Consider the following 104828-nt stretch of genomic DNA (forward strand, 5'->3'; position numbering starts at 1 on the left):
ATACTGCACTTCTAATCATTTCACACCAGCGTCGGTGCATGTGAGTATCTGTGTCCAGAAAGGGGAAAAGGCGACACAGTGGGGTGTGTGTAAGGGCTGGTTTTAACATGATTAAAAGTCGTCCCTCGTCTTTTCCTCTCCTCATCTGTTTCATCATTTCCACCACTTTCTTTTAATCCCCCCTCACCCATCATTATCCCCTACACAGCACTTCTGAGGGAGGAAGAGAGAAACCTAAAAGGGCAAAGAACCACACAGGGATTCACACACCAAAAGACAAAGAGGCAGAGGATGGACAGGGAGAGAAAGAGATCAGTTTTCTAATTCAAAAGGGAGCCATCCGTTTTGAAATGGGTTTCTGTGATATGATTTTTATGACTACTTTGGCTTTTATTTATGTGACTGTTCCAGTTGCTGCTGTGTCACCAGGGCCTGCCGGTCCAGGTGCAATCATGCTTCAGCGACCTGACACAAAAACAGATAGAAGCGCTCTCACTGCAGATTGTCTTATAGGTTTAAAGACGAAGATGCTGCTAATTTGAAATACACTTTATGATATAGGGTGAAGCTGTAAAGAAAAACATTTCAAAGCTGCTCCAAGACAAATTTTCACCAAGCAGTGATGTGTGCTGTTTCGCCTAGCCGGGCATGTGGCTGCCTGTCAACCTCTCAGTGGACACCTCTGCCTCTTCTTCATTGTTTTTTTGAAATGTCAGAGCAATTTCACAGCTTTTATGTGCCCAGTCAGGCCATGAAGATGATAATGTTGTTAAAGAGATTCATTGTATAACAGGGAAATCATCAGACAAATGTCAGGAGGTTTGTAAAAACAGAAAAGTTTGTACAGTGACGCACAATCTTCACTAGAGAAACAGATGACGACTGAAACAACCGCTAGGTTTGTAGCTTGAAAGAGGTCATGTGGTTGTGTAACTAAATGCACGTAAAAGCTAGGAAAATGGCAGAGAAGCTTGTTGCAGAGACGAGAGGAGTGTCATTCAATGAGTCTTTAAATCAACATATGGATGTTGGATGTATCATTTCTGGCATGATTGGCTGTGTTTGAGGGTGTGTTGAACTTTTCGACTTGTCTCCTACACAACAAAAACTTCTGCACTGTCGATTTTCTAAGAGCAAATGTCTTTTGAAAGTAATGCTTGACTTTGGATGAACAGCATTTGTCATCTTGTCAGTGAAGCGCTGCGGAGCCTGGGGAGGACAGGAAATAGGGCAAAGAAGCACAACTTTCACCGTACAGCTGAGTGTGACAAGATGAGACACCTGTCAATCATGCTAAGACACACGGACAGAGGATATAACCAGTTCAACTGATGAGCTGTTACAGCGCTAATGCGGCTTCAACAAAGTTTACACAATCATATTAAAAGTTGGAATAGATAGATAGATAAATAAATAAATAATAATAATAATAATAATAAATTCTTCTGCCTGTTCACTGCATGTTCAAGGTGGACGGGAGCTGTTGTGTTGTGACTTGCAGGGTGTGTTTTGTGCAGGGTGAGATGGTAACAGGAAATTAGTCACATTATCCCCAATTACATCTGGGACATACACACACTCACATCACACACTCTCTCTGGTGACAAACGTGCTGAACTTCACCAGATGGCCTCAGTGGAAATGGTCAAGCGTGTACATGTATGGGAATACACAACCCTCTCTGTGTGTGTGTGTTGATGGATCAAACTGGCTATTTTCTGCTGCCTTGATTCACCAATCATAGCTGGATTTGAGGTTCAATCTGAATTCCCTATTGGCTTTATTACCGTCACTGACCAATCATAACGCATTCTGCTCGTTCCTATTGATTCATCAAAGCTGGATTTACAGAGGTGATTGACCAATCACAGAAGGATATAGTGCAGTCATGGTCATTGGCAGGATTTATTCTCACTTTGGTTCTCATAACAGAGGGTCTTACTGTGTTTGTGTGATTTATATTTGCTTTTTTTTAAGAGATATACATTTTTAGACATATTTTATTGATATAATTCTAGTGTCCATTGACACAAATAAATCAGATATAACATTTGTGCACTGCTTGGGCATCGCTGAGCTGAAAGCCTGAATCGTTACACCCATAATTCATGAGTGTTAATGTCATCAGAATTAGGTCTGATTAGCACGGCAGCAGGTTGTTTGCAGAGATAAATGAGCCACACATCGCAACAACGAAAAACAACAACAACCACCACAGCAACAGCAACAACAGCAAAGGATGCTCGAAGATGAATGAATTAGAAACCAAGTGGATGATTAAACAAGAGAAATGCAGGAATATGGGCCAATTGGGTGTTATAATCTGTCTCTCTGCCATCTATGCCACATGGGGGAGAGAGAGAGACATTAAGTGAATGTATGATGTATTCTGACCCATATTCACACTCACAGTAATGTTTTGTGACCCACATACTACCTCTTCTAAATACACAATCTAATACAAACCTGTGTGACTTAGTGCCTGTGTTTCATTAAGAATGAATGATTTGTGATATTATGTAGCTGGAGCACACAATACTTTGAGGGGAGATCCCAGCAGCTCATTGGATGATGGGTGATACAAGACTTTATTCAAGGGGTTTAATATTTGAACAGATTTTGGTTTGATTTAGAAGTATCACTATCCCAAAGTTTTAAGTGTTAAACTGTTTACTCTTTACTTTAACAGCATGTATAGACAGATGTGTAGAATCAAACATCACAGGCAAACAAGACAGAGGAAGTTGGTTTGCCCCCCCCCCCCCCCCTTTATGTTTTTGTCATTTTCTCTGTGACTTTGTGAGTCAGCAAAGTGCATGGCCTGTCTCACCCTCCTCATCGTCATCACTGGCTTCATACCTCTGCATCTGTCATCTTGAAGAGCCATCAACCTTAAAGCACAGTCACTGTGACACTGCAGGATGAAACAAAAGGTTGGCTGGTTTGAGGACAAGATGACCCCACTGCTAAGAATCTTTACTGTCGTTAGTATAGCTGTCATATAACGTACACCTCCAGTGGTTGGACTGCGTTGGTCTTGGACACAGTGACACCTTTGGATGTGTGAGCACAACAGATCGGAAAGTTAGGCCATGGGATTTAAGGGGTTACTCTCTATTTCAGCCATTGAACTTGGTGAGGAGTTTGTCTTCTTTAAAGATGACTTCAGGCCCTCCTCTTCCTCCTTCCCCTGCTCCAGTGATAATACAACATGATGGCTTAATAGCTGATGTCCTCCCTCTTCTGTTGCCAAAGCCATCATGTTGTTCGTTCAATACACCAGGAGGAATGTTTGGAGTCAGACAGAGGAAGGACAGGGCGACAGAAAGAGTGAGAGCGAGACAGGATGATGCATGTGAAAGGGAGATGTTCACTTTGTGCCTCCTCTTGTCCTTTGACCTTTCTGTTGGAAGGTCGAGGCTTTTCCAGCACACTGCACAAGGGAGGAGATGACATCTGTCATTTCTTGTCACAGTCATAACATCGTTTGGTTTAAAAAAGTCCTGCAGAGATCAGAGGTCAACATCGGTCTCTTCCTGTACTCCCCATGCTTACAGGTACACTTAGCTTTTCCTTCTCCTGCATAGTGAAGAGAAACAGTCATGTTTAGCTTGACTGTCTGAGAAAAGGGATATTTTTAGAGTTAAAACGGCTCACGTGTCAGGAAAGGAGGAAAAACAATGTCTTTGCAAAGCAGTCCTCCAGAGGTCCAGAAGTCATCCTGCTGCCTCTGATGCTGAACACACACACCCTATAAAACATGCAGTGAGTTTATTCTAACAGACTGAAGTATGACAATGACAACACTAAAGGTTTGTTCCTGTTAAGATGTCATTAAAACATTTAGAAGAGGCTTTTATTCAACAATCCCAGCGCAAAAACAAGAGTGACTCTAAAATAAAACCTCTGTTTTTTTTTTCTTTTGTGCTAATGTTGAATACATTCAATTATTTTGCAATAGAACAATAACAACACCAGCTGAGAGGTTAATTAGTGCCTCTGCTAGCTGATGGAAATCCAGCATGGGTCAGGTGCACTCACAGTGTGAGTGGTTTTCAGTCTGTGATGGAAAACGGGGTAGAACTACAGTCGTGACTCAGGAGAGTGAAGATCCCAGCAGCCTCTGTAGAGCTGGACACACAATATATAAGGATATGAACTGCTCTTAATCACGTCTTGAAAAACATTAAGATGTGTAGTGTCACCTTGTCATACCTGAATGCACAGGGAACATTGCTCCTCAGAAATGTCTGTGTTGATTTCAGCATTGGCTTGATGTTGGAAACAAACTATCTATTAAGCAGCAATTTATTTGGCACAAGAATAGCTAGGAATAGTAATAATAATAGCCATGTGGTGCTGATGTTGATGGGGAATAAATGCTTAGTCTATGAGGTAAGTGTTAGCAACACTTAGAGAAGAGACGCCAAGGTGTCTCCACCAACCAGCTCCTCCTCGGAGAGATCCCCAGCTGCTCCCAGGCCAGCTGGGAGGTTTAACTCCCTCCAGCAATGCCAGAGCCTCCACGCTGTTGGCCAGGCCCTGCGATGTCTGCCCAGGGGGCATGGTTGCAGGTGTCTTCTGAGAGCTTCTGAGAAGAGAGTCTACTCAGAAGCTCGATTTGCACAATTCAGTCTGCAGGGGCTGGCTGTAAGGAGTTCATTGCTGATATTTTAGTCATATCCACTTTCCTTGTTTTTTTTTCAACTATTATAAAAACCAGTTTAATCATTCAACTGGAAGTTTGGAAAATAGCTGCATGCTGCAGTTGATGTGTTTTCAATATCACTTGGGCTAATTGGCTAAAACTCCAGCTGTGTGGTCAGACAGTAGCAATGATGCTAATGCATCCTAATGAGCATTCTGGTCTGCATTGATACTGACTCTCATGTGGAACTAGCTTAATCACCCTTCAGTGTCAAATGTGATAAATGTTGTCCATTAGCTGATTAGGACCGGAGTGGTCTCACTTTAAGAGATACAGTATGGTTAAAGGGAGTTTGTTTTTTTTCTGATTTTACTTATCATGAGTTGTTTCCATAGTAACAATATTTCTTCCTTGGGACCATATAAGAAAACATGCACAGTAAAAGCAGCACATGCTTAGATCGTGAACAAGAGTAACAACAAAAAGATCACTGAAGGTCAGTGAATACCAGATTCCGCTCAGCTCCCCTGCCTACACACACACACACACACATTGCCGGCTACAACATAAGAAGGAAGGATGCACTAATGGGCTAAACACTGTATGTTGCTTCTTTTTATCATGTTTGGTAGAGGTTATATTTATTCTAAAACCTCTCTGCCTTTGTTTCTAAAGGTTATATATGTGTGTGTGTGTGTGTGTGTGGGCAGGGTAGCCGTCAAAGCTATCAGTCAACAAAATAAAAAATAGTCTTTGATAGGTTTGTTGGGTTACTGTGGAGCCTAGAGGATATTCAGACATGGAAGAATAGATAAATGAAGGGAGGTGGATCGATGGTGATGATCATTGGGGAGATGAATGACAGTTTGGTTCCTTTGTGTCACTACAGCATTGTCACTGCTGTGAAGAGTATAACGTTTGTGTTGTCTAGGAATCATTCAATGAGGTCGTTACATCTACTTCTCTTATCCAATGTGTCCCAGTTCTTTAAACAGCAGCCTTCATTTGAAACTAAAATATGTCTCCACATTTGTATATGTCAGCTCCATGGCTCTATTTGTCCATCTGGCATTTTGTTGTTTTTTAAAAAAACGGCCTTCCTAAACAAACATCCTTGCTGGAGGAACTCTTTCCGTCTCGATGTCTGTGGATGTCAGTGCTGTGGTATATTTCACATTGAAGAGAAGGTGGTTGTAACACATAATGACAAGATGTCACACTGAATCTGAGGGCTGGCTTGACGTTTCTGTATAATGTATGCAGCTAATGTATAAAGTGATGCAGTGTACACGGCAGCAGTCAATATCGCAGGCTGTTAATCTTTATAGCTTATGACACCTTAAAATAAATAACTGCCAGTGACCTCAGTGTCAGCATGATATATATAGTCAAATATATATTGACCTTTGACCCTAAACAATTACTTCAATGGCTTATTTTCAAATGTGCTGCATTCAAAAATGACATGCACAGCTGCACAGCAAAAGAATCAGAGATTATTATTGCAGCAAGGGAAAGTAAAATAAGGCACCAATATGTACAATTACACAGGATAATATGATATAAAGGTAGGCTTCTTACAGATGAAATTGTGCTAATTATACATTTAGATGTGAGGCTAGGTCTAACTTTGCCTTTGTGAAGGGGCCCAGAAGCATCACCAAATATTTGTAGACTGCCTGTATCAACTCATTGAAAAACATACAATTTCATTAAGTAATGTTTAAACAATAACAGAATCATTTCAGCTCCACATTTCCACATTTGGCTTAAAATCAAAATTTTAAACGCTGTTGTGGCAAAGTAAATATTGCACATCATCCAAAAATCAGCCTGCCTGCACCAGAAGAATGTAAAATGTTATCAAATTCTCTAGGTATTAAAAAGACTCCTGTGGTCATATGGAAACGGGGCAGAAATAAGAAGAAAATGGTGGAGATTTTTGCGGTTGTAACAAATATGTCTTGTAAAATTGGTGCGAAAATGTGTTTTTACCCAAACCTAGTCTTAACCAAGTACTGTGCACCTAAACCTAACCAAGCATGAAAGCGAAATGCTACTATCTTAATGGGTCATGAAAGGGAGAGACAGCAACAGTCCTGGAGGGGCCAGTTTACGCAGAGCTGGAGCTCAGGCTGGGTGCTAACACAAAAAAAATGGCAAGCCAATAAATTGTGTAGACTTTGTCACCTCAGGACCTAAACTCATGTACTGAGATAGACTGACAGACATTTCTTTAGCGGGAGGTCAGAAATCTTGTGAGTCACTGACACGCAAGTTTAGCAGTGTCCTCTAAAACCTTAAAAATTTTAAAGATGAGCAGTCGTCTTCATTCTGCATTTGTTTTTATCCCACAAATGCTGACCTGAACCATGTGCACATGCAGTAAATGCAGTAAAACGCTCTGCTATATGTGAGCCTCTGGATTATGAAGAGGCTTTTGGACAACACTGCAGTATAGAGTGTGGGAGGCGGGTGCACGTTCTACAGTAAACTTTAGTGACAAGCTGTCAAAGTGAATTACCACTGTTGCCGTTTCATTATTAATGAACATATGTGTACCATCTCACACATCGCACCACAGTCACCAAGTGGTGTTGGCGGTCACTGTGTGTTCAGCGCGGAGGAGCCAATAAAATTAACATTCAACTCCCCACATTCCTCTTTAAACCAGACGTTCGATGTATTCGCCTAATGTGTGTTTAGTTTGTCACTTCTGCTCAGTGTCCATCTTTATCTTTGTCACATACAGTATGCTTGCTGACAAAGCACTTCTGCACATTTACGACATTTCCAATGTTGGATGTGAAGATTTATGGATTTCTCATTAACCTGTTTGCCTGTTTATTTAAAAGATATACTTAATTAGATAAGGGTATATATACCACTATCACATGCTGCATAGGAGCTTCCTCTCTCCTTTCCATGCCCCCCACCCTCCTCTCATGCCGCTATAGTCCTGTCAGGTTTTTAAAATATAACAGCATCACGTTTAGTGCAAGCTGCCCTTCCCTCATTATTGTGTGGTTGACTCCAACCGCCACTCATACTCCTCTTGTCCACCTGCCAGAACATTCAACCAAACTGCGATGCTGTTTTAGTAAGAAGGAGCGAAACGCAAACATTTCTGTCTGATCACATCTCAGTCCGATTTAGTTTCATTTTTATCGCTCTAATTGACATGAATGACAGAGAGAGTTGGCATTATTGGCATATTGCAAGGCAGATGGAGCAGCTGTCAAACATGTTTCATGTCCCATGTGTGCACAGTTTTTAAAATGTTTGTCAGCCATTAAAAGTTTTGATTGATTAAGTGGAAGCAGAAGTGATCATCACAGTAAACAGATGAGGAATGTATTCATGATGGGATGAGCTACACACTACAACCAGCTTGCCCACGTGCTGTAATGTTTAAACTACATATGTGGTACCTTAGACACACCTATGACATTTAATCAATCGCCTGCACATATTTATATGATTATTATTATATAAATATCAATCTGTAGATTTCTGTATGAGTTCTCTCTGGGGAAAATGAGAGAAAAATGGAGTTTATGAGGAAGAGATGAGAAACGAAATGAAGAGAAAATCACGTTAGGAGAGAGAGAGAGAGAAGAGGAGTAGGAGAGGACAAAGAAAGCGTGCAAGAATAGTGAGGTCTGCTGGGAATCGTTTGGGGTGAGAGAACATTTTCCTCTTCTCGGGAATCTGTGAAACCAAATTAGTGAAGACAACAGAATTACAGACGCAGACGTTCCGAGGTGAGAAAAGAGGCAAGGAACGAACGATGGAGAGGCACAAAGACCGCAATAAAAATGCTATGTTTTGATTGTTTCTCCTTCAGCGATGGAAAGAGAGGGGAAACAATGGGAATAGTGTCTTTTTATTTGGATGTTATACTGCTTAGTTGATCATATTTTACTTATTTTTTGATAATGACATTCAAATAAATTTAGAAAAGCACTTATGTAAAACATTGTTCACAGATCAGAGCTTTTATGTGAAGCCAATTATGCAAGAAACTGCAAATGTGTCATTTTTTTTGGATCCTATTATTTACTCATAATTAGGAAAATGGCATTGTTTGAGTTAAAATTAACAAGGGTTATAAACATCATACATATGCTAATGCCTTACCGCCAAAATATTGAGTGAGATCTGCAGAATATGCATAGAATGACAATAGCAGCATGAGCATCCTCCTCTTCCTCCTCCTTCACCTGTGTGGTGAATGCAGACAGATTGAAAGTGACAGGCAGTGAGACACATAAGGAGGACAGACCGACAGACAGAGGGTGGACAGATTAGACATTAAACAGAAATGGAGAGGAACAGGATCGTTCTGTAATCTAATGATGATGATGACTGAGAGAAGGACTCTGTGTGTGAGTGTGTGTGTGTAGACTCTAGCTCTAATTATCTGTCACACACTGAAATGGAATAAGTCCTCAGGGAGATGGAGCTGAAAAGAGGAGGCAAGAGAAGGAGGAGAGAGAGAGAGTATAAGGAGGCAGTGCAATGTGTGCAGGGCAAGACTGCAGTTACATAACACAACCCTTTGGTGGTCATAGTAAGGCCTGAAACCTGATGGACAGATGGACAGTGTTTTTTAATGATGCACAGATGAACAGTTCCCACAGTCTAAAGCCAGAATCCGTGAAGAAGTGTGAAAAGCTTATATCTGTCAAGTACATTCAAAATGTGCAACTAGCAAGAGCACACAAACACACCTTGACCTTCTCTGTCTCTGCTTTGCCCTGCAGTGAGCTCCAACCAGAGCCATGGGGAGTACCCAGACTGCCGGAGTGAGAGGGAGTCAGGAGGGGAGGCATCTCTCCTGGTGTCTCCGCTGGTGGTGGCGGGGATCGTTATAGGTCTGGTCCTCTTTCTGTCCTGCATCACCATCATTGTTGGCAGCCTGCGCAAAGACAGCCGACTTCGAAACCCGCACCTTCGAGCCAGCTACGGTCAGTGCGTGACAGGACTATTGATTCTCTGACCTGACTGACATCTGGTTCTAGAAATAATGAAGCATTTGACTCACAGTCAACAGAGTGAATCATTAAATCTGCATTAGGGTGATTGACTAACAGGTAAACCTGGCAAAAGACACTGAGAGGTGTTTGATGTATGGGCTACAGTACTCCCTCTCCTTCATGCTGTCAAACATTATTAGTAGGTTTTCCCTGTTTCCAGGAGAATACAAATATGTCTAGTTTGAACATATAAGTGCATGAAGGATGCAGACTTTTTTTTCTAGCTGTGTGTCTCCTCTCTCTTCAGGACCAGACGGGTTTTCAATCGGAGGTTCAGCAGGGGAACTGAGGTCCAGTTGCATAGAGGACTTTCCTCCTGGTTTAGACTTCGACTCGTACAGAGAGACTCTGTCGCAGATCAGCAACCTGTACCCCGACTCACCACCACGGTAAGTTGTTGAGGATCCAGAGGTTGCATACAAGATGAAGATGAAGATACCGTAAGCTGCTACATTCAACATTTTGTCCAGTCTTTAGCTTCATTAGTACTCATCTAATTTTCTGACTTCTTATGTCACTAAGATCCCACAAGCTACCTGCTGTTGGTAAAATAAGAAAGAAGACCTTCCTCCTTTTGCCAATTATGGCAAATGTCAAACATAAACTGTATCTCACCATTCATCCGGTGTTTCCTACTGTTCTCTGTCCGCTTGGTTTGACCCTTCTTCTGTGGTAATTCATTTATTAAAGGAGCACTGCTACCTTGGGTGCCCTTTGTGCACAGTGTAAGTGTGTGAGAATAAGAGGGGGCGAGAGTGGCAGAGCTAAAAGCCAATGTCATGGTGTTTTTGATCTAAATGTCAGCTGTTCTAATTGGCAGCTTTAATAATTCATTGAAATCCCTCCCCTACGGTGGGTGTGTGCATAAGAGAGAATATGCGTGTGCTTTATCTTCCTCCTTGCACCCAAAGCATGCAATCTTAGGCTATGTCTGTTTAATTTAAGTGTACAGAGTTAGTAAGAACACAACTCAGGTCTCAGTGGACTCAACACATTGTTGGTCATGCTCCATATGGATCGTGCTGATTCAATAGTGTTGCATCGTTCTTGGCCAAACATTCATCATGTTGGATCTGAGGCTAAGGGTCTGTGATCGAGGGACTAAACCGAAGCTCCTGTCATGTCCTCTTGCTGACAAATGCAGTGTCTTACCGGAAAAATACATCATTAGTGACGGGACACACCTGGTACCTGCAGGGTTTACTAGTGTTCGTTTGGTGCTAATGTGGGCCAGGAAGACGTTCCCATCTGCAGTCACAGCTGCAACTTCTGCTTGCATGTTTTTGACAAACACGTTGCTAATTAGGTGTTTAGCTCAAAGTCTGTACTCACTTTAACTCAGAGAGTAGAAACAGTAAATCAACATCACAACAAGGAAAAGCTAAGGGAAAGAGAAAGGGGAGCTAGCGAGCTACGTCAGCACTCTGGCAAAGAACCAGAGTGTTCTGGACAGCCAGTGTGAGAGCCGCTCTTTTTGGCTTAGGCACTGGGACAGCAGCCAGCACACACACACACACATGCACGAACAATCTACAGAAGTATATACATACATCTAAATCACATATTTTGTTTACCATAATGTTTACTACCCGATCAGCAATCATGTAGTTTGAGCCATGTGATGATCCTGCAGTATATATATATATATATATATATATATATATATATATATGTATGTGTGTGTGTGTAAATGTGTAGGCCACAGATGGTTGAGGGAAACTCAGATCAACAGCTCACCTACTGAGACTGTGAATGTGAAGCTTCCGACACACACACACACACACACACTCAAAATACAGACCAAAAACACACACACAGTCAAACACACTTACGGATCAGCAGCTCACCTGTGGAGACTGAAAGCTTCTGCTTCCTCTCAGGGAGAAGCCAGTAAAGATTTACACACACACACACACACACACACACACACTCATTGCTTTCTGATTTGTATGATAACTTAGATTAGCAAGTGGGGCAAACCAATGCTTTTACAACAGCTGACAATCATCACATTCTCATGTCACATATAGACACTCATACGGGTACCCTATGCTGCATTGAACAAGTCTTTAAGGACCTTATTGTCAGTTTTCCTTGAGTATTGTCATCTTTCAAACAAATAAAGTCAGAGCAGTAAAGGATCACTCATTCCCAGACTTTTCACCCAACTGTTTGCTTTCATTTTGTCCCACTATTTCATTTGATTTTTTGACTCTCTTTATGTGTATGTCTTACATGTATGCAACAAAAAGACTTGGTTAGTTCTGGCTTAATAGTCATAGGTCAAAAGTCAACAGGTTATAAACAAAAATAAGGCAGCTATGTATTTATTTTCATGTTGCTTGTCTATTAGTTACGTGTTGCAGCGCTTCAGAGCCGGTAAGCAACATTCCATCGTCTGTCCTGAGCCTGTGTTGATGCCTGTTTTCAGCCTTTTTCCGGTACCCACGCATGCGTCATGTTTCATTTTGTGATGCATCTTGTTGCCCTGTTGAGGAACTCAAAAGGTGTTGACAATGATTCACTTGCGTCTGTGTCATACTGTGTCACACAGCAGCCAGTGTCCCTGAAAAAATACTGGATGAATGTACTCAAGTTGTAATGTCTTAAAGCAGTTTGGAAACAGTGTCACTTTTCATCTTGCAGGATGAAATAAACCACACACAAAAAAAGATGGAAAGCAAGAAAATGAAAGTGGGCAGACTGACAGTATATTTTACAGAAGACGTACAATAATGTGATCAGATAAAGTCTGATCTGTAAAATTTCATTTTCAAAAAAATGTAGCCAAGGTAGGCTTTATCCTTCAGCTGCTTTATGCTGAGGAATCAAATCAGTTTTGGCTCTTATCTAATATGTGCAGCATCTATATGGTTCTTTCACTCCACATGCGAGTTCCTCTCTCTCAGTGGTAAAGGGACAGCATTACACACTCACATCCACACACAGGGACCATATGCTGTAAGCTGTAGCAGGGCTTGTCTGGTTTCCAGCTCCTGAGAGCGTCACAACCTTTGCATGAATACGTGCCAGAGGTCCTCCCTTTCTGCTGACCTGTGTGTGCATTGTGACAAATGTCGACTCAGGTTTAGTTACAAGACGGCAGCTGAGAAGTTTTCACTAACCATATCAGGGGTGTGTAAACTTTGGCTTTAGGCAGACTGAAGCCATCATTTTTGTTTCTTTTTAGAATTAAGGATCATAAACTGGGTTAAGGATTAGTGTGGGTGTAACATCTCAACAGCCGGCGTAAAGACAGGGCTGAAATGAAAAAGGATCCAGATTTCCTGAAGTGGTAATGGATGTCCACTGCTTCCATCCGTTACAGGTTTTAAACACAAGCAGCTGACATAAACACAACAGGCTGATAAACAGGAGCAGTTGAGATCCTTCCAGCTCGTGTCTCAGAGGAGACAAATTATTTTCACTCAGCCACACCTAGCTAACACACACACACAATCACACTTTTCTTTTTTAGAAACAAACACAGCAGAAATCCACAGTGGGAGCAGAGCAGCATAAAACTCCTGAGAGACCAAAGACACTGGGATTTACAGTATGTTACAACACCTCTGAAACACCCTCATGGTGCCCAACACACACAAAGACACACGTTCCACCCCCCCCCATCTCCAATTTTCACCTCAACATGCCTCATTGGCATAGATGTTAAAGGTCAGTTCTTCAAATATCAGGAGGAAATAATCAGCATGTTAGAGAGGTGTGTTTGCACTGTGTCTGCCAGCTCTCTGAACCAGGTGATGTTTGTTACTAACTTGTGTAACTAACACAATTAAATATGTAGCTACACACACTCATTTAGAGTGACTTTCAGTGACTGAACACAGCAATATTTTCATGTGTGGTGCTTCTGTGTGTGTGTGTGTGATGCACAGTGACTGCAGTGGACATTAGGTCTTTCTGGCCAAGCCACACAATGGCTAAAATAGCCTTCACTCTAACACAATGTCACACCAGAAGCCACAGAGAAGCACAGGAGACAAAGAAAGTGCACAGGAACAGAAAGAACATCTACTTATCTCTCTCTGTCTCTATCTCTCTGTCTCACACACACACACACACACATGCACTTGCTGCACCGTGGTACCAGCCTGATATAGTTAACCACTGCACTGATTTGGTTACACCGATTTATTGCTTCCTATGCCTCCATTCTCATCTACCATTAGCTCCCCACACACACATTGTTATTTGATAATTCTGTTTTAGTTTTATTTTATGTGCTCCATTCCTCTCCCTCTGTTTTCTGTCTGAAGGAGGAGTTTGGTAGAACTCTGAACCTTGGAGTTCACCCGGAAAAGGGGTCTGAGACTGAAAAGCAAGCAGGAGAAAACTGTGTGTGAAGAGGAGGCCATAACCCTCACTGATATCTGCAGGGTTGAATAGTGCATTGTGGGACTTTTACATCCAAACAATATCCTAAAGTGAAACCACATGGGACACGATTTGACTCAATTCTTGAAGTTTCAGAATCACCTTGATCAAATAATGCTTTATAGTTTCATTGGTTTACAGTAAATTTTAGGTCATCATCATTAGTAAACAGTCTGGCCAACTCGTGGACAAAAGCAACATTACAACTGGTTGCTCTTCACTTCAGGCAAGCGGCCAAACAGAGCTAATGCTAAGCATCATTTGTAATTTGATGTGTTATTTCTTGCAAGGTCAGCCTGGCTCAAATGCAGTCAAAACACACCAAAATAGACAAAATGAGACTTAACATTTGAGACTTAGAGAGGTTGTGAGGTGCTTGGTAACTTTGAAATCAAACCATTGACAGTAAAACCTATGGACAGAGCTCCGTGACGTCACCCGTTTGTTTCTGAAGAGCCGTTTTGAGGATTGGTGGGAGGCTGCAGGACGCTCTGACCGCCACCATGTTGGCAGCGTCACGCCCGCTAAAACTGCAAATATGGACAAAGAGGGGGAGGACGAGCGGAGTTTACGGGGACGGGCGATCGTGGAAGCAGGAAACTCGCGCTGTGATACGTTAACTGTCTGTCGCATAAGCGGCAACACCCATAAATATGCGTAATTTTAAGTCTGAATATAATTAAAACGAGTGAGTTGTAAAAAAATTCACCCCCCGTACAACTGACACTAGAAGAGAACTTATCATTTGAGACCAGAGTGTTTTTTTTGTACCAGGCTGTCAACATGTTCATTTCTGCTGTGAAGTCTATGAGAAATGACTCACTTCTAGAACCAGCCGCCAGTGGTTGCGGCGTGAACTACAAATTTTGCCACTTCTGCAATTCTGATCCCTGAAGGTTGCCGCTTGGATCAAACTCAAACTCAATGCAGGAGCTGAATGTTTTTGGTTTTACCCATCTCCTCATGATTAGAAAATCAAAAAAGGTCAAAGGTTTTTAGAGACAGTTATGATGTCATAACAGGGTCTTTGGCAGTCTCCGACCTAAAAAAAAAGTTCACAATTAATGGTTGTACTTCATTCCACATTACTGACCATTTTATTCTTGTCTTTGTTTCTATAGTTACGATGAGTGTGTCAGCCCTGGTGCGACTCAGATCTACATACCAACAGATGACCCACCTCCTTACTCCCTCTTGGACCCCTGTCAGGGAGGGGCGGAGCATGAGGATCAGCCTGGCTACACCAGTCCGAATCCTTCTCCATACTGTGGAGAGACCTCTGCCAGCGCCGCCTGGTTCTCACCCTCCCACTACCCACTGGGACTGCAGCAGCAGCAGGAGCATCAACACATCGCATCCATCTCCTTCCCCCTGGAGGCAGCGCCGCCTTATGAATCAGTGTTGGCTGAGCAGCAGGGACAGCCCCTCCCTCTCATGCCATGTGACCTTTATAAACACCAATCTGAGAGGGGGGAGGACAGCAACACCCAGCAACTCCCGGCGAACCAGATCTTGCAGGACGGTTAGTTTGTTTCTTTCACCTGTGCTGTCAGCTGTCCCCACTTGACATCACACGTGCGATGTCAATGGGGGGTGGCTGTTAGGAGCAGCTGTGACAACAACAATGGACACTAATGAGACGTACACATCTGCCACACAGTTGCTGATATGTCACAGTGGACTGCAGCCCAGCCAGGACTCATTTATGTGGACAAAATAAAATTTGTGGAATAAGCATGTCGCTGAGAAAAGGTTCATTCTCACAGCGACGCACCTTTGGAACAAAGACTCCTTTGTCTCTTCAGTTTTTTTCATCATCTGACTAGAAACTTCCCTTTTGTGAAATAAGGACTGATTCTACTAAATCTTGTGTTTATGAAGAATTCCTGCATCAAAAATCATTAATTCATAATGTTATAGATGCCAGTAGGATGAATCTGTACAATGTGTAGAAGGAAGACTGGCTGTAATGTGTTTTTTTTGTGATCGTATAAAAGCCACCATCACATTTTTCTTGATATAATCACTCACCCGTTAAGACTATGGAAGATATTTAGCTCTGACCTAGTAAAAACACCTGTCTCTTGTAACATGTAAACATTAGAGCCTCCAGTGTGGTGGTGGTGGTGGTGGTGGTGGTAGTGTATACCCTGGTGATTACATGGAAGACAGGACGCCTACCTGGACAGTATGAGCAGCAAGCATTTGTCGCTAACCAGAGAGTACAGTGCAATTTGTACAAACTCTACTTATCAAGGGCTCTGGTTGTAAAATCTGATGCTGTTACTGGACCCCAGCAGCAACATGTAGCTCGGAGCCTTCCTCCTGATGAGGATGGGTTCATGCAACAGAGAGGGAACACTTCAAACTGTAGACTTCATCACACTCTTCTCTCTACTTTTCCCCCTGTTTTGCTCTCATGGATGTTTTAGCTTGGCTTGAGACACAGTATGTTTTTTTGTGGAAAAGGAATCTGATTTTAAATTTGGGTGAAATCATTCAGCAGCAAGCTTTAGTGTAAATAAACTGGCAGTGCTAAGCTAGCATTCGAGTACTTTTAGTTGAGCTCTAAAATGTGGCCATTGTGTGCCTCATGCTATATATATTTTGTTTCATTTAAGTCTATCAGACTAATATTCACATCCAAAACCGATGCCAAAGTGCTACTCTTACTCATATAAATATATATATACATATATTGTTTTGGGAGCTACTGACTTATAGTTTCATGTGTGATGATGATGATGATGATGTGTTGCATGGCAAGTTAAATGGCTCCCAGTCGAAATGGCCTCAGTTTGTTGTATTTAGGTGCATACATGTTCAGCAGACTGAACAATACAGCAGATGCACATTCACATCTAATGCAGGTGTACACCCAGACAGCCTGATGTGTCATCTCAAAGCTTTCTGTACTTTTGTTTTTTTAAATATTACCACATTCTGTCACGCTCAGAGGAAAAACCTCAGCTATCCTGGAGACACTAAGACCTGTAGACATTTATCACCTGTTACTGAAGCAGGAAGTCATTTGAGGCTGAGCTTCAATAACAAAGCGAGTGTTGTCTGTAATTTTAGAAAAAAAAAATCTAGCTCCTGTGTTTTTTGTTTTGATTTTAATCTGGTAAATGGTCATTGTGTTGTTTTGTGTTGAAATATGTGCCTAATAAGCCCCCAGACTGTTAGCTCCAACTTTGTAGCCATAATACAATTTATTCAATGCAGCTGATCCAGTGCTCTGCGCCGTTACACATCTGCTGGTGAAGTATCGGTGAGCATATTTCATTATAAGATCGAAGGAAATGCTCCTGACTGTTTTAAGCTGGTGTATAAGTAATCATAAGAAAATCAACATCCATTTGGCTCTTCTGTTTACTGGATCGCCCCTGTGTTGCCACACTTTATTTCCCTATATCACCATCTTCCTCCCTCTCTTCTGCAGGATTCAGGAAATCTAAATCAATAACATGTGCATGTTGCACTAATTTCACAGAGCAACCAAACAACAGCCAGTTAAAGTGAACAAAAAGATGAGCAGAATAGCCTGGGGGGGGGGGGGGTAGAAAACTGGAGAGAAAAATGCATACAAAAGGCAGGAAGTAAAAAAACCACATCAGGAAACTCATTTCAAAATAAATTTCAAATTAGAAATACACCTAAGGTTTCAACCAGGAAATCTGTGAAACAGAGGTCTAAAAATAGAAGTCTACTTTGTGTAAATGTAGTTTTAAAAACCACAATAGCCACAAGAAATAAAGATCCATGTGTTTTATTCTGCTGCCACCTGAATAAACATCCTTAACGATAAATGTTTACGTCATACTGGACCCTGAAAAACAATGCAATGCTTTGCAGTGGATATGAACTCGTTTTATCATTAGCCACCAGAGGGCGCTGCACACTTTCAATGTGACTCTCAGCTGTTACACTCACCTGTTCAATAATAAATAAAGCTAGTTTGATTCTTGGCACTGAGGTAGAAATAGAACACCTCCTGCTCTGTGTTTCTGTGTTTGTGTATGAGGAGATGTTGATGCTTTATTAGATTATAGGGCAAAATTAAAATGTTAAGACTTCCCCAGTTGTCAGTATTATAGCATATGTTCATTTTAAATCCCTATTGAGATAAAACGTGACTCCCTACCTAGAAAGAAAGTTTTTTTTGTTTTTTTTTTTAATGTAAATCACTCATTGCTTTCTTCCAGCTAGAATAGCACTAATTTGTAGGGGCACTCTCTGTAAGAAAATGTAAATGTATCACTCCACACTTTGTTGTTTCAACTAATAACTCTGATGTGTCATTATGTTCTGTATTAGACATTTTGTTAAATATATTCTTCTGTAGAGAAGAGTGAATAAACCTGAACTCTTATATGAATCGGACTCATCTAATCTTGTTTTTGTTTTATTAAAATAAAAACATCTCAGCCTCGGTCTCATCTCAACATCCCAGTCAGGTTCATGATTACACAAATGTTGTTCGGGAACGGAAACAGGAAGACGCATGGTTAATATCACAAAACAAGAGCTTCTTATGCAAATCTTTGCTTTCTATGTCATGCAAGCTATGCTATGCTGACTTTTTTTGTAACCGTTGGTAACACCTTTAAGAAAAATGTACTGTTGATGCACAAAACTATGCAAGGTTATTTTCATTTTGGCAATACTTGCTTAATATAATGGACACACAACAACAACATCACAGCAAGCAATATAGACCTGTGAGTCTCACCTGTTTGGTCAGCTCAAATATTAATGTGACACACATAAGAAAGACAGGTTCTTCTTGCTGGAGGACATTGTGTGTTTGTTTCACACGCTCATGTCTTGTGACATTTTTGCTTTACACTATGCTGTGCCCTTTGATGTTACACAGCTAAATACATTTTAACATTTATTTAAATAAATCCTGAGATCACAGAACGTGATGCTATCCTAATAAATGAAAATGGGAGAAGATTACAGTTTTTTTCGGTCACTAACAAGCATTTGTCCAAACAATTGTCACGTTTTGGTCTGTTGTGACCATACCATTCACAAATTTCATGTCGTTTTCACACAATATGCAGTCAGTAAACACATTTCTACAATGCTTACATTGTCTTAACAGATAAGCTACACCCACCACCAAAATGATGGATCACTTTTGTCTTTTTTTTTTACAAATGTTAGTACACAACACACCACAATAAAAACAACAATATTCCAAACTTTAGCTACAGTATAAAACCTCTACTTCCGCAACAATATCATCTCAAAAACAACACATCAGCTCAAAAATAAGATAATTACCAAACAGTTCAAAAATTGACATACAGCTGATTTATGTTGGATAAATTGGGCCAACCACAGCTGATTGTAGACTGGATGCAGAGGCAGGTGCTGAGGATTCTTCAATGAAATTGACACACAAAGAAGGACCTTGAGGGGTGATGTTTTTGGGAGCGTACACATGAAAAGACAAACAAAGTAATGTCTGGACGAGGGTTCAATATGACCCAAAAGGCGTCAGTGAGGACGGAATGTTACAGGTAAAAGGGCCCCAGCTGAAGTGCCAGGACAGAGAGGGGCAAACATCACAATGTGTGCAGCACTTGGAAATACTGGACTGATCCATCATAGATGTGGACCTGCAATACTGAATGACCTTCACCAGCACCTGGTTCCAAAGCAGGATCAGGAGGGAGAGGACATGAGGATCTTTGTCATCACCTGGGACAATGTGGCTTTCCATCACTCTCAAGCCATCACAACATGTCCATGTTTGTTCACCCAATACTGGTCTGTCTCTTCCATCCTATTCACCTTTTCTCAATCCCATAGAGGAGTTTTTTTCTGCATGGAGGTGGAAGGTTTTTGACCATCAGCCACATGACCAGATGTCACTCCTTGATGCCATGGATGCTGCCTGCAGGGACACTGCAGTTGAAGACTGCCAAGCATGGATCCGTCATAGCAAGAGGTTTTATCCCAGGTGTATCGCCTTGGGTGACATCAGATGCGACGTTGACGAAAACATGTGGCCTAACCCTGAAGATCGCAGAGATAACATGTAGAAAATGTTGTGCTTACAGTAATTTTACATGTGGACATACAGTTCCCAACCAAGACATGTAGTGTAAAAACAGTGGATTGCATGTTTTGCATGCAAATACCTGTAAATCTGAAACATGAAAGTCTATGCAGTTTTTGTAATGCTAACAGCTGCTAGTATTTTTTAAGCCTGGTGCACTTTGATTGACTGCATGTACCTTGTGAACTGAAAACACATGTTTTTGTGTGACAGAATTATTTCATTTTGCATCTGATTTCCAGTGTTTTGGTAAAGTTAGTGTGTTAGAGAAAGATGTATATGTACACAAAATGTGTTTTCGAGAATAAAATTAACCCTTTGGCCGATTGTGTTTTGTCGGTGTGTGTCTGTGTTAAGAGTTTAGAAAAAGTATAAGTATATAAGAATGGGTAAGTGCTTGTTAGCGATTGAAAAAAAAACTGTAAAACACTGCACACACCCCACAACATTAAGCAGAAATACAGGTTTTTCCTGCAAAAATAGAATTTTGGAAGTTTTAGCTAGATTGATTGATAACATTGAGGTGGCTAAAGTTGTCTGTTACTTTTGAGAAACAGGACTTCACACACATCCTGATGATATTATTGAAGTCATATTAGTCATACTTGAGTAAACGGTGCAGAACAGCAGGAATTTGAAGCAATACGATAAATAAAGAGATTATTGGTCTTTTCGTCTGCAGAACACAGTGAAGGTCACTTCAGTCTCACATTTCAGTTCACATAAATGCTCCAACATCCCTTTTTAAGGTCTTTTTCCACTGGTGGTAACACCTGCAGAGACTTGTACATACTGATTCCAGGTAGTTTCTGCAAAAACACTGAAGGAGATGTGACCATCAGCGTTTAACTCTTTTACAGTTTTTTCTGATTGCTTAAACACTATCAATGATTCTTATAGCACAATTTTTAAAACTATTAATAGTTATAGCAAAATCACTCACTGAGTTTGCAAAACTAAAAGCAGAAAAACTGCTTTACACTCAGTTTGCACTTTTGTAACACACAATTTGCAATTGTATAAATATAATCCACTGCACAGCATCTTTTTGCGGAACTGTAAACACAACTCACTGCTTTACACACAATTTCCAAATGATCAACACACTCCTAGTAAAACTACACACATTCATGGCTGGTATTTACACTATTTTGCCAACTGTCTGGCTACACTGTCACATGTGAGAACTGTTTTACATCATTAGTTCACTTTGCAATCAGCATGAGCTCTGTAAATAAGACACAGGTAAGCTTCAGTGTGGAGAACAATGGAGGGAGAAGAAGACTGAGAAGAGTGAGAATTAGAGGAGGATGAGGACATGAGGAAGCAGGACGAACAGGAGGAGGACGAAGACTAGGAGGTGAATTTAGAGGAAGAGGACGAGGAGGTGAAGAGGAAGGAGGAAGAGTAAGAAGAAATAGAATTACTGATGTGATTGGAGCTACAATAGTGGATCATGTGATCAACCATGGAATGACCCTGAGGGAAGCTGGACAACGGGTTCAGCCTGAGCCGCTACACTGTAACAAGCATCATAAGGACATATTGATGAGAATGGGTTAGTACAGTTCCCTCACACTAAGTTTTGTAGGTGTACCATACTCTAATGAGAAAAACAACAATACTGTACATGTAAAACTGAAACTGTTACTCCACAGAATTACTAGACATCCAGCATCTGGAAGGAGGCATGCGAGGATATGGACCAGGCATCATGTCAGGCCTGGATACGGCACTCCAGGAGACATGTTCCCCGGTGCCTTGGACTAGAAGACATTGCATGTGACGTTGATGAAATTCTGTGGCCGGACCCAGAGAGACAATGAGACTGATTTTCTCTCTCTCTCTCTCTTTCAGTGAAATTGTATGTTTTCTTGTGTTTGTGTTGATGTGTGTGAATAAACATTCATACTTGAAATTTGAATCCCTGTGTGTTTATAGAACTATTTATGACAAAAGTTTGACCTCACATGGACAGACCTTGTGCACAGAGAAAGCTAAAGCCAGATGTGTTTTCAGTTAATACCATCAGTGTGTAGTTGGCACATTGTGTGCTTAGTAATATGATGGTTTGTGTTAACTGTTTGGTACAAAAATACCATTTTTACAAAGGTTTGAAGAGTTAAGCAAGATGTATTAGCTTTTGCAAAAGATCTACAATGTTTTGCTGATTTGGTGTAAGGTTTTTTTATTTGTGTGTAGGGTTTTCACAAATAGCCAATAGTTACAGAAATGTGCTTAAGCAATCAGAAAAAAACTGTAAATAGGTTTCTCCACCCTTGAGGACTTGATAACATGCAGCCTTTGAGGGTCTGCTTCAGAACCCTGACCCACCACTAACACCTTCTGTCACTTCAGGTCTCTATGGTATGTGAGAGACAAAATGCAAATGACACAGACTGGTTCTTTTTGCCTCAGGTCTTGCTGTATTTACCCATTCATCACGACATCTGTGCTTCACAAAAGCCACAGTTGTCTTTGTGTATATGTGTTTGCTGGCCTCCATTTTTTTTTGTCCGACATTGTTAGGCATTTGTAAAGTCTGAAGAAGGGTGATGAGGTCAGAGGCTTTTGTAGCATTTCGTCGACAAAATAAAAAGTTAACATTTAAATATTGATATGTGCTCTAAAGCTGCAACAATTATCCAAAGAATGGACGTTGGAAACTCTTAGGCTGAAAAAAGGAACTTTTTGTAAACATTGATTGATCCATCAATCAATAATGAAGTGCTTCATTGCCTGATATATATGGCTGTTTCAGTTTCACATTTAGCTGTATATTATTCTGCTGAGGACTAATCTGAAGAGTGTTGAAGTAGCCATCACTGTAACCTTTCGTGTGAAAATGTGTGATTTGGATGTGACATTTTAAATCTATGAAGAAGAACAAGGTTATTTTTCACATAGTGCTTTAAAGAACTGCGGTTTATTTTTGGAACTAATTTTTTCCTAAAACTCACCTGGGCACATTGTTAGGATGCTTTCGCATGCACACACCCCATTGACTTCCTATATAAAGTCAGACATCACTTCACTGACAGGACTTTCCTGCTTGTACACTGAACAGCTAAGGTAAGCTGTTTACGCTCTCTTTGTTTCCTGATAGATCTCTTAACATGTTAGGTCTGAGCTGTGCTGTGAATCAATGTGTGTGTGTGTCTCTTGTAGAAAATGAAAGCTCGGATTCTGATCCTGCTTCTTGCTCTATGTCTGGTCGCGATGGAGGTGAAGTCTGAGACCTCTGAACACTCCTCCTCTGAACACTCCTCCTCTGAACACTCCTCTGAAGGTATACGAGCTGACAACTAGAGCAGCACTGACTTTAAAGTCTGAGGATTTGGGTCTGATGGTGTCCTTTCTCACAGTGATCCCGGAGGATAAAATCCTGGATAGTCTGCTGGGGAAGGAGTCGATGACCCAGAAGCCAGATGTGAAGAGGCAAAGACATGAGAATCTTCCTTAACCATTAAGGAGGTGTGGAACTTTCTTTGAGCATGTGTGAAAGAAGCGTAGTCTATTAAAGCTACTGAGCAGTAATCTGTCATTACCAGTTTTATGAAGGAATATTATCAATATTATTCTTTTCAGTGGGTCACTACAGTTCTCTTACTTGTTTACCTGATCTTACACCTTCTTAAATCAATCATATTAATGGATGCAGTTATAAGTTTAAAACTTTTTAAAGCATCATTGTTCCATGCTGTGTTTAATTAACTTTTTGTTTTTCTAATTGCAGGACATCTGTAAGAGCCCCCACATGTAGCTTCTGTTCCTTCAGTTACAGCATGACGAATCAATAAATACAGCATTCAAACTTGTGTGTCTGTGTCGATTTTGTTTTAACTGCAAAATTGGGAATGCACTTGGACCACAAACTGGACTGGAGTAAGAACGTGGACACTGTGTACAGGAAGGGCCTTTCTGAGGCAGCTGAGGTCCTTCAACATCTGCAGGATGATGATGAGGATGTTTTATGAGTCTGTGGTGGCCAGTGCCATCATGTATGCTGGTGTCTGCTGGGGCAGCAGTCTGAGGGTGAGGGACATCAACAGACTCAACAGAATCATCAGGAAGGCGGCCATGTTGTAGGAGAGGAACTGGACTCTCTGACAGAGGTGTGTCATAGGAGGATGTTGTCCAAAATAAAAACTATACTGGACCGTCCCTCTCACCCGCTCCACACTGTGCTGACCAGCTACAGGAGCTCGTTCAGCAACAGACTCCGACTCCCACAATGCACCACTGAGTGACACAGGAAGTCATTCCTGCCTGTCTCAATCAAACTACTGAACTCTGAACTGTAACAGTCACTCAGACACTGTACATCCATACTGGTACATTCATGTCCTGCTCTTTACTATGTAAAGGTACAGGTAACAACTCAGGGATTTAAATGCTGTCTAGGTATTTAGATATTTAGTATATATTTCTATTTCATTTCAATTATCCTTTTCTTCTTTGTGTCTGTAACAAACCAGAATTTCCCCTTGGGGATTAATAAAGTAATTCTGATTCTGATTCTGAAAATGTACAAGCAAACAAGAAGAGAGAAACCATCTGGACAGTGACAGTTTTGCAATGGAGAGAGGCTATGTAAGAGATAGAGATATTTGACTATAAGGGACCGTCCGGATATATCTTCCTTCCTTAAGTCCTAAACTGTTTGACTTAAACAAGGCTTTTTATATGACACATACCCAAATGGGGCTGGAGCCTATCCCAGCTATCTAAAAGTGAGAGGTGGAGTGCATCCTGGACAGGTCACCAGTCCATCACGGGGCAACATACACATACAAACGCTGGTAAATGTGCACCTTTAAGTGTACTTTTTTTAAAATGAAAAAAACATAAATAAGTGATTATTTTCCATGTTACTGAGCTGTTATCGTGACTTGGCAGTCTCTCACTTACATACACTTACATCACATCCTTATGCTTGTGTGTATGCTGCGTGGGTATAATGATCATATGAATTGAAATTACCTTGAAAATAATTACTGTACCTGTGATGCACCTGGGCCGTCATGTCACCAACCTGTTTTCTGTTACCCATGTTAGCTGTGAGAGGTTGCAGCAGGAGTTTCACTGCAGCATTAAGGATGTTTCCAGTCTTCTGTTGCTCCTTAGAAGAAACATGTTTCTTGGCATTAATTTCAAAATAAGCATAAAAAAACAATCCTTTTCATATGTTCTGTTTGCACCACATTAAACAGGGGAAAATTGGTGTTATTCAGCATATTACTTAATTCATTTTGTACGTCCCTTCACAAATACACATGTAGACCTAGAAAAGCAGAACTACTTTCAATTGAGTGCAACTTGTGCATGGCTTCAAGGCTGTTTTATAGATGATGATGATGATGATGATTATTATTATTATTATTTTAAGCCAAGTGATTACATCAGAACAATCTGTATCTGCATAGTTTGTGTGACCTGACTCCTCATTGTCTTGAGCACTTCCCCCTCTTGTGGCCTGATCGTGTAAGTGCACACACGAATCATAATATCACTGTGTAAATGTTTAGAAATAAAAGGAAAAATAAGAAATAGGTCTAGTTCTCATCAAACAGGAAACAAAGTGACGTAATGTGTGTCTGCTGTTGTGTTACAGACCCACACAGCTGTCAGCGGCGGCTCCTCCATCAGTCTGCTGAAGGTCTTGGGGCTGCCATGTGACCCGTGAGCCGAACCCCGGTCAGAATGTCACCCGTCATTTGTAGCATGCGTCTCGGTAAAGCGACACCCCCTCGGCCTCGGTGCTGTCCAACCGAGCCGCAACACGTCGACCTCACTGAGCGGAGGTCTCCCCCTCCGTTTAAATTCAGCCCGTGTTGTCAGCTGCAGTTTCACCGGTGATCGGAGAGTTTAAAGCGGGGGAACAACATGCGCTCCTTAGCGGGACTAGCTGCCATCGTGGCGGCGGCAAGCGTCTACCTCTACCTGCTGTCCACGCATCTTCCCCCGGGACCAAAGCAGCTGCAGGCGGCCTCCGAGGGCGAAGACGACGGAGTCGAGGAGTACAGGTTTGTGACTTTCTGCAAACTTTTAATCAATACAGTACAATGTAGAAAGAAACTATGACTCAAATGATTCCTTTTGTGACTTTTTGTCAAATTAACTATAGCTACACTGAATTTCATTCATTTTCTGTGGGTTAGAAGTGATGGCAAAACTTACACACACAACAGCCTTAACAACAACATTTACATGTCTTACACAGAAGTGTACTCTTACTAGTTATTTCTAGTAAAAATATATATATATAATTAAATAAAAACAAAACTATATATGCTTTTATGTAGCAGAACATTTCCACTTCCCCACCTTTTCATCCATGGGGGTTCCCCCTGACCCTCAGATTAGAAACCAGTCCACCAGTGACACACAACCAGTGTTTACCTTCCTCTCTCCCAGTGCATGCTGGGAAACAGGGAGGGAATCAATTTACCATTTAAGTGAGGCATATTTGATTTGACTTGTTTTTCTAAAGTTTTAATTATACTTTTAAGCATCATTATTAATCAGAAAAGATTTTTGTGCTGATTAATTGTGAAATTTATAAACACACATTTTCAAATCAGTATAGCACTAAATATCAAAAGTGTGAATATTATTACATCATTCACTCTTCTTAAGTACATACTGGTCTTATCACATTACTCTTCAGCATGTGTGTGTGTGTGTTTCTATTTTTTCAGTGTGTGTCTATGTGTCTTGAAAGTGGTATGTTGCAATGTGCTGGGCAGTTGAATGTGAGGTTGTCTAGGGATGATAGAATAACGCCAACCAAGACAGTCTGAAGCCAGGGCTCGTGTGTGTGTGTGTGTGTGTGTGTGTGTGTGTGTGTGTGTGTGTGTACACAAGTCATTAAAAGATGACATGAGTGCAGCCAGTGAAACTAAATTGTGGTTATACGGTATGTCATGTGTGTATGTGCGTGCTAATCACAAGGAGGCCAGTACAAAACAGTGGGTGTAAAATTAAACAGGTTATTAATGTTAAATAACAGGTCATTAATGTTATATTAATATGTTATTTAAATGAATATTTTTTACTGCTGTACAACACAAATGAAATGTTGACGTTTCTTATTTAAAGCTTTGGTTGCTTTTGCTGTTTTAAGGCATTAAACCATAACAAGACCTAGCTTTATGTTACAATACAGTGACTTTAGTCTTTTTCCACTTGAGTAAACAGTTGACTCCTGTGTGTCTGTGTGTGTGTGTGTGTTCGTGTCTCACGAGATTCCACATAACCGAATTTAAAAGTGCCCACGATGACACATTTCCCTCCTTAAATACTGAACATGTACAGTTTCATGTATCTGAGCGCTTATCAACCGCCTGACCAATGACAAAGCAGAATATTTGTCAACTGACCAATTGGAACAAGGCATGTTGACTGTCCGAGCAGGTGGTGGAGGAAGCCGGCATCTTGAGTTTCAATAGGGGGATTTTGGTTTGTGTGTGTGAGTTTAAGTGTCTTCCTACCCTCTGCTAAAGTCTGCAGGCAGTGTCGCTATTTCTGTCCTTCAATCAGAGATATCCTGTTACACACACGCGCACACACACACACACACGAATGATCCTTCTGCTTACTGTTATATCAATTCCATTCTATGCTCTTTATAAACCTCATGTTGTGTTTACAGAGGGGTTTCACTGAGATATATTTCAGTCCTTGTGATGTACTGTCCTGCAGATATTTTTGGCTTTTAGTGCTAAAAGTTTGGACATTAACCTCTGACCCCTTCAGCTGCTGAATCAATACAGTCTTGTGGTGCTCAGAAGTGTTTTAAAAAGTAATTCTGACAACAGAAACAGCTTTTTCACACTCAGAAACACCGTTAACTACTCCAACCCACTGACCCTTCTTTAGATACCAGATAAGACTCAGGAAATGTTACATACCATAAACATGACTTGTAGTGGATCATCCTCGTGTCGGAGCATCTTTGGTAACAGCCAGGTGGCTGACCAAAGGCATTCTGGGATATCAGAGTCTAAAGGAGAAGTGACCGAGTCAGTCTGTGTGTATGGGCTGATGGACGTGCATTGGTTTTTAAAGCCTTGGTTTATTCTGTATTTTTTTTTTTTACTTGGTTATCTTCTTATTTCCAACCAGGCTGAAGTTCCCGTCGGACCTGGATGAGCTGCGTCAACTCGCAGAGATGCTGAAGTTCTACAAAAGAGAACACCATGGCTACGTTCTGCTACTGTACTGCAGCGCCTACCTGTATAAACAGTCTTTCGCCATACCTGGCTCCTCCTTCCTGGTGAGACACAAACTGTGCTGTGTGTTATATTTAAAGTGAATCATTTCTAGAAAGTCGTCTTACCTTCCCTTCCTTCAGAACCTGTTGGCTGGTGCCATATTCGGGCCCTGGGAGGGTCTGATGTTGGCCTGCCTGCTCACCACTTCAGGCTCCACATTCTGCTTCCTGCTGTCGTCAGCATTTGGAAAGCAGCATGTGGTTAAGCTGTTCCCTCAGAAGGTGGCGCTGCTGCAGAAGAAGGTAGCCATGCTTGTCCCCACTTCCTATAAGTGAAATGAAAACACACATTGCCTCTTATTTTTCCATTTTTTTGTGGTTCTTTTCTCTCTCATTATCTCTCTTCCTCTTCTTCTTTCCATCAGTGTGAGGAAAATCGTAGCAGTTTATTCTTCTTCCTCCTTTTTCTCCGCTTCTTCCCTATGACTCCTAACTGGTTCCTTAACATCACCTGTCCTGTCCTCAACATCCCTATGCCCATTTTCTTCTTTTCTGTGTTCATAGGTGAGATCACACAACATACATGAAACAGAAACCCATTGGAAAATAGTGCTCACTCTGCTGCCGCTCTCTCCTCCAGGTTTGATCCCCTACAACTTCATTTGCGTCCGTACGGGCACCCTCCTCTCCGAGATCTCCTCCATGGATGACATCTTCTCCTGGGGGACGCTGGCTCAGCTCCTGGCCATCGCAGTCATGGCTCTCGTACCCGGAGCGCTGATCAAACAGTACAGCAAATCTCACCTCAAGGTGGATGGCTTGGACAGTAATGGAAGCGGTCCATCTTTAACCCAGCAGGACCGGAAAAGACAATGATTGTCTGGTAAAAGTGGACTTAATTGCAACTGCGATGGAGGAAACACACTCCACTGGTAGGCATGTGACCTTTGATCCACTCCAGGCTTATGACTTCAGTAAGGTCACACCAGAGGCTCGTCATACTTATGGCATAATCTGTTCTGAACTTTTCTTCTGATCATGTTAGTTTCCAAAAAATGTCTCAGTACTACCGGTACTTGCACACACAGCTAATATTTTAGAGGAGATGGGGCCTTAAATGTCTTCCATCCCTAATGGTTGTTTTACAAGGTGCTGAATAGTTGATATCCTGCAGAACTGATAAGGATTTGTGTCACAGGATGTGACCTTATTTATATAACGTGTTGGTGCTTAGTCAAACACTGATTGTGTATAGTGCCTTAAAGTTTGAGCTTCACTGTAAAAGATCCCCTTATTTATTATTTATGTATTTTAGCACTGTGGTGAGTACAAAAAGCTTTAAAACTAAACACCGAGAGCTTCAGAGAAATCTGTTTAATCTGGTTTGTATGTTTACTCACTAAGTCCACTGTCAGTGTAGCTCAGTGTGAAAATGTCATTTTTATTTTCAATTGTTTCATTAAAGCACTTACACACGTGTCTTAATGTGCAGTGAGAGGTGTGATCTTCTCTGGAAGGAAAGACATACTGTCTGTATTAGCGGTTGTTCACCTAACTGATAAAAAACTAAACTTTTATTACTTTAACTTTAATTACAATCTGTTGTGCAGGATAAGAAAAACACACACGAGGCCTTCCACACACACACACGACCACGTCATTTGATTTCATCCAAGGTTTTTACCAGAGTGTGGTGCTGCACTGTGTCTCAGTTTGATTGATTGTACTTTTGATTCCCAAGAGGAGAAAGTCTAGTAAATAGTCTTAAATTTTGTTTTGAGAAGGAGTTTGCTCCTAATTCAGGTGCAGGTTGCTGCAGAAAAGCTGTTTACTACTCTGGATTGTCTACCAGGGATTTTATGATGATATGATTTTTTTTTCTAGACCGTATACACATAGTATTTTTGATATATTGTAACTTGGTGGACTACAGTTTCAAATATTCAAAGTGCTGTCACATAATTCTGTCTACCTATATGACAATAACAGAGATATGTATTTGCTCAGTTTTAGTCTTACATTGTTTTGATGTGAAATATGTTGCTTTAGGCTTTAAAGGGCTTTGTGTGTTTAGAGGAAGATTTAGTTTCCTTTTTGACCAAAAATAAAAAGAAAGAAAACCTATTCAGATGTCTGAAGTCTTTGTTTTAGTCCATTCATTTAAAATTAATCAATTCCAAAATGTTCATTTATTTTTGTTTTTTTAACTGGGGAGCTTCTATAATTTCCTACACAGTAACTGCTGGTGTAAGGACAAAGTAAAATGCAGGATGGATGCATACAGTAGGTTTATTTGTGCCTTGTGCTATGGTCAAACAGTCATTGACCCTGATTGACTTACAGCAAAACACTTAAACATCCACACATCTCTCCTGGACCTTCTCAGTTCTTTGCTACACAAACAAACACACAGAAACTCTGTTTAGTTCATGCAGACACACACATATACTTCTTCACATTGGCAAGCACTCTGAAAAAAAAAATCACATCTGTATCAGCTTAGTAAACAGAAGGACCTGATTTGAATTGCATGGACTGGTATGACATCTGCTGGCAGAGGGAGATAGTAATATATGCACCTGTAAGTGTGTGAGATGGGAGAAAATACTGAAAATACATTCAGACATTATACTCCAGGTTTAAAAAAAGAAAAAAAACATGATAATTGAAGCATCATTTAAGCATGAACGTCAGTGTGGTCATCATGTGCATATATCACCATCCATGTCTTCATTAATGTTGCCAACAGACTGTAAACTTCATAATAATCACATTACAAATCAGCAGCAACCTAACAGGCAAAGAAGAGCTGTAAACAGGTAAATAGGGGCTTTGTGTACAATGTACTGTGTGATAATCTATGACTGGGGAAATAAAATAACTACATCTGGACTACAATTGTGTCTGTCAGCCTCATCAACACAGATAGAGAGCTTCAAACACAGATGTGTAGTCACAGTAGCTGCATGCTTTTTTGACACAGGTTCAACTCAGTGGTGAGTCTTACTGGCTAAGCTAGTGCCAGTTTTGGCTGGAAAGGCATCTGTACTCATTTTCCATTTATTTATACATCCCATTAATGGAAACACCAACGATTCCAACCCAAAGCCAACCAAGAAAACTCCAGACAGCAGACTTCTGCTGACCTATCCTGGCTGTTACAGAGGATTTATGGGGAAGAATGGCAATACTGAAGATGACATATGTTGCCCTGAACAACCTAGAGTCAAGGTGTCTGAGACATACCGTGGTTCTTTCCGTCTATAAAAATATAAATGTTAAACCATTTCTCAATGACAGAATGCCGTCTCTTTAACAGATCAATAAAGCTGGCCAACTTACCCATGTCTGAGAGTTTTAGTAATGAGATCAGTGCCAAACAAATGTTTTGCACAGATTGTTTCAACACAATGACAAGATTTAAAGATAACAAACATCTTCTGCAGCAGCATTACAAGACAAATATTCAGTGAGTTGCATAATTTGAAAAGATATAACAAATGCTGTTATTCAATCAGTGCAAATGTTTCAGTGCTGAGCAGAAGTCTGTACTGCTCCGAGTCATGCAAGAGGTCAGCACAGACCAGAGTGGTTAAAAGACACAACGTGCAAATAATAAAATACCAGCATATCAGGCAGGTTTCATGTCATCTAAAAGAAAACATGACAATGTAAAACAGATAGGATGTGATATGAGCAACCCTAACAACTGCTCTGACTGTCTTCCCACCACTGGCCCTTCAATGTCACTTTAATATTATTTAAGGATGACAGGCAGATGAATGGCAAGTTATCCTGCAAAATATACATATACAAAAATGATCCTTGTAAAAGAATCCACTGACTCAAAGGAAAAAAAAACACTTTTCTGTTACACATGGGACCTGTGATTCACTCCTGATCAGATCTCAGAGGGACTTTGAATAAAAAGCTGTTATTCAAAGCCATGTGAGTACAGAAAAACAAACTTAAATACTTGGTCTGACACAAGGAGAGATCCAGTACCAGCAGGGGGTGTGTTTTCTCAAATTATGACATGTCTCCCAAGAGGCTTCAAATGTAGGCATGTATGAAGCATATCAGCAGGTGTCTCTAGTAATTAACATCTTGGCCACAATGTGAAGCAGAACTGTGTCAATTGCCTTCCAAAGTAGTCCTAGATTTTTTGGAGTCAGTAGTAGGCACTTTTTTTTGGTACACCACCACAGATTTTGCTGTTTGGTAAACTAAGCTTCTCTCCTGCTCTCTCATGGTGTGGTACCATCTCTGGATTGTGTGAAGTGGTACAGCAGGGTGGGTTCATCCCTAAAGCTGTGCTGGCCTGTGAAGTGCTCCAACACTCCTCCCTGCTGAAGACGAATGCCATAGAGCTGGGCCTCAGTTCGTCCTGCACATAGGCCTCGTTCCACCAACCAGTCCACCAAGTTACTGCCTCGAAAGACACACTCAAGATTGGTATGAAGATGTTGATGTGTCTGGTTAGCCTGCTGCTCCTCGGGCAGATCAGGGCTGGGAATATATTCCTGGGATTCAGCTGGATTCTGCGACACGTGGTTTGGTTGCTCCTGAAGGTTCTGATGCGTGTGTAGATTCTGGGACTGATGGGGTTGGGAATGTCTCAAATCTCCATTCTCCTCCTCTATCTCTTCACCAAACCTGTTACTATCAGAGGAAGGATTCACCTGTCGAAGCGTTCACACTCTCCCCTGAGCCACTAGAGGGTGAAGGTGAGGATAGGAAAGGGGGAATGGGCAGGCAAAGGAAAGCAGGAAAAAATAATGGAAATATGAGGGAAAGCAAGGAAAGGGTTAATAACCAAGAGAAAAGGTAAACAGTAGTTCAAAGGTGTGTTAGAATAAAAGGCAAGGAAAGCACCCAAGACTCACATCCTGCACAGGGGTGTTAGTGGAGGTTTTGTAGGATTGGTTAAATTAAATATTTATCATCAACATAAAAGAATAGACTCAACGGATAGAGAACCCCACTGCAGCAAAACAGATGAACAGGCAGATGCAACATGCAAAGATTCAGAAATCAAGGACGGACCGAAAGCTCCACCATCACCCTTTTCTTGTGCTTAAATCTAGTTTGATTATCCTTTGTATAGGAAGAATTTATACAACATGCAGATGACACTGAAGTAATTTGAAACAAATTGTATAGATGTGTGTTCCATTATGAAAATAAATGTATTACGTAACATGCCAATGCACTGACAAAAAACACATACAAACACAGAGTAGTAATCCTACCTGCGCGTGCGTACTATGTCTTGTAAACACTGGTCTTTGTGGTAACGGACAAACTGGGTACATGTGAGCCTGACCTCCTCTGGTACACCTGAGGGGCTCAGATCCTCACTGTCTCTGCCGTGCCACAAGCTGAGCAATCTAAAAATCAAAACAAAAACAACACATTGCTTTAGTGCTGATTTTATAACTCGGTCTCAAATTGCTCCAGAAATTGAGAACTCACCTCTTCTTGAAAGGCAAAATGATGAGGTGTCTGTCCAGACCAAAAATCCCAAAGGACAGGAATCCCTGGGATGAAGTATTTACAGTTGAACATATTTTTGCACTTGAATGATTACAATTAAATTACACATCGCAGTGGTACCTGTCCATAGTTTGCCACAGCACAGAAGAACTGTAGCTCGAGGTAAAGCCTTCCCGGATCTTTGTTAAACAACCACCACAGACAGCTGGACAGGTTCTATGTACAGTCAGAGACATTCAGCACTCAGACATTATTAACAAAATATGGTGGGTTCAACTTCATAAACAACCTGTTGTATTTCATTCTTACCGCGAGCAAACTGACGATGAGCAACAGACAGAGCAGCACGTGTCTCACAGTCTGTTTATCATCAGTGGATGGAGGTGGCCCAGGTGGAGGCAGATTCAGCGGCTGCTCTGACGAGGAAGAACTCTGTGGCAGCCCATCACACAGCGCCCCACTGAGGCCTAGAGAGGAAAAGATAAATTAATCTGTGTTACTGCTAAAATCCCATGTTATTATACAGACTATATATAATATTAATATATAGTCAACTACTAATATGTGTTGCCTTGATTTAGATTATTTGATTTAGGTTCATCTTTATTTGACCATAAATTAATCCTTTATTTTTTCAAAGTGTATTATATTATATCTTGCCTAACACTTCACACACACATATACATATAGTGATAATAGTCATAATCCACGAGGAATTGGATGTAAAATCATATATGTTGTACCTGTGCCATTTGTGTGCTCCCTTTGTGTGCTGGCTATCATGTCAGGCAACGTCTGAAGAGGTGAGAAACTGTGGAGATCTAACAGACGTTAAATCCCCTGATCAGTATTAAGTCCATTTTTAATTTTAACATTCAGTTTATGTCAACTCTGAAATAACTATGTTAGAAATGCAGATACAACCTGAGTTGATGCTGCAGGCAGGTGAATTTGCCATCTGTGTTTGTTGTTGTGGTGGTGGTGGTGGTGGATCCTCCAGGCCAGCAGGGGCCCTTGGCTCATCATTTAGCCCTGTTACAGCAGCCCTGCTAAGGGCCTGATAGCCACTCAGGTCCCTGTCTCCCTGGCTGAGACTCATCAGAGATAGTGCGCCAAGGACCAAGCTGACTGCAAGCACTACTGTAGAGCAGATTATCTGGTGTAGCAGAGAACAAAAACACTGGATGAATTAAACCTTTCTTTATTATGTGGTTTTGTTCCCAGCATGTGCTGTTCCAACCTGAGCTCTGCCATAGAAGAAGGCAGAGTCGATGGCGTCAGTCCTCTCTCCTAAGATCAGAAGACCCCCAACCATCAGGAAGGGAACCCTACACACACAGTAACATGTGATATTCATGTGAAACAAGTTTTAACTCTTTCATTTATACTGAAATTACTCATTTACTCTGAGGTGTGCTGACTTACCCCCAACCCAAAATCATGAAGACTCCTGGTCGGAGTCTCAGCAGATCATCTCTGTTAGTCAGAGCCAGGCAAAGAGGGATCAGACCTAAAAACAGAACAGAAACATACACATGCAATCACCAGTGTATGCACACTAACACAAAAACTGAGAAGCTTTTATCTACTCACCAGTCCAGATGTATGTACTGTACAGAGAGCCATAGAGCAAAGTGAAGGTGAGAATTTTTCCAAGTAAATTATCCTCTTGTTTCACCAAGAAGTTCCACAAGATCATGCTGACGCACACAAGGAACTGTTAAGGTGGAGAGTGAGGGTGAACACAAGCTGCTCAGTTAACAGAAACATAAAAATAAATAGATCTTTAAAATATCACATGCGATGTAATAAGGATTTCTGACCTGTGCCAGGAAAAGATTTAATGCAAAGAGGTGAGGAAGTCTGTTAAATTTTCGGCTGAGCAACATCACTGCTATGGTCCACACCTTGGAGAAGACACAGGTGCATGAAACTGTACATGTACATGTACATGTATATGTATATGTATATGTTTAATTACCCACACATATTTCAGCAACTTTCTAACAATTGCTGACACATACCCTAAGGTAATTAGCAGCCTTTATAGCACTTACCACATACCACTTACCAGTGCTATGAGGCTGATGATGCTGATGTTGAAGCTAACATTTTCCAGCTCTGTCACCAATGGGGTGGGGTCCATAAGCGGGATTGTCAGTAACCAGGCTGACACATACATGATCGGTGCAGACAGAAATGTACTGATTACCATTCCAGAGGTTACCTAAAGAACAGAAACAAACTTAAAGCCATGCAGTTTATCATTTTCAGAATCAGAATCAGAATCACCATAATCAGAATGTACCTTTACTACACAAGATTCACATTTGTAACCCCCTAAGTTTATACTTTAAACACTTCACAATGTTTGCTAACAGTTAACATAGCATGACTGCATTACTCACCACCTCTAACTCCATATTATAGTGTCCGGCATAGATGGCTACACTTGGCGCAGTTGGGAAGACTCCATATAAGAAAGCAAAATTGGACAAACTAGTGTGGTTGGCACTGCTGCTGTTCACTCCTATGTCCAGAATATCCACCATGTCTTTGCAGACCAGCGGCATCACCAGGCTGGAAGAACAACATCCCACCCCATCTGAGTAAATGTACATCACTCTTCCTCATTAAAACATTCATTCACTCTACCTCAGTATCACTTACAGTTTAGCTGTGATCAGAAGTATCAAGGCAACTCCAGTGTCTCTGGTTAGTTTTCTAAGCTGGCCGACCTGCCACAGAAACAGACAGCTGATAATAGGGAGAAGTAAAACAAATTATACTTTATTAATATAAAGAAACGGATAAGACTCACCATAGTGAGGCCAAGGTAAAACAATGCTGCTCCTCCAAAAGAGTTGGCTAACCCGTCTATGAACTCCGACAACACAGCAGGGATTCGCTGGCCCAACGCAAAGTGAGAGACGATACCCACTATCACCATGAACACTATTGGGTTCTTCAGCACCTGCAGAGGCAAGTCAAATACATTTACAGAAAACTCAAGTATGTAGCTATGAATCAATACACTTGGAGAAGAACCTGTATGCTGTGAGATACCTGTAAGATTACAATTCCTATGATGCCAAGAGTGCCGCGCTGCGGATGGCTGGCCTGCCTCCACCTCTGTACCTCACACAGAGCGAAGCCGATGGGATTGAGAAGCATGAGGGAGACAGGCGCGACCAAGTATATGTACTGGAGGTATTCGGGATATGTGCTCCGATACAAAGCCTCAACTAGAAAAGTGGAGAAACTGAGACATTAAGAAGGCTACATCCATTTTAATGAGGAATATACTGCATATCAGTGTTAGCATTCATTTTTTGTCCTACCTATTGGGTACCCCAAGGCAAAGTCATTACTCTGAGTAGCAAATATGGAGTACAGACCAGCCTTGCTGTATCTGTTCTCTGGCCCAGCCACCATCAGTGTCAGCACACATACCAGCACAAACACTGTCACCTATACACAGGACAGAAGGGATGGAGGTCAGGGTATTTGTTTTAATTCACTTTTAGGTCACTCCACAAGGGCTTAACATCAGACAAATAAGTGCATAAAAATTGTGTGCAACAGACCAGAAACAAACCTTTGCAATCAGGACGCTCCAGAGAAATGCCCATATGACATTTCCAAAGTCTAACAGCACCATGTTTTTAAAGAGTAGAGCTGGAAGAGCAAACTTTGACACAAAGTTCCCTAAACCCTTCGCCTGGCTCTCTGTGATGATATCGGCCCTGGAGGACGGAAAGGAAGACGCACATAAGAGTCACTGAAAATAAATACTAATTCAAACAGTTGCTTTCTCTTGAACTTACCTGCCAGCTATATAGCCACACATAATGATACCAAAGCATTCAAGGAGTGCTGGGAACAGTTTGTCAATGGACATGTGGGGTCCCGCAGCAGAACCTGCCAGCATGTTATGAGAGATGTTCTTCCCATGGATCAGCACAAAGTTGTTAGTAGTCTCCATGGTGGTGACACGACCGGTGACAAACAGCTATCTGGGGGGAGGAAAGACAAGAATGGAGCACCAGACATATAATGATAAAAGGCAAACAATGACTCACAATCTTCCCTTTCCTGTACAGGTAATAATAATGGCTCATTATATGTGAGAAGATGATGGTCGTAGTTTAGACTCAAGTCTTTTCAGGGTGTCTATAATCTACAGTCAGTATAGCTTACTGTTAGCTAAGCTAGCAGTCAACTCACCCTGTTTGATTCAGCGACAAGAAATGACTTCAGTACAATATCTACACTGTAACAATGTCTAAAACGTTCACGTTAAACTGCATAAGAGGCTAATTGCCTGCTGGCCGCTAGTGCTAGCATACAGTAGGTGCATGCTAAAAACAAATGGGAGGGCGAGGTACGCTTTACCTTCCACATCTGGCTTGAGTTCATTTATTATTCATGTAAATAATGTATTGCTTACCTCCGAATCTTTAGACAACCATCTTTACCTCGTATGCGTAATATTCAAAAGCCTTGTTTGGCACATAAGCCTTTGTTTTGGTCGTTTCTGTTTGAGACAAGCTTCGCTTCTGAATCTGACAGCTGCCGCTAGTAGCAACGCCCTGAAAGTGACTGACAGACACTCCAGCCAATCATTGGTGAGATACGTTGTTCGCGCCAAGTGTGATTGGACAAATGAAGTGCGGCGTGATGCTGCGTCACTTGAGGGGGGGACCGACCAAATCTATGGACCTCGAAGCTTGTTATGAGTTAATGGGTTATGTTGAGAGGCAGCAAAGGTGAAGATGGTTTAATTAAGTATATGTCTTTACCTCAGAAAGTTGCATACTGATACTACATAAGAAAAGGGTGATTGTGAGGACATCCGTTGAAACCAATACACAGCCATGTCAATTTATTGCCTGACTTTATTGCACAAATATTTGAAGTGATGCATATTATTTATCTCAAAATGCAAAACAAGTGCTGACACAATCAGTACCCCCATTGTTCTCCTGCCACTCGAGCACATACAGCATCTCAAAGCATTTTATTTATTTTAAACATAAGTTTACTTCCATATGATTGTCTTTAAGAAAAAGTTTCTTTGATACCAACACATGAAAATAATACCTCAAGTATACAAAGACGTTTGGAAGCAGTGCTGTTTAAGCAAAAACATAATACTGCACAGTTCTGAAACATAACTTAATAATAATACCGTCTTTGAAAACCACCTGATTAAATCATACAGATACATACATAGGCTCCTTCATATAGTAAGACAAGGGAGCTTTAACAAAACAGCAAAATACGTTTCAATTGTACACCAATGCTGCCATAAACCCATCCTTTAAAACATATCAATCATGCTGTCATCACATATAACAATCAGATAATTAAAAAAAAAAAGTACCGTTCAGTGGTTCCAACAGAAACACACACACATGATGTGAAGGCACGTGCGGCTTTGGCAAAATCAAATAAGGTTCCCCTGATCTTTTATGCAGTGGAGGCTGGAAGTTGTTGCCATTTTTAATTTGGCTCCATACACTGATGTTGCACATATAACACATTGCTATTGTAGGAGTTTTGGGAATTAACACTTTTTTTTTTACATTCAGAGGTGATGTAAACCCGCTGAAAAAACAGGGAAGGCATAGCATACTATTTAAGGCACAGATGGCGAATTCCCTTGAGTAAGCCTTAAGTACAATCCTGAATAGAAATAGGCACAAGGGAAACACTGATTTAAAAAAAAATGACAGATCACAGCTTTCAAAGACTGGTTGCATGATAAGCCCTGTATCGTTGCTTTATATTGCCATAAGATGTTAAATTCAAGTACAGTATTTTACTTTTCTCGATTCTTGTAGATAAAATGACATAAGCAGCACGCACTTTATGCACTTCTTTGTAGGCCGAAACTGAAAATGTCAATGGAATAAGTCAATTTGCATGACAAGTCATGATAGAGCATTAGCAACAGCATGGCTATTAACCTGGAAATTCTTTTTTTGTTTGTTTTGTGAACAGTGTACTAGAGTATAAACATGCTTTTGTGTTTTAACACTGCAACATTTTGCTGCTTCAGAGTCACATGACACAGTCCTTTTACTTGGTCAACTGTATTCCGCAGTCCTTACACAAACCACTTGTTCCAGGTCAAACCACAAAGACTGCATCAGAGAGAGAGAGAGAGAAAGAGAGAGCAAGGGAGGGACACAGAGGGGGTCCTTCTGCGCGTTGTGATGCCTGCACGCTCTTCCTCACCTGGGTATTGGAGGCAGGGGAGGAGCTCCTCTCTCCTTTTTACCAGAACCTAAAAAGAAGCAAAGAGTTAGAGGTGTTAGGTTTGCAGGGTTTTGCACATTTTCTTTCACAAGGTGGAAATATGTCTATCACAGGGTTGCAGATAAAGAAATAATGGAGAGAACGCAATCGGATTTGAACAATCATCATGTTTGTGGCATAAAATTTGATAGAACATAAGAGAATCTACATGTAAAATCTAAAATGTCTGTAACATGAACAACAGATTACTAGGCAGAAAACAGATGAGATTCAATTGATCAAAAAAATCCATACATTCAAAATTGTGTGGTGTGTTTTTCATGTTTAGCAGCAACCCTCTGTGCTCTACGTGGTTGATAACAGAGAAAGCAGCCTGCAGCTTCCTTTCAATAAGAAGTGTCAGGGGAAAAAAATGCAAAATAATAGTAATGGCGATCTTTCACTCTGCCATAAAACTCTCCTCCTCTGGGATTTTAAGGAAAAATGCACTTAATGGCAAAGCTGTCCAGGCAACTTCAATAAAGTGCTCATGAATTCATTATTTTATAGTTCCTGTTACGGTGATATGACACATATGTGTGACTTACCTTTGCCCTCATTCTTGGCAATCTTGCTGGGGTAAGTCTTTTGAAAGGGTACATAGGGCTCAGGAGGAGGAAGGTCTGACACGGGGTGAAAATTGAAACGACACTCCCAGTCATCTGTTAGAAGAAGAAGGAGACTTCAATGATACTGAGTCAGCTTTGGATTTGTGTTAATGTAGAACATTCGGGTTTCCTGACAATTCTTGTCCAAACTGCCTTCCAAACCAAACTTAGTTTCTTGTTTGAGAGAATAAAACAACACAAGGAGGTCTGTGGTCATGATCTAACTGAAAAACTGTCAAAGCGGATGAATTCCTATATCAGGTAGAATTTGCTAAACGACTTTGCCTCAGATTGCGATGTGTGTCAGCGTTTATTCATTAATCCCTAAATTTTACTGTTACTCAGATAAACCCGACAGGCATTTACCTTGCACCTGGTTGTGGTGGGAGTTTTGGAAACCGTTGCCCATAGGTGGTGGAGGAGGAGGAGCCCCTCCTGTCCCCGGCCTGTCTGGAGGGAGAGGAGGTCTACTGCCTGGTCCACCACGAGGGGGCTCTGGGCCTGGCCGTCCAATAGGAGGAGGAGCAGGCGATGACCTTAGGCTACCCCCACCCATACTACGACCTGAAGGTGGTGGGGGAGGTAGAGGGCCTTTGGGGATAGAAATAAAAAGCAAAGTCATGCTGGACGCCTTTGAATTTACATCCTGTAATTCAATGCAATACACAGCTACTTCTTAAACATTTCTCATCTCTGGTACTGAAGTAATTTATCTAATATTAGGTCAGTAATTTTTCACCTGTGCGTACTGACGACTGGCTCCGTCCAAGAGATGGGGGCCTCTCATTTGGTGGAGGAGGAAGAGGCCCTGAACGGCCATGTGGAGGTGCAGGTGCATTGCTGGCAAAGGGAATTTTAAGTTTTGCATCAGTTTTACAGTGTCTATATCAAAAACAATAATTTGAACAAATTCCCAAATACTGAAGTAAACATGCTCAGTAGTAGTAACAAAGGCTTGAGTTTTTTTAAACAGGTGTGTTCTTTTCAAAAGGAAGCTACAATAGAGGTTAGCATGATGTGTGTAAGAACACCTATTACATTTGAATCTATGCAAACTTTTACACAGCCACTAAAGCAGATATCACTATCTATATCCTCTGTGTGACAGGTGATAGAAAACTTTTTATACACTTGACAAATACGGATTTCTTGTGACTCCAACGGAAAAAGCTCTAGCAGTACCTGTTGAGCGAGCTATTTCTTTGGGGTAGACGGGGTGTGTCGTGATCATCCCCTCCACCTGGGCTGGGTGGAATGGGAGGAGGACCTGGCCGTCCTGGCGGGAGAGGCGGTGCACCCCCACCAGTTGAAGGACGAGGGGATGAGGAGGAAGAGACCGAAGAAGGAGGTTTGGAGTTGACAGAGGGAGGAGGCGGGGGCATGTCACGGGGCATTGATGGCCTATGACCTCCACTGGGGGCTGGTGGTGGCGGTGGCCGGTCATCAGGAATCGGGGGCCTCCCACCTGGAGCGGGCGGTAAGGGAGGTCTGCTGCTGCTGTTGTTTGGGGGCGGAGGGGGAGGTGCTGAGACACCTGGTCGAAGCCCTACCGGGGAGCTTCCTGGTGGTGGGGGGAGAGGTCCATGTCTCCCTCCTGGAACACTAGGTGGTGGAGGCATTGAGGCAGGACTAGGTCTGGGCCCTGCAGGCAGTGATGGGGGAGGTGGGCCCCCACGAGATGGGAAGTTCTGTGTTGGTCGAGGTGTGTTGGGTACTGGAGGAGGGGCTCCTACTCCACTGTCTTGTCTGGATGGAAAATTTGGTCGACCTTTGGGAAGATCAGGGACGCTGTTGCGGCCACCGGCAGGGGCTCCTGGGAGTTTAGGTGGGCCAGGAGAGCTGCTGCCACCACTGAAAGAACTGGGGCCACCAGTCCTTCCTGGTGGAAGAATGGGTGCACGGCTGGGTCCTGAGTCTGGTGGGGGAAAAGGGAACATCGACTATGAGGTAGATGAAGAGCATGCTCTGTTGTTCTTTGAAATGATTTTTTATGATTTTACCATTGGAGTCTCTGTTTGCTGAAGACCTCAGTTTTGGCATCCCTCCTGCAAACAGGCCTCCTAAACCAGCAGGAGCCCCACCACCAAAACCTCCTCCTCCTCCTCCTCCTCCTCCTCCACCACCACCACCACCACCACCACCTCCTCCTCCTCCACCCCCTCCTCCTTTGGGTTCTGTGAGTAAAAATATAATAATTTAGTTGTAGGTTTTATTGTAATGATTAAAAATGCACTGTCAGCGACACTGTCAATAAAAAAAGTCTTGACTTACTATCTAATACAGGTCCACTGCGGTCATTTGTAACAGCTTTCTTTAGCCTGGCGCCTTTACAAATATCTGACAAAAGAGCATTTCTTCCATGCTGCTCTGAACGGTTTAGAGATGGCTTCTCTGTGTTAGCCTGAAACAAACACACAAACAGGTATTTAAAATCATGACAGGGTGACACAACGCATACACTATATGCACATATAACATGACATGGCAATGTATATCCACAAGATGTCTCTGTTGAGCAGGGACAAAATTGACTGAACAGCACATCACAATGACTTACAGCAGAAAATGTGGGAGGAGGGGGAGGCCCTGGGGGTGGTGGGGGTGGCGGGGCTGGCATCTCTCCACTTCACACTATCTGTACTGGACCCTGGACTCTGGGTGGGGGGGACCACAAATATATATTTAATTCAATAAAACAACATAAAATATGTAATGTTTTAATGTTGATGTCAAAGTGAACAATTGGAGGCCGTAAGGGCAATCCAGGGCATCCCTTTAATAATTAATAACCCTATATGTCAACATCACAAACGCATAACAAAAACATTTTAGATGGATATTTCTCAAGATAATTAGATTCTTAGATTCTCTGCCTAGAAAATAACCTATACACACTTAATAATGTTTTAAGCACGACAAGTGTGTTCATTTAGTGGCAAGGTTGTGTTTTTGTAACAAGTTTAATAAACTGTAAGAACCTACTGACACTTTTAGGAGGGAGAAATCACATTTGTGTAACAGCTTATCACTTTCATATATGATGGCTGCTCACCACGCCTCACATACACCCAAGTACTCCAGTAACTGCAAAAACAGGGGATAATCTTAATTTTCCCCTCTGTTGAGACTTTTAAATTTGGCTTCTGATCTGAACAGTCGTCAGTGAAAAGCTTTCATTTATTTGTTGCTATTTCTATGGAGATGGTTAGATTCTTGCAACATATATTTCACAGCTATGGTTATGGTTTTAATGCCTAAAATATGTGAGGAATAAACCTGTTGACAGAGCTGTTATACAATGACAGACTCACCAAGCAGGAAGTTTAATGTCAAGTTCCTTAAAACGTGATTATAAATTATTATTAAAATGATTATTTTTTTACTAGGTTTGACAGGCCTTCAAATACACATTGTCCTGTGACTGTTGTACTGTAGTATTGTCACATTTACAACAGCTACTATCATTCTAATTATTAATTATTTTTACCATTAACAGTGAAACTGTTTGATGGGTGTACTTTTTTAGGGCTTCAGTTGCTCAAATTTGATTTTTAAAATAGTCCTACTTTCCAAAACAACCACAAGCCACAAATACATTGTTGAGGTGAATAGCTTTAATATCTAAGTACAGTCGCTACAAATATAGGTCTGTACTATCAGCTTCATAGCATTGATTTCACACTTTTTATCTGCATTGGCAAGAACGAACTGCAATGTGATCATGGAGATTAGATAAACTGCCATGAATGAGAAACACGGTAAAGCAAAAAAAGCAAGATGAGGTAAAATAATATAATATGCTATAATATGATAATGATATAATACACACACAGAAACAGACTTTCACTCTCATATATACATCTTCAAATACACACAGAAATAAGCCCATGTCACCGCATTAAAAATACTCACGCCACCCAGCGTCTTGCATTTTAAGTCACACACATGCAGTGCGACCAGCCTCTAGGGGCCTCTTACTTCCTGTATGCTGCTGACAAACAGGAAGTCACTACGCGCCTCCAGCACCGCAGCCATCCGGTTGCCCGGATGATGATACCTTTGCATCGCAGCAACGCATCATTTCTGATGTCCTCTACCTTGTTCTTGTTTTTTTGTCTCTCAACGGTGCAGCTGCCATGCTGCATTTGTTAATCACCTCTCCTTCTACCGTCTCTCTTCATCTGTTTTCACTTATAAATCTACAATCCCTTTTTTTCTTCTGTAAATGTGTCTGATGCTGTGCAGCAGCCCTGCATTACCCTTTACTGTTTATCTAATCCTACTTATTCTCACATGATTTGTCATCTACTGTGTCCTTACTAAAAGACAGCTAACAGTTTGCAATGCTAAAAACATGCAGTCTTCACCCCCTGGAAAACTGAACAGCCAATGAACTCCTGCGCTTGCTTGACACCAGTATGCCAACCTGGATCTGTATGGAGATAACTTCTGTGAGATAAACATTGTATCAGCCGAAGCCGACACAGACACATCAATATGTTTTTTTTTTGGCAGATATAAACATTATGATGTAACTCTGAACGTTCCACATTCACGGGCCTTTAGAGATGAGCCTGTGTGAACATCAATTTCCCAGTTGAGAGCATGATGGGGAAAAAGTCCCTGAATGCTCTAAATAGAATATCAGCATAAAGGCTGAGTGAGAGCCAAATATCAGAATTTCATATACACTTTCCAAAGTGTGTAGCCCAGTTTTTTTCCCTAGCAGAGATGGTGATGTCACTGGGTTGGTTGATGTGGTAGTCCGACAATAGCTGGCATTGTCTGACCAGCAGTAACAGCATTCAGAATGGCTACCAAGCTAAAAGTAGTACAAGGGACAAGGGTCACTTTTGTACTGCCACTGGAAGATCCAATGATTCATTTGTCTTTTAAGTGATAGATGGTTCATTAGTTTTTAGATGGACAATAATTTATATTATGTCACCTACAGTCAGTGTTTCATTTCCTCTTTAATACATTCTGGACTTTGTTCAGATATGACTGCATTGCCTGACAGTTTTGCTTGGGGTGCAAACACTGACACATCAACTCATTTCCTGACTGTGATGAAATGACACTGACACAAGCGCAGATGGAAGACCAAAGGACTACAGAAAAAAACCCCTCCTTGTCTTTACTTGGTTGACAGTTTAGCCACAGGGTGCTATGAAATAAACAACAAAACAATTTGCAATTGATCCTTCTACTTCTACTGTGGGTGTGTAGATCATGCTAAAAAGTGTGTGTGATTAAAAACTACATAACTTTTCTCTCCTTTCTTCTCTTACTAAGCATTCACAATGGCTCATTGTCACATTTAGCATTTAACGGTGTGCATCCTTTGAAGGGACATAGTCACCACACACACACACAGAATGTGGTTAACATATGTTTCAGTTTACAGATGGCCATAAAAAGGCCTCTTCAGCCTACAATTTCAATCATAATCATTGAAATAAAGGAAGCCATCACACATGGATGATTTCACATACATTGTTGAATGTTTCTTTAATGTAATGCTGACTTTTAAAGGTAAAGTATCATATTTTGGTGGCTTTTTACGTAAAAAAAACTGCCTGTGTGTGTTGCTTTTGGTTTGTTAGAGTAAACAAGAAAGTAACAGCTCATTCTAAAACAAACCATGCATCACACTGGCTTCAACTTCCTGCTGCATGCACTGGTGGACAGCAAAAAAAAAAACACCTTCCATCTGTGCAGGTATAGAACACTTTGTTTTCCATAATTAGGCTAAGCAGTAATATGAGAACATATCTTAAAACAGCAGCTCAAGCAATTTTAGAAATTTGACTGTGGTTCAATATAGAAACATGCCACAATTTTAAAAAGGAGTCCTGGTGGGTGTATGTCATTAAGGGGAAACCTCCCATCACTCTACACTCAACTCCACCCTAGGAGGGCTCATTTCAAATGCTTTGAGTAATTCAAAACTTTTAACATTATACACATAGTATACCTATATATCTGCTTACATTGGAGGTCAATCCTAATGTTCAGCCAGTTAGAAAAAAAAGATCCAAATCTCAGGCATTGTTGAGCTTACGGGGGAAAAAAGGTTATTTTAGGGATTTTGAAAGCCCAGAGTTGTAATAAATGTGTGTGAGGCTGCAGATAAACACTGCTGAGTGGCTAAGCTAACATCCTGTGGTGTGTTCATATGCACTTGCTCAGGCAACAGCGACAGATGTGGTTCTAATGCTGCTGTTTCAGTTCTCCATTCATCAGGGTAATTTTATATCTTAAGCATGTCTATTTTAAAAAAGTAATGGCATGTTTGACGCTGCTAGTGAAGCAGAACTAAAATAATCAAATTTCATATACGTCGTCCAAGGTGTGTAGCACCGACTTATCCTTGCATATTTTCTGTGTTTCCTCAATAGCATAAACCACTTCCTACAAAGTTGTTGATGTCATTACCTTTACTTTATCCAACACTGCAAAAACATGCTTTTCATAAAGCCCAAAATAATGAAAAGCCATGCTGTATTTTTATAGACTGAGTATGTGGGAAAGCATTTTGTTCTTAGTCAGTCAGGAGGTGGAAAACTAGATCACCTGGTCTCAATCCAACTGAGTGGAAAGACCCCACAGCTAACAAGAACTTAAAGTGGATGCAGTGAAGGCCTAAAAGAGGAAATGTAGGATTATACAAAACATTTACGGAACTAAGATGTTTTTTGTTTTGTTTTTACTTTAGACATGTTCGCTTACTTTGTTTTAAACTTTAGGCACTATGGGTTTTATCTGTTACTGCCCCATCCTTTTTAAATTAGGGACACTGCACTTTAATTTAGCATTTTATAAATCGAATGTGCTGTAATCAAACCTAGCAGGATAAATGGTGTGAACAGCTCAAACATTAGTCAGGAGTGTGTATAAGCTATAGTTGCTGCCTGAGAGGTACTCTATAATATGTTGTAATGTGAAAAGTAAACTGAGAAAAGTCGATCTCTCGTTCCATACTTGCAATCTGCTAATGATAGCTTATCGTGGCAGTACACAAAGTTATATCATACAATTCATCCCCAAGTGGTAAAGATCTGACAGTGGGGAAAAAAAACAGTGATTCTACTTACTCAATCTGTGTCCATAGAAGAACCAGCAGTATGTTCAAAAGACAGTAGAAGAAGTACCTTAGTTCATTCCTCATAAAAATGCAAAATGCAAAAAGAAGCCACATACAGCTGAAAATAAAATTAAAAGCAGAAAGTTAGCTGCAGCTAAACATCTTTGAACAGCATTCAGTGCAGCGTACGACTTCTTGATTCCTCTTCCCCTACTCACAGCACACATTCAGAGAAGTCTCACTTCAATACACACGAGCCATATATACATCATGCACGCACACGCACACTCACACGCACATCACTTCCTCTTTTCAGTTCCCTACCTGGGGGAGGGGTGCTGGATTCCCAAGGTTTAAAAGAAGTCTAAACCGGGTTTATACAAACTAGAGGAACATCATTCATTCATCATACAGTCCATGCAGAAATACAATGTATTCATACACTGAAGCAGCAGTTTGTATTATTAAACTTCCCTTTTAAAAATTAAGGGGGCAATTTGCAAAAAGTTTAACACTTTCAGTGCTGTCACAAGAAAGTGGAGAAATCAGCCATGCTGTTTTGTCAAGGACCTCTGTGCTAACCAGGTGAAGCTGGCTCATGTCATCGCGTGTTGCTGTTTTATATGTTCAGCTGTTTAAACATTAACAGGAATGGACAGCATGTACGAATAAACTAATAAAGTAAACATTAAAAGAAAAGCCTTTTCCTCTGTTTTGGTAATAGAAAATGAAGTGCAGCCTCTATTTAACTGAAAGTGAATTGATCCCGGCTCTGAAATGCTGCTGGACAAAGGGGTTAGCATAGCTCCACAGCAGCCGCTTCCTGTGCTCACAGTGTCACACTTCCTGCCTCGCAACACAGTCGCAGGCGGCCTGCCAACCCTCCGTCGGCAGCACTTGAATACTCTCGCTCTTGTCTTCTGTTTCCACAGCAGAGCCGCGTATTAAAGCGACACCTTGGCTTTCTCTCGTGTACTCAGCTGTTTTTCCTTACCAGACTCCTGTCTGAGCTGGTACTTCAGTTAACCATATAAAACAGGCCTGTGTTCCCCACAGAGCCCATTATATAACTAGCTAAAAATACTGTTAATTCAGCACCTTAAATTCACACTAAACAAATGTGCAACAAGAATATTATGTAACTGAAATGCAGTTTTCTTTTATAGCTTAGTGATGTCTGAGATGTTTCCCATTACATCATGATGCAGTGCAGCATCAGCATTTCAGGCTGATCCTGTGTCCTCAATCCCCATTGACAATATAAGGAACATTTGTGAGTTATATTTAGCTTCAGCTGGAGGTCAGCTTCAAAGGAACAGTTTGAGTACATTTACCTTCTGGCAGAGACTTGGACGACCTTTGATGCAAGTCTCGCTTCTTCTTCAATAACAGAAGTGTTCTTAGTTTTACGGAATACAGTGTTTTTGTCAGCAAAATAATGGATGAATTTTGCAGAAAAACAACAGTAGTGGCCCATTTTCTAGGACTGGTTTGCAGATACAGAGCAAGTTATACCCTTTCCCTGTTTTCCCAGTCTTTGTGTTAAGCCAACTGGTTCCTATCTTTCCACTTAACTGTGACCGACTCCATCAATCTTCAGAGACAGTGCTATCAATCTTCTCATCCATCTCTCCATCAGCAAAGGGATAGCTGAATTTTCCATAGCGTCAAACTACTGCTTTAACAAGGTGCAATTGATATTTTCAGGGCTGAGAAGGAAATATGCAGAGATTTGATAAAGCTGGAAGGTCACTGCCTGAAATGATGATGAACGTTATGTATTGTTGCAAGAGGAAATGCATCAAACATCATGACCTCATAATCCAAATGTACTGAGCTGAGTCACAGTTAACAAAGAATCTTGGTGAAACTAGTAATAAAGGGCTGTAGTATTAATGCTACTCCCCCTTGTGCATTATTCAGAACCATCAGATTGCATCCCAGGCCGTCTCATTTTCTCACAGTTTAAGCCATGGGAAAATTTCAAACTGTTGTAACACCAGGAGCTGTGTCTCAATATTTTCAATATTTTCCTCTTTGTTAACCACGGACGTTAGCAACAGCCCTGACTTTCAACAGACTGTTTAAAGCAATGTCATCCAGTTCAAGTGTTTATTGAAGAGAAGAGAGGAGAAGAGAAGAAGACCTTTCTGCCCCCCCTCATGTCACAGTCACATGGGTATTAGTGCCGCTAGCCTGAAGGCCTCTCAGTAACTTTAGATGCTTTGTGATCACACATCATGCCACATATGACTCACATACTGGAAACCCAGCGGAGATGACAAAATGTCATCAGGTCATTCATTCAACTGCATGCAATCAAATTGAAAACATACAAAACAGAACTATTTTGTAAAAAAAATGCAATAAATGCACAGCACCATCAAGGGGCTAACACAAAGGGACATATTTCCAGACCACACACACTTCTTTGTTTAATGTATGCCTGTGTGTTGCTGCTGATGACTTGTTAATATAACAACACATGAGGCACATGGTCATGAGTTGCGCTTCCAGATGGACAGAGTGATGCCAGGGTCTCATGCTTCAGACAGGAAACGACGCTGAGCAGCGTGCACGATGTTGCATTATGTTTCTACTACTGCCTAAACAAATGACGCTATTCTATTGCTGAATACTGTTGCAATTCTGTTTGTGTCTTATCTGATCATCTCTTAGGAAATCCGCATATCTCTGGATTCATTTCATAATTTGAATAAATGGAAGAGCACAGAGACACAACTGAAATTCACGCAGCCCCTCAAGTCCTACCCAAATACTGGGCTCGTCCCTTTGTGCTCCTGAGGAATGCCAAGAACTCAAAAGCTAAAACTAGTTCTGTAACAAAGCAAAGAGAGCGCCACCAGAGGCTACATGAACTCACAGGGCTCCTCTATGGCATGCATAGACCAAAGCGTTTTTTTCATGACACCAAAACACAAGCTAGACAAGATGGTCCCAAGAAACTCTGGGCTTCAATACACTACTAGGTTACAAAACAAAGAACACACACCATATAGCTGTGGGTAGATTGCTGTGTCTAATACATAAGCTCGATGAGTTTAAGTCACAGTTAATGTCATTAAAGTGAGGAAACATCAACAGAGGGTTTCTAAATAAGAGTGATGAAATAAAATTAATTGCAAAGAGTTTCAGGGTTTCCTCCTCTTCTTAATAATATCAAAGTAACCCACTGAGACACTGAGAACCCCAAACACGACAAACCTGACAAGCAGGCCAGAGCCCCAGCTGGCAGCTCTTCCACTGGCAGTATGTGTTGGAAGCATTCTAATCATTATGAACTGCTCTTAGGTAAGATGCAGCCCATTTCCCGGTTAATTAACAATACAGCTTGCATTTTTAAGAGGAAGCACTTACCAGCAGTAAAAGCTGCCTCTTACGGAACAAAGCTCAATGAGTCCTTGTATGGAAGTGACAAACAACATCTATGTTTGTATTAACAGAAGTACTAAATGTGTGTAATGTTACACTGACCCAGAAACAAGCTGACGACTAACGTCCACTTACAAAACAGAAAACCTTGAGTAAATCCATCTATGGAGAGTATTCAATTATCAACAACTATCAATTATGATCACAGCAGCTCCAGTAATTCCACATCTGAGTTATGTTTGGTGTACTTTACTATCTGTTTTATTGTTCAAGATTACAGACTTTGCTTTGATTAGGGAAATATCACAGCACTAGAGAAACTGCTGGACATATAAGGATGCTGGACAGATGGCTGAATTATCTAAACCAAGAACATGGTTCAAAGAGATCATGTGGTTTAAAAATATTAGGTTTTCACTGAAATGAAGATATAAGAGACAACATACTGGACATGAGGAGATTCAGCATGTATGCAGTTATAATATGTGTCATACAAAGAGGGTCTGTTGAATGTAAATGTCTTCAATTTGCAAAATTTGTACGATTTTCAGTTTAAAAATGTTTAAAAAATGTAAAACTTTAAGAGAGAGATAGCAGCTGATGTTATACCTGAACACATCGTCTGTGACAGACATAATACTGAAGTCATCTAGGTCATTGAAGATCCTGTCTGAGTAATTAAAACAAGTCCAAACTATTTATTTGTATCTCTTAGACACTGAAGTGAGCATGCTAACCAGCTATCTGCAGGCTTCATCCTGACATAACACCACTAGGTGGGCTTGTGAGTCATTGAAGAGAGGATTGGCTAACGCACATTTAAATGGACATTTGGGGGCTTTCGAATTGATGCTGGGGGGGATGCAGGGAGCATGTGAGAAAGTGGACATACTCGGTGCTGCTGTTGAGCTATATCCTATAGCCTCACCTCCCTTTGAGCTGACAGAAATGCCGTGTGTGACAGGCTCACCGCGTTGGTTCAATACAACATAGTATTAGTTTCTAGTTACTTCCCATTACTGGTGGAATAGTGCATCATCTCTTCTAGAGTACATGCTTTGTATTATTGCTAGTTATCTTCACTCTGCATCCACAATGACTTATTTACCTCTTGGTTCAGTTAACACAACCATACATCCATCCACCCTCCACACCATGATGAACATAGCTTCAGTGTCTTTTTTAAAATAAAGTGCAGTCCTGTGTTGCTGTGTTGCTGACACCATAAACCACACTGCACACATTTTGTTCTACATGTGTGAAAATTATGCATGATAATTTACTCATCACTGCCCTCAGTACGTGACTATGTCAGAAGTATCAAAAACAAATAAGCAACCACCAGTTACACAACACAAAACACTACACAGATCACTTAAAGAAGTCAAACTACTAACGTCAGCCAGAGAAACCTAATGGCACATGCTAAAAAGAAAGAGGGTGCCTAAGCAGTTTAATTATTCTGTTCCTCGTCAGATTAATATTATATCGACATTTGTTTACTCTGAATTCCTGCATTTAAAGCAGGCAGCAAAACTAAATGTTTACAGAACTGGCTCAGCTCTACGTGTCTGCCTGTGCTAGAGTGACTCTATGGCATTCTGTCAAACAGGTTGCAGACACACACACACACAGACTGTATACACTTCTTTTTTCTGCTCATGCATGCATGTGTGTGTGTGTGTGTGGAGCCATGAGTGGTCCCTGCTTAGACTGTGTTCAAAGGCTGCAGAAGATCCCTTCAGCTTCTGCTCTGCAGCAAACGCATGCCTCATGTTGAGCCTGGCTGTCTGCATCCTCGCAGCACAGAATGCACTATGAAAACATGAGGCGGTTCAATACATGATTTAATGCTTCACATTGAGCATTACTTGTGGGTGGGAGAGAGAGAGGACAGCCCTTGGCTTGTGGCCAAAGCCTCTGCCAGATTCCTGTATATTTCCAAGACGTTTGTAGCCGGATGGATTCTTCTCTTAAAACAAACTGTTTATCTGAAATCATTCGCCATCCCTGCTGGAATCAGTCCCAGCTGCTTTCTGAAAGATGACAACTTTCTTTCTTATTTTTTTTGGTTGTTACCCGAACTCACGGTCTCACGGTTTCCGCATCGGTGAAGTTTTTTCGCCCCCCCCTCCCACACACGCACACACGCACATAGAAGCAATAGTTGAGCCAAACTTAGGGTATTGTTTGCTTTACCTACCTCTGTAAGTGTGGTCTGCCGTGCACGGCTAATAATCTCCCATCGACCGTCTGTATACTGCGGCTGGTGTGGAGGACCGCTGTGCAGCCAATCCTGGAGCCTGCAGAGGACTGGCAGGCGGACGGAGAGGCCAGCTAAACTAGCCTCACCCTGAGCCGTATATTCACCGGGTTGAGTAAATTCTGGCACAGGATATTATGAGGGGAAGTACACAATCACTGCGTTAGCTAAGCTAGACCTGAAAAAACATTACAAGTTTCAACAGACAGGTGCTGAAAATCGTGCTAACTTTGTTGCGTAGCTGTCTTAACGCTACCTGTTAGCTAGCTACAATAGCTATCATGATGGTTTGCTACGTGTAGTTTAGCATGGAAATTAAGAATAACTTAATGTAGTCTTAATTTACTGTTTAAAAATACTTTTGTAAAAAAGTCCTTTTGCAAAGCACATATTTGTTTAGACGCATTTACGTTAACTGTACAGAACAAAAACATACAAAATAACTCAACAAAAACGCCACAACTGACCCAAATATTTATCTAAATTAATCTACCGAAATGGTGAAATGAATTCTTACATTTCATATAATTTATTTTTCTCCCTGTGCCCTCTGGAGCGCGGATGAAACTCTGTCTGTATACCACTCTGGCTTGTGCAGTTGCAGCTGTGTCGGCTGAGTCTCTTATCCGGAGTGATGCAATGTTTCCAGATGTGGAACAAGAGAGGAAAAAAATCTGTATTAGTCTGGCATGGCAACAACAATTATTTTCCCTTCTGATATAAATACATATTTATACAACTTTAATATAGTTTTTCCGCCTTTAAATCCCACATAAACACATTTTTGTCCCTTTTTTGCATCTCATTACACAACCTGCCACACTGTTAAAAACATTGGTTGTGTCACCACTCTGTAAACTTGTTTTTGTGAATAAAGGAAACACAGCTGTTTAGTGAGTGGGTGGACGAGCATGTTGGACAGATCAGAAATGCGGTTTGTTCTGCCAGGTTTCCTCCTCACATCTGATGGAGAGAACCCCTCCACACAGTCAACCTCCATAACTATACATTTTCAGGATAAGGGCGCCTCCTGGTGGTCTAATGGGGACATAGGTTTCACCGTATAGCACCCAATTTCTGTAATGTGTATTACACAATACATGGAATGTATTTATTGTAATAAAATAATGTAATTTAGAGAATATCAGATTTCACATGTATATTTCTGATAAAAACAAATCACAAACACATTATGAACATTATTACCAATCTGTACATTTTAATAAACTTGCAACAATATTATTATATATACAATTGGCAACTGTGGCTGCAGACAATGCAGGCTGTAAATAACAAGGCAAGCTTCAATTACAGGAAGAGTTTCTCCTTGCTGTTGCATCAGTGATGGACATAAAGCTTGGTAGACATCTCAGATATCATATGAAAAAAAAACTCAAAACATCTTGCTGCTTAGAGTTGCTGCAAAAATCAATGGCTAAAAGGAGACAACAACAAAGATGGCTGGCATCTCAAATGCTCCTAGACAGGCACTGGTTCACCACTTCCAGCAGAGATGAGTTCTCCAGAGCTGCTGCCACTCTCTCTTTGTCTGCCAGCTGTTTGTTCACTGCACATACAACAACATAAACCATATAAGGACCATGCCCTTGATCACCAATGAGCAATAAGTACTGCACAGAGGGAACTACGATCTCAGATGACATTTGTTACCTGCTTCCTCTGAGGCATGAGTCCCAGGAGTGATATGAACATCAATCTGAATGGAAACGGAAGAAGAGACTGACACACTGTACAATATATTCTTCATAGTCACACTCAATCGAAGGAGAGTTAACTCTGCATCCTGACACGCAGACATACTTTGAATCTGTTGGGCAGAGAGCGCAGAAGCTTGACTTTGATTGACAGACCAATAAGTGTTGCCATGCTGCAGTGAGGGATAGTGGGGGTGAACTCAACACCAACAGTACTTTCTGCATCATTCACCTGAAAGATACACAAACAGATATTAAATGACTAAATAAACAAAACATTTAATAAAATTCGTTTTAAAAATTCGTCATGTTTTTGCCCTCAGATGAAGATTTATTGAACCCCAGTCTACACAAAAAAACACTACTGATCATTTTTAACGCACATTTCTTACAGAGCACCTTGTTACTTGCTTCTTTAATTTCGCCCCTAATATACAACAACACTTAAAGGTAAACCTACCTTGACCCGGACTTGTTCCACGACATTGAGCTCCTCCAGAGATAGAGGATGCTCTGGGTCATTGATGGATCTGATCATATGTAGTTTTAGTTAAAGACTTTAGGACATATCTTAACTCTATTATAGCCTGTACTTATCCAATATCTGTCAAGTGTTTAATTAACCCCCACTGTAAATTACCAGAAAGCACAATTAAATGTTTGCAATGCATTTTATTGTCTTGTATTTGTTTTGCAGATGATCTTGAAATCACTATGTTTCCTCCCAATTGAAATTCTTCCGATTAGCTTAAGCATTAGCAATACTAGCAATAGAAAAGTTGTTGGCGCTAGCTAACTTAAACAATAGCCAGTAATACCAAAGAAAGATAAATAAACAGCCTGTATAGTATGAAATAAAAGAATGTAAGACATTCATTCCGCAGGTGTGAACATGTCTGAAGTAGAGAAAAACTCGTCGCAGTTCAAAACAGGATATCAAATATTTCTCTGTCGTCGATCGGGTCGTGAACGTCTTCATCCTCCTCGGACGCTGTTAGCAATCTCTCCCCCGAGCGCTGGAAAATCACAGGGTTTGCGTTTTCCAGACGAGTCCCTCCAGACATTTTTTGATGTGAAACTAGTCCAGACTAAACAGTATAGCGGTCTGAACCAGTAGTGCTGTGCTAAACACTGCGCAGCTAACGGGCAATCCACTTCCTGGTAATACGGAAGCCGACAGAGACCCAAACACTCCGAAGAAAGTCTTAACAAATTCGCTCAAATGTTACATTTAAAACACAAAAGGTCATTGAACGAGACCTTTTCTGTTATCGGTTCTCGTGTTTTTGTCCATTGATTTAGTCAAAATAAAATAAATAGAAAGTTTGTACGGGTAAATACAGAATGATTGTGACTCCCTGTATCTCCTGCAGATGGCAGATGCTGCCTGTTTTAGTCCTCAAAAGCACCACTGAAAGTTTGTTGAATCCACTTGGCATTAACTCTCACAATTTGTCTTCTATCCCTGCAAATGGAAACAGTAGATGCAGTATGATATAATTAGGACAGGTAAGGATTAGCAACACATAACTCTCCACCAGTTTAGTGCTCTGTGTATCTCCTTATATGTGGATAATGTGTCTCTGAAAGGCTTAAATGTACTACTGGAATTTTACTGTTACTGATATTATTTAGCATATTCAAAGATGTTACAATAAGATTTTGTTTAAAATTTTATTCAATCAAAAATATAGCAGCAGCAATAACCACAGATCAGATGCTGAATTCATTAAGAATCTTAATGAGCTGTGGAAGGCTTCACTTCAACATAGTATGTTCGCCATACTATGAAAAAAGGTGCATACAACAGGCCTGCATGTGGCTGCTGACAACTCTGAGACAATTTCTCATAAAAATGTTATGCACAGTAACAACAGCAGAAGAAAAGTGTGCAAATTGTGACACAAAGTCACAATTTGTCATGCACTTTGTGTATTAGGTGTTTAATTCTGGTTTGTTTTCCTTGTTTTTCAGTGCTCAGTAAGTCCCATGTTTATATAGAGGCTGATCTTAATCTTCAGCTTGCTTTGCTGCTGTTGAGCCCAGAGCAATGCACCTGAGGTGCATATAATGAGACTGCAAAGCTGTTGACAGCCAGCGCACACAGCTAGATAGATAGATAGATAGATAGATAGATAGATAGATAGATAGATATCAAGGTTACATTTAGTGGAAGCACATTTGGCAGAATAATGCCCTGACATTTTGACAACAACCACATTAAAAGCAGCTGTACACACGATCAGGCTGGAAACGACCAGGAGTGATGTCACATTCATTTGGGATCTCCTAAATCAGCAGCAGTGGTGACACCCATGTGACACATTCACAGGAAATTACTTTTAAGTGTGTCTCTTTGTGTCTGATTAAAATCTGTGTCTCTGGACCTCCCAGGTTAAAAGCTGTGATGAAGCACTAATATTGTCCCAAACACAGCAGAACTTAATAGAATTTAATGGCATTTATTTGTCAAGGACAGCAGACTGTCTCTTATCGCTATTATAACCATTGAGATAAGATAAGATAAGATAAGATAAGATAAGATAAGATAAGATAAGATAAGATAAGATAAGATAAGATACGATAAGATAAAACTTTATTAATCCTGAAGGAAATTCTTTTAAGATAAGATAAAACAGAAAACTAAAAAATATGTTGATGCTGTACATAAAGGCCTCAAATGAAAAATATGATGGTATGGGAAGTAGCTTTGAAGGAGTCAGATTCTCTTAAATTAAGCCCTTTTTGTCAGCACAACAATGCCATTATCAACTTTTTCTAACGTGATAGCAAACAGTTGTTTATTTACACAGCCAGCTGTTTTGGAACATCATTCATTTGGAGCTGTGTCCACCTGGTGAACGTAAGCCCAATATTCACTCTCCTTTGGCTCTAGGTTTTTTTTTTTTGGTTTCTACATCTGCCTCTATAGCTGCTAAATGTTCCATATGTTCACCAGGCTGTCTGTCAGCTTCTGCTGTTTGGTACTGAGTAGGAAAAGGGGGGGGAGGGGGGGTTAGAGCCAAGTCTCTAAAAGCAGCTGCCTCCTGTGGATCAAAATAACATGGTGAAATCAGCAAGAGTAAAACCTTTTTCAGGATGTTCAATCAGATAACTGAGCCGCACATAAATAGTAGTGTTTTAATGCTACACTCCTTTTACCAAGGAGCCTGTATGGTGGATGGGACAGGTCTAGTAATCCAGATGTGTACAGCATAACTGCGAGCCTAAAACATACATGCAGATTGCATAAGAGTGGAATAAACAGATGATATACTTTTACAGCCAGGTACTGTGACAGTATTGTTACATCCCTTTATACATTTATTCATTCATTCATATTTATACAAAGTTTGCAGATATAACAAATGACGAGGGGTGGTGTAGTAGGCCATGTTGGGAAGACCAGAAAGCACACAGCAGCTCAGAGCGAGGCGGCTGACGTCCATGTCGCAGGCCTGAGACCACTGATTTGTCTCACTGTCGTAGTACTCCACATTAGAAGTGCTGGTGAAGCCATTGAAGCCCCCGACAACAAAGAGCCGGTCCTCAACTACTTCGATGCCAAAGTTGCGGCGGGGGGTCATCATGGAGGACATGTGGCGCCAGGTGTTGGTGTGAGGGTTGTAGACCTCAGCGGTCTGCAGACAGGCTGTTCCATCGAAGCCACCAACCTTTGGAGGCAAAGATGAGAAGAAGATGCATCACTTATCAATTCAATTGTCACATATAAAACTAGCCGCTTTAAACGCTGATGAAAACTGGTCACACATTTCTTTCATGCACTTACTGCATAAACATGGTTGTCGTATGCAATGACTCCTACTCCACTGCGCCGGGTGATCATGGGAGAGATTTGGGTCCACTGGTTGGTCTCTGGGTTGTAGCACTCCGCTGTTTGCAGGTGCTCATTCTCATCAAATCCACCACATATGTAGATCTGAATACAAAAAGGGGGGGGGGGGGGGATAAGAAATTGTCATTTTTGTTGGCTCAAACTGGCAGCAGTGGTTTGTAAACAAATCTATCTGTTGTCTGTTATGTTCCATTGTGTTCCACCCACCTTGCCGTTGAGTGCTGTGCAGCTGGCGTCGCTCCTCTGCTCATGCATTGGTGCAGTTTCAAGCCACTGGTTGGTTTCTGGCTGGTAGAACTCAGCACTGCTGAGACGGGTGTGCCCATCATAGCCTCCAATGGCGTAGATGCACCAGTTCAGCACAGTCACGCTCACATTACCACGGCGATAGTACATCGGTGCCACCTCTTGCCATGTCCGTGTGCTCAGGTTAAACCTGCGCACACTATTGGTGGCTATGAACACCTGGTCAACGCCACCAACACAGTAGACATACCCATCGAGGTAGGCTGCACCATGATAGGCGCGAGGAGGCTCAGAAAGGTTTGTTATGTTCATCCACTGATTTGCACGGATGTTAAATGCCTCGATTACATTAGTTAGATCCATGCTGCTGCTCAAGCCTCCAATGGCCAATAGGATGGCAGAAGGCAGACGAGGCTGACTGAGGGTTCTGTTTTTGCATTTGATGACCTTAGAGACCATGGCCCGGCACCTCAAGTTGTCCGTCACCAGCTTATTGGACAGCACATGACTCTTTATGTACTCTTTAGGCATCATGCTCAGCCTGACCTACAGCAATACAGAGAATAAAGAGGATGCAACTTAACAGTCTGTGTCATAATAAATAAAAATACATAAAAAATCATGGTTCCTAATAAAGAACATTACAATAAATACAACAAGTTAAAGAATAAAATAATGGTCAGTTATTTGAAATGCTATTAGCAACCGGAACAAACGAGGTCTTCATTCTCTTTGTTCTACATCGTGGCAGTCAGTCAGGATCAGTGGTGGAAAGTAACTCAGTATTTGTACTTAGTTACTGTACTTAAGTACATTTTTATGTATTTATACTTTATTTAAGTAAAGATAATAGTGCATACTTTATACTTTTACTCCATGTTGCAGCTACTGTCTGTACTTTCTACTCCACTATTCTACAGTGTTTGTAGTTACTTTTTCCATGTGATGAACACAGTGGTGGACTGATGTGAGGTCAGACTCTGCATGGAGGTGGTGTCACGCTGCCAGCTGTGTTTCTATAATGAGCCTCAGTCATGAAGCCGGTGCTCTGGCTCAGTTAGCTAACTAGTTAGCTACTGTCTGCTAACACAAGTCCATCCATTAATGTCTGATTAACATGAATCATAACATGAATCTACAGCAGGAATACTGACACATGTTGATGAAGAATCTCAGTCATCCAGGTCATCATACGTAGAGAAGATTGAAGCAAGGCATCTGGACTTGTAGAGTTTTCTTGAAGACGTTTCGCTGCTCATCCAAGCAGCTTCATCAGTTCTAACTATTTGATGGGGAAACATGGTTTATATGTGGTTACAGACCTCAGTGGGTGGGTCTGGGTAAAACCTAAATAAACAATAGCACTAAATGTTTCCACACTTACCTGTGGTGTTCTGGCTGACTGGGCCAGGTGTGACTAAGTCAAGGAAGCCATCTATGTTAAGCTGGAAAAACCTTCCCTTAACAGAGGTGGTGGCCTCAGACATCATCTTTCTACCACCTACAATGCAGTGATTTCATCCATTCCCAGGAAGTTTGCACATACTCACAGTAAGAACAAAGGGCTGTCAACCAGTCCACCTCTGGCAGTTTCATAGTCATTAGCCAGTGAGTCCACCCACTGAGGTCTGTAACCACATATAAACCATGTTTCCCCACCAAATAGTTAGAACTGATGAAGCTGCTTGGATGAGCAGCGAAACGTCTTCAAGAAAACTCTACAAGTCCAGACGCCTTGCTTCAATCTTCTCTACGTAAATACTGACAGTAAAAAATGCTGAATGTCTGTTTTTTATCAGCAGCCTCTCTGTTCGCTTGATGCCCACAGCCTGCCTCATGACACACAGACCTGTCCATAGCTGCTTCTGGACTGAACATGTAAATGAACTACACATTGTCCATTTTAATTTTAAGATGATTTCTTTGATTATTTTAACCTGTTCAGATATTCTTTGTAATGGAAATCAATAATATATATTCAGTGTGTGAGTACTTTTAGTTTTGATACTTTAAGTACATTTAAAAGTCAGTACTTAAGACTTTTACTTAAGTAGGATTGTTGATGTAGCACTTCTGCTTTTACTTGAGTATATATTTTGCTGGATATTTGTACTTTCAGTTAAGTACCAAGCTTCAGTACTTCCTCCACCACTGGTCAGGATGGACTGAGCCCTCTTTGAAGTCTTATCTTGAACATAGTTCTTTTCATTCCTCCGATTACTCTCCTCCCTTCATCTGTCATAGTATCATTATCAGCTTATTGATTGTCTGAGTTGCATTAACCTGCACACAAAGCTTATGCAATTAGCCAGCATTACATGTATGTTACTTATTAGTTTATGTACTTGTACTAATAATAATACATGATTATAAATGCTTGTGCCAGCGGCCAGCTTTAACAGGAGGTTTAGTAACTTTTGTTTCTTTTTCTTATATTTTCATGTTTTGCTCTTTCAAAGGTCAGTTGTCACACCACAAATGCTTGGTAAGGTTTTGGGAAAGATGATGATTTGCATAAATTCTCCCTTATTTTCAGAGTTGCCCAGAAGCAACTGAAGAAGATGCACATGAGCATGCATAACTCAGGTAGTCTGTGTTGCTTTCTATTTATCACTCATCAGAATAGATGATGTTGCACATTCTGGTCTATAAAAGGGTAAAGGATGGCTGTACTGGCCATCATCATGACATGGAGCACATCCAATAACTGATAACCCTCTATTGGGCTGAGGTTGGCTTCAGTCTTGAAATAGATTAACCTATAATATGGAAATTATAATGTATAATATAAAGTACCTCTGACAAGAGAAGATCTGCATATCCTTCTCGTTCCTGAGGTTCATGTGCGATCCACCGAATGATGGCCTCAAACACAGCTGCCTCCTGTCTCACATTGAGTTTGTCACTGCTGATGATGTAACTGACATCCTGGGCCGAGAGCTGCAGGAACTCTTCGCCGAAAACCACTTCCTCAAAGTGACTGAGGACATAGTCTAAAGCCCTGAGGTACAGTTCAGGGGTGTAGTAGTTTTTTGTGAACTGCCAGATGCCGATGCAGTTGTGTGGGCAGAGCCTCTTTTCAAAAAAGTTGCAGCATATTTGCATCAGCTCCTCTATATCAAGGTAATCAGCTGCCATGAAAAGCCTCAGTGCATTGGACTCTGTCACGTCAACAGAGCCGGTGTATGCAAACTCAATGATGAGCTTCATCATGTCTGAGGATATGTCAGGAATAATGTAGACTTTCTTGTCAGCTTCAGACGAGCGTGTGAAGAGAGCTCTGAAAGACACAGAAAAAGTTCCACAACATTATTCACCACTTTGATGCATTTCAGTTTTTAAAACAGATACTAAAACTAGTCACTGAGTCACTGGTGGATTTATGGGTAGCCTTATTCAACAGTCTAGTTAAAGGTCTAAATCTGATTGCTGTAGCATTATCTAATTCACTTATGACTTCTAAACTATACATCAAGCCCGGACATTGAACTGCTAGCGGCGAGTCTACGTCCGTATTATTTGCCCAGAGAGTTCTCTCACGCCATTGTACTCGTTGTTTACATTGCTCCCTCGGCTGAGGCGTCGCGGGCTACTGACGTCATCAGCTCTGTGACCGCGAGGCTTCAGACCCAGCACCCTAATGCCTTCATAGCGATTTCTGGCGATTTTAACCATGTTAATCTGACATCAACTCTGCCCACTTTCAAGCAGTTTGTGGACTGTAAAACAAGAGAAAATAAAACTCTAGATTTACTGTATGCTAATGTTAAAGAGGCATACAGCTCCATAGCTCTCCCTCCCTTGGGCAGATCAGACCATAGCCTAGTCCACCTCAAACCCCAGTATATACCAGCAGTACAGCGGCAGCCGGTGACCACCAAAACTGTACGGAGGTGGACACCGGAAGCCCTGGAGACCCTGCAGGGATGTTTTGAGGTGACTGACTGGGATGTGTTCTGTGACACCCACGGTGAGGATGTAGACACACTCACAGACTGTATCACAGAATATGTTAATTTTTGCACAGATTCTCTAATCCCCACCAGGTCAATACGCTGCTTTCCAAACAATAAACCATGGGTGACAAAGGACATCAAGGCATCACTCAACAGAAAGAAGACAGCCTTCTTGAGTGGAGACAGAGAGGAGATGAGGAGGGCCCAGGCAGAGGTGAGGGAGAAGATTGGAGAGGGCAAGGAGAGCTACAGGAGGAAGCTGGAGAGCCAACTTGCCCGGAACAACTTGAGGGAGGTATGGAGTGGTATGCGAACCATCACCGGCCACAATAGGATCTCCGACCAGCTGATGGATGGAGATCTGCAGGAGGCCAACCAGCTGAACCTGTTCTTCAACAGGTTTGATAGTCCACTCCCTGACCACCCTCCCCCTCCCTGTGATGCACCATTAACACCTGTCGATAACAACAATGTACCTCCTCCTCCTCCCCCTCCCCCTAACCACACTAACCAGTCTCACCTCCCCATCAATAACATCACCCTGCCCCCCTTACCCCACCTCCCATTAACAACCCCCCACCCTCCCCCATCAGATCTCTCTCTCTGCTCTTCTGTGTCCACAGTTACCATCACCACAGAAGATGTGAGGAGGGAGTTCAGTCGCCTACGACCGGGAAAAGCTGCAGGACCGGACGGACTCAGCCCCAGAGTACTCAGGGACTGCGCCACACAGCTGTGTGGGGTCTTCCAGCACATCTTCTCCCTGAGTCTGAGCCTGATGACTGTCCCTGCCCTGTGGAAGACAACATGCCTTGTTCCTGTGCCCAAGACCAAACATCCAAGCACACACAGCGACTACAGACCAGTTGCTCTGACTTCACATGTGATGAAGTCTCTGGAGAGGCTGGTCCTGAAACACCTGCGTGCTGTTGTGGAACCATCGCTGGACCCCCTGCAGTTTGCTTACCAGCCCCGTATTGGAGTGGAGGACGCCATCATCTACCTGCTGCACAGAGCACACACCTACTTGGAGGAGGCAGGTAACACTGTTAGAATCATGTTCTTTGATTTTTCCAGTGCGTTTAACACCGTGCAGCCTGCCCTTTTGAATAGGAAGCTCCTGGACATGCAGGTAGAGACCCCACTGGTCACCTGGATCACTAACTATCTTACAGGTCGACCACAATTTGTGAGGCTGAGGAACACCGTCTCGGACACGATAGTGAGCAGCACGGGGGCACCCCAGGGCACGGTACTGTCTCCATTCCTGTTCACACTCTATACATCGGACTTCAGACACTGCTCACAGTCCTGCCACCTGCAGAAGTTCTCGGATGACTCTGCCATTGTGGGCTGTACCAGCAGAGGTCGGGAGGCGGAGTATATGAGTGTGGTGGACAGCTTTGTGGAGTGGTGCGGACAGAACCACCTGCAGCTGAATGTCACAAAGACAAGAGAGCTGGTGGTGGACTTCAGGAAGCACCAGACACTCCCTAACCCGGTCAGCATCAAGGGTACCAACGTGGACATTGTGGACAGCTACAAATACCTGGGTGTCCACATTGACCACAAACTGGACTGGTCCACAAACGCAGAGGCAATATACAGGAAGGGACAGAGTCGCCTGTATCTACTGAGGAGACTCAGGTCCTTTAACGTCTGCCAGACCATGCTGCAGATGTTTTACCACTCGGTGGTCTCCAGCGTCATCTTCTACGCTGTAGTGTGCTGGGGCAGCAGGATGAAGACGGCCGACACCAACAGACTCAACAAGCTCATTAGGAAGGCTGGCTCGGTACTGGGAGTGGAGCTGGAGTCTGTGGTGGAGGTGACGGAGAGGAGGATACTGAGGAAACTCCTCAGTATTCGTAACAACACGTCTCACCCCCTGCACGACACACTGCTGTCCTACAGGAGCACATTCAGCGGTAGACTGAGACTACCGAGGAGCAGCACAGAACGCCACAGGAGGTCCTTCCTGCCAGTGGCCATCAGACTGTATAACTCCTCCCCTTTCTGTAGGGAGAAGCGCTAGATAATCATGTCAGGCATCACTGTCATTCCCTCCACTGGTCTATATTTATGTTTACTTAGCACCTTACATCTCCATATTGTATCCATGTATCATATATTGTGCTCATACTGCGTACTGTACTCTTATTTTGGATTATAGTGACACTTATACTCTTATACTCTGTACTTAACTGCATTTAATGTAACTTGATACCTCTGGCACAAGAATTTCCTTCGGGATTAATAAAGTTTTATCTTATCTTATCTTATCTTATCTTATCAAGTTTACGTTTAAGATAAAATAAGTTTGAGCCTATAGAGGGAGAAATTACTATTAGATGCTTTAATGTAAACATGTCCTATCATCCAAGTCCTACCTGGGGCCAGCAGATTAACACACACTTGTTCACCGGTTGTTTCTGTCATGTTAAACCATTAAGGACTGCTGCTGCTTTCTTTATGAGGTCAGGCTGACAGTTTCCCCAACAACAATATCAGTAAACACACTGAAACACTGTAAGCTATAAACACATAAACACATAAAGACCGCAGTGAATAATCTCCAAATACTCACATCATAAACTACAACAAATCCTTGTTTTTGTCTCCCTATGTAAAGGTTGCTAACACATTAATTTAAAATTGAGATAATCAGTTCACCTGAAGTAAGTGTACTTCGCCAAGATGACTCTGTGGATGGGAAAGTCATGATCCTCCACTCTGATGACCGCATCGCAGAGCAGCTCCTGGTCAAGGAGCTCCTTGAAGACTACAGCCTGGTCATTTTGAGTCATGTTGACTTTGCAGACTTTATATTTTCTCTGTGTTTGTTGCCTGTCTCCTCTCAGTATACAACAGAAGTTCAAAGACACACTGTTAATGGAACTCTTGTCTTCAAAGCACTTCACATCACCATGGAAACCACTAAACATGTTTACATTTGAACTCATCCAGGCATTGCATTTGTGTTTTTAGTTGATTTTTTTAATATTGCCCACTATTACTATGACAACAACTACAACTTTATCAGGTGCTCCAATACATCTCAATAGCCTTCCATTAGGGGTGGGCAATATGGCAAAAATTTTATATCACGATTCAACTAACATATAACAACTGTGAATATGTGCAGTAAACACTCTTCAAAGTTTATGTGTTAAAGCAGAAATGTGCTCCTAGTGTGCAGCTATTTGCATTTTATTGACAACTGACAATAACTACAAGTTGAACAGATGTTGGTGGTGGAGATAGCATCATGCAAACAGCCGTTATTTAGCTGATGGTGACGTCAATCTGCTGTCTTGATGTGACAGTTAACGTTAGCATGTAGCATATAGCCTAGCAAATAGTTGGCAAGTAAATGAATGACAGCTTGATGAGGCGACACGTGACGTCCGTTGCCGTGGAAACCATATGGTTTATACCGCTAGTCTTCTTCCAAATTTTGCAGATATAAATACTATTGTATTATAATATTATCTAAATACTATACATCATAATATGAAGTGCAATTTAAATAAGAGTAGGTAAGGGGGGGGGGGGTTAAAACCAAGTCTCTAAAAGCAGCTGCCTCCTCCTGTGGATCAAAATAACATGGTGAAATCAGCAAGAGTAAAAACTTTTTCATGATGTTCAATCAGATAACTGAGCCGCACATAAATAGTAGTGTTTTAATGCTACACTCCTTTTACCAAGGAGCCTGTATGGTGGATGGGACAGGTCTAGTAATCCAGATGTGTACAGCATAACTGCGAGCCTAAAGCATACATGCAGATTGCATAAGAGTGGAATAAACAGATGATATACTTTTACAGCCAGGTACTGTGACAGTATTGTTACATCACTTTATACATTTATTCATTCATTCATATTTATACAAAGTTTGCAGATATAACAAATGACGAGGGGTGGTGTAGTAGGCCATGTTGGGAAGACCAGAAAGCACACAGCAGCTCAGAGCGAGGCGGCTGACGTCCATGTCGCAGGCCTGAGACCACTGATTTGTCTCACTGTCGTAGTACTCCACATTAGAAGTGCTGGTGAAGCCATTGAAGCCCCCGACAACAAAGAGCCGGTCCTCAACTACTTCGATGCCAAAGTTGCGGCGGGGGGTCATCATGGAGGACATGTTGCGCCAGGTGTTGGTGTGAGGGTTGTAGACCTCAGCGGTCTGCAGACAGGCTGTTCCATCGAAGCCACCAACCTTTGGAGGCAAAGATGAGAAGAAGATGCATCACTTATCAATTCAATTGTCACATATAAAACTAGCCGCTTTAAACGCTGATGAAAACTGGTCACACATTTCTTTCATGCACTTACTGCATAAACATGGTTGTCGTATGCAATGACTCCTACTCCACTGCGCCGGGTGATCATGGGAGAGATTTGGGTCCACTGGTTGGTCTCTGGGTTGTAGCACTCCGCTGTTTGCAGGTGCTCATTCTCATCAAATCCACCACATATGTAGATCTGAATACAAAAAAGGGGGGGGGCAATAAGAAATTGTCATTTTTGTTGGCTCAAACTGGCAGCAGTGGTTTGTAAACAAATCTATCTGTTGTCTGTTATGTTCCATTGTGTTCCACCCACCTTGCCGTTGAGTGCTGTGCAGCTGGCGTCGCTCCTCTGCTCATGCATTGGTGCAGTTTCAAGCCACTGGTTGGTTTCTGGCTGGTAGAACTCAGCACTGCTGAGACGGGTGTGCCCATCATAGCCTCCAATGGCGTAGATGCACCAGTTCAGCACAGTCACGCTCACATTACCACGCCGATAGTACATCGGTGCCACCTCTTGCCATGTCCGTGTGCTCAGGTTAAACCTGCGCACACTATTGGTGGCTATGAACACCTGGTCAACGCCACCAACACAGTAGACATACCCATCGAGGTAGGCTGCACCATGATAGGCGCGAGGAGGCTCAGAAAGGTTTGTTATGTTCATCCACTGATTTGCACGGATGTTAAATGCCTCGATTACATTAGTTAGATCCATGCTGCTGCTCAAGCCTCCAATGGCCAATAGGATGGCAGAAGGCAGACGAGGCTGACTGAGGGTTCTGTTTTTGCATTTGATGACCTTAGAGACCATGGCCCGGCACCTCAAGTTGTCCGTCACCAGCTTATTGGACAGCACATGACTCTTTATGTACTCTTTAGGCATCATGCTCAGCCTGACCTACAGCAATACAGAGAATAAAGAGGATGCAACTTAACAGTCTGTGTCATAATAAATAAAAATACATACAAAAATCATGGTTCCTAATAAAGAACATTACAATAAATACAACAAGTTAAAGAATAAAATAATGGTCAGTTATTTGAAATGCTATTAGCAACCGGAACAAACGAGGTCTTCATTCTCTTTGTTCTACATCGTGGCAGTCAGTCAGGATCAGTGGTGGAAAGTAACTCAGTATTTGTACTTAGTTACTGTACTTAAGTACATTTTTATGTATTTATACTTTATTTAAGTAAAGATAATAGTGCATACTTTATACTTTTACTCCATGTTGCAGCTACTATCTGTACTTTCTACTCCACTATTCTACAGTGTTTGTAGTTACTTTTTCCATGTGATGAACACAGTGGTGGACTGATGTGAGGTCAGACTCTGCATGGAGGTGGTGTCACGCTGCCAGCTGTGTTTCTATAATGAGCCTCAGTCATGAAGCCGGTGCTCTGGCTCAGTTAGCTAACTAGTTAGCTACTGTCTGCTAACACAAGTCCATCCATTAATGTCTGATTAACATGAATCATAACATGAATCTACAGCAGGAATACTGACACATGTTGATGAAGATTCTCAGTCATCCAGGTCATCATACGTAGAGAAGATTGAAGCAAGGCATCTGGACTTGTAGAGTTTTCTTGAAGACGTTTCGCTGCTCATCCAAGCAGCTTCATCAGTTCTAACTATTTGGTGGGGAAACATGGTTTATATGTGGTTACAGACCTCAGTGGGTGGGTCTGGGTAAAACTTAAATAAACAATAGCACTAAATGTTTCCACACTTACCTGTGGTGTTCTGGCTGACTGGGCCAGGCGTGACTAAGTCAAGGAAGCCATCTATGTTAAGCTGGAAAAACCTTCCCTTAACAGAGGCGGTGGCCTCAGACATCATCTTTCTACCACATACAATGCAGTGATTTCATCCATTCCCAGGAAGTTTGCACATACTCACAGTAAGAACAAAGGGCTGTCAACCAGTCCACCTCTGGCAGTTTCATAGTCATTAGCCAGTGAGTCCACCCACTGAGGTCTGTAACCACATATAAACCATGTTTCCCCACCAAATAGTTAGAACTGATGAAGCTGCTTGGATGAGCAGCGAAACGTCTTCAAGAAAACTCTACAAGTCCAGACGCCTTGCTTCAATCTTCTCTACGTAAATACTGACAGTAAAAAATGCTGAATGTCTGTTTTTTATCAGCAGCCTCTCTGTTCACTTGATGCCCACAGCCTGCCTCATGACACACAGACCTGTCCATAGCTGCTTCTGGACTGAACATGTAAATGAAGTACACATTGTCCATTTTAATTTTAAGATGATTTCTTTGATTATTTTAACCTGTTCAGATATTCTTTGTAATGGAAATCAATAATATATATTCAGTGTGTGAGTACTTTTAGTTTTGATACTTTAAGTACATTTAAAAGTCAGTACTTAAGACTTTTACTTAAGTAGGATTGTTGATGTAGCACTTCTGCTTTTACTTGAGTATATATTTTGCTGGATATTTGTACTTTCAGTTAAGTACCAAGCTTCAGTACTTCCTCCACCACTGGTCAGGATGGACTGAGCCCTCTTTGAAGTCTTATCTTGAACATAGTTCTTTTCATTCCTCCGATTACTCTCCTCCCTTCATCTGTCATAGTATCATTATCAGCTTATTGATTGTCTGAGTTGCATTAACCTGCACACAAAGCTTATGCAATTAGCCAGCATTACATGTATGTTACTTATTAGTTTATGTACTTGTACTAATAATAATACATGATTATAAATGCTTGTGCCAGCGCCCAGCTTTAACAGGAGGTTTAGTAACTTTTGTTTCTTTTTCTTATATTTTCATGTTTTGCTCTTTCAAAGGTCGGTTGTCACACCACAAATGCTTGGTAAGGTTTTGGGAAAGATGATGATTTGCATAAATTCTCCCTTATTTTCAGAGTTGCCCAGAAGCAACTGAAGAAGATGCACATGAGCATGCATAACTCAGGTAGTCTGTGTTGCTTTCTATTTATCACTCATCAGAATAGATGATGTTGCACATTCTGGTCTATAAAAGGGTAAAGGATGGCTGTACTGGCCATCATCATGACATGGAGCACATTGATGAAGAATCTGTCTTGTGATGAAGAATCTGCTTTGATTACCATTTGCTAACCTTTTGTTGTCTACCCCCACTGATCAAGCTGGCTAGTGTTGATCATTTCCTAACCTCTTGTTGTCTACCCCATTGATCAAGTTAATATACATTTCTTTGCTAAGGTGCCGCAAAGCGTCTAGAAAACTGGACCTATTCCCTACCCCCTAGTGGTTGAGGTGTTACTCCTCCTGTCTATTGTTGACTCTCCCAGACCCCAGACCTTGTGACTCCACTCCTTTGTTCCTTTCATCTCTGTCCTTGTAAAGCCTCTTCCTGACCCCTACCTGTGAACACACCCACCACCCTTTATCCCACCTGTATAAATGCTGTATACTTCCACTGCTCTGGGTCGGCTTATCATCTCAGACCCACTCTCTGTGATTGTAAGTCCACCGTATACTGGTATGCTATTAAACAACCCACTACAGCAAACTTGGAATACTTTGTTGAGTGAAATTCTTCAACAGTTTGGTGCCGTGACCCGGATGGCAATATACTTCAGAGGAGACTCTTTTTGCAGACCAAGGACACACCAGCAACTTGCAAAATCCAAATTATCAGTAAAGGTAAGGGGTCCTTTTGAAAACCCAATTTCTGTTGCTGTGTGCTGTTGGAGGTCTGTGGAACTGCAGTCCTGAAGAAGTTGACGCCATCCAATTTTGAAGTAAGTTTGCTGTTAGTGGTTGTATGGGGGGAACATGGGATACCTGCTTTCCTGCTTTGTCTGAAAAATTGAATTGATAGTCTAGACTTATTTGATGACCCTATTGCTTGCCTGCTCTTCTAAGTACAGTTTACCTTGATTCTATATAATGTTAGATCTGGCCTTGGTTGGTCTGCTTGTGACTTGTGTTGTATAAGAGAAAGGCCTAAAAGTTGAAATAGATAAAGTTAAGGGCTAGTGTTTAGCATGCTAAAGAGTACAAGGAATAAAGAAGAGAATAAGCCCTAGTTAGTGTTTGGAACACTAAAAGAATACAGGCCGGTGGTATGAAGTGGGGATGATTCGTTCTCCCAGGGATGATCTGCTCTCCCAATACTCAATGGTTACTTTTATTCTTGTAAGAATTTGACTCGCTCTTCTTATGTTGATAAGAATAACTTGTGTCATTTGAGTAGAATGAAGGTTGTTAGGATTTGTAAGTGAATAGTGGGCAGACTGTACAAGTGTATTGAAAGAGTGCTGGGTTTGAGGGTTTGTGAAAGAAAGACGGTGGGAAGTTATTTTTCTAGAGAGTCTGTGAAAGAGTTAACCGGTGCTGTGAAGTACATGTATGACAACCATGGCAGAGAAAACATTAAGCTAGCTGAGAATTGAATTGAACTGACTACAGAAGACAGCCTACTTTACCTTTGACAAAGATTAGAAAAAGGGATTGTGTTAAAAAAAAACAAAACAAGAAAACATAAGATAAATGTTTTGAAGTCCTTCGATTATGTAGAGATGAAAGCAGGCATCGCAATTGCTACTAGAACTAAAAAGAAAAAAAACAAACACAACGCTGAGTAAGAAACAAAGAAAATGTGTGTGAATATAATAAATAGCTTCTCTTTCGGATAAGAAAAAACACAACGCAGAGTAAAATGATAATAATTAGTAATAGTAACAATAATATTTAGATAAAATTAAAGGGCCTTCTTTTAAAGATAACACAAAGTCTTCCGGAAGCTACTTTTATTTAATAACTGTTTTTACTTGTTTTAGTTGATAGTTTTTGTTTCAAGTTTGTTGCTATATGTGTGCTGTGTCTTGTCATTTATACTTCTCCTCTCAGACTCTTGCTGAAGAAAATGTGAGTGAAACTGCTGGTCTCTCAAATTTGGTTGTGAAAAGCTATTGAATCAACATTTCTGGAAAATAGATATAAAAGCTTTAAGCAAGAAAAAAAAACCCTTTGAATGAATGTATTACAAGTACTAATGGTTGTTTGAGTTACTTCACTACACAGGCGGAGCAAGGCAGAGGTAGTGGCAGAGGACCAAATGTGAGCCAAGAACAAGAAGGTCTCTCCTTTCTGTACCTCACTCTGTTCAGGCCAATACCTGGAAAATGCTTTAATTGTGGTAGGCCAAGCCACAGGGTAAGAGACTGACCATTTACATTTTCCCAATCTATAGACTACATTAACTCTGTCTATGGCATCTCCATCAACTAGCCAGATGAGAAAAATCGTCCCAACGCAATCTCTAGACCTGCCAGGGCGTTGACTAGATTCAAAGTTTGGACATTGGCACCTTGGAAATCGCTAGTTGAACAAAGTGTCTAACTTTAGATTTAAACTTCAAAATGAGCTTCCCTTTTAATGCCAGTACTTAGTCAGATGTCAAAAGAAACAGTGAGTGTTGGGGGTTGGAAGTATGTGGTTGCAGTTTTGTTGATTGCTTTGATATAGCAAACGTTGCCTTCAAACAACACAGCTTGTTAACAAGTATATGAGCTTTTTCAATTAATCATGGAGAACAAAATACAACAGTCATTTTATTCTATTGCCAGTGAGTACCGTCTGTTGTCTTTCTACATAGGCTGTGTCAAAGTGGCCTTCTTGAAAGAATTGAATTCAGCATCATAAATGCTCTGATGTAGTTTTATTTATTCCATATAATGGGGACACATGGCCTCATCCACATCACATTCAATGTCCTCTCCCGTAATGCGCCAATGGGTGCACATGCTTTCTGTTTGGTTACCATAGATATTTGCAAGAGGCGCCCTCTTTAAAAGCAGGTCAGAGCAATCAACAGAAAAACTGTAACATAGATCAACTGTACTCTCTAGTCTATTCTAGACTCTAGTCTACTATGGTGACTAACATTTTTCTTTCTGAGCTTTAGGTCTCAATGATCTGTGTTGTGTCTAAGGTGGAAAGCATGTGACAGACTTACCAATACAACAAGCCTTAAGCTGTAAGATGTTATGTTCAGTTACACCCGTCCACAAGAAAGCATTTTCATGGCAGAACCTAAAGATTCTTCCTCAAAAATCCAAATTTGGCAAAACAGTTGCTGATTAGGAATTCAGATGGTTGTTAACATGTAATCTTACATGTAATCTTGATGCCAACTAACACCCTTTGCAGCAAGCAGAAGAGTCAGTTAGTCTACTGTTAAACATTATTGTCAACACCACCTTTTATATCCTTAAATATGGTTTAAACCACCTGCTCTCATTTAGGTTAGATCCTGTAGAGAGAGGATTTCCATTTTATCATAGCCACACCTAAACTATAAAACTGTCTGTTCCTTACTGATGGATACATTTAGAGAAAAACATGGAATGCCATATGCAGAGTTTGCAATCTGTAATAACTTCAGTTTCAATCATTGAAAAGCACAGTCCTGCCATCCTCTTGCTCCGCCCAAGTAGAAGTACTATGAGTGCCTGCTGACAACAGAATGTAATTCTCTTGCCATCTAGTCTGGGTTTTGTTTGTGTTGGTATGCTGTGGGCAAACCGAGGACTCCCTACATCCTCGGGGACACCCATGGACATAGTGACTGTCACAGCAGGGCAGTCCAAGTTCTGTTGATATGAGGTTCATTTGTCCCCCCTTCTAATGTTGCTTCTTCTGATGATGGTACTCTCACACAGGGAGTATGGATATGAAGAAGCATGGTTTAGGGTGTGGGATTATCATGGGTGTAAATATGTGAATAATTTGTGGGTCCACAATGGCGGCCGCATTGTGGCACCCACCGCTCTGTACCTGTGGCTTGCACGCATGTCACACAGATTGTTACATGTAGGGGGGGTGTGCTAAAAGACTGTTTTGCTCCTGGGTTTACATCATATGCAGGTATTGTGAACAACGTTTGATATGTCAACAACACAACCCAGGGAAAGGTGTTCTAACAACTGTGACAACACATCCTCCCCCACGTGGACCATTTGAAGCTTTGCAAATAGACTTTATTCACATGCCAAAATGTGAGGGGTATGAGTATGTTCTTGTATGTGTGGACATGTTTTCAAACTGGCCAGAAGCCTGGCCTTGCAGAAAAGCTGACTCCACCTCTGTGACAAAAATTGAAAGACATAATTCCAAGATTCGGCATCCCAAAGAGCATCAATTCTGACAGAGGTAGCCACTTCACAGGGCAGATAGTGGCTGAACTTTGTAAAACCCTTGGAATTAAACAAAGACTACACTGCCCATACCATCCTCAGTCTGCAGGACTTGTTGAAAGGGAAAATGGTCTCCTTAAAAACGAACTAGGCTAACCTTTGTGCAGTAACTGGCCTGAAATGGACAACTCTTTTGCCTCTGGCATTAATGTCAATGAGGTCCACTCCGCTTAGGAAACACAAACTGTCACCCCATGAGATCATCACTGGGAGACCAATGGCACTTCCAACTAGTCCCCTACTATGTATGGAGAAGATGGACCTCCATGCTATGGATGAATCCATGCTGTCTTTCTGTTCTGCTTTAACCTCTGTTGTCCAACAAATCCACAGCTGCGTTAAAGCTGTCCAGTCAACTCCTAGCGACACAACGTGCCACTGCATCGCACCAGGGCACTGGGTCTGCATCAAGGAATTCCACCGGAAGAACGCCTTGGAGCCACGTTGGTCCAAACCTCACCTTGTCTTGCTCACCACCAATACAGCAGTCAAGTGTGAAGGCCGCTCCACTTGGGTCCACGCATCACACTGCAAGAAAATCCCTCCCCCACCATGCACCCGAGGACAAGATGGTTTGTCACTGCCGGAATCCTCTACCTCATCACCTGCGCAGTCATCTAGTGTTGGGCACACCCAAATCTAGGACGGAGCAACGCAGGCATCGGAGTCCCAGAAGAAGACGCAAAACCCACATATCGACAAGACAAGGGAGCAACGCAGGCATCGGAGTCCCAGAAGAAGACGCTGTGATAAAAAGGAGGAGCCGTTCACAGAAAGGATTTGGATCCTTGATTCACCGTAGAAGGACAAGACCACAGCCACCTTCTAACACTTTCCTACAACTTGCAAAATTCGTTGCAACCAACAGCCCCACTCCCACAAACTGTTATGTGTGTGGTTTCATCCCACACAGCACAAAAGAAGGACTTCCACTTATGGCTCTGCCAGTGACTTCCTGTGACACATGCCATCTATTACGTCGTTTTAGCTCCCCACAAGAACCTTGCGACTGTCCTAGTCCACCATAGACTAGACGATTATACTGCAACCAAAAGGACATGGACTGTTTTTCCTGTAGGACTTCCCCCAAACCCCTCACCCTTACAATGGTACCCTAAACATTCAAGTGGTGTTTTGAGGGCACAGGAACCATACAATTGGGAGTATCTAAATGTGATTTGATTTAACAGGTACACAGACACACACACTGCAGCTGTAACCACTGAACATTATAATCTGTTCGCCACAATGGTCAATATTTGTTCTATTCCACTGCCTAAAGGATTGTGCTGGATTTGTGGAATGAAAGGTTATGAATACCTACCAGATTCTTGGTCTGGTCTCTGTGGTTTGGGCCATGTGGTACCAGCAATGAGGGTACTTACTGAAATATATCCAGCACACAATGTCAAGAGGGATTTATCACTCTACACTGACTCCCAAACCCCATGGACACCCTTCTTTGGTGCCCTTGTTCCAAATTATGGTGTCATGATAGCCTTAGATCAAATACGGGACCTCTCTCATGCCGTGGAAGACCTTGCAAACACTACATCCACAGGCATGACTGCTCTATTAAAGGAGATGGCCTCTATACGAATGATGACTTAACAGAATCGTGCTGCCTTGGATTTCCTGCTGTATTCTCAAGGAGGAACCTGTGCAGTAATTGAAACAGAGTGCTGCACCTTTATTCCTGATTACAATGCATCCATACAAGAAATTACAGACCACCTAAAAAAAAAAAAAAAAACATTGCAACAACTCTGCACAAACCAGTATCTACTGGGCTTGACTGGCTCAAAAACAAATTAGGAATATTGGGTTATATCGTTTTTGAATGTATATTTTTCGGTATGTGTATTTTGATTGCTGTTGTGTTCTTGATCTGATCTCTTGTCTTAAATGCATTTGTAAATTGCTCATTACTGGAAGCCCTGTTAAAATAATGTATAGTACAAAAGTCCAGTCGGATACACCAGTAGAAGAGGACCCTGATTACCTGCTTAGGATTGAGATTTAAAAAAAAAAAAAAAAAAAAGTATGGAATTGATGAAGAATCTGTCTTGTGATGAAGAATCTGCTTTGATTACCATTTGCTAACCTTTTGTTGTCTACCCCCACTGATCAAGCTGGCTAGTGTTGATCATTTCCTAACCTCTTGTTGTCTACCCCATTGATCAAGTTAATATACATTTCTTTGCTAAGGTGCCGCAAAGCGTCTAGAAAACTGGACCTATTCCCTACCCCCTAGTGGTTGAGGTGTTACTCCTCCTGTCTATTGTTGACTCTCCCAGACCCCAGACCTTGTGACTCCACTCCTTTGTTCCTTTCATCTCTGTCCTTGTAAAGCCTCTTCCTGACCCCTACCTGTGAACACACCCACCACCCTTTATCCCACCTGTATAAATGCTGTATACTTCCACTGCTCTGGGTCGGCTTATCATCTCAGACCCACTCTCTGTGATTGTAAGTCCACCGTATACTGGTATGCTATTAAACAACCCACTACAGCAAACTTGGAATACTTTGTTGAGTGAAATTCTTCAACAACATCCAATAACTGATAACCCTCTATTGGGCTGAGGTTGGCTTCAGTCTTGAAATAGATTAACCTATAATATGGAAATTATAATGTATAATATAAAGTACCTTTGACAAGAGAAGATCTGCGTATTCTTCTCGTTCCTGAGGTTCATGTGCGATCCACCGAATGATGGCCTCAAACACAGCTGCCTCCTGTCTCACATTGAGTTTGTCACTGCTGATGATGTAACTGACATCCTGGGCTGAGAGCTGCAGGAACTCTTCGCTGAAAACCACTTCCTCAAAGTGACTGAGGACATAGTCTAAAGCCCTGAGGTACAGTTCAGGGGTGTAGTAGTTTTTTGTGAACTGCCAGATGCCGATGCAGTTGTGTGGGCAGAGCCTCTTTTCAACAAAGTTGCAGCATATTTGCATCAGCTCCTCTATATCAAGGTAATCAGCTGCCATGAAAAGCCTCAGTGCATTGGACTCTGTCACGTCAACAGAGCCGGTGTATGCAAACTCAATGATGAGCTTCATCATGTCTGAGGATATGTCAGGAATAATGTAGACTTTCTTGTCAGCTTCAGACGAGCGTGTGAAGAGAGCTCTGAAAGACACAGAAAAAGTTCCACAACATTATTCACCACTTTGATGCATTTCAGTTTTTAAAACAGATACTAAAACTAGTCACTGAGTCACTGGTGGATTTATGGGTAACCTTATTCAACAGTCTAGTTAAAGGTCTAAATCTGATTGCTGTAGCATTATCTAATTCACTTATGACTTCTAAACTATACATCAAGTTTACGTTTAAGATAAAATAAGTTTGAGCCTATAGAGGGAGAAATTACTATTAGATGCTTTAATGTAAACATGTCCTATCATCCAAGTCCCACCTGGGGCCAGCAGATTAACACACACTTGTTCACCGGTTGTTTCTGTCATGTTAAACCATTAAGGACTGCTGCTGCTTTCTTTATGAGGTCAGGCTGACAGTTTCCCCAACAACAATATCAGTAAACACACTGAAACACTGTAAGCTATAAACACATAAAGACCGCAGTGAATAATCTCCAAATACTCACATCATAAACTACAACAAATCCTTGTTTTTGTCTCCCTATGTAAAGGTTGCTAACACATTAATTTAAAATTGAGATAATCAGTTCACCTGAAGTAAGTGTACTTCGCCAAGATGACTCTGTGGATGGGAAAGTCATGATCCTCCACTCTGATGACCGCATCGCAGAGCAGCTCCTGGTCAAGGAGCTCCTTGAAGACTACAGCCTGGTCATTTTGAGTCATGTTGACTTTGCAGACTTTATATTTTCTCTGTGTTTGTTGCCTGTCTCCTCTCAGTATACAACAGAAGTTCAAAGACACACTGTTAATGGAACTCTTGTCTTCAAAGCACTTCACATCACCATGGAAACCACTAAACATGTTTACATTTGAACTCATCCAGGCATTGCATTTGTGTTTTTAGTTGATTTTTTTAATATTGCCCACTATTACTATGACAACAACTACAACTTTATCAGGTGCTCCAATACATCTCAATAGCCTTCCATTAGGGGTGGGCAATATGGCAAAAATTTTATATCACGATTCAACTAACATATAACAACTGTGAATATGTGCAGTAAACACTCTTCAAAGTTCATGTGTTAAAGCAGAAATGTGCTCCTAGTGTGCAGCTATTTGCATTTTATTGACAACTGACAATAACTACAAGTTGAACAGATGTTGGTGGTGGAGATAGCATCATGCAAACAGCCGTTATTTAGCTGATGGTGACGTCAATCTGCTGTCTTGATGTGACAGTTAACGTTAGCATGTAGCATATAGCCTAGCAAATAGTTGGCAAGTAAATGAATGACAGCTTGATGAGGCGACGTCCGTTGCCGTGGAAACCATATGGTTTATACCGGTAGTCTTCTTCCAAATTTTGCAGATATAAATACTATTGTATTATAATATTATCTAAATACTATACATCATAATATGAAGTGCAATTTAAATATTAATACACAACTACTTAGAAAACAATATGAACAAACATGCACCAGGCAAATGATTGACACGGATAAATATGTGGAAGATTTTGGAGATGAAGTATACATTAAACGAGGGAACCAACAAAAAAAAATAAACGTTTATTTAGGTGAAATCGCTTAGTAAAATGCATGCGTTGTCGCAGGCAATTTACATCACCATGAGCGGGCCCACAAGTTGCATTACCATGGCAACGTGATGACGCTTCCGTCCAAAGCAACTGCTAACCGACTTTAGCTTTCACCATCTTTCAATCCAGTCGTTCTCAAAAATGAAATAACCACATGCTCACTTCAACAAATGTCTCCACGTTACTTCTACACACCCCATCTCCTGTCATTTCATAAGAAAACGCTGTCGCACACAATCATATCAAGCACTGTTACATTAGAAAACAACTTTTATCGATCAAATAAACGTGTATGTCGACATAGATGGTTGTGTTGGGCCAGTTCGTTTGTGTTAAATAATAATATAATAGTGATCGTTTCCTAAAAAAGTTTATTAAGGGCCACATCGCTTAGAGAAATGCGTGGATTGTCAGAGCGGCATGACTGTATCAAATCGGCTCATTCATTTCTATTGGCGCTCATGTCCGTGGTGTTCACACGTATTAAAATCCATGGTGTCCCTACGAAAATGCCCCGCATTGACTTTCTATGGAGACAGTTTTCTGTGGTGTCTGCACGCAATTTCACTACTTTTCGTGTCGGTGCCACGTAATTCAGTGTTAACAATCCGTGTGTATTTGTGTGCGTATTTCTGTGAGATCAGGTTGAATAGGATGGACGAGTTGACGGTGCTGACCTGGCGCCAGAGGGAATATCGTCAGTGTAGCATGCTGTTGTTTACTGAAACATGGCTAACGGCGCTAACACCGGACTCTAACGTTGCACTCAATGGATTTCAGTTGGGGAGGGCAGGACAGCGGAGAGCGGTAAGAAGAAAGGACGAGGGCTGGCATTGTTTGTTAATGATAGATGGTGTAATCCTGGGCACATCACTATCAAAGAACAGATCTGCAGTAAGGACATTGAGCTGCTATGTGACATCGCCCCTCCCCCCTCCGGGAAGATCTGACCATAACCCGGTGCATGTTCAGCCAGTGTGTGTGCGGACTCCTGCCACCTCTCACCCAGCTGTCATCTACAGAAGTTCTCTGATGACTCTGCAGTGGTCGGCCTCATCACAGACGAGGATGACAGGGAGTACAGAGGAATTATCCAGGACTTTGCAGACCGGTGCCACGGAAACCGTCTCCAGATCAACATGGGTAAAACCAAGGAGCTGGTGGTGTATTTCACAACTACTCCTGCCCTACACCAATGAACATCCAGGGACTGGACATTGAGATAGTGGACTCTTATAAGTACCTGGGTGTTCATCTGAACAAGAAACTGGACTGGTCTGACAACACAGCTGCACTCTACAAAAAGGGCCAGAGCAGACTCAACCTCCTGCGGAGACTCGGGTCTCCACAGATTGCCAGATGGAAAAGCATGATTCATCACTCCAGAGAACGCGTCTCCACTGCTCTAGAGTCCAGCGGCGGTGTGCTTTACCCTTTCATTGCACTTGGTGATGCGTGGCTTGGATGCAGCTGCTCAGCCATGGAAACCCATTCCATGAAGCTCTCTGCGTACTGTACTTGGGCTAATCTGAAGGTCACATGAAGTTTGGAGCTCTGTAGCAATCGACTGTGAAGAAAGTCACAGTCAATTCAGCATCTGCCGATCCTTCTCCATCAGTTTACGTGGCCTACCACTTCGTGGCTGAGTTTCTGTTATTCCCAAACTCTTCCATTTCGTTATGATAGAGCTGACAGTTGGCTGTAGAATATTTAGGAGTAAGGAAATTTCACAACTAGATTTGTTGCACAGGTGGCATCCTATGACAGTTCCACGCTGGAATTCACTGAGCTTCTGAGAACGGCCCATTCTTTCCCAAATGTTTGTAAAAACAGTCTGCATGATTAGTGCTTAATTTTATACACCTATGGCCAGGCCAAGAGATTAGGACACCTGATTCTGATCATTTGGATGGGTGAGCGAATACTTTTGGTACTATTCAAGATTCAAGATTCAAAGCGTTTATTGTCATATGCACAGTGTAGGAAAAGTGTAAATAGCAGCAATGGTCAGCAATGCACAAGAAAATGCTTATTTTACAAACTGTGACAATTTAACATTAGACACAAATGTCCTGCTAGAGTTTCTATGCTGAATTTGGTGCTCATCAAAATATTGATCAGCATCTGAAACACCCCTCGTATCTCTCTGAAGGTGGAATTAGGGACATGATGTGATAATATTTGTGATTTTCTGTGTTGACGTGCGCTTCATGTTACCATGGGTCCACATCCTATCCTGTCTCTCAAGCTCTCTTTGTTGAGACCTGTAATTTTGTTCTATAAAAATCAAAACATTCATGTGAGAGAAGACTATCCAGAAGTGTACACCTTTAATGCTGTTGTGCAGTGAGTCTAAGGGTTCTTGTTGTTTTGACAACGACCGTAGAAACCCTAAGGAACAAACAGCCATTTAGGAATTTCAGATTATTCAGATATATATCTATAGAAACCAAGACACAAATGTACACAAGTGTATAAAGAGCCCCAAGGCCATAATATGGATGCTTGGGGTTTGTTGTTTTTTTTTAGTGTTGCAATAACACACCTGCCGGCAGACAACTGACCAATAATTAATAAAGTCAGATATTTCAACCTGACAAAGTTGGATTGTTTAAGATGTGTTGTAATTAAACCCACAGAGACCACACAGCCTTCTGTACCACGGCTGCTGGCCAGTGTACAAAGAAACAGAATATATTATACATACTGTATTTTGTTTGAGGCTTTGCTGTCCCACAGAGAGCTTCTGGCTCTGTGAGCTGCTTTCATCATTTATGACTCACTGAATCAAATATACAATCGTGAGGTCAAAGGTAACCTGATGGCCGAGAATCACAAACTTCTTCTGAAACGTTATTTTCTTTTTCTGAGCCAGGGGGAATACAAACCAAACAGTGACAGTGAAGTGATGAGCATGTGTAGTCTGTGTTCCCAGATGCTAACCTCGTGCTTTGCCGGTTCACTGAAATAAACATGCAATTCAAGGTCAAAGTCTTCTTCAGAAAAGTACAAAGAAAATGCTCAGTGAACATTACTCCATTCGAACAAGAATCTTCATCACGTCATGCTTCTGTCTCTTCGTCTATATTAAAGCCAGTCTGTCCTCTCGACAACAGAAAAACCTTACATGAGGTCGATATTTCTGCCTTTCTTTCTTCAAAATTGAACCTTTCACTGGCTGCATCTTCACCTACTCATGGGGACGGGGACCTGCCCTGCTGGCAGCTGAAAATAGTGACTGTGTCCGAGCAGTTTTCCTGTTGGGAACTTGTCTGTTTACCCTGTTTTTCATGCCTAACCTTACCCAGTCATTCAATGCTAAAGCCAGCTGTGGTCAAAAACAAAAGTAACTTCTTATAGTTAACTTCAACGTGAACTACAAATGAAAGTTAAGGATTCCTAGGGACTCAATCCCAGATTCCTGAGTGAAAGTCCTGCACTTTGGATGCACCACTGTAACTCACCCACATCTGTAGTTGGATTTTTGGCAGCTTTATTGGTCTTATAAAAAAATTAAGAATCAAGAATCCTTATTGTCACTATGCGAGGCACAATGAAGATTACTAAATCTCCACTAATTGGCTGAAAGTGTTGTAAACTTCATTCAACATTGACCTTGCTCAGAGACAGAACAGCTCCACATAAATGTTTCCTGCTGTTTCCAGCAATGTGAGCTCAGCACTCCAGAGCTAGTGTCTGATGGCACTCGGCAGAGAGATGGGGTTTCCTCCTGAGTCAGGTTTAATTAATAATGTCATAATTCTTCTTCAGCAGAGGTGGAGCGGCACAGTTTCCAGGGAGACACCGAGAATAACAGAAGCAAAGAGTGAAGCGAAAACAGAGAGGGAGATGAAACGGGTTATTCACTTACGCAGTCACTTGTCATCTCACATAATGGTTGGGGCCGTCATTAGTCTCTTTCCGCCTTAAGTGCTGGAGAGATGATAAGAAACACTTCAACAATGCAAAAGATAAGAAATGCAAAAAGAAAAAAAGAAAACTTGAAAAAAATGAGAGCAGAAAATATGTGACATATAAATAATGCATTTTTTTCCTAACTATTCTGTGTGGTTTAAATCTATAATAGCTCATCAAACTTCCAGCAAAATCTGTGGAGTTGTATTTTTGAAGGTTAGTGTGGGCTGAATCCTCGGAGGTCAGACAGACAGCATCAGTTAAAGCTCAGATTCATGCAGGCAAGAGCGGATGATGATGGTTTTACATCTTTCGGTGGAAATATTTCAGACGTTGAGATACAGATCGATGCTTTGACTCTCTGCTTCCTCATGTCTCTCCAGATCGACTGCTAAACATCTCAAATGCTCTTGTGTGATTCACAAAACTGAAAGATTGCAGCACTTTAGATGTTTCTTTTCTTTCTGCAGTAAGATGTCAGAGCCTTTTACTTTGGCTAATGCTTTAAAATCTCCACAGGGAATTGTGCTTGTGTATTGTGAAAACCTCTCAAGGCAGGCATGGCTCTGAGGAATTACCTTTTAAAAGCCACAAATGTGGAGCCTTTGAACAGTCACCTTCTGTAAGATCTCCCGGTGAGGAGAAAGCATTAATAAAACGGACCACCTGCTGGGGAAAAAGACTCAGTTTGAACATCCAGACACTGAAGTCACTGTGTGTTCAATTTTTTATGTGATTATTGCATCATTACTTTAAGTATTACCTGTCAATTTTTTATAGAAAGAGTAGGATTAACTTGTTAGAGACACACTTGTTTAGCAAACTTTGGACATGCATGTGAGGCTTGTCTTTTTATTTCAATCAAATGTATTGATGATGAATGATCCTGCAGTCTGTGGAGACATACATACATTTACATAATCTATTTAATTATGTTTAGAAATATGAAGCCTTACTTTTAGATTACATTATTTACCTTGTTTTACTTGACCTTATTCTATCTTATTTACCTTATTTTTATCTTAATTAATTATTTGTTAATGAATTTATTTATTACATTTATTTAGTTTTTAGTTATTACATTTATTTATTTAGTCAATTATTGTTCGTTTTATGTATGCACCAATCACTAAGGCAAATTCCTAGCAATGTGAATCCTCTTCACTTACATGGCAATAAACATGATTCTGATTCTGAACACTCCAGTTTTGCTGACATGGATTTATAAAAGCAGACACAACATCACTTTGTTGTTATTGTTGTTGTCATTGAAGCTGCCAGCTAAGATGAATTTCAACAAGAGAAAACAACACTCCCATCAGATGAAACATTGATGTAGCATCACATGTATGTTTGTTTCTTGATGTGTGCTCTGCATGTGTTGGTGAGGTTCATGGTTTCAGGTCATGCTCTATCTTCTCAGCTGAACTGTAAAACAATACTACAAAAAAATTCCACCATTTGTTGTGTGAGGGTGCTGACAATGTAGACCGTGGTCCAGGTTCAGTTCAATTCAGTTTTCTGTGCCACCTGAGGTCATTTCCAGGATGAGAGCATGAAATATTAAAACACAATAACGCCGTGACACAGCGAAATGAAATCTGGACTCATGATGATGATGCTTGGAAAAACAAAACCACACAAACTAAAAAACTAAAATACCCTACCCCGCTTCATCACTTTGTAGTCCCATTTAGGGGGTTCATTTTTCACTTTTGCACTGGTTTAATTACCCCTTGACCATGTAATGAAACACAGGAAATGATCAGCCTTTAAAAAAATAATACCAGTGTGAGTTCATAACCTGTACAGTACGGCTTCTGAAGTGTTAAATACTTTGCTTTGAACAGCTTGGTAACAACCAGCAGCTGTGTTTTGGTCTCTGCCAGTGTGTAACACTCTCCAATATTTCCCATCCTGTCATTACGGCAGATTGGGTCTCTGTTGACCTTTTGCTGTAATTATGTTCTGTCAGTGCGACCAGTCAGCTGCTCTCATTCCAATTCATGTTTGGCTCAGTGGAAAATGGACTCACTGTAAAGTTGCAACACTTAAGAGACTTGAGATTACAAAAAAAGGTATATCTATCTATCTATCTATCTACTTGCACTGGTCTATGGGGATTTCTGGAATTTCAGCCAGAATATATGATCAACTAAGTCGTATTATTATTCAATGAATAGTGATCTTCACTTTGTGCTGACATCCTGCAGGCACAGGTGCAGTGTATAGTGTAGATATTTATTATAATCATGTATAGGCAGGGAGAACCTAAACAGCTACAATTGAGTTTGTTAGTAATATCATATTTTAATATCCCTTTACATACTCAATAGATGTACAAAATTGCAGAGCTTTGCCTGATGTGTTCACTTATTTTAGGATTTAACATAACTCCTGTGTAAAATGTAGTTTATAAAATGTCTACAGTCTATTTCAATAAGTTCTAAATTCCAATGCAGCTGCAGATCACCATGGCCTGAAAGTGTCACATATAAAGTTGAAGGTAGCACTTTACTGGCAATTTTCGCCATCACAGCAGTCTGACAGACTTCGGCGGTACAATTTTAATAGCAGGAACAGTAGGAGCAGATGGTTGGTTTGATTTTCATGCCATTGTCTTACATTTATTAACACTATGACATATAACATTATCAGCTTTCCCTTTACTTTGCATTAACTCTTGGATTAACTCTTGAGCACCTTTTGTTTTCAGATGGTATTTGCTGCCTGAGTGATGAGATTCAATAGATTGTTCAGTCTGAGAGGGAGATCTCTATTAAGATAGGCCTGAGTGACTGCAGGCTTTAAGCAGCCTCTCACTGTCCTCAATAATGGGAGGCAGTTCAAACCAGGCTGGAAGACGAGCACAGCAGCAGCTGAATAAAACCTCAGGGACGGCGCTCTGCCTCACAGAGCACTCTTCTGTATTTATGGACTCTTTTGTCCTATTTATGGACTCTAATAGAACAAAGGGGCGACCGGTTTGTTGTATTCATTTTGTCTGTGTTTACCGTTTGCTGTGCAGGCATCCCTCTCTTCAATAACACCTCACTTTACACCCACAGCGGCACAAAGAAATCCCACAGCACAGAGGAGATGATGATGGTGTGAGTGATTTTCTTGGTTTTATCACTCGCATATTTCTTGTGCTATTTCAGCTTTTTCTAGTGATTGTTTTGCACGTTATAGGATTCCTATGTTGCAGGCAGCAGCAACAAAGCAACAAATAGGCAGTGGTAGAACTTGTATTCAAGTATTATACTATATATACCGTACTATACTTTCTACTCCACTACATTTCTATCCTCCTAACACTGGGCTGTGTCCAGAAAGTAAATCCACCCATCCAGCCATGTTTATTGGTCAAAAAGGGCTGCCTTTGAGGCTTAAAAGCAAAAAACACCTAGAGGATCAACACACTCATACACCATGTGATGCTTGTTTCTTTTACAAGCCATGAGCAGCAAAGAGAGCAAAATGCTCTCTTGTATTTGCCCCTTTTTATATCCTCTACATCTGCATCTACATCACTATCTACTTTCTGTCTGATTTTGTAAACCATATTTTAGGCGACATGCATCGTCTGCAGGACGGTTTCTTGCACTGGAAGCATCCTACACATATAAATTCAAAGGATTTAAAATCTAAATATCGCAACTGGTGGCCTTTTGAGGAGTAGTTCAACAACTTGGAAAAAAAAGTCTTATTTACTTTCTTGCCGTGGGTTCAGAGAGGAGACTCGTATCTGCTGGTGGAATATCAAACCTCAGCCAGGAGACATGTCAGCTTAATTGGCTCTGCATTGCAGCAAATGGTTTCATTAGAATAATTAAGAGCAGAAGTCGGATGTGTCAGTTTGCAGGGATGTGTGCGGAAAAGATGACAAAACTGATTCACAACATATGATATACTGCAAGATTAGTTCTAAAAATGTTGAAAAATCAATGTTGAAAATCTCATTTCCTGTTCCTTTTGTCACAAGACATGAACAATCACAGTGATCTAGGAAAAGTTGAAGCTGAAAAATAATGCAGCTGAACAGTTTTTATGAGCATTTTTTATGAATTCTTTTTGCACCCGGAGCACAGGTTCCAATTTTCTGTGACATTTTGGCTTGATGAGGGAATGGCATGTTCCTGGGTTAATGAGATTTATCCACAAAGGCCAATCTGCTGATGGAATGGCATATCTTGGCTTCTTAGAATGATCACTTAGTGGCCAGAAGAGCAGATGTTCCCCCACAGGCTAAACAAGAGGACAAGACTCTAACTTAATAAAATTTCAAATCTATTACAGAGACCCTTTGGGAACGAGGGACATTCATTTAAGAGCTACAGTAAAGAGCTGTTTTTTTGGATGATGCACACAGCTTTGATAATATACACAAAAACATACACTGGAACTTAGCTCCCTGGTATCAGGTTACTCTTCTCGTTGAATGAAGGATGAACTGATTAGAGTTTGGTCACCACCCCCTAAATTTACTGAACATGGCATCTTCACACCATGTGGGAATTTCTTCAACTTTCCCCAAAATTGTCCTTCAACAAATTAGAAAACAACACTACAGAAACTGAGGAGTTATTGTGAGAAGAGTTCTCTGGAAATTGAAAATCCGTCTGTTTTGTTTCCAGTGGAAGTGAAGTCTCGATGCCCCCCACCCCCCACCCCCCTTACTAATCTGTGTTTAAATGAAGTCTCTGCCAATACAACAGGCCCTGGCAATCACAGCCACCAGAATCAGTCTGGGAAATCACTGAGCAGTCAATCAACAGCACCAATCACAAGCAAGGTGAGTTTAATCAGGCTGCAAAAATCAATTTGCTCCATGTAAGACATGTTAGAGGCTTCAGGCAGAGGCAGGATGGGATGAAGTGAAGCTATTTTAGAGTGGATTAGTGTCATGTCAGTTTCCACCCAAGACATTAAAGTGTCTCACACAAAGCCTCCGAACCTGCAGGGGGCAGTGGGGGTTTGTATTGACTGCTGGACTTCCTGAATCCCACTTCCTGTAGTAGGTTTCTTCTGGCCTGCTACTCACAAGGAAATGTTTGAGAACAAAGGAAGACACACAGACCTGTCAGCAGACCCTCACCTCAACAACTCGCTCAGCTTAAGGCAAGACACTGACGACACAACTGGTAAAGACTGGACTTAATAAGCAGATAAATGCATATAGAAAATTTAAGTTTGAATGTTTAATAATGAAGATTGTTTATTTGTTTAATTAGAGCTACATTGCTATGCTTTTTAGTTAAGTCCTGTTGTGTTGTGTTGGTTTAAAAATATGTAATATTGGGTTTTTGTTTTATTTTTAAAGGTTATCAACCTATTATCTCTTCAGACTGATTTCTAAATAAAGGAAAAGAAGAGAATTTTGAGTTGTCCCTTGCGTCCTTAAGTGTCAGCCGGGCAGTTTTTCAAGTTTGGGCAGAAGCTGAGAAGAAAAACCAGGCATAACTTGACAGTTGATAACCACGTGGCAGGGAGGATTAAAGGCCTTAAGAAACTGTCGACGTCGGGGGAAGTAACTAGCAACAATGGCGGAGGAAGCTCTCGGGAAGGGAGTGAAGCAGCTAAAGCGAGAAAGGACTATAGCTAAAGGTGCCTTCACAAAACAAGCGAACTACCTGAGCTGGGCTGCTGCTAACATGACGAAGACTGAACTACAAGAGGAGTTCAAGATACTAACCTCTCATGCCAGGAAGGTCAGTGAAGTAAATGATGATTATTGGACTGGCCTATTGGCAGATATTGCGGAAGCTGAAGAGGAGGGCAGAGAAGCTAAACTGAGCACACAGCTGCAGGCAGATCTGGAGAGGACAATGAAGGATTGCGAGGCCAGACTGGAAGAAGTTAAAAAGGCAGTCCAACACAACCTCTGGTCCAGATACGGAGAAGAGGAGGTGGAGTCTGCTATCCAGGAAGCAGAAGCAGCCTGTGAAAGAGCTCATGTAATTCCAGTTTCTGCTGTGAACAAAGACGGCTATGAGCTACGTCTGGATGGTGCAAAGAAACTGGTCCAAGATGCAACTGCATGCCTTACAGTTTGGGAAATATGGATTTCAGAGGAGGAGAAGGCAAGTCTGGATGGCAGAGTGAAGGGGCTGAAGACATGCTATAATAAGCTTGAGGCCAGAAAGGCAGAATTCCTCATAGCACAAAGAGTTGCAGAAGGGGAGAGACGAGAAACGATCAATGAGACACCTTTACAAGTTGGGCAGCCAGGTCAGCAAGCACTACTAAAAATCCGGCCTATCAGCCTTCCCAAATTCCTTGGATTCAGAAGGAACTTCCATCGATGGAAGAGAGACTGGGAGAGTCTGCAAAGGCAGGGGGAGCCCACTGGCTCAGCTGAAGCAAAGAAGATCCAGCTCTTAGACAGTGTTGAAGAGAAGATAAGTAGAGACCTGCGGTTGTCCACGTATAATACTGCTGAAGACATGTTCAGGGTGCTCGAGAACAGATATGGGAACAAATCTGCAATTACCTTGGAGATAATCGAGGATTTGGAGAGAATTCCTGTCCTGAAGTCAAACCAGCCAAGGAAGACAATTGACTTGATCCAATCTGTAGAGAAGGCCCTCAGTGATCTCACAGAACTTGGAAATTCAGGAGCCCTCAAGAACCCTCTGGTCATCAAAGCTATAGAGAGCAAGCTACCAGACAACATGAAAAAGGACTGGCTTGTATTCATGGTCAACCCAGCAAATGGTGTCACACCAGACAATCACTTTGATAGCCTCCTCACATTCCTGAAAACTCAAGAAGGAATTCTGGAAAAATTAGAGCAGCTTGGAGTGGGTGAGAGGAATGATAAAAAACCTGCTTACACAGAGAAGAAGTTTGCTTCGACTCGTTCCACAAGAAAAGGCGGATGTGTTGTCTGTGGAGATGAAAAGCACAGAGACAAGATTTTCTTTTGCAAGCGGTTCAAAGAACTGAAGCCTAATGAAAAGCTGGATGCTGTGGAGAAACTGGGAGCATGCAAAAGGTGCCTATTATGTCATGAAGATGATGACGAGTGTACAGATACTTACCTGTGTAGAAATCGAAACTGTAGGAAAGGAGGTCCTGCACACCATTTCTTTCTTTGCCGGAGAGGGGACTCTAAGAAGAGTGAAACGGACAGAGCACCGAAGTCAAGTGTGAGTAAGCACAAACTTACAGAAGAGCAGGAAAAATTTGTGTCTGAACTCTCCCCAGAGATGGCGGAAAGATTTCGAAGAGCTTTCACTAACATCACTGGGAAAACACACTGCACTGAGAAGAACCGGCTTGATGTGATGGAGCTAAGTGAGCTACCAGTCATTCTGATGCTGCTGGAGGTAACTGCCAATGCAGGACAGAAGATTGGAACACTCATAGACTTGGCATCAGACACTAACTACATCACCCACAGAGCAGCCAGAAGATTAAATCTACGCAGTGAGAAGATTACTCTGGTCGTCCATGGGGTCGGTGGAATGGCTATGAAGGTGAGGACCAGAAGGTATCTGCTCAGGGTGAGGGTCAAGACACCCACAGGTACAGAAAGAGCTCATGAGCTCGTCTGCTATGGCTTGGATGATATTGCAAAGGTGCACAAAGCAATCAAACCAAAGCAACTCCAAAAACTCTTCCCAGAAGTCAGCCTGGAAGACCTGCGCAGACCAACACGCATTGAACTGCTGATCAGTCACCGTGAAGGAAGACTGGCTCCACAGAGAGTGAAGGTGATTGGAGACCTTGTCCTATGGGAGGGCCCATTGGGGAAGACTGTTGGTGGAGCACATCCAGATCTCTTTGAGGAAGTTGACATGACTGCATGCACATCTGAAACACACTTTGCCCGATCTATGAGAACCACAGCAGTAAAATACCAAGAGCTCACTGAAACTGAAGAACTCAAAGCTGAAACCAAGAACACACTTGCTGGCAGAGTATTTCTTGACTGGTGGAGATGGGACAGCATTGGAGCGGCATGCGAACCAAAGTGCGGAGGGTGCAGGTGCGGTAACTGTCAGCCTGGAGGCAAGGAAATGACATTAAGTGAAGAGAGAGAGCTGGAAATAATCAGAAAAGGGCTCACCTATGTCAAAGCAGATGCTCACAGCAGTAAACCACACTGGGATACAAAGTATCCATGGATAGAAGATCCAGCCTCCCTACTCAACAACAGAAGTGGAGTGGAGGCCACCTTTCTAAGAACAGAGAAGCGTCTCAAGAGAGAGCCAGAATGGAAAGCGGCATATGGGGCTCAAGTCCATGAGATGGTGGAAAGAGGAGCAGCAAAGAAGCTCACCAAAGAGACCATTTCCAACTGGAAAGGGCCTGTGTGGTATGTTAGTCACTTGGTGGCGCCAAACCCCCATTCTGTCACAACACCTGTGCGCCTTGTATGGAATAGCAGCCAGAAATTTAAAGGACGCAGCATGAACGACCTCCTGCTGAAAGGACCTGATGTCCTAAATCCAATCCGAGCAGTGCTTCTTAGGTTCAGAAGAGGTGTGTATGCAGCACTCGGGGACATCAGGAAAATGTACAATTCTGTGTGGTTGGAAGAACTGGAAATGCATCTTCACAGATTTCTCTGGAGAGACACAGAAGATGGTGAGATTGAGGAATATGCCATCACCCGAGTTAACATTGGCGATCGACCAGCAGGGTGCATTGCACAGCTGGCCATGAGGGAGACTGCCAAACTGCCTATGTTTGCTCACTTAAAAGAAGAATGCAGGATCCTAGAAGAGGATTCTTATGTTGACGATGTCCTTACTTCCCACAATAACCTGAAAAAGTTGGTTGAGACCACTAAAAGAGTTGAGGAGATCCTGGAGGCAGGCGGGTTCTTCCTTAGGCCCTGGGTTCGGTCAGGCCAAAGTGGGAGGAAGGAGGCCATGCCAGAAGCATCACCAGACAAAATACTCCTCCTCCCAAACCAAAGGAGGGAAGAAGACAACAAAGCCTTAGGAGTTGGCTACATTGTTGGAAGTGACAAACTGTACCCAATGACTGCAATAAATTTCTCAAAGAGGAAAAAGAAAATGAGAGTTGGCCAAAATCTCCTTGGAGAAGAGGTAAAAAACAACACTCCTAACCCACTAACTAGGAGACAACTGCTAAGCCAAGTAGCTAGCCTGTATGACCCAATAGGTCTTGTTACACCTGTCAAACAAAAGGGTGCCATTCTAGTCAGGAGAGCGTTCCAAGAGGCTGGAGGCAATGCAACCAGAGACACCTGGGACAAACCGCTGTCTGAGAAATTGAGGGAGGAAGCCATCCAGCTGTTTGAGGAGTACACATGTCTCAGTCAAATCACCTTTCACAGAAGCCTCACACCAGTTGACTGGATCAGAAAGCCATGGGGAGTAACATTCTCTGATGGAAGTGACCAGAGTTATGGAGCTGTTGTGTACCTCAGATGGGAGACAGTGCAAGGTGTTGAAGTCAGACTGGTCGAGTCTAAAGCAAAGCTCACACCACTCGATCAGAAGGGTGAACCGGTCAAGGCTGAGATCTGTGGAGCTGTCTATGCAGTTCGCCTCAGGAGATACATTGAAAAGCACAGTCGGATGGAAATTGAGAAATGGCTCCATCTGCTGGACAGTCAAACTGTGTTGGGAGCAATCCAAAGAGACAGTTATGGGTATCAAACCTTCTTTGCAAACAGAGTTGGAGAAATTCAAAAATCTGCTTCTGTTGATGACTGGTGGTGGATTCCAGGGGACCTCAATGTTGCAGACATCATAACAAGAGGTGCAGCGCCAAGGGACTTACAGGAGAATTCTGTGTGGCAGAATGGACCAGAGTTTCTAAAGCAAACTGTGGAAAAGTGGCCGAAAAAGTCTGCCAAAGAAGTTGCGGCCTATGCCAAGGAAGGCATAGACAAGCTCCAGAGAAAATCATTCTCAGCAGCACTGACCAGATCACAGGTTAGAAGAAATCAGGGTGATGTGCCATCTGACAGAGCTGGGCCAAATCCCGATGTGCTTCAACACAGTCCAGACGGAGGTGAATCCAGGATTCAGATCCAAAGACCACCAGCTGGCTCTGCAGTGACAAAACTCATTGATGTAAAGAAATTCAGCAGCTTAACCAAGTTGGTCAGAGTTATTGCCTGGGTATGGAGAGCTGCAAACAAGTGGAAAATGGTACTGATGAACTCAACCACAGCTTCAAATAAGCTAAAGTGGGAGGAAATGTCCACTGAGGTAAAATCCACAACCAAACCAGCTGGGCTTACTGTGAGGGAGTGTGAGAATGCAGAAAGAGATCTCTTTCTTGCAGCCCAAGAAGGTTCAACCTTTCAAGACACCACCCTCAACAGGCTTGCTGTGTACAGAGATGCAGAAACAGGACTCTTGGTCTGTGGAGGAAGGTTTCAGATCTTCAATGATGAGAGGACCACAGTACCAATCTTACCTCATGATGCATGGTTATCCACTCTTCTAATGCAAGAAGCCCACAGTGCAAACCATGAAGAGATCGCAGGCACAGTGCTGCGGGCAAGGAAAAGAGCCTGGATAGTAAAAGGCCGGAAAGTAGCTCAGAAGATTGTAAACAACTGTGTGACCTGCAGGAAAGCCAGAGCAAAAAAATGTCAACAAATCATGAGTGACCTCCCACCTGAGCGGATAACCCCAACCAGACCATTTGAATACACAACTGTGGATTTATTTGGCCCTTATGAAGTGAAGGATGAGGTGAGGAAAAAGGTAAAGCTGAAGGTGTGGGGGATCATCTTCTGCTGTATGGCATCCCGAGCTCTACATGCAGATGTTGTCAGGGACCAATCATCTGAAAGTTTCCTGCTGGCCTATAAGAGATTTACAGCACTGAGAGGGCATCCAAAGAAACTGTGGTCAGATCCTGGGAGGAACTTTGTGGGGGCCAGACCTGCTCTCAGAGACCTCTATCTATTTCTAAACCAACTGCAAGGATCAGAAGTTGAAGATGAAGCATCCAGACATGGAACAGAATGGAATTGGAAAATTCACCCTGCTGATTCCCCTCACAGGAATGGAGCTGCAGAAGCAGCTGTTCGCACAGTGAAACGTGCTCTGCATAACCTGGGAGGAGATGGATGCTTCACATGGAGTGAGTTCCAAACCTTTCTCTACATGGCTGCTAACCTTGCCAATGAAAGACCCATAGATGCTAGAACTCAGAGCCGTGAGGACTGTATAGTTTATATCAGCCCAAATTCCCTTCCGCTTGGGAGAACTGGACCTAAAGGAGATCTAGGGAATTTTGAGTTCGAAGGCTACCCCTATAAAAGATTAAGAGCCATCCAGACTGAAGTTGACCGCTTCTGGAGGAAATGGAGTCAGTTAGCTGGACCAAATCTGTTCATCAGAAGTAAATGGCACACATCACACAGAAATGTGGCGGTGGGAGATGTTGTGTGGTTGGCTGACCAAAATACTTTGAGGGGTCAATATAAACTCGGCAGAGTAGTCAGTGTTAACGCTGACAAAAAGGGAATCGTCAGGGATGTGCAGGTCCGAACCTTCCCCAGTTATCCAGTCCCAACTGTGAAACAGGGCCAAAAGAAGAAAGAAAAGAAACTCCCTACAAAGATCCCTGCTACAGTTCTGCATAGAGACATCAGACGTGTCATCGTCCTAATACCCGCGGAAGAACAAGACAAAGACATCAAGAATGATGATACACATCCACAGCTCTTGTGACCTCCCTGGATTAAAAAATCAGGAGGTCAAGTGGGAGGTGTCATGTCAGTTTCCACCCAAGACATTAAAGTGTCTCACACAAAGCCTCCGAACCTGCAGGGGGCAGTGGGGGTTTGTATTGACTGCTGGACTTCCTGAATCCCACTTCCTGTAGTAGGTTTCTTCTGGCCTGCTACTCACAAGGAAATGTTTGAGAACAAAGGAAGACACACAGACCTGTCAGCAGACCCTCACCTCAACAACTCGCTCAGCTTAAGGCAAGACACTGACGACACAACTGGTAAAGACTGGACTTAATAAGCAGATAAATGCATATAGAAAATTTAAGTTTGAATGTTTAATAATGAAGATTGTTTATTTGTTTAATTAGAGCTACATTGCTATGCTTTTTAGTTAAGTCCTGTTGTGTTGTGTTGGTTTAAAAATATGTAATATTGGGTTTTTGTTTTATTTTTAAAGGTTATCAACCTATTATCTCTTCAGACTGATTTCTAAATAAAGGAAAAGAAGAGAATTTTGAGTTGTCCCTTGCGTCCTTAAGTGTCAGCCGGGCAGTTTTTCAAGTTTGGGCAGAAGCTGAGAAGAAAAACCAGGCATAACTTGACAATTAGTTTAGGACTGATTAGCTGGTGTTTGCCGCCGCCATGCAGGCTGGACTTGAAGCAGTTTTGGGCAAAGCTCATTTTATTTTCTCCTGTAAAATACAGCTTGAAAAAAAGAGCTGGGTTATAAAAACACACAGTTTGAGTCAACAACAGCATGCAAATTCTAAACTCATAATTATAGTATAATTTAGATATATATATGTATTGATCTTGGGTTAAACAGAGTCAGGAAGGTGAAGATGAAGGGCAATGCCCCCGATGGTGATGACATGGTCTCTCTCCTTCGAGAGAGAGCTAAGGGTCGTCTTAGATCGAGGACACTGTAAGTTGATTCTTATGCAGCTTCATAACATTGACATTAGGATGCCCTGCAATGAAAAAAATGATGGTCTATTTTGCATCTACAATTTCTTCCTCAGCCACAGACCACCATTTTTAAATATTAAACTCTTTTTCCCCAACACTGAGGCACAGACTCAGCACTTCTCACATCCCTTCTTCTGTCCTTATATGCCTTAAATACATTTTCATAAAACTCACCTTCATCGGGAGGATTTTAACAAAGACATCCTTTGCTCTGAATAGCTTCTGCACAGAACATGCATTGTGCCCTTGTAAATTTAAGCTGCTCGGAATAAAGAATTCATAATAAGTTCTAAGGGCCTCGTGAAAGGTTTTCAATGACTCGGAGCACAATTACTTTTTATAGAGTGAGAGCTTGGCCGAGGGCAAGATAATTAGATAAAGCCAAGCACCTCTGCAAAATACAGGCTGCCCATACTTAGGGAAATTAATGGCAGCTAATGAAGCCACAGCGGTACTGGAATGCTAATACTATACACTCTATTTTAAAGGTCCAGCAAACTCTAACATGCAGAGGTCCAAGGGTAAAAGTCCTTAGACCTCAACTGGTTCCTCAAAGAGAAAATCCAACACAGGTATTCATGCAATATTTAGAGAAATGCCTCAGAATGTCACAAGATATTTGAAGGTTTGCTCCACTACTGACAACAGAACATAACTGTAAATAGTAATGACTTACAACAAGAGTCAGGGTTTAGACTCTAAGACTCAGGTTGAAGCGAGGCAGCTGGATTTGTAGAGACCACAAACATGTTTGTGAGTTGCACACAGGTCCTCCACCACATATAAACCATGTTTCCCCACCAAACAGGTAGAACTGATGAAGCTGCTTGGAGGAGCAACGAAATGTCCAGTTGCCTCGCTTCAACCTTCTAAAAGAAAATGACCAGGATGATTGAGAATCTTCATTAACAGCATCATATAATATAAACATATTAAAAAATATTTTAAAAGTTTACTTTGATCAGGAAAATGTGTCATCTTCTGCTGATGAGATAAAAGTCCAGCAAATGACATGTCATGGTGGTGGTTTGTTTTTGGTTTGATGTGCTTGCAATGCTCCTTAATGCAATGCTTTATTTACTTTAGTTAACAAACTCACAGGTAGAGCTGTCTTTATATAAAAACACACTCAGCATTGTGCCATCCAGGTCAATAGTTACCTTCATTAAATAAAGAGCAGATCTAAAGAGAAAGTGTCTTAAAGGTGCCAAAAAACATTATTATAATGAGGTGTTTATTTTACATAGAAGTGTCCTGAGACTTAGAGGAAAGGACCCTAAGCTGAGCCAGAGACTGTTGCTGAATAAGCAGTTTCAGCAACAATATCAGCAACAAGCAGAATATGTCTTGGTGTTTTCTTAACATTTTTCTAACCTAAACTTAAATATTAAAAACAACCAGCAGATAATGATCCAGTCTGCAGCTGGACCTGTGGATATCATTATATGGTAATATTTCAGATTACTGCCTTTGCTAAGTAGCTCTCACAGTCAATTACACATAAACACATCATGAGCAAAATCTGATCAATCAAAACCAGCACATTGTGGACTTGTTTAAATGACATTTTAAAGAGCAAATTTGAAAGAGAGAAAAAAAAAGCACCAAAGCTTGGGATGCTTTATTTCTCACCACAAAGAGACAGCCAAAGGATGAGCTCTCCTCCATAACAGATGGCTGCTCTTCACTTGCTGCCAACCAACCCAAACACACACAAACACAGAGGCAGATGAGGGCAACGCAGAGGCCGAGCCAGGCCAAAGTGTCCACCAACCAGGCGGACACTTGGGATTAGAACGTGTGCAGTTTTAGGTTCGTGTGTTTGCGAGGACGGACCCATGGTGTGTGTGGCATTCACTTCTGTCTCGCAGCCGTGAACTGTTTCATGTGCATATATAATCGAATAAAATCTGAAATATTAAGCATAATGAGGAAGCCAAGCCAGTGCTGGAGAGAGTGGCTCTCTGTGGGCAGTCCAGTCAGTTCAGTTTAAGGATGCACAGTGCAAAAAATACATGATGCAAATTTAGAAATTTTTTTTAATAAGTTAGCATGCTGACCTGGAGAGTCCGTTGTTGTGCATCTGTCATCGCTCCATTTCCCATTTGGAAACGTAGCTGTCAAAGCGTTTTTTTTCTGTTTATAACTATATCCTTCACTGCATTTAAATATCATGATGCATTTATTCATGCTGTGCTAACCATTCAATTCAATTCACTGTGCTAACAAGATGATCTGCAGTCAGCTAGCAGTTCAGGGGACTTAGGCAGTAGGCTGTGTGTTGTTTGCGTTTTTAAACATTTGGCAGATTTATTGTTAATCTTAATTGAATTTTGTTACTTAACAAGTGAGGTTTCAAGAACATATGACATTACTGCACCATTCGCATGCAGTGGTGAAGTCCTGCTCTTTGCACTCTGATGAGGTATGATAGTGATTCAGTCCCACAGTTAGTAATCATCTGTGACTGCGCAGCTCTGTTTATTCATCCGAGCTGACTCACTGATAGTATCACTAACACTGTTGACACTTTCCTGATATGAGTGGAACCGCTGCTGCTTTTTAATGAGACAAAATAACACACTCTTCTCCCTCCATCCTTTTAGTTTCGACGATAAAGCTTTTAACAGATTTCCCACACAGTTCCATGCCTGCTGGTGCTTGAGGTATGTGTGTATGTGTATGTGTGTGTACAGGTGAAAGAGAGAGACAGAACTGGCGAGTGAGGCAGATGGAAACCATAGAAAGCAGGATGGCGACGGAGAGGATAAACACAACAAGATGCAGAGCATATGGAGAACCAGGTGGACAGAAATCCCGCTCGGCTCCGCTTACACTTCTCTGCGGTGTTTCATGGCTGCTCTCCTCTTAACGCCTCAACAATTATCAAATCATTAATTAAACTGCATCAGATCTCCAGCGCTTTAGAGAGGGAGGGAGGCAGTGGATATCAAACACAATCAGCCAGCTGCTCCCAGTACTCCACTAGCGTGCAACACTGCTTGTAAACAGCACTCTCTCTCTCTCTCTCTCTCTCTCTTTGCAGTTACATTGCTGCAGGTTAGTTAATATCATCCTTTATGGTGTGCTTAAAAATCTTGAAATGACATCTGCTGTGTAAGTCACACAGGACAGTTTAGACAGTGGACTATAAGAAAAGTCCTTTAGAAAGATGAGATCATGTTAAGTGCTGTAATAGTAACCAGCAGGAAAATCATGTTGAGTGGCATAAATCACACACAAGAAACACAGGAAGTAGACAAAATGCAGCTGCATTCATCATTTCTAAGGCATTTAATGCAGTGTTACAATATTGTGTGAAGTAGTCACATCATTTTTCTATTATTTAATGCATTACGAATCCATTTTTTTTTCTAAAATTGTAAGTTTTTTCAATAAACACAAATGTGCACAAATACACAGATTGGCCCTTTTTTTAGGACAGCTTAAACCCACAGTGGACTTTCACTCAGGAGTCCTGGCTTGGTGTCCACCATATCATCGCAAATGTCACTTTCATCTCATCAGCCACTCACTTGTTGGATTAGGCATTAAAGGCTGCAGGTTGTCATGCTGGTTGTCATGAAAATGATTTGTGCGAGTCTGCACAAAGAAGACATTAAATTACATCAGTATTTCACAGAGAAATATAAAAATGGGCTGCAGGCCCAAATCACTATTCCAATTGAAGAAGTTTGTTTGAAATTTGCCCTGCCTGTCATGAAGATAAACAGACAGCTGGTGTCAGTTTGCATGACAAAGTACATTCATTCAAGGACTGTATTACATTATGAGATGACACTGGCTTGAAATATTCCAAATGAATTTACAAACATTACTAAATTTTTATGTCTTTTTGTACATTTTTATTTATTTTATTTAACCTTTATTTAACCAGGTAAAACCCATTGAGATCCAGATCTCATTTGCAAGGGTGACCTGGCCAAGAGGTCAGCAGCACACGTCAAGAACAGTATAACAACAGTTTAAAGTTGGTAAACAAGATCAAAACAGAGCAGTGAAAATAAGTGCAGCAATAGAAAGATATCTTAAAAACACAGGCACTGATGAATGGATGCTTTTTGCCTAATGTGTAATAAAGAATTAAAAGTTTTAAATGAGATAAGCTCAAAATTTTTTAAATCAGTCTGGAGGGTATTCCAGGCTGAAGGGGCAGAGTAGCTAAAGGCCCGCTTTCCTAGCTCAGTCCGCACATGAGGGACCTGCAGGTGGTAAATGCCACTGGAGCGTAGGGCATAGTGGCTGGTAGTTCGCTGGAGAAGAGCACACAGATAAGGTGGAGCCAAACCAAGGAGGGTTTTATAGACCAATGCCATCCAGTGGGTGTGCCTCCTTGTGCTCAGGGAAGGCCACTCAGCTTTGGCATACAGCTCACAGTGGTGGGTGAGGCGGGTACAGCCAGTCACAAACCTCAAGGCACAGTGATAAACAGTGTTCAAGGACTGGAGGCATTTGGACAATGCAGTCATGTATACAACATCACCATAGTCGATCAGTGGTAAAAAGGTTGCCGATACCAAAAGTCTGCGGGCTTGGTTTGAGAAGCCTATATTTGACAAGGTTTTAATCAGGAGAGGGTGGTCTACCATGTCAAATGCCTTTGACAGGTCAATAAATAGGGCTACACAGTGTTGCTTGTGGTCCAGAGCATGGATAAAATCATCTAAAACTTTTAAGGTGGCTGTGACAGTGCTGTGCTGTTTTCTAAAATCAGACTGGAAGTCTGTTAAAATGCTGTTAGAATCTAAAAATGCCTTCAGTTGAACACTGACAAGCTTCTCAAAGACTTTTGCTAAAATGCATAGCTTTGAAATTGGCCTATAGTTGTTTAGTTCAGCGGGATCTCCTCCTTTTAAAAGAGGAAGTATAAAAGCAGATTTCCATATATTTGGAATTTTGTTAGAGCTCAAACTTAAATTAAAAATGTGTGACAGAGGCTCGGCTATGTAATCTGAAGTTTACAGCTAATTAAATTTATGGGAAACCAGTGGCAGGTGGGTTGTGTGGGGATAACACTTGCATAACCCTACATTTCATTAACACCATTATAAATAACTGTTAACACATAGGATTGACTTGTACAGCAAGATGGGGAAACATGTCAAAACAAGCATCTGACATGGCTGATTGTAGGGCCATATTGAGCCACAGTTCATACACAGGTCACAGATAATGAAATTAAGAGAAAGAAAAAGTTTCTGTACAAACAAAATAAAAACATCATGCATTTTTTGCCCCTAAATGATGCATTTGTGCTAATAATGCACAATCCCCTGAAACTGATGCTTTTATCTTTTATCTTGATTCTACACATACATGTGAAAGAGCTTTGAATATACATCTAAAGGATGATGAAAGCTCTGCAGTATACACTGGAGAAAATCCTGCTATTTATTCAGCAGAAAGAAATCAAACCTTAGCCAGATTCAGCTGGAGGTCTGCAGAGGAGAGACAGCAGGGAGGTGTGGTGAGGAGAGGGTCTTCAGCTTCTTCTTCTTCTATTTTTCATTTTAATTTTTTCTATTGTTAGGAACGTTTACACTTTTCTTTAGTAGTTCTACTTTTAGCACACATACAGCATACAGGTGCATACAGTGCATTCTCCAAACTCACCACCAGTGATACACATGTTGATGCATGGACCATAACTTACAGTGTGCTAAAGACTGTGTGTCAGAATAGCCAGGACAGAACCAGCTAATTCACTATACTAATGCTTGAGCTGCATTGCATACAGCAAAATGAATGCAATAAACAATTACACCAATTTTGCATCGGACCTGGATTAAGATTAAGATTTACTTTATTAATCCCCGTGGGGAAATTGAGTAAAAGTTTGTCAACAACAAGAAGTTGGCCTTCCAATGGATGTTAGTTAAACTTCAGGGCTCGTCCATTAGATGGGACTCTTGGGACTGCTGCTTTCTTTTGTCTATTTCATGACCCCTCATGAACATCACTTGCTTTTTCACATGCAGTCAAGTTCCAGCTAAGACGATAGTGGCCAGGTTCCTAGTTCTACATAGCAAAACAATTGTGATCATTGAGGGTGAGAAGTGTCCATCATTTGTGCACCATCTAGGTAGTGAATATATGAATGCTCGGATGTATGCAAAATACCAGGAACACATATGAAATATGAAATGTAGAATATGAATTTACTACCAAAATAGAAGCAGCAGCAGCATTATTGGAATGTATCCTGTCTCTTTTGCATCTCAAGCATGAATATAAAGAGAGAAATAAAACTACATTGCTATGATTACAGATGGTTTTATGCCACTTCTTGCTTTGCACCACTGTATGTGTGTGATTCCCATTATACTTGACCTGAGTAGCTCACATCCCTCCTGTCACTCATCCTGATGAGCAGCCTGCGTTCAGGCCTGAACGTTAAGTGACAAGCGTCTGTAAACGCAGCAGAGGTGCTAAGGAAAGAACACAACTAAAGACTCTGTGATCTGTTACTGATGGTAAATTAGAACAACACCTGCCTCTAATGGACATGTGATGGTGTGACAGCTGGTTTATGAGCTAAATTGTTCTCATTTCTTTCTATGACAAACCGGCACACGGCTGTTCCGACTACTGATTACTATGAAACGTGTGTGTGTGTGTGTGTGTCTGTGTGAGAGAAAAACTGATGACAGGTAAACTTCACAATCACATTTCTTTTAAGCAAACAAGAAGCACCTAAATCACGATGAGGGAGGTTTACTCATCTGCTGGCTCTACAAAAAAAGAAGTAATTTTTGTTTTTTCAGATGTAATCAAAGCTCCTGGATCAGCTTTGATTGTGCAGAGCAGTTTCAGTTTCCACAGGCATAAACAGAATACCAAATGCCAACGTGGAGCAGCTGAAAGGGAAAAAAGCCCTTTGAAGAACATTTACACGTCCCCCACCCCAGATTGCAAACCACTAAAAATCTTTCTGATGCTTCACTCTGATTGAAAACTACAAGAGTTTTTCAAGGAAATCCTCAACATTACTTGAGCTATTATTGATCACTTCCACAGTGGCATGCCATCTTACACTGCTGTCTGTTGCTTTTTAAAATCAGCCTTGGTGCTTAATTACCATCTTGTTTACTGTCTATGTGATTTTTAATGTTTTAGTAAGGTGTTTTATGTTGAAAGAGACTGAAAATATGTCATGTTATGATCTGCAAAAGAACAGAATAATTTTTATGACTTGCATAATATTATACATTTTTGTTTGTTTTTGGTTTCTTGAGTGCAACAGGAAGTGAAATGGAAACCATCAGCTGCCATGGAAATTATTATAAACCTTTGCATGCTTTGGAAAAGGCTCTACAGCCATAAGGTCCCTTTTTTCCTTGCAGGGAGTGGTGGATGAATGAATCCTGTATGAATAATTATGTGTGATTAATTCAAAACACCTGTATGGTTCTTTTAGATGGTTCAGATGATTTTTGTTTGACCACGTCTTTAATCTGACTGGGTTTTTAACCATGTCTTGACAGCTACATGATGGGCAATTTTAGTATTTAGTTGAGTATTTGGTGACTTAAAAAATACCACTGATCAGAGGCAGCGATTTGTGTTTCAAAAATATGGTTTTGCCAGAGGCACAATCTAACTCATTCTCCTGAATTTGGGTAAAATGAAGTCATCAGCCTGTTTTAGTAATTCAATAATGGATCTAAACATGCATATTTTTCTTAAATACTTCCCTCTAGCAGGATTCAGGGCTGCTCTCACACTACTAACCCCCAGAAGAAATTACCATAACAATCCAATCCCTCTGTTAGTATATGTGGCACTTCACCAAAAATCAAGTTTTTGTTCTCAGTTCTTTCCTCTTTGCCCCTGCAGACAAAAGGAAAAGTTAAGTTATCTGATTTATCATCCTCTTCTTCCAAACAGACACGCGGTTGAGGCACAAAGGCAGGGGCGGCTGGCTAAAATTAATTTCAGCGCAGATGAAAAATTGCCCGCATGACGACCTTCCGTGCAGCAGTGAGCAGAAACACGACAAAAAGACGATGAAGCATAAAACCATGCAGGAGTAAAACGTCCAAAAAAATGCAACAGACGTACTGAGGAGGACAATGTGTGATTAAAAATAAAGAGGTGGAACCTGAAGGTTTAAATGTTTTTATACAGGGAGGCAGAAAATCATTAATTTTGAGTTAGGCACAGCAAAGCACAAAACAAAATTATACTGTGGAATACAAAAACGAACAAGAACCATTTTATCTGACCTCACTTTGGATAACTGCAAAAGAGAATTTGCACTGTAAAAATAATTCATGTGATTCAACTTGAAGAGAAGGTTTATTTAAACCCAAAATAACAAGTAATAAAAGTAGCTTAACTTAAACCTATTTGTTGTTTCAACTTGTTACTAAATACTTAAATGCTGACAACTTAGGAAGATTATTTTAGAAAGCCTAACTCATCATGTTAACTGGGAGCAAATTAAAGACAATCTGAGTCCAGTTTGTCTTTAAATATAAACAGTGAACTTTGTTTGGACATTGTGCGAGTTATATTTTGTTAAATTGCTGCTCGTTACACCTTAACTTTGTCACTCTGCTTTGCAGCTGTATCGGAGCCCCTCTGAGGCCTCTGCCAGGCTGCGTTTCGTATAACTCATTTTTATTTTGCATACTAAATGAGGCCGACCGATGACTGGTGCTCTCTCGCTCTACTTTATATTCACCACACCTGCTGCAGGCTTAGGGCTCAGGGTTTTGTTCAAAACTGAAAAAAAT

The 104828-nt window shown here is 41.5% G+C and overlaps 7 protein-coding genes and 4 long non-coding RNA genes across 15 annotated transcripts in view; 5 read left to right on the forward strand and 6 right to left on the reverse strand.

Annotated features, from left to right (window-relative positions):
* The window catches only part of bean1 (brain expressed, associated with NEDD4, 1), a 19489-nt gene extending 3880 nt beyond the window's left edge, over positions 1 to 15609 (forward strand). Inside the window, exons 2-4 of the mRNA XM_028424019.1 lie at positions 9415 to 9618; positions 9935 to 10076; positions 15204 to 15609. Coding sequence (XP_028279820.1) covers positions 9415 to 9618; positions 9935 to 10076; positions 15204 to 15609 — 752 coding nt within the window. The remainder of the gene's footprint in view (positions 1 to 9414; positions 9619 to 9934; positions 10077 to 15203) is intronic.
* Positions 15610 to 23211: 7602 nt separating this feature from the next.
* Positions 23212 to 23969, forward strand: LOC114447747 (uncharacterized). The gene is made up of 4 exons (XR_003671859.1): positions 23212 to 23227; positions 23324 to 23444; positions 23521 to 23629; positions 23892 to 23969. It is a non-coding gene; the product is annotated as an uncharacterized LOC114447747 (long non-coding RNA).
* Positions 23970 to 24757: 788 nt separating this feature from the next.
* On the reverse strand, positions 24758 to 26570 carry LOC114447746 (uncharacterized). The gene is made up of 3 exons (XR_003671858.1): positions 26483 to 26570; positions 25772 to 26200; positions 24758 to 25277 (listed from the first exon to the last, which is right to left on the reverse strand). It is a non-coding gene; the product is annotated as an uncharacterized LOC114447746 (long non-coding RNA).
* On the forward strand, positions 26015 to 30494 carry LOC114447745 (transmembrane protein 41A-B-like). The gene is made up of 5 exons (XM_028424168.1): positions 26015 to 26181; positions 28283 to 28433; positions 28512 to 28673; positions 28796 to 28934; positions 29011 to 30494. The coding sequence occupies exons 1-5, from the start codon at positions 26042 to 26044 to the stop codon at positions 29244 to 29246; spliced, it is 828 nt and encodes a 275-aa protein (XP_028279969.1). The 5' UTR covers positions 26015 to 26041; the 3' UTR covers positions 29247 to 30494.
* A 92-nt stretch (positions 30495 to 30586) lies between these two features.
* On the reverse strand, positions 30587 to 38452 carry gpr155b (G protein-coupled receptor 155b). Of its 3 annotated transcripts, none has more exons than XM_028424162.1 (20): positions 38317 to 38452; positions 37694 to 37882; positions 37465 to 37612; positions 37208 to 37337; positions 36933 to 37111; positions 36688 to 36840; positions 36537 to 36604; positions 36275 to 36446; positions 35938 to 36093; positions 35690 to 35773; positions 35460 to 35583; positions 35292 to 35376; positions 35107 to 35194; positions 34791 to 35022; positions 34610 to 34687; positions 34176 to 34333; positions 33987 to 34082; positions 33846 to 33910; positions 33623 to 33760; positions 30587 to 33026 (listed from the first exon to the last, which is right to left on the reverse strand). In XM_028424162.1, exons 2-20 carry the CDS (start codon positions 37849 to 37851, stop codon positions 32618 to 32620), a joined length of 2721 nt encoding a protein of 906 aa, XP_028279963.1. In that variant the 5' UTR covers positions 37852 to 37882; positions 38317 to 38452; the 3' UTR covers positions 30587 to 32617. The 3 variants fall into 3 exon arrangements, with proteins under 3 accessions (XP_028279963.1, XP_028279962.1, XP_028279965.1); XM_028424161.1 differs by having other exon boundaries at positions 30587 to 33032; XM_028424164.1 differs by having other exon boundaries at positions 32898 to 33084.
* A 454-nt stretch (positions 38453 to 38906) lies between these two features.
* On the reverse strand, positions 38907 to 54173 carry wipf1b (WAS/WASL interacting protein family, member 1b). Of its 3 annotated transcripts, XM_028424165.1 has the most exons (10): positions 54038 to 54173; positions 53461 to 53642; positions 43335 to 43431; positions 43049 to 43178; positions 42778 to 42951; positions 41960 to 42692; positions 41517 to 41617; positions 41144 to 41368; positions 40718 to 40831; positions 38907 to 40158 (listed from the first exon to the last, which is right to left on the reverse strand). In XM_028424165.1, exons 3-10 carry the CDS (start codon positions 43392 to 43394, stop codon positions 40106 to 40108), a joined length of 1590 nt encoding a protein of 529 aa, XP_028279966.1. In that variant the 5' UTR covers positions 43395 to 43431; positions 53461 to 53642; positions 54038 to 54173; the 3' UTR covers positions 38907 to 40105. The 3 variants fall into 3 exon arrangements, with proteins under 3 accessions (XP_028279966.1, XP_028279967.1, XP_028279968.1); XM_028424166.1 differs by lacking the exons at positions 53461 to 53642; positions 54038 to 54173 and adding an exon at positions 47875 to 48108; XM_028424167.1 differs by lacking the exons at positions 53461 to 53642; positions 54038 to 54173 and adding an exon at positions 44690 to 44743.
* A 542-nt stretch (positions 54174 to 54715) lies between these two features.
* Positions 54716 to 56392, reverse strand: ciao2b (cytosolic iron-sulfur assembly component 2B). Its single transcript, XM_028423464.1, has 5 exons — positions 56173 to 56392; positions 55696 to 55775; positions 55342 to 55467; positions 55192 to 55237; positions 54716 to 55087 (listed from the first exon to the last, which is right to left on the reverse strand). Exons 1-5 carry the CDS (start codon positions 56297 to 56299, stop codon positions 54990 to 54992), a joined length of 477 nt encoding a protein of 158 aa, XP_028279265.1. The 5' UTR covers positions 56300 to 56392; the 3' UTR covers positions 54716 to 54989.
* Positions 56393 to 58567: 2175 nt separating this feature from the next.
* Positions 58568 to 62565, reverse strand: LOC114447632 (kelch-like protein 10). Its single transcript, XM_028424020.1, has 4 exons — positions 62134 to 62565; positions 59299 to 59883; positions 59026 to 59175; positions 58568 to 58909 (listed from the first exon to the last, which is right to left on the reverse strand). Exons 1-4 carry the CDS (start codon positions 62548 to 62550, stop codon positions 58568 to 58570), a joined length of 1494 nt encoding a protein of 497 aa, XP_028279821.1. The 5' UTR covers positions 62551 to 62565.
* A 4602-nt stretch (positions 62566 to 67167) lies between these two features.
* Positions 67168 to 77878, reverse strand: LOC114447636 (kelch-like protein 10). Its single transcript, XM_028424023.1, has 4 exons — positions 77447 to 77878; positions 67896 to 68480; positions 67626 to 67775; positions 67168 to 67509 (listed from the first exon to the last, which is right to left on the reverse strand). Exons 1-4 carry the CDS (start codon positions 77861 to 77863, stop codon positions 67168 to 67170), a joined length of 1494 nt encoding a protein of 497 aa, XP_028279824.1. The 5' UTR covers positions 77864 to 77878.
* Positions 77879 to 88380: 10502 nt separating this feature from the next.
* On the forward strand, positions 88381 to 88870 carry LOC114447347 (uncharacterized). Its single transcript, XR_003671831.1, has 2 exons — positions 88381 to 88567; positions 88747 to 88870. It is a non-coding gene; the product is annotated as an uncharacterized LOC114447347 (long non-coding RNA).
* A 6321-nt stretch (positions 88871 to 95191) lies between these two features.
* LOC114447493 (uncharacterized) lies at positions 95192 to 95681 on the forward strand. Its single transcript, XR_003671846.1, has 2 exons — positions 95192 to 95378; positions 95558 to 95681. It is a non-coding gene; the product is annotated as an uncharacterized LOC114447493 (long non-coding RNA).
* Positions 95682 to 104828: the final 9147 nt, after the last annotated feature.

The sequence above is a fragment of the Parambassis ranga genome, chromosome 15 (assembly GCF_900634625.1).
Source record: "Parambassis ranga chromosome 15, fParRan2.1, whole genome shotgun sequence".
NCBI lineage: Eukaryota > Metazoa > Chordata > Actinopteri > Ambassidae > Parambassis > Parambassis ranga.

Excerpts from the sequence above, each read along its gene's own strand:
- LOC114447632 (XM_028424020.1), bottom strand. The coding sequence starts at position 62,550 with ATGATGAAGCTCATCATTGAGTTTGCATACACCGGCTCTGTTGACGTG. Across the intron at positions 59,884-62,133 it reads CAGATCTTCTCTTGTCAGAG|GTCAGGCTGAGCATGATGCC; the intron begins GTACTTTATATT and ends GTATTGCTGTAG. Across the intron at positions 59,176-59,298 it reads GCACAGCACTCAACGGCAAG|ATCTACATATGTGGTGGATT; the intron begins GTGGGTGGAACA and ends TTTTGTATTCAG.
- gpr155b (XM_028424161.1), bottom strand. The coding sequence starts at position 37,851 with ATGGAGACTACTAACAACTTTGTGCTGATCCATGGGAAGAACATCTCT. Across the intron at positions 34,334-34,609 it reads GGAGCACACAAATGGCACAG|GCCTCAGTGGGGCGCTGTGT; the intron begins GTACAACATATA and ends TTTCCTCTCTAG. Across the intron at positions 33,911-33,986 it reads CTGTGGCAAACTATGGACAG|GGATTCCTGTCCTTTGGGAT; the intron begins GTACCACTGCGA and ends ACTTCATCCCAG.
- LOC114447745 (XM_028424168.1), top strand. The coding sequence starts at position 26,042 with ATGCGCTCCTTAGCGGGACTAGCTGCCATCGTGGCGGCGGCAAGCGTC. Across the intron at positions 26,182-28,282 it reads GACGGAGTCGAGGAGTACAG|GCTGAAGTTCCCGTCGGACC; the intron begins GTTTGTGACTTT and ends ATTTCCAACCAG. Across the intron at positions 28,935-29,010 it reads CTTCTTTTCTGTGTTCATAG|GTTTGATCCCCTACAACTTC; the intron begins GTGAGATCACAC and ends TCTCTCCTCCAG.
- LOC114447636 (XM_028424023.1), bottom strand. The coding sequence starts at position 77,863 with ATGATGAAGCTCATCATTGAGTTTGCATACACCGGCTCTGTTGACGTG. Across the intron at positions 67,776-67,895 it reads GCACAGCACTCAACGGCAAG|ATCTACATATGTGGTGGATT; the intron begins GTGGGTGGAACA and ends TTTTGTATTCAG. Across the intron at positions 67,510-67,625 it reads ACGACAACCATGTTTATGCA|GTTGGTGGCTTCGATGGAAC; the intron begins GTAAGTGCATGA and ends TTGCCTCCAAAG.
- wipf1b (XM_028424165.1), bottom strand. The coding sequence starts at position 43,394 with ATGCCAGCCCCGCCACCCCCACCACCCCCAGGGCCTCCCCCTCCTCCC. Across the intron at positions 41,369-41,516 it reads CCAGTCGTCAGTACGCACAG|GCCCTCTACCTCCCCCACCA; the intron begins GTGAAAAATTAC and ends CTATCCCCAAAG. Across the intron at positions 40,832-41,143 it reads CCACCACAACCAGGTGCAAG|ATGACTGGGAGTGTCGTTTC; the intron begins GTAAATGCCTGT and ends TTCTTCTAACAG.
- ciao2b (XM_028423464.1), bottom strand. The coding sequence starts at position 56,299 with ATGTCTGGAGGGACTCGTCTGGAAAACGCAAACCCTGTGATTTTCCAG. Across the intron at positions 55,468-55,695 it reads TGGAACAAGTCCGGGTCAAG|GTGAATGATGCAGAAAGTAC; the intron begins GTAGGTTTACCT and ends TGTATCTTTCAG. Across the intron at positions 55,088-55,191 it reads TCATGCCTCAGAGGAAGCAG|TGAACAAACAGCTGGCAGAC; the intron begins GTAACAAATGTC and ends TTGTATGTGCAG.